General features: G+C 46.3%; 1 protein-coding gene across 1 annotated transcript; it reads right to left on the bottom strand.

Moving 5' to 3' along the window:
- Positions 1 to 14,715: 14,715 nt before the first annotated feature.
- On the bottom strand, positions 14,716 to 101,087 carry HEATR1 (HEAT repeat containing 1). The gene is made up of 45 exons (XM_040429619.1): positions 100,985 to 101,087; positions 98,363 to 98,551; positions 96,158 to 96,374; positions 95,055 to 95,196; positions 92,684 to 92,785; positions 92,434 to 92,574; positions 89,109 to 89,320; positions 87,982 to 88,115; positions 86,055 to 86,157; positions 72,755 to 72,865; positions 70,525 to 70,642; positions 70,297 to 70,404; positions 68,217 to 68,312; positions 64,896 to 64,984; positions 60,168 to 60,379; positions 58,931 to 59,052; positions 57,963 to 58,148; positions 57,622 to 57,805; positions 56,945 to 57,093; positions 53,385 to 53,577; positions 52,399 to 52,571; positions 52,098 to 52,259; positions 50,784 to 51,026; positions 48,490 to 48,618; positions 47,829 to 47,935; positions 46,713 to 46,847; positions 45,830 to 45,948; positions 44,460 to 44,581; positions 43,915 to 44,043; positions 41,168 to 41,398; positions 39,544 to 39,673; positions 39,265 to 39,431; positions 39,124 to 39,170; positions 32,854 to 32,977; positions 32,494 to 32,634; positions 30,907 to 31,199; positions 30,473 to 30,623; positions 28,277 to 28,435; positions 20,213 to 20,350; positions 20,006 to 20,110; positions 19,572 to 19,740; positions 18,035 to 18,186; positions 17,724 to 17,882; positions 16,027 to 16,135; positions 14,716 to 15,298 (listed from the first exon to the last, which is right to left on the bottom strand). Exons 2-45 carry the CDS (start codon positions 98,502 to 98,504, stop codon positions 15,210 to 15,212), a joined length of 6,444 nt encoding a protein of 2,147 aa, XP_040285553.1. The 5' UTR covers positions 98,505 to 98,551; positions 100,985 to 101,087; the 3' UTR covers positions 14,716 to 15,209.
- Positions 101,088 to 102,189: the final 1,102 nt, after the last annotated feature.

Raw genomic sequence — 102,189 nt, 5'->3', positions numbered from 1 at the left:
TTGTGCCTGCGCCGTCCCATTCAGTATTCGGCGCAGGTGCAGTGAGAAAGCCGGCTGCCTCTAGGAGCAACGCCCCCCCCCCCCCCTGCTCCTAGAGGCTAATTTGCATATAATAAAAGTTTAAATTACACGAAAACGGGGGCATACTTAAATAAAAGAAATGCAGAGTTAAATTCAGGTGACATTTTCACATCTATAATGTCAGCCTGTTTAATAGCAAAAATTGGGGTGACAGAAACCCTTTAAGATCTGGGAAGGGAAACTATTGGGGCTGGAAGAATTTCTGCAATATATTAACTTCAATATGTGGAATTAGAGGTTAACTAGTAATCGCAGTCAGGTTACGGTCAATCTCTTAGACTTAGCGGTGTTAGTGGAGAAGGAGGAAATAAAGACTAAAAATTACTTTAAGCCCTCATGCACACGGCCGTTGTTTTGGTCCGCATCCGAGCCGCATTTTTGGCGTCTCAGATGCGAACCCATTGACTTCAATGGGGCCGCAAAAGATGCGGACAGCACTCCATGTGCTCCGTTGCTCCGTTCCGTGGTCCGCAAAAAAAATATAACCTGTCCTATTCTTGTCTGCGCTTTGCAGACAAGAATAGGCAGTTATATTAAAGGCTGTCCGTGACAGACGCCATCCGTGTTTTGCGGATCCGCAATTTGTGGACCGCAAAACACACAACGGTCGTGTGCATGTAGCCTAAACCTACTGATGTAAATGCTTACATAGGAATTACCAGCTGTCACTTTTGCACCATGGATAAAAAACATTCCGAAAGAGCAGTTCAAAAGACTGTATCGTAACTGTACTGATGTAGAAATGTATAGGGGCTATACAAGAACGTTTTTTTGAGAAAGGGTATTTAAAGGAGGATCTGGTGGGTTAAAGGAAAGAAGTAGAAGGAGAGCAGAGCAGCACGACTACTATACAAAATAAAACAAAAAAAGATTTTAAGTTCTCGTTTATTACCCAGTTCAGCACAAATGTAGGACCAATTAAAGATGCCCTAAAGAAAAATTGGGCGGTGTTGAAAAATGATCCCATCTTTGGAGCAGTGCTCCCCGCGAAACCAGATGTTATCTTCAGAAAGGCCTCCAACATAAAAGATCATCTTGTGCAGAGTTTCTTATCTACAAAGAAAGCTAAAGTTAATAAACATCTGTTCACATGGTGCGGTTTTTGTTTACCATGCAAAAACAGCACGTCAAATACAAGGAAGCCTAAAGGTATGGAGGTTCTATCTAAGGCTAAGGCATCATGCACACGACCGTTGTGTGTTTTGCCGTCCGCAAATTGCGGATCCGCAAAATACGGAAGGCGTCCGTGTGCGTTCCGCAATTTGCGGAATGGCACGGACAGCCATTGATATAACTGCCTATTCTTGTCCGCAAAATGGACATGAATAGGACAGGTTATATTTTTTTTGAGGACCACGGAACGAAGCAACGGATGATGTGGGACAGGTATATTGCGGACATGCTAGCGGCGATCTAGCCGTGCATGTCCACATCTCTATAGGGTAAAAAGAGGTGACAGAATCGCTTTAAATTTTATATGTCTATGTTTTATGGAATCTTGTAAGCATAATAAATACTGGTTTGATATCAAGTGCTAGCAGTACTGCACTATTCTTGGCCATTCTGTCCATTCCAATATAGGAGGTGCAGACGAGAGTTACTGTGGAGTCCACGCTTGACATAACAGTGACTGACTATACCGAGACAGTTGTCTATCTACTACAATTTGGTCGGATCTGTATCTATCTGGAGCTGCGCGGTCTTTATGACTGTTATTGAAAGAGGTGTTTATTACCTTCAGTGTCTGTTGGTCAATAGCTAGCCCCCCCCAAACCGTCCCCCCACCCCTTGCATCCCTTAGCGACAAAATTTGCGACTTTTTGACACCACAAAAGTGGTGTATATAGCATAGTGTCCACCAATGTTTATGGTTTGCTATAAAAACAGACACTCAGAGTTTCGAAAGACTAACTTCAAGGAAATGGGGGGGGGGGGGGGGAGTGTTTAAAAAAGGTTGGGACAACACAGCAAGAGCGAGCGCCCAGTGGCCAATATTAAAGGATAACTGTTATATATTTTTTATTTGCTAGTTTATTAGAGCTAGGCATGTATACCTGAGTTAGTCTGTCAATGATTGCCAAAAGATCTGTAATTACCTTATAATAACAGCTTTCATTAATGTCCTCTGTCCCTTTCCACTGCTCCCTTAAAAGACCGTTGCTATGGCTCATCTGTCTCCGGCTAGGAAGACAGAGGGGCGGTCCTTCACACTGCATGCCTGCATTAGGCTTCAGAGTGAGGAGGCGTGTCTCCCAGTAATCCAATCTGATTAGCTGGCAGGAAGCTGCTGGCTACAGCAAGTTTGTATGTGACCGAAGGGAATGCAGTTTTGGCCTCAGAGATCTTGAGAAGATCTTCATAATGTAGGATTCAAAACAGCCGTAACTAAGGGCTCGTTCACACGACCGTTGGTATCCCGTGCCCGTGCTGTGAACCGCAAATTGAAAATAGAAAGAAAAACTGTGGGATTCTAAAAATTAGAAATGAAAATAACTATGTTGATGGGGATAAGGCTGTTGCTGACCATTTGAATAGTTACTTTTGTTCAGTATTTTCAGTAGGCAGCTCTCAGAATCGTGACCTGTATGAGCATGGCAGTCCCAGTAGTTGGACAAAAGTGAATTGGCATGCTTAAAGTCAAACAAGGCCATGGGTCCACATGGTATCCACCCCAGAGTCCTTAAAGAACTCCAGTCTGTGTTTTCTGCTCCTCTAACGGATATGTTTGACCAGTCCCTATTAACAGGTGATGTTCCTAAAGATTGGAGAATGGCCAGTGTTGTACCCATCCACAAGAAGGGTAGGAGAGAGGAAGCTGGAAACTCCAGACCAGTGAGCTTAACATCTGTAGTAGTAAACATAGTTAACATGGTGCTGTGGATATTGCCTACCTGGAGCTGATAAATTAATGAAGATTGGACTTAAAGGTAATGTGTCACCAAAAATCTGCCAGTTAAAACCAGATAGTAACACATCTCCTTTTTTTCTGTTTTTATTTTCTGATTGTAGATTTTTTTAATTTCCTGAACATTATTATGGGGGCTGCCATCTTGCCAAAGCTGTTCGTAACAGCATTTATAAGGCATTAAAAAATAGCTTTATGGCAGCCCAATGGGCCATAGACACAATGGTCAGGAGGGGACCCTATTGATTAAGCAAGCTTTGTGACCTGTGCAGAGGTCATTGTACAAGCAAAGGATAGATAAGATTCGACAATCACCTATTGTGAATGGTGGATCCTGTCTTATCTACACACAGAGATGATATCAAAACAGGCAGGATGAGAATAAGTTAACTACAGTAAAATGATCTGTACAAACCAAGAAGTGGCGCCAATTATTAGAAATAGTGGAAGGGTTAGTGTCACGTACTGGGGACGAGACCAACCCACCGCGTCAAGTGACAACGGTTGCCCAAGCCCTTAAGGCCGATTCACCTCACACACTGTTACGCCCTGCACCAGGCCGTAATTCGAGCATAAATCGCCACCTGAAGCCTGCAAGCACACCCACGCAATAACACAAAACTTTTGCCGCCACCACCTGCCCGTTATAAGGTCGACAGGACACCCCTGAGTGTTCCACTCGCAAGCAGACGCACACACGATAGTAGGCCTCCCGGAAAAACAACATACAGCCTCAGACTGCACACACACTCTTCATGGAGCTAACAGGTTTTACAAGACAAACCATCAAACCTTTAGGTTTAATGTATGAAAAATGGACAGCACTTGGTTACAAAAAAATGATTTACAAGAGACATACATAGATGGCAAACAATTGTAAAATAAAAAGGAGAAAACATAGAAAGTCCTGATACTTAGCACTTGCGTGGTAAAAGTCCTTTCCTCCCAGGAGATTTGGGCAGAGTAATGGTGCACAAACCAATTCGATTGGATCTCCAACTTTGTGAGACACAAATATCCCAGGGATTACATTTTTATGTCTTCCCTCAAGGGGCAGGCCTGAGGGGGATTCTCCCTCACACTTCTGACTCAGCCCCTCTGGGCTGGGCTTCATTACACATGCAGCCTGCCCCCCTGGCCACCTAGGGAACAGGTATGAAAATATCCAAAAGATATTTCCCCAGTTGCCCTGGTGAAGATACAGGCCCTAGCCCTTCTTCATAATTCATATTTCACCATTCTGAGTCCTAGCATATCAAACGCAACACGTCCAGGACGCTCGGAAGGTGAGATCCTTCTTTTAAGACGATAAAGGCGAGTTGATATGCCATGTCTGGTGTCCATGCGATGCCCCCATCATACCAGAGGTGATGAGCTAGATTTTGGGGACATCCGCCCCCTCCTGTACAAGTTATGAAGGATTACAAATTATTGTAGCCCCCTGCTGACAAAAGGTGCCAGAGAGTCTGAGGTCCCCTGTCCTGAGATGTGACCAGCAAATGGGCCCATCCTCGTTAGTAGCTCTGTGCTAACTACATCCAGGGGAGCAGTTTGACTGTTTCCCAGGTACGAGGCAGACAGCTCTACTATCTTAAACCAAATCATAAATGGCTGCTCGCCTTGTAATACAAATACATAAATACACACTGTATATATATGTGAATCACACCGGAATATGTTACACTATGACATATAACCATAAAACATATAATATCACAGCAAACATTACTTATTCCTGACAGTAACATGGAAAGAGATTTAGCTTAAAGGGAGCCTGTCATCAACTTTATGCTGACCGTACCGAGGGCAGTATAAATTAGTGACAGAAATGCAGATTTCAGCAGTGTGTCACTCATGAGCTAAAAGTCAGTGGTTGCTGAGAACCAGCATCATAATCATTGCAGCCCAGGCCTTGAAAAGAGTCAAATCTACCTGAGAAGAGTCCTGGTTATTCATAATCTCCTGCTCTCTCGCCCATCTGCTGATGATTGGCAGTTCTCTCCTAGAGAGAAAGGGAGAAAACTAGGTAGAAGACTCAATCATCAGCAGGTGGGCAGGAGAGCAGGAATCCATGAATAACCAGGACTCTTCTCAAGTAGATTTGACTCTTTTCAAGGCCTGGGCTGCAATGATTAAGATGCTGGTTCTTGGCAACCACTTACTTTTAGCTCATGAGTGACACACCGCTGAAATCAGCATTTCTGTCACTAGATTATACTGCCCTCGGTACGGTCAGCATAAAGTTGATGACAGGCTATCTTTAACTGGATAAATGATCCAAACAATGGAAACTGCATATCGATGTTTCCAAATATAAAATAATGCACTTAGGGAGAAGGAACTCAGTCTGAATATCGTATTGGCAGGTTTGTGTTTGCGAGGACTTCAGAAGAGAAGGATTTAGGTGTCTTGATATCAGACAGCTTCAAAATGAGTGCACAGTGTGGACAGGTAGCAGGGAAAGCAAGTAGAATGCTTGGCTGTATAGCTAGAGATATAACCAGTCGAGAGAGAGATTGTGATCCCGCTGTATAGAGCGCTAGTGAGACCGCATCTGAAATACCATGTCCAGTTCTGGAGACCACACGTACACAAAGACATACGGGTGGAAAGGGTGCAGAGACAGGCTACAAAAATGGTGGAAGGTCTTAAGCATAAAATATACCAGGGTAGCAATCTTTGTAGCCTTGAGGACAAAGGGGAAGGGGGAGACAAGATTGAAACCTTTTAACCCCTTAGTGACCAGTCTGTTTTGGGCCTTACTAACGTCTTACTCATCGTCTCGTTCCAAGAGCTATAATTTTTTTATTTTTCCATTTATATAGCTTTATGAGGGCTTGTTTTTTTGCGAATTGGTAGTTTTTAATGGCGTCATTTTTGGGTACACATAACTCTCTGATTAACTTTTATTAACTTTTTGGGAGGGAGATGGGAAAAACAGCAATACTGCCACTGCGCTTTTACGTTATAAATTTTACGGCTTTTATTTTTCGGTATAAATAACATAATATCCTTATTCTCTGGGTCAGTACAATTCCAGTGATACCAAATACATATAGTTTTTTTTTTACGTTTTACTACTTTTTTACAATAGAACCCCTTTTGTTTAAGAAAAAAATGTTTTTGCATTGCCGCTTCCCAAGACCCATAACTTTTTTATTTTTCTTTCTATGGAGTTGTGTGAATGTTTGATTTTTGCGGGACGACTTGTATTTTTCATTGGCATCATCTTGAAGTAAATGGCGCTTTTTGATCACTTTTGTTTTACGTTTTTTCCGTGGCAACTAAGAATAAATGAGCAATTCTGTCTTTTTTAAATTTTTTTTTTTTACTGCGTTCACTTTAGGGGATAATTTACGAGATATTTATGTAGTCCAGGTCATTACGAACGCGGCAATACCAACCATATAGGGGACATTTTTTATTTTTATTTTTTAAATTGAAAAGCGTATTTTCTATGGAAAAAAAGCAGTTTTTTTTATGGGATTTTTTTAATTAAATAAATGTGTTTTTTTTACTGCTTAATAACTATAAAACAAACAGCTTTTTGATTTATTTTAAAATGCAATGCATTATCCCTATAGTGCATTACATTTTAATGTCAGTGCTATTCTGACATTGACCAGCAGGCTGCACCAGAGAGGCGCAGCCTGCTGGAAATTGCTCAAGGCTGGTCTGGGGCCTACACGGACCCCAAGCCAGCCTTCACACACACACATCGGCAGCCAGCGATCGCATTGTGGGGTGACAGAGGGAGTCCGCTCCCTCTGTCAGCACTTTACATGCGTCGGGCGCCATTGCCTGCGGCATGTAAAGTGGTAAACAGCCCGGATCGGCACTCCTGCCGGTTCGGGCTGTTAGAGCAGGGCCGCAGCTTTCATGTGAGAGCCGAGCCCTCGCTCCCCGCTGCGCGGGTGCCGTAGAAAAGACTGGGCCACCGTAAAAAAAAGGAGTATGGCCTCTTAGTGACCGTTGTAAAAAGGCGTATGGGTGGTCACTAAGGGGTTAAATATGTTAAAGCGTTTTGCCACTTCAGCAAATAACATTAATTACGCAGAGAAAGTTTCCATGGTTACGACCACCCTGCAGTCCAGCAGCATGGCTGTGTTTGTACATTATAGAAAAAAGCACCAGTCTACACGCGCTCCCACAGTCCCGGTCACCAGAGAGGCTGGCATCACAGGGTGGTTGTAACCATGGAAACGATCAGTGTATAATGTGATGGGAAAATGAATGAAACCAGCGAAGGAAGCAATATGGACAATCACAATACATTAGTAAGTGCCTTGTATTAACTTTCTCTACATGATAAATGCTACTTACTGAAGTGAGACAACCCCTTTAAGACCGCCCCGGGTCAACGGTCAGTGACTGAGAGCTATGTACATACAGTGCTGTCCATAATTATTCATACCCCTGGCAAATTTTGACTTAGTTACTTTTATTCAACCAGCAAGTAAATTTTTGACAGGAAATGACATAGGTGTCTCCCAAAAGATAATAAGACGATGTACAAGAGGCATTATTGTGGAAAAAAAACAAATTTCTCAGCTTTTATTTACATTTGAGCACAAAGTGTCCAGTCCAAAATTATTCATACTCTTCTCAATAATCAATAGAAAAGCCTTTATTGGCTATTACAGCAATCAAACGCTTCCTATAATTGCAGACCAGCTTTTTGCATGTCTCCACAGGTATTTTTGCCCATTCATCTTTAGCAATGAGCTCCAAATATTTTAGGTTGGAGGGTCTTCTTTCCCTGATCTTTAGCTCCCTCCACAGATTCTCAATTGGATTCAAGTCTGGACTCTGGCTGGACGACTCCAAAACGTTAATGTTGTCTGCTAACCATTTCTTCACCACTTTTGCTGTGTGTTTTGGGTCATTGTCATGCTGAAATGTCCACTGGTGCCCAAGGCCAAGTTTCTCTGCAGACTGCCTGATGTTGTCGTTGAGAAACTTCATGTATTGCGCCCCCCCAAAAAAAATTATTGAAGCAGGGGTGTTATATACCAATAATATACTTTATATATAGTGCATTTGGGTAGTGCAGAATTTGTGTGCGGTTTTGCTGAGTTACCGCAGCTACACAGAGTGCCAAACGCTATTGGAACAAATAATTTCTACTAGTGGAGATATACCAGTTGCCCCACAAAAAAACTGATTGAAGCAGGGGTGTTATATGCCAATTATATACTTTATATAGAGTGCATTTGGGCAGTAAAATTTATATCCATTGACCGTGTAATATACCTCCGGCCACATAATCACTTGATCTTTTATTTTTAAGTAAAGGACGGCGCTGCTTCACTCTCCGTCAAGGGGTATCCTCTCACAATAGGATTCTTCCGCACTTTCCAAATGCAGTGACATACGAATCTTCACAACCGCTTTTACCTACTGAATTCTGGGCTGTCTAATAAACTACTGAATTCTACTACAAACTACTGAATTCTGGGCTGTCTAATAAATCCAATGAAACTCCGCCCTTTCTCTCAACAGGTTAAAATCATCAGACAATCACTTAAGAAAAAAAAAAATCGCATTCAAAAAAATCCCATCAAAAATCGCATAAAATGATTTTAACCGGTTAAGAGAAAGGGCGTCAAGCGAAACCCGGGTCGGGTATGAACATAAAGCTATTCAGCGATGTTTTAAGGCTTTTTATATTATTTCTCTTGTGAGTATAATAAATTGTTCATCTTTAACCTTTTTGTCGCGGTACTTCACTATTGCACACATCCCTTTAAAGGTTATACCATCTACCAGGAGGGTAAAAGTGGTTGTGAAGATTTGTATGTCACTGCATTTGGAAAGTGCGGAAGAATCCTATTGTGAGAGGATACCCCTTGATGGAGAGTGAAGCAGCGCAGTCCTTTACTTAAAACGCAATACTGTGTGAACTGGCCCATATCACTACAGGACCTGCAGTGCATCTAAGGAAGGCAACGTATTTTGAGACATTTTCTTTTTATTTCTACTTGATCTTTTCTGTCCGGTTAATGCCTAATGTTTGGGGCCTGTAGTCCAGTGGCCTACAGTAAAATTTGTATCCATTAACCGCATAATGTACCTCGAGCCACATAATCAGAATTTCTTTTATGTCAGGTGAATGCCTAATTTTTAAGGCCCGTACTAAAATAAAAAATTTCTAGGCCCAACAGGGCACATTTCAGAAAATTTCCCTTTAAGACGCATAAACATGTCCCCTGATTAAGATACATATTTTTTGTTGGAATTTTTGTCATTGATCCCCCTCTAGTATTTCACTGTCCATGTTGTGGGACTATTTGTGCACTTCTACTAAGTATTTGGTGGCTGCAAATATGAGCTGAAGGTTTTTCAGGTTCGCCTGTCATTAAAGTGAATGGGGCCCACCGCGGACTTGTGGTTCGCGAACATTTGATCGCGATTGCGTTCGCGAACCGTCCCGACCGATGTTCGTTTATCACTAGTGGTCGTGTGTGCACACTAAGAAAAAATTCCAGCCTCTGGGGGCTGGGACCGTGGGAGCTCACGTAAGCTGGTGCTTTTTTTTTTTTTTTTATAGTGTGCAAGCTCAGCCATGCTGCTGGACTGCAGGGTCTTTCTCTGCATAATAAATGAGATTTGCTGAAGAGGCAAAAATAAAAGTTTAGGAGGGAAGTGTTCTCAATAAGAAGCTAAACACAAGAACAAGGGGACACAATCTGACATTAGCTAGAGGCAAAATCATGAGTAAAATATTTTACTGAAAGAGTGGTTTAAAGCATGGAACAAACTTCTAGCAGATATGGTTGGGAAATCTACTGTACAGTAAGTGAATTTAAACATGCCTGGGATAAACACATGACTATCCTAAGATAAAAAAGAAATAATATAAGGGCAGACCAGATGGACCAGGTGGTCTTTGCCATCAATCTTCTATGTTTCTAATGTCCACCCCTTAGCATCTAGAGATAACGCAACTGAAGGGGGAATGAGATAGTTGTTGCACCTCAGAGTTAAGTAGGCTGTCAGTGGAGTCAACAAAGGACAGCGCAACTACTCCACCTGGTGAGGGGGATGTGGTTGACCAGTGCAATCAGAACTGAGTAGGCTTGTCATCACCTTATCCCAATTACTCCACATTCATATGGGGTAATACAGATGCAGCCAAAGGAAAGGGCTGTTGGACATACATTGCACTGGTATTTAAAAGCCTTGGACTCAATTAATTCAAGAGGCTGGGGTAGGGCTTGTCAAGAAAAAGGAAGGCAAGGCGAGAAAACTTTGTGCCAGGAGTAGGTGGTAGAGGGCATTAGTGTATGCTGGGAGGAGTGTGGACGGTATTGGTGAGAAATCTGCCTGACAAAATCGTGCCTAGGCCAGAATAAAGCCGGGGACTCAAGTAGAGGTGGCGCTGAAAGTCTACCGAGCCTTCTGGCGAGGAGCAGAGTTGCGGGGAGATGAGAGGATCAAGGAGAGTGAAGGCCACCCTCCCCATCTGCAGATTAAAAACTGTGCAGCTCAGGGATGGAAACCACGACACCCTACTATACATGGAAGCCGTGGTAAATAGAGGCCAGGAAAGTTTGGCAGGAAAATAAATAGGGGGACCTTGGTTAGAAAAGAACCTAAGTTAACCCCTTCAGCATCTGATTGGGGAACAGGGGAAAGAAAGGGGAGAAAGGGGCAGCACACTTACAGACATAAAGCTAAATTTAAAAGCTCAGTGACTGCTAGAGGAGTATAATGAGAGAAGGAGCTAACGTTCAACTTCTTTTTTCAGCTTAGTGTTGACTCCTAGTGGCAGCAGCTATAACCATGGTCTTCTGTGTCCCCCAATTATACAAGCAAAAAAGGCAGATCGACAGGTAAAAGCCACAAGTTCAGAAACCCTACAAACAGAAGTGATGTCCAAAAAAAGGCCACCTTGTATAAGAGTAACATACCTGTTCCAATGGTTTACCGGGTAAGAACTGAAGTGTCTCAAAACACTAAATTAAGGTCCCAAGGGGACAAAGGATAGCAGTATGGTAAAACAGAATGGGCAAACCCTTTCAGGAAGGTGCAAACTACAGAAATGGACACCAAGTTGTGATGAAAAATAAGGGAAAGGGCAGGAACTTGCCTCTTAAGGGAACCGAGACCAAGGCCCATTTCAAGTCCACATTGAAGTAAAGAAGGAAGGTTTTCCTGGTGTGAATCACTGTCTAAAAATTACATTCTGAAAAACTGCAGGCTCTTAGGACGACGGCTTAATCAGCTATGCCGATAACAGCAGTGAAGGTAAATTCGGGTGACACGGGGACCCTGAGATAGTAGATCCTTCCGAAGTGGCAGATGCCAGGGCTCGTTGGCAAGAAAGGCAACCAGAGTGGCGTGCAATACCCAACATTGCCAATCTGGAGTCATGAGGGTCACTGGCTGAGCCTCGGCCCTGATCTTCTGGAGAAGCCGGGCCGTAGGGGAAGGAGGAAAGGCAGACAAACATGAACTGGTTCCATGGGATGACAAGTGCATTCACTGCCATAGCAATTGGATCCTTGGATTGAGCGACAAAGGGAATGAGTTCCCAAATAAAGCGCAGGCTGTGATGTTCAAATCTGAAAAACTTGAGGATGAAGGCCCCTCCCTCCCCCCGCCGAGATGTATCCATTCTCTGCTAAGGAAATGAGGAATGTGTATACTCGAAGAAGAAAGAAACAAAGATCATGCGTCCCAGCATCTCTACAATGGCTCTGTTGGTTTGAGAAACGTTCTGCACTATCTTGGCTAAGAAACATTCCAACTCTGATTCCACTGTCATCTGGGACTGTTGGCCTGGGGTCAAGGACACTAGGCAGTGGGACTGAACAGGAAGTGCGCAGGGGGACTGACTGACCACACTGAAACTTGGTGTGGCAAGAAGAACAAGCTAAATGCCAAACAAACAGAGGCCACAACCTAGCTGGGAAGTTGATGTCTGGGTTCAGACATGAAACCAGTTAACTGTCCTCCAGAAGAGGAGGAAGGGGGGAGGTAGTGTTCCAAGTTGGGCAGATCTTACTTGATCTGTCACTGAAGAGGTGCCTCAAGGTAAGGTAGTGAGTGCCTGGCAGGAGCTGCTGTGCACCATTAGGATTCTGTGAAGAAGAGGCAGAGGATGTGAAGACTTTGCGCCAAAAGAGGACCTCGCAATCCCATGAAGGACGACGACACTGGATATCAGGAGAGTTCAGACCAAGCATTGAACTCGCTCCGCCCTCTGAAAACCCTGTCTAGGCCTAGAGTGAAGTTAAAAGTCTGCAGGCACCGCTCTCCCTCCGAGAGAGGATGCTGAAGATACACGTACTCTAGTTGGAAGAGAGACGAAAACCAGCAGTGGAAAGCAAAGTTGGACTGCTGAGAGCCCTGATCGGAAAAAAAAATATTTAGGGTGCCCGAGGGAGGAAGGGTGCAAAGGAGGGTACATTGACCCAGGCCTTAGAGGAATATAGGGAACTTGGAAAAGCCCCAGGAACAGTATCTAATAATTCATTACTCCCAGTTCCCTGGGGGTAAAAGCATGCCAGGCAGGCTGTTATCCCTAAAAGTGTGAGTGGAGTAATATACTTACCTTTCCGTCATTTTCTGCCCACCCCACTTCCAGCCGAGCCACCTGCATTGGTGTGCTGCCCCTTGAGGAGGGAGGCTACAGCTTAAAAAGTAGGGGACTTGATGGTGACCGGATTGCTGACAGTTGGATTTGCGACCTACCGTCCCCTCCTTGCCCTCCAGAGGTAGGGAACGAACAGCAGCAGAAAAGAAAACTAAGGAAAATACTTTTATTTAGCAGTCCTTCAAGGCAGGTATGCCTGCCTTCTACAGACATTAAGCTAAAACAGTCCTAGCTAAAGCAGTCTATAGGAAGGGTATAGTTTGTTGCTCACTTTTTACTTAGTGACCACCTACTGGTGGCAACAGCTATAATTGCCTATGTCCCCAATGACACAGAAGAGAAAAAACATTTCCAACCCTTCTTTTCCCTGATACCTGCCATCAAGAGTGTGCTGGGATAATCCTGTACACTTAAGTCGGCTGATCCCCATGAAATCGGTGGGTTTGGTCGATATTCATGCAATCTGTAAGGCTTTTATAGCCCACAAGCTGTCTGTAAAATAAACAATTTACTAACTGCTATAGAGTACCGTATTTTTCGCTTTATAAGACGCACTTTTTCCCCTCCAAAAGTGGGGGGGAAATGGCAGTGCGTCTTATAAAGCGAACACTGCCATGTTTACTTTGGTGATGCTGATACATTGCGGCCTGCGATGTATCAGAGGGGTGGGAGGAGGGGACGGAGGCTGGCAACACTCGCGGCGGGCCCGATACAGTCACTGTACTGTAATACATCGGGCCCCGCTCACAGCAATTTTCATATGTAAAGTCTACAATCTTCAAGCAGTGTCTCTGCTTTAAACTAGGGCAATCCTCTGTAGTAGTACAACTCACTATGAAAGCGGCAGGCAGGGTGGCAGCGTAACCTCGCGATTCTTACTCATTCACGCTCCTCCCACTTCATTCATGAAGCTGGCAGGAGCGTGACATCACGTGCCGGCTGGACTGCTGCTTTCATAGTGAGTACTGTTATAGAAGAAAGCAGAGCCATTAAAAGATTTTACATATAAAGTCTACTGTGTGCCCTGTGGTGTCACTATTCGCACAGGGACAATATACTGTGACACATATGATACTGTGACCAGCATAAGATCATCTTATGCTGGTCACAGTATCATATGTGTCTCAGTATATTGTCCCTGTGTGAATAGTGACCCCCACTACATAAGATGCTATATGTGTGTCATCCACACATCCCCCTCATAAAAGTGCGTCATCCACAGATCCCCCATAAAAGTGCGTCATCCACAGATCCCCCATAACAGTGCGTCATGTACAGGTCCCCCATAACAGTGCGTCATGTACAGGTCCCCCCCATAACAGTGTCATGTACAGGTCCCCCCCCCATAACAGTGTCATGTACAGGTCCCCCCCCCATAACAGTGTCATCCACAGGTCCCCCCCCCATAACAGTGTCATCCACAGGTCCCCCACCCATAACAGTGTCATCCACAGGTCCCCCCCAAAACAGTGCGTCATCCACAGGTCCCCCCCAAAACAGTGCGTCATCCACAGGTCCCCCCCCAAAACAGTGCGTCATCCACAGGTCCCCCCCAAAACAGTGCGTCATCCACAGGTCCCCCCCAAAACAGTGCGTCATCCACAGGTCCCCCCCAAAACAGTGCGTCATCCACAGGTCCCCCCAAAACAGTGCATCATCCACAGGTCCCCCCAAAACAGTGCGTCATCCACAGGTCCCCCCAAAAAAGTGCATCATCCACCATTAGTTCAAAACCCACCAAAAGCACACCTTTTGGTTCAAAATATTTTTTTTCTTATTTTCCTCCTCAAAAATCTAGGTGCGTCTTATCATCAGGTGCGTCTTATAAAGCGAAAAATACGGTATTACTTGGCAGAACACAGGAGAGTCTATTTATTCTGAACAGACCAAGATCCATAAGACATCACATAATCCAGTGAAGAAGACCTACACACATGTATCAGTATGCAAATCCAGCATAGATGGTGTATACATTCCACAAATGTATGCAAGTCTTGTCACAAAATACAGCAGGAACAACAATCTAGGTGTAGTTTCTATCTAACATTTATGCTAGGAATAAATGGGGGAGACTAATGCACTAAAAGCACTGGAGTAGACAAAAACACAATTCAGAGAAGAGTTTAAAATATGTATTTAATCTAAGACATTCAAGCATATACCGTATTTCTTTACAAAATGTCCGTATTCAAAATGTGCAATACAAAATGTGAACAGTGAAGGGCTCCAAGGCTACACTGTAGCATGCTACATACAATGATGTCAGGTACACACAGCCTTACAATCACCCCAATGACCGATAAACCTAAAATGATCAGATCAGTTGATCATTGTGGTAAACACTGCTGGAAGAAAAAGGACTTTTACAATATTAGAAATTTTACTGTATTTCAAATCTTCAGATCTCCTCCAGCTTGTCCATGTGTTTTCCAACTTTGGCGGTGCACTCTCAAAAGTTCAGCTAGTCGTCTTTTGGTTTCTGACTTCAAGGGGTTTTCTGGGATTTCTATGGTTTTCAACAGATATTATGTTGATTGAAACCAGAAAACGCCTTTAAACATAAGCTTTTGATTTTTCCGGAATGGCCGAACTCGGTTAAGGGTGGATTTGAACGAAGACCTCTTAGAAATAGCTCTGCAGCGATTCTCCCAAACTAATTTCCAGCTGCTTGATAGTCTTCTGGCATTGCTGTTCCACCTCTTCACATTCATCTAGACACAATAAGAGGGAAGATCAGATAGGGCACTGTCAGGTTAGGATCAACTACAGCTTTTTATTTTTTTGGCCAGCCGACAACTAACCTATGATGTATGTGAAAGCTATCCAATGAGGAAACAGAAAATAGTATTCATGACTGAACTTCAGCATTGGTGGACAATTCTAAGAAAAGTGTTCACGGATGACCAAAAATAAAGCCTATTTTCTTGGAATGGGGCAGTCTACTATACTATTCCGTACGGTTGTTTATGTATTATACTAACTTATACCAGCCAGACACCTTAACTTTCTTATTTTTCTCTATTGACATACCTTAACAAAGCACCGTGTTATGTGGGAGAAATTGAATTATTTTTTAGTGCCCCTTGGGGGTGCATATAAACTACTATGTAATTTATTTTTGCAATGTGAATATAGAAATCTATAATATGCTATTCAAATTTCTCCATGCTTTTTTTGTTCTCTTTTTATACTGTTCCTGTTTCACACTGAATAAATTCTTCAGATTATTATGGTCATGTGGACACCTTTTTTGCTTTTACATAATGTATGCACAATAAGTATATTCTATAATAAATAAGTGTTTTTCACTGTTATTACATTTTTAATTACATTTTGTTTACTCTCATACATATTTTTTTTAAACCTAAAATGTATTAGCATTTAGCACATAATTATGTGCACACAATTACATTACATATATATGACGAGAACAACATACCTTCCATGAGTTCTGCCAGGAATGGGATAGTCTCTGGCAGCAGGACCATGTAGTTTTCTCTCAGTTTTTCCACCAAATCAACCAGGACAAGCAGTGCAGCAAAGCGAACCTAAGAACAAATGACACACATTACAGTAATGGCCTGAGCAAAAATTAAAGAAAATCTGACTCTGTGCCTCAAAGTAATTTAACCACTAAATCAAAGTGTATTGTAGTTTCTATTTGTGAAGAAAGCACAATGTGATGGGGATGCTCAGGAGACTGTCTACTCCAATTCACTCAGTAGAAGCACTATTAGCCAACTGCAAGGCTCAGTTGTAAAACTTTTATCTTGGTCACGAGAGTCTATAGTGCGGCTCCAACTACTATGGCTGCAAGCATGATTATTATTATATCTCTGCTCAGATTTTATGTTCAGTGCATACACCAGGGAAGGCTCTTTTGGCATCCATCAAGTCTACTGGGCCCTGTGGATACATTCAGAGTATGGGTTGGGAGCTTTCCTGGTATATACTCTGAATGTACACTGAAAAAACTGTGTGATCATAGTCTAATATAGACAATAAAAAGTCAGGTTTTCAGATTTGGAAACGACTATTCTTTGCTTTATAAGACATACTTTTTTTGGCCCCCCAAAAGTGGGGGGAAAATGGCAGTTTGTCTTATAAAACATATACTAGAGTGAACTTCCATTATGGAAGCTCAGGGAGCGATGAGTATAGTGCCGCTTGCACTTGCTGTACTCCTCGCTCCCTGGTCTTCCTCCAGACGCTGTACTGCACTGTCCTGATGCCGTACGCAATCAGGTCATAGTGCAGCGCGGGCCTGGAGAGGACCAGGGTGTGTGACAGAGACCACAGGACCTGCAGAGTAGCGGAGGAGCAGGAGAGGCAAGTTAATTTATTTATTTTACCACTGATGGGGGTAAGATCTGAGGTCTGATATGAGGATCTGACATTGGGATCTTATCTGAGGATCTGATATGGGATCTCATATGGAGGTCAGATCAGAGGTCTGAACAAAAATATACCGGTATATATTTTTTGTCTTATTTCCCTCCTATAAAAACTAGGTGCGTCTTATAAAATGAAAAATATGGTATTTAAAAGAAGTTGTTAATTGATACTATAAATAACCCTTAGTGAACACCAATACCAATAAAAATAGGAGCTATGTAAAAGTTATAGGCAGCTCTTATGATGTGTCCATGAACCTTCAATCCTGTAAGCCAAACATACGCATACTTGTTTTGTTTCTAAAGAGAACCTGTAACCGCTCCTGACATGCCTGTTTTAATAGTGTCATGCATTTTCCATGTAATAACACTTCTAAACCATCTATTCTTATGGCTCTATGTTGTACCATTCCTTTATTATTTCAACTAGAAGTTATGGATGAATTGCTAGCAGTCTGCAGTAAGGGTACAGAGGGGAGGTAACCAGTCAGGGGTGTGTACCTGCACAGACTGAAATTGGCAGCACTGAATGGATAGAGTGAGTCTGTGCAGGTACACACACCCAACTGGTTAACACAATAGACGATGGCATCTGAGAGGTTAAATGCCTGCGATCGGCATTATCGACGATTGCAGACATAAGCCCCAGGTTAGGAATTTTAAAGACCGGATCTCTGCTGTACATGTACAGTTGAGGTCCGGCAAGAGTTAAAAGGATTTGAATCTTAGCTACTGTTCTTACCTTAGGAGAGGAGTCGCGCATCTTTAGAAGTATCTGGTAGTTGAGAGGTTTCCACAGGGAATCATCAGCCATAGCAACAGAGAACTGAGCAATGCAAGGAACCAGGCTGCGGCTCACTCTTATCTGGTACTTTTCATCTCCTCCAAGTAAATTTTCAATCTAATATAAGAGAATAATTTAATTTACCAGACAAATATAAATCTTGTAGATCGGCACTTCAGGTTATTTTCTGCCACTGTAAAGAGCTAAAGTATCTCTTGCAACGGAAGCGTGTGACCTCAGCTTTAGATTATGATCTGTAAGGAACATACCTGATCCACCAAGGGCATCATTAACGCCTCTGCTCTCTCCTTGCTAACAAAATGCTGAGTATCGTACAAGAAGATTTTGTGCAGACAGTTGAGTACAAACTCCAAGAGAAGGCAACTTTTTTCATTGTTGTCAGATTCAAAAAATGCTTCATCTGGGGGAAAATGACAATAGGTTACGTGGGCTACACATTGCTGGCAAATACCCTAACATACATTTACATATTCTGATAAATTAGTAATTGGCTAGCTATTCAACTTCTAAAAGGCCAGGTCCTTAAAGGGTTTATCCAGGTTGTTAAAATTGATAGGCTTCAGGGGACTGCGGTGCGATGCCACCTCTTCACTGTTTTCACCTCTGTGCTTGGCATCGCCAAATCATTCAAAGGGTGCAGAGAGTTAGACCCCCACAATACTGATGGCCTATCCTAAGGTTAGGCTATCAAGTTAAAAAATTCGGATAACCTCTTAAAAACCCAGCGCCAATGTACATATACTGTGCGGGTTTCAGTGCTGGTTTCCAAATATCTGGTGACTATTAGTCAGTGACTAACAGAGACTGTAGAGAAGACAGAGGTGGTTTTCATTGCATCTATCGTTCTCTGCTGCCTCTATTGATCCCAATTAAAATAAATAAGCATTAGTCACTAATTCATACTAAAAATCTGTAAACTATCTGGTTCTAAAGCCCCAAAATACCCTAGACCTGAATCAATTAAAGGGGTTGTTGCAGGCCATATATATTGAGGACCTATCATCATCATTATTGTCTGGAAATGTCCTCAATATCTGATCGGTGGGGGTCCCACAACCGGCACCCCCACCAATCAGCTGTTTGAAGAGGAGGTGGCGTTCCATGCATGCTTCCTGTTCATTACACTGCACGTTGTCTGGAGTGAAGGCGTAGTGTAATGACAAGTACTTGCTTCATTCAAATAAATGGAGCTCGTACTTGTCATTATACTGCATCGCTGTAACTTCTGAGACGACGGACAGTATAATGAACAGGAAGCAGCGCCGAATGGAGCTTCGCCTCTAAACAGCTGATAGGCGGGGATGCTGGGTGTTGTACCCCTGACGATCAGATATTGATGACCTATCCTGACAACATGTCATCAATATATATGACCTGCACAACCCCTTTAAAGGGTGCAGGTCTTTCTTCCAGATTCCCCCATGGTACCAGACTTGAGGAGGGAAGCATTGTTCTGTGCTCCTTGCCACTGGGTTCTGGCTCCTCCAGTCCCCCGTCTGTCAGCATCCGGTTTCATGTGAGTCACTTGGCTACTAAAGCCAATGACTGGCCACAGTGGTGATGTATCCCCCTGTGTGTTAAGTGACGCACGGGAGGACACGTCAACGCTGCAACCAGTCACAGGCTGTAGCAGTCACGTGACCAGAGTCAAACCGAATGTTGACAGGCAGAGACCAGGGCGAGGCACAGCCAGCAGGACACCAAAGGCTACCCCCTTGCTGTAAATGCACAATGACAAGACAAGACAACATGCCGTGACAATGCTGACAGTATGTCATAACATACCGGTTTTCATAGAATTCGTCTCGTTCAATATCTCAGCAAAAGACTTAACAAGGTGACCAGCAAACAAGGTAAAAAGTCCTTTGAGCTTCTCTGCAATACAATCAGCCAAGCGGTAGAAGGTGAGGAGCCGGTCTTTTGAGGATCCCTCTGTTTTGGACCAGTCAAAGAGCTGTGAAAAGTCAAAAGCACTTTACATGAGCAAAGAAAAATAGGTCCTGATCATTTTTTTTTTTAAATAATTCAATTTATGTCCTGTTGCTTTTATAAGGTCAGCATATTCCACAGCTCTGTGACGAGATTGCCCTCACACATCAATCTGCGGTACCAGCAGAATTCACAAACTATGCTCCCACAAGCAAATACACTAAAGTCAATTAACTTAGATGGAAGGCGCAAACTCATGGGAATAAGTCCAATATTTTACTTTATCTTACCTTAAAGAAAAGTGGCCTAAAAGTGGCTTCTGAAAGCTTCATGACCATGATGATGAAACAGTTAATGATATGGCCTTCCGTGGTGCCCACCTCTTCCAGGTCACTCTGTAACCGAAAAGAAAATGGTGAAAAACCCCAGAGCACACTATATATACTGCCATTTACATGAACATATAGATTTATCCACGCTCTCTCTAGATTAGTTACCTCAGTATGTTCTGCTCTGTAATCCATGGCTTTGAGGAAGAATGTGGTCAGTTCAGACTGATGGGATGACAGCTGCTGCTTCTCCATTGTGGCAATATGTTCCCTCAGTATGTCCATTAGGGATCCAATGCACTTTTGCTGAAGATAAAACATATGAATGTGAAGCATACTGCTTTAAAAAGGCCACGTTCAAACCAAACTGGTAAAATGAATGTGATATTGGTGAACTCTGGCCAAAAATTGTCCTAAAACTGTCATAAAGCAGGAGGTCACAGAGATCTGAATATTATATTAAAGGGGTTGTGCCACTTACGTAAATATATGCCACCCAACAGATATCGCTGTTACATCACTTTTCTCCAAATACTACCATTTATCAAAATCGCCATATTGTAATGTTATTAGCCAACCATTACACCCCGTGGCAAATCGGTTTTCATATACAGTTGCTGTTGGTTACGTCCTGCATTGCAGCCTTGAAATGTAGGACGTAGGAAGGGTAACAAGTGGCATGTCACAAATTCAGCTGATGTCAGGACATATCCCACTGCCCTAAGGCCTGATGGGAAAGCAGACACTTGACAAACCAGGAAGTAAGATTCAAGCATGGGGGATAGGAGAAAACTGAGGTAAATTACCAAAAAAATAAAGAAATAATTATACAAGGAGGAATGGGAGCTATGGTAATTGATGAAAATAAGGCCCCTTTCACACGAGTAAGTTTTCAGCGCGGGTGCAATGCGTAACGTGAACGCATTGCACCCACACTGAATCCAGACCCATTCATTTCAATGGTTCTGTGTACATGAGCATTTGTTTTTCACGTATCACTTGTGCATTGCGTGAAAATCGCAGCATGTTCTATATTCTGAATGGGGCTTCAGTGAAAAACGCATTGCATCCGGAAGCAAGTGCGGATGCAATGCGTTTTTCACTGATGGTTGCTAGGAGATATTGTTTGTAACCCTTTGGTTTTTTATCACGCGCGTGAAAAACGCATCAAAACTCATTGCACCTGCGGGGAAAAAAAACTGAACGCAATCGCAGACAAAACTGACTTAACTAGCTTGCAAAATGGTGCGAGCTTCACGGAATGCACCCTGAATGCATCCAGAGCCAATCCGTCACGCTCGTGTGTAAGGGGCCTAATACTTAAGAGCGAAAAATGAGATTTTTGTATAACTTACCAGTAAAATCTCTTTCTCGCTCTTCATTGGGGGACACAGTAACCGTGGGAATAGCTATGTCCTCTAGGAGGCGTTGACACTAGTAAAAGCTGTTAGCTCCTCCCCTGACAGCTATACCCCCTCCAGCCTGGAGAGAGAGCTTCAGTTTGTGAGAAGCAGTAGGAGAAGCAAGTAATTGCAGTAGTATGCTTCAGCAATTGCAGACGTGCAATTGCCACACTGGAGGCCGCCAATGCCTTGCGAGGACCCTCGGGATGACAAAAAAAGAGGAGTCCGTACGCCGGAAGTAAACTGGAGGCTGGCAAATAAATCGCCAGAGCCCTGACAACGTCCAAATGGTGTAACTCCCGTCCCCTAGTGAAGGGGAGGGACACGGTGATTGAAGGACAATTTCTTCATTGAAATGGAAATCAGAGACCACCATCGGGAGAAGGAATGAACGGGCCGGAGGACCGCTGATCCCTGTGAAGAACCAGGAAGGTTCTCTGCAAGAGAGCGCCCCAACCCGGACACCCGTTTGATGGATGTGATAGCCACAAGGAAAAAACTACATTCCAGGACCGGAGTCAGAGAGACATCTCCCGCAAGGGCTCAAGGGGGGAATTCCGGAAACAGTAATTGGTCCACCGAAGTCCCTCGAGCCGAAGAGGCTTGTGGGGAGACTGAGAAGCCGGCTGATAAACTACCAACCGCAAGCCAAGGAATCAATACATTGGATAGGTAGAAGTAGAGACGATATGAGAATCACCGGCGGTGAGGAGTTCAGTCAGCGACCATGTATTGACTGTGTAGCAACACTGCTTGACGGAAATTTCGACCAGACCAAGATGAGAGAAAAAAAAACTCCTGCCTCGAGGAGGAAGAATAGAAGGGGTGTTCTGTTCCAAAAATGAAACTCCAGCAACAGTGGCGAGTCGTGACAGCACCCCCGCTCCGCCTGGCGTGGCGAGTCTCAAAGTCTAGCCACGGAATGTGCAGTGAAAAAGGCATGACTACCATCGGACTGACGTGGCAGTCAGTAGTCAAGTCTTGAGAGGTAGTTGTAGATACGGGTAGTACACCCAGGACCAACGGGTAGGATTCACCTGTAGAAGGAGAATATGGAAAACGTAACAACAGCCCAACAGTCGGATCGGAACAAGACTGGAAGAAAAAAACCACAGAACCAATACCCTGCATCAACGTAGATGAGGGCAAGTAGTAACGTAGGAGCTTCCAAGGTTTGCAGAGTGACCGTGAACCCTGAGCCAGAGAAGGAAAAAAACGGGGCAGGGCGAAGCCCATTCCCCATCTGAGACTGGCACTACACAGAAGTAGCCACCAGATGAGATTGGCCTAAGGAGGAGGCCATGCAGCGAACGCCACCAAATTCGGCGTTAGAAGAATCGGTCACCTGACGAAGGAGCCGTGCAGGAGGAGCCAGAGTATGTAATGGCTACTCCAGGACCCCCGTACAGTAGTAGCCGCAGCGTGCCCCGCCAGCACAAACTGAGGGGCAAACTTAGAGGAATCCGATAGAAGCCATGGTACCATACTGCCTCAGGGAAGGAGAGCTAACCTTAAACACTCCACCTGGGAAGGGCGTCGAACAGGAACAACCGCCAAGCCAGCGTCCGGGTGGAACCCCTACCTGAGGGGATGCCCAACTGCAGCGACTGCAAACGCTAGTACCAGCGTAAAAACCGCACCAGCGGAGAACAGGATGCAACCAGAGTGCCAGCACAACCACTTCCCACATCAGGAATGGTGGATAACATATTGGAACAGTGGAGGACCATGGATACAGGGGACGCTAGGACACATGAGTGATGCTGGGCAACCCCCTGAAGAGAGAGGTTGTCATATTCATACCCCAAACCGGCACCGAAGGAAAAGGACACAACGTGGAAACAGCCACAGTATCCACTGGCGGCACTGAAATACCATTAGAAGAAGAGTACAGGGCACCAGCATGTAACGATACTCGCTACGCCTCACTTGTAGAAGAAGCTAAGGCATCTATAGCCGTGGCGTAGTTGAAGTGCAACATCCAAGAGGTGCACTCATTCCCCACGGTAGTGGATCACTTGTGGAAGGGGCAATGTTGCAATTATCCCACCAAAGAAAGGGGGTAATGCTTGCGGCAAGCACTGCACTCAGTGGTAGTGCAAGTACGCCACCATGAAGGGTGGCAATGCAGTAATGCATCTAGCAGGAACCGAATCCAAGTAGAGAGAGTACACCTGTTTCGGAAAGGGCAAGGCATATGGAGAGTCCCATATGAATACCCCCCACCTAGGTAAGGGGGTAAGACATACAGTAAACACTAAAACCAGGGATAATGCCATAGCGCCACCTATGGAAGAGGCTAATGCATACAGTAAGTACTGACCCCAGTGGGAATGCAGTTCCGCCACCTACCAAAAGGGGGAACGCCTACTGCCGGCACTGAAAGAGTTCTAGTGCGGTTAGACACCAATGGAGGGAGGTAATATCCAAGGGAGTACTGCATCCAGTAGTAGTGCAAATACTCCGCCTAAGGAAGGGGGTAATGCATACGACAAGTACTGCTGTCTACCTCGGACGCCATCTTGGGAGATCGCACCGGAATCATGGCAGAGACCAAACCACTGATCCCTCCCTTTGGACCGAACCTCTCCAGGGAGAGGAGGATGCGACTGAGCATGACCCTAGGGAGGAAGGGTGGGGGTGTGGAGGTGACCGAGGAGGAAAATATCCTGCTCTGGCCCGTTGTGTGCAGTCTTAACTCTCAGAATCTTGTCCATGGCAGTCGCAGGCTCGCCGTTTGGGAGTTGTCAACCAAACTACCCGGGGGTGGAATGGGAACTTCTAGTGGTTCAGTCACCGGATTGCGCAGGCGGTGCTTTACCAACCAGACAACCCCTGAGGGAGATTGGGAAGTCCAGAGATCCACCATTGGAGTGCACAGGCTGTGCTTATCAACCAAAATGACCCGGGAGGGTGATTGGGAAGATCCAGAGGTCCACCATTGGATCTTGCAGGTGGAGGATTATCAACCAGACGACCCCGGAGGATGGAATGGGAACTTCCAGAGGGTCTGCGCTGGATGGCACAGGCGGATTTTATCAACCAGACGACCCCGGAGGGTGGAATGGTAATTTTCAGAGGTTCTGCACCGGATAGCACTAGTGGCGAATTTTATCAACCAAACGGCCCCAGAGGACGGATTGGGAATCCAGAGGTCCTGTACTGGAGTGCGCTGGAGAACAATCAATCGCACGACCCAGAGGGTGGATTGGGAATACTTCAGCTCTCCTCCCTGGATCTGTGCAGGTGGAGGAATATCAACCAACGACCCAGGAGGGGGATTGGTAACTATGAGATGTCCTCCTTTGTCCGCTATATAGGACACGGGCCCAGCCTGGTACCACACAGACAGGGTGGTCTTGCGGTGATGAGGCTGAGGGGGGGCCCGTATGAATGCGCATATTTCTTCTTTTTTTTTTTTTTTTATAAACTTTGATGCCCAACATCAAGTGGGCAGAGAGGCAGGAAGGGGTTAACTATATAACTTGGAGGCACCTGTACTGAGATAGAATCCTCAATAATCTGGTGCTGGCCCTCAGTGGCTGGCCAGAAAGGGTTAAGGAGTCCTAAAAAAGGCGGGGCCCAGCAGCTTCTGGGGGGGGGGGGTGGCGGGAAGGATTCGCGCCAGAGCGCCCCCCCCCCCCCCCCCACTCCTGTCAGGGAAGTAATTAACCCCCTAAGAGCCCTGACAACAGCGGATCACAGATAGGGGAGAGCCTCCTTCACTCCCTTCCCTGTGTGTCCGCCGATGCATGTTCCCGGTCTGCAGCGGGGGAGGTCGGGTCTATGCGTTAGCGCACGGCAGACCGATGCTGTCAGTCGGCCGGGGCGCAGAGGGACCTGAGTGAGAGCGCAAGAGCTCTCCTGCCACTGAAAATATTATCCTTCACCGATTCCTCCTGGTAGCCCTGCATCGGCCAGCCACATGAACAGAGCAGCAGGCGAATGCGCCCGCCCGGTAACGGACGGGTGTTGCACCACGCGGGCCAGGCGGACGCCGGACAAAGAATATCGCGTTAACGTATGCAGTTAACCCCCTCCGGAGCGGCGTGACCGAAGGAGGTGGCAATGAGGTAGGTGCCGCAATAGTGGACGGCGCCAGCCCTTATAAATCCAACGACTCCGGAGGGTGGAGGGGGGCGGGAGCCTCCTGCGCTCCCCTCTCTGCATGTGCGCTCCGGACAGCATATTAACCCCCCATGTGCCGATGTCCCTTCTTGGACAACAAGAGGAGTGAAGGTAATGACAAGAGGGGTGCTGATGGCTTCAGGGGAGCTGGTGATGGCCTCAGGCAGACAGGGTGGTCCTGGAAATAGAGTGAGGGAGGGCCAGGAGGGTTAACATACTCACCTAGTCCCGTGTACTCACCTCTCTTCCCTTTCCTGCCACCATCTTCACCCCTCCTCTGGTCCAGCAGGGTCACCCCTTCAGCTACTGGCACCGTAGTGGCAGGACGCTGGAAAAGGGGGGCTTGGATGGGTGACCCTTTGGCTGGCGGGATGCAGGGGATCGAGGCTGCCCTGGTCCACCTTGTCTTCTGTGGGGGAGGCAGCAGTGCGGGTGACTGGCACTGGCGCAACTCGACCCCGGGAGAACAGGGTAGGTCAATGTCTGTATATAGGAGTCTGCATTCTGGAGAGTATTAGTATTTACACAGAGCACTGTATAGTAAGGCTATGTTCACATCACGCCATGTGCACACTTTTGTCGTATGTGCCAGGAAAGCTCTCAGGGCATACACCAAATGGCGCCAGAAGACCAATTCACCCAACCAAAAAAGCGTTTACCTTTGCTCTCCATCAGAGTGGTATGGATTAGCATACCTTTTTCACTACTACAAAACTACACTTTCCTATAGTGACGGTCACTGCAACAAACTAATACTCTGCAATCTTTTTATTTTGTAACACCGTAGTAGTAGTGGTTAACAGATACATTATGTGAACAGAGCTTTATCCGATTCAGGAAAAACAAACTGCAATCTAATAAACTTAAAGTTGCTTACAGGGGCTGTCCAGCCTAGGAACAGACAACGCAAGTGGCTGAAGGGTGCGCCCCACTAAAGAAGAAAAATAAAAATAAAAACCCACCTCTTTGTAATCACACCATTCCAGTGCCACGACCGGAAGTGGCTTTGTCTCTTGACTGCTGAAGCCAATCAGTGGCCTCAGCAGACACATGTACTTCCATGGAACGGCACTGCCTCATTCAAGCACAGGTGACTGCTGAGGCCAGTGATTGGCCGTAGTGGTCACGGGCCCAAGCCACTTCCCTTTTGGCCGGTACAGGAAAAGTCGAGAAACTGGGCAGTGCCGCTGGAACGGTTGGACTGTGGACACGTATTTTTATATATTTTTTTTAAATGAGGCGCACACTCCGACCACTGGCTTTGTCGGCTTCTAGGCTGCACAACAACTTTAACCAACAAGGTAGGAGTCTACCCGACAACAAGTTTATCAGTGACAGCCAACAGAATTAAGGTGGAGATTTATCAAACCTGGAGCAAAGGAAAACACACTTAGTTGCCCCTAGCAACCAATCAAATTGATCCTTTCATTTTCCAAGGTATTTCCAAAATATAAAATCTGATAGGTTGCTATGGGCAACTAAACCAGCTATCCTTTTCACCAGTTTTGATAAATCTCCCCCTATGAATGCAGCTCGTACTAATTATATACATACACACAGGTATATTATATACACACTTATTATGACAAATCATTTTTTCCACCAAATACTTGGAGATAACTTTTTGACTCTATTCAGTTCGATACATTTCTCAGGGTCTCTCTTCACACTTGTGGCCTTGTTCCTGTCTCACTAATAACACAATTTATACTAAACAACATTAAGAGCATTTTCAGCAATAACACCACCGTAAATCATGCAGTTTTCTGTTAGGATTGATGGGTTCCTACTGAAGCCTGTGGCAGATACACACACAGTTGGCAGGAAAACAGTTTTTTTTTTGTTGTTTTTTTATTGCAAACCACTTTATAGAGCGGACCAAGTCCTTTGATTATATATATTAAAAAAAAAAAAAAAGTTAAAAGTGCTAAACACAGAACAAATAAATTATAATGAATATCAAATGTTCTTAACCTCAGGGCAGCGGGAGCAGGGAATACATTCTAATGATGTCCTTCCTCGTGATCTATTGCCTGCTGCCATTAAAGGATTTCTGTCATGACAAATAACATTATGTAGCTGACTGACATTAGCGATGTGCTTTATAACTCCCTGCCTGCCGCCGTTCTCTTAAAATAAAAACTTTAAAATATGCTAATGAGCCTCTAGGTGCTATGAGGGCGTTGCTTCAGCACCTAGAGGCTCGGTCTACTCACCCTTTGGCACGCCCATGTACACTTGATTGATTTTCGAGTTCTCCTCATTGTCCCGTAAATCCTGCGCCGTCCCTTTTAGTATTTGGCGCAGGCGCAGTGAGTGAAGGACGCGCTCCAGCGGCTAGCTTTCTTCCTTTGGGGCAGGCGCAGTGAGGAAGCCGGCAGCAGGAGCGCGTCCTTCACTCACTGCGCCTGCGCCGAATACTAAAAGGGACGGCGCAGGATTTACGGGACGATGAGGAGAACTCGAAAATCAATCAAGTGTACATGGGCGTGCCAAAGGGTGAGTAGACCGAGCCTCTAGGTGCTGAAGCAACGCCCTAATAGCACCTAGAGGCTCATTAGCATATTTTAAAAGTCTTTTAAAAGGCAGGGAGTTATAAAGCACATCGCTAATGTTAGTCAGCTACATAACGTTATTTATCATGACGGAAACCCTTTAAATATGGATAATACACTGGGCGAAAATAAAAGGTCGCATTCACCTGCTGTGTGTCCAGGAGATGACAGTAGCACTTAGTGATCACTGGGAGAAGAACTCTGGCTTCTAGTTTTGTCGCCAAAGTAGTTTTCAGTGCGGTCACCGTGACTGAAAGCTGAGATGTGGGTCCCACTTTGGCAGCAATCTTATCCAGACGGGTAACCTAGATGATTAAAAAAATAAAATAAAAATTTGCAGAGCAATCCATCAGTCATCTGTAGCATGTAGACTTTGTATGTTTACCTATTATAAAAGCACCCAGCGCTTTACAATCATAGGCGCTTTCATGCAGTTTTGCATTTACATATAAAATTTTGTAGAAAAATACTAATAAAAATGTTTTAAATGCATAAAAAAAATATATATATTAAATCAAGTTTGTGGTTAAATTATGACCTGAGTAGAGCCAAAATGTACACATTCAATACGCGAAGAGCTCATACATACCACTCTATATCTACATGCAAATGTCATCAGAGTCACTGAACTTAAAGACCAAAAAACTCCATGATCCAAATACCAGTATAATGAGTCAGTCGGCAAGTGTCCTGATTAAAGGGGTTGGCCCATCTCATACATTGGTTGCAAACCACTAGGATAGAACACCAATAGGAGGTGGGATCTGCACCTATCTCTAGGATGCGAAGTATAGCACACCGAGCATGCTCTCCATTCACATCTACAGAAATTCTGAAAAGAGCCGAGTGCGCGCTCTCAGCTGTTTCTCACATAGAAATGAATGGAAGGCTCACGGTGCGCTCTCCTACGCTTTGGAGGCTCCGTTCTAGAGATAGGTGCCAGCGCTTTGCTATTTTAAGCACTCCCATAGAAGTGAATGGAGGGTGGCCGCGCTTGCTTGGGGGCGCTGTTCTATAGATCATTCCTTGGGGTATCTGGAAGCTGAAATGGAGGAGTATTGATTGTCACAGGTTCTCCGTTACTTCTCCCACTTCCATCCTTCCCTTACAGACACAAAGCCCCAGGAAGTAAAAGGTTTCCCATCAAACATGTGCTGAATCCCAAGAATTATATGTACAAAAATAAGCCTAGTATAACAAAGCTAAGATTATGTGCTTTAACACGTTAGATCTAAGCTCTAGGTGATTGCAATAATATTCTAGCTGTTGCCACGTCTTTGGCAGGGACAGGGTTAAACGACTATTCTCCTTTTCTATTCATTTGGTCCTCTATGGGCCTACAAAAAAAAAAACAGCAAACTTTTGTGTATAGAGCTGAGGACATGGGCTGCTAGATGGTCGCTAAGCACATCCGCAATACCCAGTCCCCATAGCTCTGTGTGCTTTTATTGTGTAAAAAAAAAAAAAATTGATACATATGCAAATTAACCTGAGATGAGTCCTGTCCCTGACTCATCTCACATACAGGACTCCTCTCAGGTTAATTTGCATATGTATGTGAGATGAGTCAGGGACAGGACTCATCTCAGGTTAATTTGCATATCTATCAAATCGTTTTTTTTTTACACAATAAAAGCACACAGAGCTATGGGGACTGGGTATTGCGGATGTGCTAGCGGCCATCTAGCAACCCATGTTCTCAGCTCTATGCACAAAATCCCGGTGGCAGGTTCCCTTTAACAGACATTATATCAAAGAAAAAAAACGTGGTCTTTATTAGCCGTGTCCATGTGTTCCCCAACCACTACTGCATCTACTTAAAGAAGCAAGGTTCTAGGAAATGTCCCAAGATTTGTTTCTAAGGAAAACCATGTTGTAGCACAGCAATAATGTTTTTTAATGTTTGCTTTTCCGTTTACAGAGGTCCTCCGATCATTTTCTCTAATTAGCCCGTGGTAATAACCTGCAGAGAAAAGGTGTTTGACATACCGTAATACTTACCCTCCCTCGTTCCACCGATGCCGCAGCCTCCCCCCGCATGCGCCAGTGCAGTGGAGAAAGTGGCATGGGGGGAGCTAGGGAGGTTAAGCATTATGCTCGGCAGGTTAGCACAATGAGCTAATTAGAGCAAATGACTGGAGAACCCCTTTAAGTCTATGGGGAAAAATGCCCCAAAAGGGGCAATCGATAAGACATGGTGCAGCTGAAAGATTCTGAATGAAAAGCCTTACCAACAAATCATGTAGCATATACATATGGATCATATAGACTACAAACACCAGATGGGAAAGGCAGAGGTCAGTTTTGCAATGGACTTTTAAATGGAAGACAAACGCACTAACCTGGAGCAACGCCTCTTGTAGGTAGGGACTTAGGAAGTTTGGGAGGGTCTCCATAACTTTCTGCAGAACAGTTACTGTGCTTAGAAGATGAATCTCATTAGTGAGTAACTCCTTCCGATGCTTCAGGGTAGAGAGGAGGGCTGGCATCAGCCTGAAAGTAATGACATCAGTGAACATCACCAAATTGATAGGCTTCAAAGTGAAAATGTATTGAAATGACCCCCTACCCCATCCACTCAGCAAAACTGGACTAAAAGGAGCCAATGAATCAGCTTAACCGACGGTAGGTAAATGGCGGGAAGGTACAGACCGCCTTAACCAGACTCTTGCTTATATAGGTAAGAATGTAAAGACATTCCTCACATTCAGTTAGAGTGGCCCCCAAGGAAAGCTAATGTCCTACAGGCGATGAGACCTTTGCAATAGGTACATACCGAGGCAGCTGGGGAATGGCGAGGGCCTTGATGGTGCCAGTGATTTCAGCAATGCACAGTAAAGCACTGCCTACAACATTCTTCTCCTCCGGCTGCTTCGCAGATACAAGGTCGACTGCTGCCTTAAGAACCGGAACAAATACTTGCAGCCTATGAGAGCCAAAGCATTTGCAGAGTAGTTTTAAGCTGTAGAGAGCAGTCTGCCTGTTAATGGCCTGTTCTTCGCCTTCTCCGCTTCCTTTCCTTTGTGCGACAGAAAGAAGGTCCTTAACGAGTCCCAACATTAACTCAATCTGGAGCAAAACAGAAATAGAAAAATGTTAATTACGCAAATCCAGGCAATGAAAACATTCAGTCAGTGCAGGTACGCAAATGTGACAAAACTCCCTAATCACAAACATGAAATGGCAATTATTAAAGAGTGATCACAATGAATGATAACTTCAACCAGTCAGTGGGTGTGCACAAGCGTTACAAATGGGGACAATTGCAAGATCAAAAGGGGTTTCCATTTTATATTTATTATGGGCCAACTGCAGGTTTAAGGTTAAAATATTAAGAAAAAAATTCTGCCAGTGACGTATTGTTTTGGCTGCAGCCAATGACTGGTCTCAGCGGTCTCGTGCAGTACACTGCTGAGGCCTGTGATTGGCTCCGCTGTAACCAAAACAATACGTCACTGCTGCAGCCCGGTGGAGAAAACCAAGCGGTGGCACTGGATCAGAGGTGGTTGAGAAGGTGAGTTAAAGTTTTTTTTTTAATTTTTTTAAATTATTTTAACCATATCCCAGCAATTGCCACAATATATGGATAGATCATCGGTAACTGATGGGTGGGGGGGTCCGACACCTGGGACCCCCGCAAATCAGCTATTTAAGAAGACAGCAGTGTGCCTGTGATCGACGCAGCCTTCTCACCGCTTTTCCCAAGCTGTCCCGTGGCCTAGGCGCAGCTCAGACCCATAGTGCAATACAATGTACAGAGCTGTTGTCACAGGAGCGGCAGTGCCTTCGGATAGGTCATCAGTATTAAAATCTCGGAAAACCCTTACAAGTTTTCAGAGCTCAGACTGTCCTCTTCCTTATGCATTCCAAGCAGCTGCTGTTGACCTGGGAGCTTATACTGCAGGAATGTACTAGATTTCCGCCTGGTTGCCGATAAAGGGGTCATCGGGGACTTTAAAGCTGATGGCCTATCCTTAGGTTAGGCCTTCACCGCTTACTTTCAGTAGTGGCTGTGCCAAGCTTCATCCCATTCAAGTGCATGAGGCTAAACTATGAGACACTAGGCACAGATGCCATTAAGTACAGAGCTGTGCCTGGTAAACGGTGAAGATTTGGTGCTCCCTGGAGAGCCACAACAGCTGTTCAGTGGGGGTGACGAAAGGAGGACCACCAAAAAGCTAACAACGGTGGCCTACTGGACATCCCAGGTAACACTTAATAGGTCAATTAAACAAAGTTTAGGTCAATTAAACAACAGTTTTCCTGTACCTGAGAAAATGGCAAATGTAGAAGACTGAAGAGCATAAGATGCATTCTAGGAGAAAGAAACTGCTGGATCTTAGTGCACGTATTGTGTTCATACCTGTTTGTCTTTCCACTGTGTTTGATGCTGTAACTTGTTGTTAAGGAGATCCATTGCTTTGCGTCGCACGGACGGCAGATGATTAGACATCAGTCCACGGACCACAAGGATAAAGGTCTCAGTAGGCAAGAGAGCATTGATCTTAAACACAGAAAAGGTAAAGGATATGCTGCGCTGAAGGGGAAGACCCAAAAACCGTCCCGTTATTTCACTGAAATGTATTCAGTTTGCACTTATTTAAAAAAAAAAATAATCCCACCCCTCCTTCCCCATCCGGCCCAATAAGGGTCTCTCGTTTGTCCACTTCCATATGTGTGAGCTGTAGGATTTCCTTCTCGATTACTACCAAGTACAACTCACCTTGTCCAGCAGTTCATAGGACTTGTTGAGAAGAGCTCGCCAGAACTTTGCAGTCGGTTTGTCTGCATTTGCTTCCACAGAGCCAGCGACTAATTTGATATAGCAGAGAATTTCTTCTAATATCCTGGAGGCACATAGATTAAGAATTGTATAAATTATACTATCTGTAGAATAGCATTGGCACACAGAAGGATGAACCATCCTCAACACATTAAAGTTTTTTTTTCGGTAATTAAGAGTTATTAAGCAAGTGCCAGCAGTCTGCCCCATGAAATAATTGGATTTTTTGTACTCACCGTAAAATCCTTTTCTCGTAGTAGGCATTGGGGGACACAGCACCATGGGTATATGTCCAACTACCACTAGGAGGCACTAGACACAAAAAGTGTTGGCTCCTCCCCGTTGGGCTATACCCTCTCCACAGGCACAAGGCTATTCAGTTTGTACAAAAAGCAGTAGGAGAGAGAAAAAAAAGCAAGGAACCAACAACTCCCGTACCGGGAAAGATCAAGAGACCAGCCCGGAAAATCGGAAGTAAAAACATAGGGTGGGATCTGTGTCCCCCAATGCCTACTACGAGAAAAGGATTTTACGGTGAGTACAAAAAATCAAATTTTCTCGTGCATGGCATTGGGGGACACAGCACCATGGGACGTCCCAAAGCAGTCCCCGAGGGTGGGAAAAGAACAGCCATGCCACCGGTTGGGTATACAGGTGCAGGAGAACCATGTGACCCAACAGTAGAAAACACGGAATGGGCAAGAGGTTCCATAACAAGGAAGAAACCTCAAGGAAGAATCAGAGAAGACTGTCAGCACCCCAGGAAAAATGCCTGGAAGAAAATCCCAAATGCAAGAAGGCGGCAAAAGGGAACACCGAGCTCAGCCAAGGGCTGGAGAAAAAATTAGGACAGCACCGCGTGTTGGGACTACCTAACGCTCTAAATTGTCTCAGACCCAAAGAGCGAAAAAACCTGTGGCCAACCCGTGACAGGCCAGGGGAGAAAGGAAACAAGGAAGTACTGGAAGCCAAACGAGTGAGGGAAGCCATAGCAAGGCTCACATGTGAAGGGAGCAGGTCTCCCCTCACCGCAAGGCAGGTGATGAAGTTAAGCGCCCTATTTAAAAGGGCGAAAACCCAAGGCTGCTAGAGGAAACCGCTAACCCTTGGAGAAGGAGGGGGTTGTAGGTAAAAGCCAGGAAAAAAGAGTAAGACCTGCCAAAAACAGGAGATGAGGCTCGAGCCTCGGAAAACAAGATATCACTGTGAAGCGTAAGACCAGAGGAAACTCTGGGCATGTGAAGCATCAGGGAAAAAAGGAACCAAATACAGGCCCAGGAAATCTCAGCAGGACACACTGGACTGAAAGACATGGAAGTAGAAGGAGAGTACTCCAACAGCCTAAGGAGGAAAGGTTCTACAACAGGAGGAGGTCCCTCCCGAAGGAGACCATGCGGCGGAATTGCAAACCGTTGCGCTAAACCACTCAATACCAGGTACTTGACGTGGGAGAATGGGAAAAGAGACACGAATCCCAAGAAGACCACAAGGCTATTGGAACCCATAAAGGGAACAATCAACTCAGGCCCCGATCCCCCCAAAAAAACGATTGCCATGCAGAACCTGAGTGGTCAAATAAACGGGGACAGGGACTCCAGAAGGAGTACCCGGGATGGGCTCACAAGGAACCAGGAGCTGAACCACCAGAAGACAACGCAAGCCAGAATATCCAGGAAAGGAGAAATGAAACTACCATAGGGGAAGGGACATTGGCCATGGACAACTACCCATTCCAAGAACAGTGACTAGCAAACTGTATACATTGTCCCAGAGAGGACAAGTACAGTAGCTCGGGATGTACCACTAAATTGACAGACATCCATATGCATAAGGAATGCAGAAGTCGCCATGAAAAAGCCGGGTGAGACTACACAGAAATGTAGAAACCAGCTGCGACCGGCGTACTGAAAACTCCCAGGGGGGAGAAAGTACCTGACAGGTGCAAACGACGGCAAGGTCCAAGGGGACTGCCCCTCTGACATGTAGTACAACTAAGCAGAGAATATAAGGGAATACCGAGAACACCTGGACCCAGAAGGAACTACGGGACCCTGTCCGATGCCAGAGCAATCAGCTGAAAAATTACCTACCAGGTAGGTGTGTGGCGCTCAGTGGTCCTGTCCCTGACCCGTCAGGGAGGACGTCCAGCGACGAAAAAATGCTGATGACACCAGAAGGATTCCATGTGGCGGAGGACATCCAGCGATGACCGAAAACTGCTGCAGCAGCCGATGCTCACCAGCTACGTGCCCCAACAAGGTAGAAGATCCAGTGGAGATCCCTGTACTCCACCAGGAATGGGCCACTCTAATAGGAAACAACGCAAGTACTCCTCTATAACATGGGGTAACGCGAAGCGCAGCATACCGTAGTACCTTATAGAGATGGCAAGAGCAACCCTAGCACAAAGGCCAACAACCACCTGGCCATGGTGTAGGGAGCGTGGTTGTATGTGGACCACCCGCCAGATCAGAACAGATCAGCCATATACTGGAGCTACAATAAGTAGCACTAGACCGACAAGGTGGGGGTTGGGCTGGCCCACCCATGCCAGATATGGTAACCATGCACATGCAGAACCAGGATGGCCTGTTGTAGACAGTGCCCTGAGAAGTACAAGGAGACCATTGAGCACGACAGTAACGGAGTGGAGATGTATGGAAGAACCAAAAGGGTGAAACCAACATCCGCAGCACAGATTAGAACCTGGGGGCAGAAAGCACCCAGTAATACAGAAACTGTATGGGCCACAGATTGCACCATAGGGCCCAGCACCTTGAGTAATACAACCACACGCCTAAAATATAGGGAAAGTGGCTGCATGTCTAAGGAGAGTGGAAACATAGCCACAGAATCTGGGAATGCTACTGCATTTGGAGGGTACAGGTACTCAACCTGTAAAGTAGAAATATGGCTGCGTAGTGCAGAGATACGACCAGAAAGGTGTAATGGGTACAGCATCTGGAGATGGTAGAGGTACTACCTTTAAGATCGGAGCAATGTGGCCACATGGTGCACCCTAGAACCAGAGAGGTGCAACAGCTACCGCGTTAGCAATGGTACCTATATTCCGCCCGGGAAGGGGAAAATAGGGCCGCACGGTACCACAAAGAACAAGACAGGTGCACACTACAATCAGGTAGGTGAAATGGCAACTGAAGGAGGCCCTCTATTTCGCCTGAAAAAAAGGGAAACAGGGCCGCATAGTACACCATAGAGCCAGACAGGTGTAACGGCTGCAGCATCAGAGACGGTGCAGGAACTCTACCTATGAAGGGAGTAAGATGGCCGTTTAGTGCACACTATGATGAGGTAGGTGCAATGACCACGGCAATTGGAGGAGGCCTCAATATCTCGTCCGGTAAGGGAGAGAAAATGCCACATGGTACACCATAAAGCCAGACAGGAGCAACAGCTACAGCATCTGGAGATGGTGCAGGTACTCTACCTATGAAGGGACCAAGGTGGCAGCTTGGTGCCGACTAGAACCAGACAGAGGCAATTCTACGGCAATTGAAAGTGGCCTCTATATCTCGCCCGTAGGGAGAAATGTTGCCGCATGGAACACAACAGAGCCCGCCAGGGGTATTGGCTACAGCATCGGAGATGGTGTAGGTACTCTACCTATGAAAGGGAGCAAAAAAGTCTGGGAACAGACAGGAGCAATTGCAACGGCAACTGAAGGCGGCCTGTATATCCCGCCCGGAAGGGAGAAATAGTGCCGTATGGAACACCATAGAGCCAGACAGAAGTATCGGCTACAGCATCAGGAGATGGTGTAGGTACTCTACCTATGAAAGGAGCAAAGTGGCTGGGAACAGACAGGTGCAATTGCCACGGCAATTGAAGGCGGCCTGTGTATCTCGCCCGGAAGGGAGAAATAGTGCCGCATGGAACACCATAGAGCCAGCCAGGAGTAATGGCTTCAGCATCTGGAGTAGGTGTAGGTACTCTACCTATGAAAAGGAGCAAGGCGGATGGAAACAGCCATATATAATTGCTTTTCCTTACCAACCAACAGGAGGCGCTTGCCAAGAACAGGGACCCCATGTTATGAGGTAGAGTGGCGAACACCAGCACCAGGATGGGGACCCGGTGGAAACACTCTCAAATGTGTAGAGCATAGCCCCTGGTATAGGGGAACCAGGAAGGCTTGTCAGGTACAGCCTATGGCAGTGGTGCAGGTACCCCCCTGTTAAGGAGAAGGCGTACGTACCAGAGACACCAAGTAGGTGACTCATTAAGCTAAACACGGGGACGGCTGCTTTACCTGTGCGGTTGAATACCTGTGCAGTCAGGGGAGCGCCATCCGAAAATCCACTAGAGGGGATACCAACCCTGGGTAGGAGAGGTTCCTCCGTGCACGTTAGTCTTGACCTCCCAGAGGGCTTCTGTATGAAGGAAAACCGCCTGATGCTCTGTTCCGAGGGAATCGGTGCAGAGGTGTCCCCAGAGGCAACGGATGGGGTGACGGGAAAGGATCCGTCACCAGCCTCAGGCCTGTCCTGGGGAGGACCCGAGGATGCCGAGGAGGGGTGGAATCCTGTTGAGACCACCCGAGGTTGTACTGTGAGCTACCCCTTGCCGGACCCGGTATCTGAGCATGCCTCATCTGCAGGGAGGACCCTGGGAGGGCATAGGTGGCCGCAATTGGATAGATAGCGGTCCAGCGACTCCGCCAGAGATTGGCAGAGTCGGACAAGGTTCCCATGGCTTTGACAAAGAGGGAGACCATTCAGAAGGGACCTACACAAAAGGATTTGGTCAGGGGACACAATGGGGTCTGGGAAGAGGTACTGCACACAAGCAGGGACAGGCCGACCGCATGGCAGCCTTCGTAGACAGCGGACGCACGTGAAAACACGTGGCGATGCGAGGAAAGGCTGGGAGAGGAGACCCTCATAGAGCAGCCAGAAGAGGTGCTGCAGCAGCTATAGAGGCTGCAGGAGAAATGAAGCAATTGAGGAGGGGTGGGGGGGGGGGGGAACGACTTGAGTGATCCCTATGTACAGCTTTAGCTGCCTTCACACAGTACATAGGACAATGACCTAAAGGGGGTCTGCAGTTCTTTTAAACTGAGGATCTATCCACTGGATAGATAACCCACGTTAGACCAGTAAAGGGTGGAGGAGATAGCCCCTCCCGAGGGCCGGGCGGGGTCAGAAAAGCCCGGGAAGCAAGGAGGAGGGGCCGGGAAGATCGCGGCCTAGCAGGCCCAAAAGCCGGGGCCTCGATTTATGAGGCGGCCGGGAATGGAGCGAGGGGGGCGGGACGAATCGCGGCCGACCGAGGGGCCTCCGGACCCACAAAACTAGGTGAGGAGGGTGGGGGGGGGGGGGGGGGGGGGGGGGAGCGACGCCTGGGGGTGGGCGGAACAGGGCAAACAGAGCACTACGGACACTAGACAAAAAACTGAATAGCCTTGTGCCTGTGGAGAGGGTATAGCCCAAAGGGGAGGAGCCAACACTTTTTGTGTCTAGTGCCTCCTAGTGGTAGTTGGACATATACCCATGGTGCTGTGTCCCCCAATGCCATGCACGAGAAAGAAAATTCATACTTACCTGTTCCCACCACCTCTGGTACTCAACGCAGCCGCCATCTTCCAGGCCCGGCAAGGTTTTCTCCCGGTAGTGTATGGGCATGGTCACATGCCCATCTCCAGCCAATGGCAAGCGAACCACTGGACTGGAAGACGGAGACAGCTGCGGCAGCGCGGGGGAATGGAGTGGCGGGGAGCAGATAGGTATGAGTCTTGGGGGGTCATTTATCAAACTGGTGTAAAGTAGAACTGGCCTAGTTGCCCATAGCAACCAATCAGGTTCCACCTTTCATTTTGACAGCTCTTTTGGAAAATGAAACGTGGAATCTGATTGGTTGCTATGGGCAACTAAGCCAGGTCTACTTTACACCAGGTTGATAAGTCTCCCCCCTTCTGTCCCGATGCGCTCATCATTTCTTGATTGGTAGTTATAAGTTTAAATGGCCTGCTGCGGGGGAAATGTATGGACAGGCGCAACTTACCTAACAATTACAGCTAATCACACTGAAACAATTCCGATTGGCTGATCGCCTGACTAGCGTCTAATTATAAAGTCTTTAGAAACCCTTTATAGCCGCCACTTAGCATATGGTGTAACTGACAGATTATTCGATAGGAAAAGGCTGCCTCATAAATCATCACATTGGGAAATGTCCCATCACATAACGAACCTTTGCTCCAGTTTTTGCAATTCCTCCGCGGCTTCACACTCAACCACCTGAGAGACATAAGACAATGCTGTTCTGTAATGCTTACAACACATGAAGACATCCTTATGTGAAAGAAACCAAGAGATCAACACTATAGAATACCTTGCCGACAAAACTGCGAGAAGCCAAGAGGTTTGCCATGAAAGACACCGTTAAAAACTTAAAGTGACGCAGCTGCTTAGCAGAATGGGTTGTGACATTGAAGAGTTCTGTGTCCTCTTTCCGAGCCTTCTGCTTCCGCAATTTGTTTTTCTTCTGTTGCGGTTCATCTAGAAAGAGAGTAAACCGGAATACATTAGGATCTACATCGGAGATCCTAATAGAGAAGAAACGGAAAGACCCTGCAGGTATCACTCATGGGAGATCAAGTCTTGTCATCACCTTCTTCTTTATTTTCTGGAAGTTTGCTGAGGAAGTTTAGAAGACTGATCAAACTCTCCAGCTGATTCTGGACACTGAATTCACAGCAGACAGATACCCAAAATTCGGTGTCGCGCTCCAACACTGCATCCTGCACCCAAAAAAAGGAGTCAGAAAAAAAATGATATATTCATTGCAATTAAACAGGCGTACATGATACTTGATGCTACAATGACCAAATGTCTGTACACAGGATTTCAGTATATGTAGTTTATGTTGGAGGTTATTTTAACCACTTCCCTACCATCATAAGACTATATACGTCAGCGGTAGGGTCTATAAAAATGGCTCAACAGTGGAGCAGGCACTATAGTCGCCAGGTGACTGCTGTTTCACAAAGCAGACACCCGGGGCTAATGTCTGTGATCGGTGAGAATGCCGATCGCAGACATTTAACACGTCAAATTTAACCACAGCACGCGCTTCCGGGCAAGAAGGCCTTCCCCTTCTCATGGAAGGCATTCCTTAGCAGTAATAGGACAGAGCCTGTACTAGACTACTGGTATTTTCCAATGTAGGCCTGCAGGTGGCAGCACTGCTTTGGAATATACGGAAATTTGTATTCACTAATGGATAAAAAAAAAAAACATTTTTAAAATCACCCCCTTTCCTAAAAATTAAAATAAACAATCCCAAAGATAAACATCATAGGAATCATCGCATCGGAAAATGGCCGCACTATTATTGTATTATATTTATCCCATACATCGAATGGTGTAAAGGTGAAAAAATTGTAGATTTGACTTTTTTTGTTGCTTCACGCACCCCAAAAAATTTAACAAAAAGTGATCAAAAAGTCAAACACACTCCAAAATGGTATGAATAAAAACTGATAATCCTGCAAAAAAAAACAAAAAAAAAAAAACACACAGCTCCATAGACATAACTATAAAAAGGTTATGGGGGGTCAGAATACTGCAATGCAAAAAATATATAAAAAAATCTGGTATCATTGTAATCGCACTGACCCAGAGAAGGAAGGACATGGGTCGGTTTTACCACATAGTGAGCGCTGCAAAAACAAAACCCATAATACTATGGCAGAAATGCATTTTTTATTCAATTTCACCACATTTGGGAATTTTTTCAGCTTCCCACTACATCATAAGAAATATTAAATGGTGCCAATATAAAGTATAACCGGTCCCGCAAACAAACAAGCCTTCATACCGCTATGTAAAGTGAAAAAATAAATAAAGTTATGGCTCAGGAAAGGCAGGGAGTGAAAAACAAAAAACACATGGAATGTAATGGAAACGCAAAAACAGACACCGCCCTGGTTATGAAGCAGTTTAAATAGCCAAACAAAATGGTGCAGCACGCTGTGCTATTTTGTCTGGTTAAATGCCAGGTTTCCTCATGGAAACCTAACCCCATTAAATATAATGGTGTCCATCATAAAACATACCTAGCGCTTCCATTATTTTACCTAGCACAGATGTGAACAGAGCCCAACTTGGGTCTTCTCAGCCATTACATGACAACTACCATTTCTTGCTACAGTAACAATGGCGAAAATTAAGCTTCATACATCAAGGAGGCCGTTCTAACTCCTGTAAATTCCCAGAAGAGCTCCTGGTCTCACCTTCTCTCCATTGGTGGCCACAGTCACAGTTTTGGTCACATGTTGTTGGAAAAGAAGAACGAGGAGCACCCAGAGGAATCGTTCTGCTCCCACAGTGTCCAGAAGCTGGGACAGGATGGACAGTCGCCTGTGTTCTGGGATATGAGGGAGAGCATCCACAAACACATGAATAATCTTCTCAACCACCTTCTCCACATCTTCGTTGGTCTCCTTGGAGGTTTGCTCCCCTGCCTATATCAGAGATAAAACACAATAAGAGGATTTAAGGTAAGGAAAACATACAAAAAGACTTCAAATCCACGTTATCAGAACATAACTTACAAGAAACTTCTATCCTAGCAATGGGTTTATACACCTCCATATTCATATATCCCCCTAGAGTGGATATCTACGGTCACTGTCCCACTGACTGGCTGCAGCGGTCACATGTGAGAGCTCTCATCGTCAATCACTTCAGGAAAGAGACATAGACTGGCAGTAGCACCAGAGCGGTAGCGGACTTTCCAGGTGACACCTCTTTTGGTTTCCATCACATTCCATGTTACTTGCTTCATTTTTAAATGCCCCAGATAACCTCGGACAGTCACATTAAACTGGAAAAAACCCTCCGGCAAATGCCCCATTTTATTGTAGATTTTAAAATTTATGCCTGAGGTAAATCTATTTGGCGCAAAACTCAGGTGACTGAAGCTAATTTTAAACTCTTAGTGACAACACTAAATTTTAGCCTTAAAGGGGTTGTCTCATCATGGACAATGGGGGCATATCCAGTGGCGTATCTATCACGAGGCAAACAAGGCATTTGCCTAGGGCGGCACTTGCCAATGGGGCGGCAAAGTGCCTTGTTTGCCCCCTGTCCCATCCGTCTTATATGTTGCCGCCGGTATACTCAGAAGATCCGATGGTATATTCTAACCCCCAGGCGTTCCCATGGTGACAGGGACGCTTGCCTGGGGGTTAGAATATACAGGGCCACGCCGCTCACAGGAGAACATTTATAAACGAATCATTAACTTTAATCATTGTTAATCTCTTTACTGGATATCTTACTCTGTCTTGACTCTTAGCTCTGGTAACAGCAGGCAGTGCGGGCGGCGCTCACTCACTGACGTCACGCGCCTGCTCCTCCCACTAGGCGACGCAGGCGCGTGACGTCAGTGAGTGAGCGCCGCCCGCACTGCCTGCTGTTACCAGAGCTAAGAGTCAAGACAGAGTAAGATATCCAGTAAAGAGATTAGCAATGATTAAAGTTAAAGTTAATGATTCGTTTATAAATGTTCTCCTGTGAGCGTCGGGGAGGGGGATCCGTGGATGGCACTGTTTAGGGGAGGGGGATCCGTGGATGGCACTGTTTAGGGGAGGGGGATCCGTGGATGGCACTGTTTAGGGGAGGGGGATCCGTGGATGGCACTGTTTAGGGGAGGGGGATCCGTGGATGGCACTGTTTAGGGGAGGGGGATCCGTGGATGGCACTGTTTAGGGGAGGGGGATCCGTGGATGGCACTGTTTAGGGGAGGGGGATCCGTGGATGGCACTGTTTAGGGGAGGGGGATCTGTGGATGGCACATAGGAAGGGGTGAGGTTTAGAGAGAAAGGGGTTTGGCCTTGACAGGAAGGGGTGGGGTTCAGAGAGAAAGGGGTTTGGCCTTGACAGGAAGGGGTGGGGTTTAGAGAGAAAGGGGTTTGGCCTTGACAGGAAGGGGTGGGTCAAATTTATATTAGGGGGGTGCCCGAGTTTAGTGTCGCCTAGGGCAGCACAAAACCAAGATACACCACTGGGCATATCGCTAGGATATGCCCCCCATTGTTTTATAGGTGCGGGTCCCACCGCTGGGACCCGCACCTATATCGAGAACGGAGCCCCGCAAGGTGGTGGCTGGAGGACTCCGGTCCGGCCACCACCAAGCCGGCTCCCCATAGAAGTGAATGGGAGCATACCGCACATGCGCGGCCCCCACTCCCATTCATTTCTATGGGGCCGACGGAAATAGCCGAGCCAGCACTCGGCTATTTTCGCCAGCCCCATAGAAAATAAATTGGAAAGCGGCTGCGCACGCGCAGTGCTCCCTCCTTCTCTTGCGGGGCTCCATTCTCGATATAGGTGCAGATCCCAGCGGTGGGACCCGCACCTATAAGACAATGGGGGCATATCCTACCAATATGTCCCCATTGTCCATGATGAGACAACCCCTTTAAGGACAAGTAACATTTTTTTTCCCTCTGTGCTTCAGCGGTCATTACTTTTATACTTTTCCTTCACTTTAGCTAAAGGAGACCTTGAATTTATGCAGGACAAGTGATCGATTTTTTTAAACCATTTTGGTTACATGTGATATGAAGGCTGAATGCAGAGATCCCCCCCTTACCCCACTGTCCCAGTTCTACTCTGGATGAACTGTTACGTCCTTTTTCCAAAGACCGAGCAGAACTTAGGCCACATCCAGATGAACTAAACCATTTAATGCTGACCTCAGCTGCTTTAGGTTTTGTAAGGATAAAATAAAACAGGCCAACAACATCTCCGCCCTAAAGCTTGGCTAGGTTTTGGACGAGTGAACATATGGTGCCTTGTGACCACACCTGTGAAAGTATATTCAAATTATATATACAGCAAATTCCAGCAACCGAAAATCAGTTCGGTTCATCTGAGTAGAGTTGTTTTAGCTGTAAAGAACAAGGATGTCTACAAGCCTCCCTCAGATGAGTGAGACAACCATGGCATTGCAGAAAGATATTTTATACCCTACCTGTATCAGTGCAGGTATCACAGCCTGCACGGTCTTACTGATGACCTGGAAACTGTAGCTGTCATCCAGACGCATAACATTGGCCCCCATGAAAGTGAAGATGGGCATGATGTTGTGCAGTACTTTATCCTTCAAACAAGAGGGAAAATTTTAGTTTGACAAGGCAAGGTTTAAAGACAGGAAGCCACGCAGACCATCATTGCCTGGTCCCCAAAGTGAAAAATCGGACACTTGCCTTACAGGCCAGTAACAATGCAAAGACTACGAGGGTAATTTATTAAGACCGGCGTTTTAGACGCCAGTCTTAACCCCTATATCTGGCAGTGGATCTGCCGAAGCTATGAAGAGGCGCAGGCCTCTACATAACTGGCGCATCCAGCGCCAGTCTAAATGTAAGCCAGCTTCCTTGCCGTCTTACATTTAGACCATTTTCTTAGCCTAAAAGAGGCGTAGAAAATGATGAATGAGGTGCGCCGCAATCTGCGCCAGAAATACGACTAACATGGGCGTATTTCTGGATCATAAATGACCCCCTTTGTCCTTACAGGGAAAATTCCAGCAGCGGTTCCCAGGAGAAGAAGAGCATGATGATGAGTCTGTGGCATCTCAGAGGTCCTCACACACTGAACAATAAGCTCCACATTGAACTTTTCCTCATCCAGTATTTCTAGAAGATAAAGAGTGGACATTTTACATTTAGATTTTTTTTTTTGTTTCAAAAGGTATTTATTTGGTTTTAAAGCAAGGAGTGATGGCAACATACTGCCAGTGTACCCCACAGAGGGGGGAGGGATGTATATACAAGATGGGAACGGGAAATAAACAACAAGATCAAATATACAGACCGCAATATAGTCAAAGCAGGTACGGTATATTCCAAAGACTGTGTATGATTTCAACACTTATCACAACCGAACATAATAATGTAAATCTGGGACGGCATAATCCGATATCCAGGGAGACCATATTTTTTCAAAGTGTATTACTCTATCCATACGAATGGCTTTAAGTCTCTCATAATAGAGCATTACTTTATTGAACGGCTGAATGACTGCTTCGAAACGGAGGGTCGATTGTCTCCACTGTTGTGCTATATGGATACTGGCTGCCATAAGGATGGGTTGTAGAAGTTTAAAAAAGGCATTATTGAGCTCTGGGGGGTTTGTCCCCTAATAACAATACAGATAAGGTTAAGTTAGTTGTGGCAACTATAACTGAATGTAAAAGATGGCGGATCTTGTTCCAGAATCTATTTACTATCGGACATGACCGCCAAATATGCAGATGCGAGCCTCTTTCCAAACAGCCCTTAAAACACTGATCCAGAACATCTGGATAGACTGAGTGTGGTCTGGCAGGGACCATGCATGCTCTATGTAAAACTTGAAGTGATGAAACTTGCCAGCTGTTTTTGCTTAGAAGAGTACAGCAGTGATGCCAACGTTCTATAGGCATGGTGGTATTCACATCAGCCTCCCACTGTAGCATAAACGGCAATTTATCTGATATTGGGGCTCATTAATCTCCCCATATAGGCGAGAGAGGATTACCGGGGAAGTGGAGTGCAACTTGCATATGGACTCCATAATACTAATTCTAATTTAGGGGAAGTGCTCGTTAAGGACGATAATTTAGATCGGTCTAAAGAATGGTACATACAAAATAAAATAGTTAACAGCTTAGCACTGACGCAAAAAACAAGAACGAGACCCTGAAACTGGCTATAAACATGTAATAACGTCAGCAGTGAGTGACCCAACTGCCTCCAGAGGTGTCTGGCAGTAGCTTATGACCCCTACACACATGTTTCATCCATGTTAATGGCGACGGGGTATAGGTCAACTCAACAAGCAGTCTGTCATATCTATACCTCAGACAAAACCTGGGTTTTGTGGAAAACTATTTCCTCTCTTACCTTTTGCATCATTTTCATTATCAAGTGAAACCTTCTGACAGATGTTGAGAAGACAACTAAGGATTAGCTGTTTGGTGTACTCCATGTTGTCCTGCTCTGGATTTGAAGGCTCAAGACACCTAGAAGTGAAATACAAACTTCAGAAAAGGAGTGCGCATGTGTGTCAGTTAAAAATTCTGCTACGTAAGGGTGGAATTGGTGCAGAAATTTCCAGCTTTAAAAAGGGACGTGAATCACCTGACTGCATATACATCGACTGATTGTAGCTTTCACCACCGAAAATCATTTCTGGGCAGCAGATCATCCTGTTTGAACAGGGATCTGCTGCCTAGAAATAATGATTCTCTACAGAAACAAGCAACTGCAGTAGCCATTTCTTGTCCCCATACAATAGAGATGATTGCTGCATGTGAATGCAGAGTCATCTCCATTGACAAGCAATTATATGGAACGTTTGGTTCGTTCCCAATAATTGCTTGCAACATTGATCATGTAAAATGACCATTAACCATAGTAAAACGCAGTCTACTGCTCTTCTGAAAAATAAGTTCTGCTAAGAGTCACAGACAATGGCAAAGAATTAGATTTTATATCAGATTGCGCCTGCTTCAGGTTTTTTTCGCAAAGTTATAAAAAATAAAAATTATATAGTCTTCTCTCAGTTTTACCACTTTTTGAGAAAGCAAGGCGACAACTTTTATATTTGCCATGAAAGATACCAAAGGTGTTGTCACCACCTATGACATGCTATAAAGTAGTGGAACTGTCTGGTCAGGCAAAATCATACTCCACCCCAAAAATGTGTCACAACCGTACTAGTAGTTACCCAGAACATGTGGCTATCCATCTAGATCACTAGTCTTCCTCAATAGCATGTCCATACCTTGACAATAGGTAGAAGAGAGTAGGCACTAAGTGTTGAGGTTCCTTCAGCTTCTTCTTGTGTTGTAGCAGCTCCAAGATAAGCGTAGTCCTAGGCCAGTTCACACTCCCTTCTACCTCATCTGCCTGCTGCTTCCTGAACCAGCATGTGAAACAGACAAATGGTTAGAAGACACATTGACGGACCTCACGCCACTAAATAGGACAAATGGATATAGAACATAAAACAAATATTTAGAGCCTTAGGCTGGATCCGGCAAGGTAACTGATAATACAACCGGATCCGTTCATAACGGATGCAGACGGTTCTGTTATCTTTAACATACCCAAGACGGATCCGCCATTAACTCCATTGAAAGTCAATGGGGGGACGGATCCGTTTTCTATTGTGTCAGAGAAAACGGATCCGTCCCCATTGACTTGCATTGTGGGTCATGACGAATCGGTCTTGCTCTGCAGCCCATAACAGAAAGAAAACCGCATCTTTGCTGCGGTTTGCTCTCTGGTATGAGAACGCAACCAAACAGAATGAAACGCATTTTGAAGCTTTCCGTTCTGCTCAGTTACGTTTGGTCCCCATTGACAATGAATGGGGACAAACGGAAGTGTTTTTTTCCAGTATTGAAACCCAATGACGGATCTCAATACCAGAAAATATTAACGCTAGTGTGAAAGTAGCCTTACACAAGCATTGATTGAGTTATTTTATCATCACCAGCCAAAGAGTCAGAAACTCCATTTAATAATTCTCCACAAGCAGAGTAGTGTTAGACCTCAACAAGGAAGTGCATTAAACTAAGCAAAGTAATATCTCTAATACAAAGTAATACAAACATCTCTAATAAAGTGAGAATTTAAATAATATAAATCACTAATAGAAAAGTCAAAAAGCCTCGTTAAGGGAGATTGTAGAGTGAGGTCTCTATCTAAAGCTAGAAAAAGCAGCTCCTGCTGTGACAGACTTGGCACCACCATGTATTACATGTCTTCCCATTCACCTCAATGAGGTGATGGACGATGGTATAAGAGTCAGACCCAATGCAATCACGAGTCGGCACGCCGATATCTCGCAAAAAGAAGTTTTCGTGGATTCTTCCAGTGAGAGGTTTAAAGGTACCTTTGGGTCTGCATTTTACTCCTTCTGGTTTCTCGCACAGAGGAAACCGTCTTGTCTCTTCCAGGAGGTTCAAGCTCCGCACCGACATGCACGGCATTTACAGAAATCTGTAAGAAAGATGGATGGCCACTTTACATAACATTACTGAACTGCATCAACAGCAAGTTAAATGGGACTGATGCGATTCATACAGACACACAGCCCAAAGCCGTAACGCAGGTTAGCCAGCGAGAAGCATTTATCCCCAAGATTGGTGGTAAATGTACGATCACTGGAACCATTTATCACTATAACAGGATTCCTGTGCCCCCTGTTCCTCCTCACTGCGGAGTGGTCAGGCCCAATATCTGGGGGTCATACAGATACAGTTGAGTGCTGTGCTCTCCTGTCTCCATTAGCCCAACAGACACAGAATTTGGTGGCTTCATGACCATTGCTCCATTCAAACTCATCTTCCCTGTGGTTGTGCATTGAGAAGGAGCGAGGAGATCTGAACCCTTGTTCTAGTGGGCTCCTGCCAGTGGGTGTCCCAAGCAATAATACAATTATTACCTTACCTGTGTAGGATAACCCTTCAATAAAATGTGGATAAATAGCTATTAACCAAACGGGAACGTTGATGTATACGGCATAATATCTCTCGGTACGCCTGCCAACTTACCGACTTAAAAGCGCTGCTGACCGCCTGAACACATGCAGGGTTCTTGCTCTCCACAAGCAAATCAAAAAGAACACCCAGAAGCTTCTGCTGGACAGCCCCATCAAGAGCGGAAAAGAAAGCCTTAGTAATCTAATATAAAAAAAAGGAGAAAATAAGGGGATAAATGTCATAAGTAACAAAAAAAGAGACAAACAATGGCAATATCTTGACTAGTCTTCACACATTGCTCCCAATGTTCTACCATGATTATAGGAGAAGGATTCTTGATATACAGCACCCATTTACAGACATATTATTTATCATTTTCAGCAATTAGTCACAACATTTGGATGCATTTTCAGATGTTATATTACAGGGGTTAGCCCTCTTTTTTTTTGGGGGGGGGGGGGGGGGGGGGGGGTGTGGGAGGGTTAGCAAATCATTTCTCCTGGGCAGGCCTGCAAAGGGAAGCATATTTTCCTGCTCCTTGCTGCTGGGTCCCAGCCCCTTCACTCCCCGGCCTGCTTCCCTTGCGTTATGTCAAGTGGCCACACAAGGCAAGGGCAGTAGGTCCCTGCTGCAGCCGGATGTCGACAGTGGGAGACCCAAGCAAAGACCAGGACCCAGGTGCAGGGAGCAGGTAAGAATGGTTCTCTTTGCAGGTCTGCCCAGGAGGGTTAGGGTTTGCCAAAATTCTCCCAAAAAGTGGCTAACGCCTGTAAAGTCCATAACATTAGGTCTACAAACACAGCCTTCGGTTTTTTGGAATTTTGGGGGTCAATAGGGTTTTTTTTGTTTTAATTTAAACCACAGTTTGCTCCAGGTATATTTTTTCACATGCAAAGGTCTGAATAAACCTATGCACAAAAAGTCCAAAAAATAAAAGCCACCAAAAACTTGAAATAAAACATGTTAAACACAAGGGAAAAAAGTGCCAGTGTGAAGAAGCCCTAAGAGGACTAAGGCTATTTTCACACTAGCTGCAGGACGGATCCGACAGGCTGTTCACCCTGTCGGATCCGTCCTGCCGCCATTTCGCCGTGCCACCGCTCCATCCCCATTGACTATAATGGGGGCGGAGCTCCGGCGCAGCACGGCAGTGCACAGCAAGAGGCCGCTGGACTAAAAATTCGGACATGCAGAACTTTTAGCCCGGCAGCCTTTCGCCGTGCACTGCCGTGCTGCGGCGGAGCTCCGCCCCGTCCCCATTATAGTCAATGGGAACGGAGCGGCGGCATGGCGAAATAGCGGCAGGACGGATCCGACAGGGTTAACAGCCTGTCGGATCCATCCTGCCGCTAGTGTGAAAATAGCCTAAGTCCAAGGCCAGACTGCTGTTGATTTTGCTGTTGAAGGGTTAGGGTACTTTCACACTAGCGTTTTTCTTTTTCAGCATAGAGTTCCGTCAAAAGGGCTCAATGCCGGAAAATAACTGATCAGTTTTATATCCCTATGCATTCTGAATGGAGAGCAATCCGTTCAGGATGCATCAGGATGTCTTCAGTTCAGTCTTTTTGACTGATCAGGCAAAAGAGAAAACCGTAGCATGCTACGGTTTTAGCCCTGGCAAAAAAAACTGAAGACTTGCGCAGACCGAAAAAAAGGTGAAAAAACGAGATTTTTGTATAACTTACCAGTAAAATCTCTTTCTCGCTCTTTCCTTGGGGGACACAGAAGACCTTGGGTATAGCTCATCTCCATAGGAGGCGTGACACTAAGTGAAAGCTGTTAAGCCCCTCCTCCACAGCTATACCCTCAGCCTGGAGAGAGAGACTGCCAAGTTTTTAATCCGTTTTGCCAGATGACACCAGAAAGACGGCTCCGGTATTTCAATGCATTTTTCTGACTGATCAGGCATTTTTCAGACTGATCATGATCCTGATCAGTCTTACTAATGCCAACAGTTGGCATACGTTTTGCCGGATCACTCTGCCGCAAGTGTGAAAGTAGCCTTACACTGAGATGTCATCCACTGCAAAAATTGGTGACATATCCACAGTATAACGGGCATCCTATGGACTAGAAAATTCATAGCATGTCCTAAATTCTGGCCAGGTTTTTTTCCTGCTACATGTTGCTTGTGTTTTCACCACATTCGGACTTGACGAAAAAAAGTTGAATATTTCAGGATCCGCTTCCTCTTTTTAAATGACTAATCATACACAACTTCCACTATAGTTTGATGGAACTTAAAAAAAAAAAAAGGCAGGAGATGACATGTGACCTAAATCTGGGATCTCAGATGAGAGGCTATAGGATTATATGATCTATCACTCATTTCATTCATTCACAAAAGCACAAAAATAAAAACATACTTGTCCAAGAGCAGTAATCTGGAAGGAGGGCACCCCATCCGAGAAGATCTGAGGGGTCTTAAGAGCTTGTACAAAGACATCTAGGCACTGAGGGTTAGTGGATAAGAGGCCAGCAGAATACTCATTAAACTTGCCCAGGAGGAGGTGAAGCAGCAAGGCCTCATCTGGTAGAACGTCACTTGGAGATTGCGTTACTTTATCCAGTAGTCTTTTCAAAACTGACAATAACTGAACCAGAAGATCCTGCAAGATAGAAAGAAAAACAGTGGATCATTCTCCAAAATGCTATTGTGCCACTGATTATTTTGGAAATTGAGCGATATAAACGGAAACCTTCTCTAATCTGCTTTTAGGCTTTCATTTCACTTCTTTTGCATCAATATGGGGCAGCCATAAAAATAAGAGGACTGCTGACCCTGCCAATGGCTGTAGAAGGCACAAGCACTTGTTTAACCATGACAAACTAGATTTACACAAAAGGTTATTTTCTGACAGTAGGTTCCCTTTAACCCATTCATGCCACCAATACGTTTATTAACCTTCTTCCAGAAAGTTACAGGGGGGGAAAAAAAAAAAATCTGTCGCCCACTCGACAAAGAAACTGGAGCAAAATCTCCATGTTTCACGTGTAGATTCTGCTGCAGATTTCACACTATGCATGGCAAAGGGTAATCTGTGATGAAGACCCACAACATAAACTGAGATGCTGCAGATATACAGGGAACCTGTCATCATGAAAAGTCATTGTACTCTGCAGGCAGCAGGTTATAGAGCAGGAGGAGCTGAGCAGATTGATATAGTTTTGTGTGAAACGATTCTGTAAAACGTGAATTTCGTTCATTTAAAAACTCCTGCTCCTTCTGGGCTTTGAAGTCAGGAGGCGGTCCTATCAGTGATTGACAGCCTTCCTTCTATGACTGTGTATACAGATAAAGCTGTCACTGATAGGACCGCCTCCTGGACTTCAAAACCCTGAATGAGCAGGAATATAAATGAATGAAATACAAATTATACTGAATCTCTTCCAATAAAACTATATAGCAATCTGCTCAGCTCCTCCTGCTCTATAATATGCTGCCTGGAGCTTACACTGCATTTTCATAGTGACAGGTTGCCTTTAAAACTCATAAGGGATGTCAACTTTCATGCAGAATCTTTCCTCCAGTGTGTGTGTGAGATTTATTAAAATCGCACCCACTTTGAGGCTACTGCAGATTTTCCCCCTCCAAATCCAGACAGAAAACCGGCAGGTTACCCGACTCTTGTGAAGATACCCTTAATGTGTAAAGAATCACTGATATCAAGCATACATACCTCACCATTTACGCTTTGAAGCACCTTCATTAAAACTGTACCAACATACGAGGGGCAGCTTGGGTTCTGTAGAAGGCTCAAAAGTTCCTTCAATGCGTTGAGCTTTGGAGAAGCCTTGGAAGAGGCGGATGCTTGCATCTGTTCAAACGCACTGTTTAAAGCCTGCACAGTCAGAAGAACACCGTCATCGCAATGGTTATATAGGCACACCTTGAACATTAGACTTGCATAGAAAGAAGAGTCAGATAAACTGAAGTACATACAACATTCCCAAATCACAGTCAATAATATAATGACATACCTGGGCCACGTAGTTAGGATCGGCAACTATCTCCTCGGTTCTTTCCATCACTCCCTGCATGACTGGGTGAAGCGGTGATTCCTTTGCCATATTAAGGGCACTTAAGCAAGCCATGGCGCCTCTACGCACCTCTCTTATAGGATTAGCCAGGTTAAGCAGCAAAGACACGGCCACTGAGGAACAGAACCGTGAAAGCCAATGAAGGTCAAAAGTCAAACAGGATATCCATTTCTATAATTGATAAACCAATAGGGTTGTCCGATTAGGAAACATGTTTAAACGTGCTATTAGTGACCATTCCTTTAATGGCCACCATGGAATGAATCATTTCCGCTATGGTGTTTCTGCTGGAGAAATGGGCACTTTCAGCCATGTTGCCAGTGCCACAGAATACACCTGATCACTGGTGACCAGTGGGACAACCTGTGGCCATCTTCGGGTACTTTCACACTAGCGTTAGAGGAATCCGGCAGGCAGTTCCGTTGCCGGAACTGCCTGCTGCACCTGGAAATCCGTGTGCAAACGGATACCATTTGTTTCCGGATCTGGATGCGGATCCATTTGACAAATGCATTGAAATACCGGATCTGTCTCTCCAGTGTCATCCGGAAAAACGTATCCGGTATTAAATTTTTTTTCACATTTTTAAAGGTCTGCGCATGAGCAGACCGGAAAACCGGATCTGTTTTTCCGGAACACTTAGTAACGGATCCGGCATTAATACATGTCAATGGAAAATCCGGCATTCTGGCAAGTGTTCCGGAATTTTGGCCGGAGAAAATACCATAAGAGGGACAGAACTGAAGACATCCTGATGCATACTAAACGGAATGCTTTCGATTCAGAATGCATTAGGACAAAACTGAAGTGTTTTTTTTCCGGTACTGAGCCCCTAGGACGGAACGCAATACCGGAAAACTTTAACACTAGTGTGAGGTACCTTTATTAAGATTCTAAGAGACGATGAATATTAAAACGCACGGTACCTGGGGATGAAATTGATTTAAAGTCTCTTTTTGTAGGACCAGACTGTGATGTTAGTAAGGCTTGGCCGATGTAGAAGGCTCGGGTTTGTAACACCGCATTCACTGTGCAGCCCACAGGACCTGAGTGGTTGTAGCTATAGGTCCAAAGAAGACAGAGGAAACTGAACAGTTTCAGCGGCCCTTTTAAACAACCCTAGGGGAAGAAAGAAAAAAATAAGTTGTACGATTAAACAGACTGCGACTGGCTGAGTAGGCCTTTCCTGACATTTCTAGTGTCGTGCCAGGACCAAGCCGTAAAGAGCAGCAGGGACCAAAGTAGCATTGTAGCCAATGCATCAAGGGAACAGAGAAGGAAAGGAATGATTTTTTTAAATTTTTCAACCCCTAGTGACCTATATTGTTTAAAAAATTTTTTAAAAATATCCCCACAAAATGCAGTGCAATCTGCAGGCAGTGTGTTATAGAGCAGGAGCAGCTGAACAGATTGATATATACCGTAGTTTTGTGGGAAAAGACTCAGTAAAACTTGTAATTTATACATTTATATCTATATTTTTCTATTCTTAAGACCGCCCTGTCAGTGACTGTATACACACTTACACAGAGAATGCCATCAATCACTGATAACACCTCCCCGTGTACAACTGGGATCAGAAAACGCAGAGATTTAAATGCATAAAATACAAGTTAGGGCTCGTTCACACAAATGTATTTTGCGTTCCTCATACGGGCCGTTTTCTGCGTTCTGTATACGGAACCATTCATTTCAATTGGTCCGCAAAAGATGCGGACAGCACTCTGTGTGCTGTCCGCATCCATTGCTCTGTTCCGTGGCCCCGCAAAAATTATCCTGTCCTATTCTTGCCTGTTTTGCGGCATTTCTATAATAGGCCTCCTGTTCCGTTCCGCAAATTGCGGAAGGCACACAGGCGCTGTGTTTTGCGGATCCGCAATTCGCGGACCGCAAAAAACGGCACGGTCGTGTGAACGAGCCCTTATACTGAATCTTTTCCCACAAAACCATATATTAATCTGCTCAGCTCCTCCTGCCCTATAACGTGCTGCCTGCAGATCCCACTGCATTTTGGGGCGAGAAGTTCTCTTTAAGGTCTATATGGACAAATGGGCACCAACAAAAATACACAGATGCCCATCAACAATTCACTACTCGGAGTGAAACTGGAATTGTGATCTGCAGAAGGGGACAAACTTAATTGGAATTTCAATATGTTTAAGAAAGTTAGGAACACAATAAAACCCATTGTAAAGCATTTACTGCTATGGTCAGGAAGATGTGTATGGCAGACAACTTAAAGAGGAGCGGTCACCTCTCCTGATATATCTTTTACTAACCGCTTGCTTTCCCCATGTAATAATAATTCAGAAGCATTTATTCTTATTAGGGTTGTCATGTTACCAAAAAAAAAAAGTATTGCGATACCACGCAAAAAATAAATAAAGAATACCCACATATTAACCTCATGTTGCCGGTTCAATACGATTACGGATATACCAAACTTGTATAGTTTTTATTACTTGTAAACCTTTTATTTTTTGGTCTACAAAGCTGTATGAGGGCTTGTTTTTTGAAGAACAAACTGTAGCTTTTATTGGTACCATTTTTGGGGTACATACAACTTTTTGATCACTTTTTTTGGGGGGGGGGGACAAGGTGAACTGCGTTTTTATATTTTTTTTTCCATTACGGCTTCAACTGTGCAGGAACATTTTTTTAAATATTTTAAAAGTTCAGACATTTACGGACGAGGCGATACCTAATAGGTTTATTTTTTGTGTAAAATTGGGAAAGGACGGTGATTTAAACTTTTAATATTTCTGTTTTTATGATCTTTTGAATCCTTGTCCCATTCACCCTAATAGAGATCTATTGCACAGTTTAGGCAGGCCTGGGAACCTTCAGCAGCGCCCCCACACTGTCATGGTAACAGAACGGAGGCCCACAATTTCACTGCAGGGGCTCTAACCTCATAGTTGCCGCACGAGGCATCTGAGGGGCTAATTGGCCAGTTTCAGCATGATCGCCGACCCCCATCATTGCGACCAGGTGCCTGCTGTATTATACAGCCAGCACACGCCGCTTATGGAGCAGCCCGCTTCATACAATTCTCTGCGCATAATGCTGTACATGTAGGGCACATAAGGGTTAATGGGAGAGGCACATGGAGTTATTAAATTTAAATCTCCATGTGCCACATATTGATTAGTGACACCATCCTTTAACTTTTCAGCTTCCCTCCCCAACACCCCCCTAATCGGACCCTTGGGCTTTTTCATTAGTGGCAGTGGCCGGCTACAACGTAGTGAGGAGGAAGGGGCGCTCTCACTCCTTCTCCGCTTGAGAACACAGCACGTGCCATGTTCTCTGATAATGATTGAGTATTTAAAAAAAAAATAATAAATGCCAATCCCGGTATCGTATCAAACCGGGTATCAAAGTATTGAGACTTCAATACCCGGTGCATCCCTAATTCTTATGTTGTACGGCTTCTTATTGTTCCTTCTAGAAGTTAGGAATGAATTGCTAGCAGTTTGCAATGAAGGTCCAGCTGGGTGTTACCAGTTTGGGGTGTGTCCCTGCACAGTCTGATACTATACAATTAGTGTTGCCAGTGGCAGACTGTGCAGGACACACCTTTAACTGATAACACCCAGCTAGACCTTCATTGCAAACCACTAGTAATTCATTCATAACTTCTAGCAGGAATAATAACTGAATGGCACATCACAGAGTCATAAGAATAGAGGCGCCAGAATTGGTATTACATGGGAACTGCAAGAAATGACTGAAACAGCCATGTCAGGAGAGGGTATAGATCCTCTCTAAGAATGATCAGATTAAGGGTGCGGGAAAAGAATAAAACCAGCTTATAAATGTGGTATTATGAGGCAAGTAATGATAGTACCAAAGGTTCCTGGGAAGAACACCAAAAAGGGCAGGCCCAAAAAAAATCAGTCCCATTAAATACACAAATATCAGCAGCTCAACAACTAATATTCCATTCTAAACAATTATATTGTGTTATCACATTGTTGCCCCTCCGTACAGCAAGAGTGGGCTTGTCTCCAGGAGCGGCCCATGTGGGTAGCAGACTACCGTTCCCAACATGCACTCCAGACCGTTCTCCTTCCGCTCTATTCCCAAGGCTGATGAAGTTCCCCACCCTTGTGCGCCTCATATTGTGCTCCCTCCCTGCGGATCTCACACATTACTTCCCAGTTACAGCCTCCTATATCTCCCAGTGCTGGAAATGAGCTGAACTACAGCAAGTAAGCCTAGTCAGCAAGCTAGAAACATCACATTTGTGGCCAGATTAGGTTGGAAACTTCTAAAAAGATCTAATTAGTATATATTGAGGATTTTACTTTGGAGTCAAGTTTGGTATTCAGGAATATTTGTTATTTTTCCCGTTACTGAAGTGGAGAACGGATTCAACGGGTGCCATCAAATTACAGCTATGTCAAAAAGAAAACGTAGTGGAGCCGATAATGGGAATGAAAGTCCGGCATGCAGAAGAGGGGTACAGTAACATTCAACATACGGAGAATAAAATGCCCAAGAGAGCTCGGAAGTTCTCAGTATGGTTTCCTTCACTGGCACCAATGACGATCACATCAAACAGGCCAATAAGAAGCTGCAGGTAGTTCTTGCTCAGGTTATCCATGGTTTCAGGATTCCACCAAGTTTCACCTAGAAAAAAGGAAAATCACAAAGATCCAGATTTGACTTCATGAGGGCACAATGAATGCTAAATGATCTTATATTTACCCTCAGAGGGGACAAACTACCTAAAGAACCCTTCAACAGTCAGACCAGCCTAGTTTTTATTCACTGTGCTTGGGGCCTTCTCATGCTATAGACTTAAAGGGGTTGTCTGTGGGTAAAGATTCCTTTGAAACAACTCAGACTGGTATATAAAATAAGAAAAGAGAATCATCCTCACTGATCCCTTACTGTTCCTGGACCCAGGTCCATGCTTGTCTTAACTTCCTAGTCTCCTCTCAACACACGGAGATATCTACACTGGCGGAGGTGGGTAACCACTCTGGCCAAGCAATTCCTACATGTAAAGAGTGGGCCAGATACTGGGTGCCCACTGGACTGCACTAAGAGTCGGAACGGGAGCCCCAGGGTATTGATGAACCACTCTGAGCCATTTCTAAAGAATGCCCACTAGGAGCATATCAAATGCCAAGAAATAAGGCAGGTCTTTCTCACCTTTAGGGAAAGATTCTGGACATTTTAGGTTTTTCAGGAAGTTCTGCAATCTCAGCATGAGCAATACAGCCTCCTCCAAGTCCACGCTCTCTCCAGCATTCAACTTCTTAATGTACTCAGTCAAGACAGTCCTCTGAAGCTGCTCCCCGCTTGATTTAGTCAGCAGCCACTTATCTGAGGTATCCTGTATCAACATATTGATGCCACCAGTAAAGATCAGATCACAATTCAGTCATGCCATAACATGGCACCATTCCCATGAATTGAATTCCCCAATTTCAGTTGGTGACATGGTTTAACATGCCCATCAGACACTGGCACGGAGAGAACAGAAGACTTGCCTGTTCCACAGCCAGCACATTCCTCAGTTTCTTGTCAAGCAGCTGGAAGATTCGGATTGAGACCTGCAGCTCAGGGTCCTGGCATGTAGAACATCCGGTCACCAGGGCATGACTGAGAACAAGAAAAGTCACCTTCTCTCTCACCAAGATCGTGTCCTTGTCAGCTACGTGCAGCAAATCTTCAACCTAAAAAAGCAGAATAGGAAACAATCCAACAACGGACACTTGAACACAGTATAGAAATTGCTGCACTGAAAAAATAAATAAAAATAAAACACAAAACTTGTATTCTCCATAATATAACAATGTTGGTGCATTTTTATTTTTTTTATTTGTACCATTCCTCTGTTATTCCTATATGAATACATTTCAAAACTGGATGTTACCATTCTTTGTCAAGGGTTTGTGTCCCTATATAGGCTGGTACAGGCAGCACTGGTTGGACAGCGTCGGCAAGTCTGACACAAGCCCAAAAGGTTAACACTAACTTGTCTATTTTAAATATGTAGGAGAAAAAGAGGAACAGCATAATGTTCAAATTCTAGGAAAACATGCTCCAGATGTTATTTAAGGGCTCATTCAGACGGCCATGTTTTTTTCCGCACCCGTGACCCATTTATTTCAATGGGGCCGCAAAAGAGGTGGACAGCACACTGTGTGCTGTCCACATGCGTTGTTCTGTTCCGCTCCCCTGCAAAAAATATAGAGCATGTCCTATTTTTGTCCACAGTTGCGGACAACAATAGGCATTTTCTATGAGGGTGACGGCTGTGTGCGGTCCGCAAATTGCAGAACGCACATGGGCCGGAATCCGTGTTTTGTGGAACCGCAATCGGCCGTCTGAATGAGCCCTAACTGGGAATGCAAGTACTTACTAGAAGAAACATGTCAGGAGAAGCGACGGGTCCTCTTTAATCTACAATATGAATCCCCAACATTGCAACAGCAAATAAAAACTTGTTACGCACCGTCTTTAAAACCATCGATGAGTCCATGGCAGCCATGTTGGCAGACAACAGCTGAGAAAAGCTGGCGTTTACAGCCACAGCACAATTTCCAGACTGAGCATTTTCTAAGCCATCACCAAGTGCTGTTGGTATAAGACGAAAGAAGTGTTATTTCAAGGTTAGCGCGCCCCCCCCCCGCCAACCCCGTACACATTTGGTTGTCACAGGGCGAACCCTGCTGTTTTTGGTGGGACAGATCAAAATTCTAATGTGTTTCGGGAGCTCCCGTCTCTTTCTTGACAAAAGATGTCGAAGGAGAGGATAGGGTACGCTGAGTTTTAAAGGCTAAGGAAACATTTTTTTTTTTTTAGGATTGCATTTTACTCATTTTGGGCTAAACATATATTTTTTTTCAATTTGTCTGTATTTAAAAAAAACTTAAGCAGTTTTTGAGATACAGGGGTTAAAAATCTGTCTGTTTGCAGAGTACCAGTTCAGTCGCGTCAGCTGACGGCTCATGTAAAGCCTAATCTCTGATCTCCTGACCTCATAAACACTCATTTAAGCCATATTGTTATCAGTTTGATAAGCGTTTAGTTTTAATCAGTGCCCAAAAGGAGTCCGTAACATCAGATCTGTTAGTTCTCCAGGGAGACAAGCCGCAGCGAGAGGAGTCTGGCAGAAGCTTTCTCCATTCTCTCTGCTGAAAGCACATACACGGCTGGCTGAACTGAGCATGTATGTGTACAGGGAATTTGGGAGAGACAGCTGTTGGCTAAAGGATCATTTGTCAGGCAGCTACTGAACGTGTGTGGTATGGGCAACCTTAAAGGGGTTATCCAAGACTATAAAATGCAGTGCCCCTCACAATGAATATACTTACCTGGCTCCCCGCACCGCCACGGCAACATCCAGTGTCGGGGGGGAAGCAGCCAATGGCAGGTGGGCACAGGGACGAGCCTTCCTAGCGTCACCCGTGATGCTAGGGAGGCTCGTTCCAGCCACCGACTGCCATTGGCTGCAAGTCCCCCCCCCCCCCCCCACCACCACCACGGGATGTTTTCATTTGCGCACTGGGAGAAGCCTCAGCGGTGGTGTGGGGACCAGGAGTGACACAGGGAGCCTGGTAAGTAGATTCAGTGTGAGGGGCTCGGGCATATGGGGGGCATTTTATAGTTTTGAATAACCCCTTTAATATACAGGATGAAAACAGCCTTTTGATGTAGTATCCTTCCTTCCAATATACAATGCAGAATACCTTCTGGCCAGCCTTTTAATAATGGGTGCAGGAGACAAAGACCACTTCTTCCCAGGTACACAGCCATGGTGCTCTCCGCAGAGTTGACCTGGTTGCTTGTGAAAACCATGTGCGGTATCACGGCCATTATCACTTTATTACAAAGCTCAGGGTGATCTTTGATGGCATTTTCTTGAATAATAAGTTCTGTAGCTTCTTCAATAGCTTTCGACCTGTAAGAGAAAAAAGTTAATAGGGGTCAGTCAGCTTGTATTTGTATATTAAACTAAGGCTGCAATCACTCAAGACGGCCATTGAGAACGGACACACTGTCAGTTTTTCATGGCCATTTTGCATCCATTTTCTGGCCATTTGTCTGTTTTTAAAGTCTGTTTTGCATCCATTTTGCCATTAAAAATAGATGAATTTCACTGGCTTTTTTTTTTTGTTAAACATCCCAACCCTCACAGTATACATAATGCCCGCCAATAGTGCCCACCCGGTATGAATGATGGCCCCCCACAGTGTGAACAATAGTCCCATAGTGCCCACTCAGTACAAAGAATGCCCCCCCCAAGGATTACTTAAGCCCCCATTGGTGGCTCCCAGTACTTATAATGCCCCATTAGTTCCCCCAAGTTCTGCTTGTGTTGACAAAAATGGCTGGGGATTATTTTTATTTTATCCCCTAAAAGTAAATTTTTCACTAGTGTACCGTTTTTAAAGGGCTTCTGTCAGCCCACTAAACCGTTTTTTGTTTTTTTTTGCTTAATAATAACCCCTACACTGAGATTTATCCATACATAAGTAAAATAAGAATTTTGGTTCAGTAGAATTTGCTAAAACCCTATTTTTCTAATATGTAAATTACCTTGCTACCAGCAAGTAGGGCGGCTACTTGCTGGTAGCAGCCGCATCCTCCGATGGTAATGACGCCCCCTCTGCTTGTTGATTGACAGGGCCAGCGGACGGGATCTTTCTCCGCTGGCCCTGCCTGTTTTCATTCAATATCTGGCGCCTGCGCCGCGGCCGTACCTATCTTCAATCGGCGCAGGCGCACTGAGAGGCGGCCACTCACTCGGCCGCTTCATCCTCAATGCGCCTGCGCCGGGTGTAGATGTGACGTCATCGGCGCAGGCGCATTGAGGATGAAGCGGCCGAGTGAGTGGCCGCCTCTCAGTGCGCCTGCGCCGATTGAAGATAGGTACGGCCGCGGCGCAGGCGCCAGATATTGAATGAAAACAGGCAGGGCCAGCGGAGAAAGATCCCGTCCGCTGGCCCTGTCAATCAACAAGCAGAGGGGGCGTCATTACCATCGGAGGATGCGGCTGCTACCAGCAAGTAGCCGCCCTACTTGCTGGTAGCAAGGTAATTTACATATTAGAAAAATAGGGGAGCACCGAAATTCCGGCAGCCGAAAATATCGGCCGAAAATGCACCTAATCCACTTCGGCCGATATTGTTACATATCGGACGAAAATATGGGGTGTGGGATTTGTCACCCACCATCTGCGGGCGGGCGGTTTACTTTGTCACTGCATCTTTATTTTACCTTACAATCGTGAGGCTCCAGTAACTAACAACTCTGCAGGCAGAGCGGAGGCCGGCGTAACGTCACTTACTCACGTGACGCGCCTGCTCCGCCCACTTTATGAATGAAGGAGGCGGAGCAGGTGCGTCACGTGAGTAAGTGACGTTACGCCGCCCTCCGCTCTGCCTGCAGAGTTGTTACTGGAGCGTCACGATTGTAAGGTAAAATAAAGATGCAGTAAGTGATGCTGTGAGCAGCAGGGCCGGGGCTGTTATGGGTAGGGGGATCGGTCTATGGCACTGTTATGGGGAAAGGGATCTGTGCACTGTTATGCCCATAACAGTGCACAAATCCCCCTCTCCATAACAGCGCCACCCACAGATCCCCCTCTCCATAACAGCGCCACCCACAGATCCCCCTCTCCGTAACAGCGCCACCCACAGATCCCCCTCTCCGTAACAGCGCCACCCACAGATCCCCCTCTCCGTAACAGCGCCACCCACAGATCCCCCTCTCCGTAACAGCGCCACCCACAGATCCCCCTCTCCATAACAGCGCCACCCACAGATCCCCCTCTCCATAACAGCGCCACCCACAGATCCCCCTCTCCATAACAGCGCCACCCACAGATCCCCCTCTCCATAACAGCGCCACCCACAGATCCCCCTCTGCATAACAGCGCCACCCACAGATCCCCCTCTCCATAACAGCGCCACCCACAGATCCCCCTCTCCATAACAGCACCACCCACAGATGAATTTCATTCATGAAAAAGAATTATTAATAAAATCATTAAAAAAAAAGTATTTTAAAAGTATTTGGGCAAAAAGGCAGTTTCGGTTTCGGTTTTCGGTCAAGGGCATCCTGAATTTTCGGTTTCGGTTTCGGACCAGAATTTTCATTTTGGTGCACCCCTAGTTTTAGCAAATTCTACTGAACCAAAATTATTATTTTACTTATGTATGGATAAATCGCAGTGTAGGGGTTATTAAGCAAAAAAAAAATAAACGGTTTAGTGGGCTGACAGAAGCCATTTAACTACGGGTGCACACTCCTGTCTAAACAGCAGATAAAAACGTCCCCATTGATTTCAATGGGATCCGTCTGGGCGTGAAAACTGTGAAAAATATAAAATTTCCTAATTTGCGTTGGCCGCAAAAAAAATACAAAAAAACAGCCATGTGAATAGCGCTAAAGACTTCATTTGGTTCTGAAAACGGTCGTGTGACAGCAGTTAAAAAAAATAAAAAATAATAATAATAAAAACAATACAGGTGTCACCTGACCGTTTTTCACTGTGGCAGAATGGCATTTACGGTTTGAATACACAAATAAACCATTAACATTGCCTCTGAAATCCAATATGTATATGAGAGGTTCGAAGCACCAAGGACAAATGTCTCGGTGCACCGAGGTTGTGGGCCTCTTCTCAGTAAGCCCCTCCTTGCTGACTGACAGACACCAGGGTCTGTATCCTGCTCTCGCCTGGCCCTGTAGTCTCACGTCTGCGCAGTGCACCAGAAGATCGGCGCATGCTAAATAAAGCAAGATCTGCTAAATGCTCTATTCAAGCCCTACATACAATTCTGCTTAGTTTCATTTGCAAATACAAACAGAGGGACTACCTCTAAAGCCATAGGTTCTAACTTCCAACTAATACCCTTCAAATTCCATCAAGTTAAGGGCAGCTACATGGCTAAGCTGCATCCAATCCAAAATAATGTCAATTTTATTGTATATTAAAATATGTAGAAAAAAAGGCAAGATGGAAAAAAGTATACAGAGAAGCGAAGAGCAAGATATACAGCTGGACTATCATGTATCCCCACAAGGCTAATAGGGATTTACAAATTGCAAAGATGGCGTAAGCTTAGGCAGGCTGTCTATCCCTGCACCAGACTTCTCAGAGGGGCTCGGGCTGGATGATAAATCAGGTGCAGGGTTAGACTCTATACCAGCTACTGTGCATATTAGATACTGCCCACTCTCACCCCCTGGTCAAGCATGTCAGAATAAAAAGGGTGCGAACCCTAGATGTGCCAAACCGCACCAATTTTGCGGCACTTTTTAAGACAGATTTTTGGTGCAGATACATTAGTTTATAGTTATAGTTTATAAGGCTGAAAAAAAGACATCTGTCCGTCCAGTTCTGTTCCCATTATCCTGCAAGTTGATCCAGAGGAAGGCAAAAAAAAAAAAAAAAACTGTGAGGTAGAAGCCAATTTTCCTCACTTTAGGGGAAAAAAATTCCTTCCCAACTCCAATCAGGCAATCAGAATAACTCCCTGGATGAAAAATCAGTAAACCGGATCAATTGAAGATTATGCCCCCTCGCTGGATAATTTATTTTAATTTCACTAAATTTCTTAATTAATAATAAAAAAAAATAAAAATAAAAAAAAACAAGCAGTAAACATCAATCCTTAATTAAAGAGGTTATCGAACCCCTAAAATGCCTCCCCATACGCCCAGGCCTCTCACAGAGATTGTACTTACCTGGTCCCCGGCACCCGCTTCACTTCTAAAAAAGTGAAAACATCTGGAGTCGGGAAAGAGGGGGGGGGGGGGGGGGGGGCGATGCTAGGGAGGCTCGTTCCTGTTGCGTCCAGTTATTGACTATTCTTCCCCCCCGACGCCAGATGTTTTCATCCGCGCGATGGGGAGACGCAGCAGCAACTGTGCGGGCATCAGAAGTGACGCACGTACCAGCAACTGGGTAGGTATAACCTCTGTGAGGGGCCCGGGCGTATGGGAAGGCATTTTAGGGGTTGTAAAAACCCTTTAACTCTCATCACTGAAAACACTGGCAGGTGTAATCTGGGATATTGTTTCTGGCCAGCAGACCGCCGTTTACACAGAATCTGCTGTCCAGAAAACGAGATTTCAATGTTCACATTAACTATACCTTCACCCGACAAATGAGCATTTTCTCATTCGTTGGACGATGGGTGGCACCTTTACAAAGGGCAATTACTGGGAACTGCGTCTCTAGGAAGACTGTTCCTGATACTTGCCCCGATCATCTGCCTATGTAAAGAGGCCTTTAGGCTTTAAGACTCTTGGTGCGAAGTGATGATGTTGTTACAATTCATTGCCCATTTGCATTACTCCACATGCTACAAGCAATAGACAGATTTATATCTAACAAAACATTGTAAATTATACATGGAGACGACATGAGCAGCCAGTAGAGGAGCACCAAGAATAAAACTACTCACCAGCCATCAGTCTGAGAAAGTTCTGCACGATCAAACAAGTCGAGAAGAACTGAAACCATTTCTTCTGCATCAAAGTGGCTGAGGTAAAGCTGAAAAGAACAGGATTGTCAGAAGGGCCATGGTGTACTGGTCAATGAGGAAATAAGAACCAAACCGAATACAGCAAAACCGCTTTGTGAAGACCACCCAAAACTGCATTGAAAAAGTAGTCTTCTAAGTGGATGCTCTTCTTAAAGAAGATGACCAGTATGCACAATATATAGTGAAAGTGAAAGTCTGTCACTGGAAATCCAGTCTGTATAAGGTGTCCTTGCGGAGAGCTTTCACAGAAAATTACTGCAATTGTACCAATTTCACCATTTCATTTAGGGGTGCACCGAAATGAAAATTCTGGTCCGAAACCGAAACCGAAAATTCAGGATGCCCTTGACCGAAAACCGAAACTGAAACTGCCTTTTTGCCCAAATACTTTAAAATAACTTTTTTTTTAATGATTTTATTAATAATTCTTTTTCATGAATGAAATTCATCTGTGGGTGGTGCTGTTATGGAGAGGGGGATCTGTGGGTGGTGCTGTTATGGAGAGGGGGATCTGTGGGTGGCGCTGTTATGGAGAGGGGGATCTGTGGGTGGCGCTGTTATGGAGAGGGGGATCTGTGGGTGGCGCTGTTATGGAGAGGGGGATCTGTGGGTGGCGCTGTTATGGAGAGGGGGATCTGTGGGTGGCGCTGTTATGGAGAGGGGGATCTGTGGGTGGCGCTGTTATGGAGAGGGGGATCTGTGGGTGGTGCTGTTATGGGGAGGGGGATCTGTGGGTGGCGCTGTTATGGAGAGGGGGATCTGTGGGTGGCGCTGTTATGGAGAGGGGGATCTGTGGGTGGCGCTGTTATGGAGAGGGGGATCTGTGGGTGGCGCTGTTATGGAGAGGGGGATCTGTGGGTGGCGCTGTTATGGAGAGGGGGATCTGTGGGTGGCGCTGTTATGGAGAGGGGGATCTGTGGGTGGCGCTGTTATGGAGAGGGGGATCTGTGGGTGGCGCTGTTATGGAGAGGGGGATCTGTGGGTGGCGCTGTTATGGAGAGGGGGATCTGTGGGTGGCGCTGTTATGGAGAGGGGGATCTGTGCACTGTTATGGAAAGGGGATATGTGCACTGTTATGGGCATAACAGTGCACAGATCCCTTTCCCCATAACAGTGCACAGATCCCTTTCCCCATAACAGTGCACAGATCCCTTTCCCCATAACAGTGCACAGATCCCTTTCCCCATAACAGTGCACAGATCCCCCCTCCCCATAGCAGTGCCATAGACCGATCCCCCTACCCATAACAGCCCCGGCCCTGCTGCTCACAGCATCACTCACTGCATTTTTACCTTACAATCGTGACGCTCCAGTAACAACTCTGCAGGCAGAGCGGAGGGCGGCGTAACGTCACTTACTCACGTGACGCACCTGCTCCGCCTCCTTCATTCATAAACTGGGCGGAGCAGGCGCGTCACGTGAGTAAGTGACGTTACGCCGGCCTCCGCTCTGCCTGCAGAGTTGTTAGTTACTGGAGCCTCACGATTGTAAGGTAAAATAAAGATGCAGTGACAAAGTAAACCGCCCGCCCGGCGCCCGCCCGCAGATGGTGGGTGACAAATCCCACACCCCATATTTTCGGCCGATATGTAACAATATATGCCAAGGTGGATTAGGTGCATTTTCGGCCGATATTTTCGGCTGCCGGAATTTCGGTGCACCCCTAATTTCATTGAATAAGTTGGTTCAAGGGATTCGCTACTTCCTCAATTTGACCAGACACATATCTGAAATCCAGACAAGTGGACACCTATAGTGAACTGGTATCTGTTCACACCTATATGCGACTGCTGCATCAGTACATATTAATACTGAAAGAAACGGCAATTATGTCAAAAAAGAAAGGATTTATTTTCAAATTAAGATTTGCAGCACATATGTTGTAACTAAGAGCAGGCACAGGCTAAGGCTCTATTCACACAGTCGACGTGGCAGCTCGGTCACTTCTGACAGCAGGCACGTGCTGCCCCGCTAATCGGCAAGTGCTATCAAAATGATGGACATAATGACAAAACCAAAATGGACCCCATTATAAGCCATTGGGATCTGTAAAAATCAGTCCAGCACAGCGTTGTGGCTTACCTCAAACAAAAGTCATGATGTCGATGTGAACAGGGCCTAAACTCTACAAATAGGTTGTAATGAAAAACTGTATTCCTCTTACCGGTAATTTCCTTTTCTTGAGTCCTCCACGGCGGCAGTAATCAGAATACTGCCATCGTGGAGGACAAAAAGGGAGGAAGAAAAAAAATAAAAAAAATAAATAAAAAGCAACTACAAATCACAAAAACAGAGCAATGGTCGTCAGCTGGAATGAACGATCCTACGAGCGCTTGTTCCCCATAACTGGCCAGTGTAAAGGTGACGCCAATCATCGAGTGAAAGTGTCATTGATGTGGACACCAAAATCATTGTTTCCGGGGAGCAGTTCGTCCTGTGTAGACAGCGACCTGCTGGCCAGACACCGTCAATCTGTATGAGAAAGGGCGATCGCAAAAGCAATCTCTCGTCGCCATACAGCGGAGTTGAATGCTGCAAGTAAAGGCAGCTTTCACCTCCTCCGACGAGACAAACAGTTCATTCTCGATAATTGCCTGCTCAGTCATCTCATGTGAACGGATCCATAAGGAAGTTACATGATATTCCAATAGACGCATACACCGCATCAGACAACTGCATACATATACACTGAAGAAGAAAGCAGTCAATAGCTGTTGGATGAATGATCATTCGGCCGACAGCGCTCTTTCTCCCGTCCCCTCTATACATATATACGTTCGGCTCGTCAGAATGCGTGTGTACGCTATGGGGAGAGCGGAGAAAGCTGCTGCCAAACAGTTCTGGAGGTGCCGCATCTCCCTGGAGAACAAAAGTATCCGCAAAAATATTCATTTCGCCCCCTCTCCTAGTCTCCCCCAACATCATCTGTCGGGGGAGAGTTGGAAAGCTTCCCACACTCAGCGGATAAGCCAAAACTATGTGTGTATGGCCAGCTTAAGGGTAGGTTCACACTTCCATTAGGTCATGGCATAGCCGGAGAGCAGCAGGAACCACTGGTTCTTCATTCACTATAACAGGATCCGAAAATTTGTAGGATCCCAATATAGTGAATGGGGATCAAGCGGTGTGCAGCGGCATCCAGATATAACTCCGGTAGTACGCTCCTCTGCCGGAGATGTGGCGACATATTAGTAACTGCTATGAGAATATGGAAGTCAATAAATATTATAAATGACTGACCTTAAATGACTGCAAGGCAGACAAAAGCACCTCAATGTCATCATCCTTGAGACGAGCTAGAATCGCTTCTTTAATAAAGGACTCCTCAAAACCAGCCTGAGGGTGAAAGGTAAGAAAAAAATGCTTAGATTATTTACAGTAAAAAGAAAGAAAGGGCTGCAAGTAGTTAAAAGGGTAATCCGACTGTTTATAACTGATGACTTATCCTCTGGATAGGTGATTAGCATCTAATCTGTGGGGGTCCTACACCTGGGACCCCAGCAATCAGCCGCTCCTGTCATCAGTTACTAAGGCTTCGTTCACATCACCGCTAGGCTTTCCGTTATATTTGTAATCCGTTCAAAATAATGGAAAGTAAATAAATAATGAATAGCCAACAGACACTAACGGAAAGCATATTTTCTGTCTTTTTAACAGACTGACGAAACTAATCCGTTTAAAAAACGGACACAATGCATCCGTCCGCTTTCCGTTATTCATTGTTTTTAAACACTCAGAAAAAAAACGGAACAGAATAACGGATCACATACAAAGCAATCCGTTACAATCCGTCACTCATTGACTTTAATGCAAAACAAAACGGATCCGTCACAAATCCGTTATTTTAGACGGGAGCAAAAGTCCTGCATGTAGGACTCCCCCCCCCCCGTTTAAAATAATGTGAAGCTGACGGAAAGGAGCCAAACGGAGTGTAACTGACACTTTATCACCTCCATACAAGTGAATGGGATTTACAACGGATCCGTTTATTTGCGTTTTATTCATCCTCTGAACGGATGAATAGAACGGAAATCCAGACGGTGATGTGAACGAGACCTAACAGTCAGAAAACCCCTTTAAGATACCTTTAAAGGGGTTGTTGGAGATTAGCAAAATGCTCTGATTGTTTCCCAAGAACACTAGCACTGCCCACAGGCTGCATCTGGGTATTGCAACTCCGATCCGTCTATATAAACTCAGTTTCTGGTACCCTAGAGCATTGCATACATTTTCACTATACAATGAATAGACTATACTTACCGAAACTGGAAAGGTCCTTTAAAATAAAAAAGGAACCCATGCAAAACGGTACACTGCCCCCTGGACTTAAAGGGGTATTCCGGTTGTGACTAATTATCCCCTGTTCCACCCTCCTATCGCTGCCCTGCACAGACCTCCTGCCCCTACTTATTGTAAGAATCCCCCTCAGAGCCCCTTCCACCTACTTGCTGTGTCCACTCCTCCTGTTTATCCAGGGTCCGGGCCCCTGTCTCACTCCTCTGCCTCTCATTATGGTGGTGTGTAAACCGCATGTACCATAAGGACCCTAACGTCACGTGACTGTGCCCCCAACCCCGTACTGTGCCCCCTTTTACCCTGCATTGTGCCCTCTTGCCGCACCCTGTACAGTGCCCCTAGTCATTCCCTGTACTGTGCCCTCTTATACGGTCACTGTATGGTGGTGCTATCCAGTCACTGTATGGCGGTTTTATCTGGTCACTGTATGGAAGTATCCAGTCACTGTATGGAGGTGTTAACCAATAACTGTATGGCCATAACTGGATCCCCTTCCCTGCCCACGCCACTGTGGGGCCCAGTCAGTTCTAGCTAGTTAGGGCCCCTTACAAAGTATAATGACCCCCATACAGTATAATTACCAGTGGGGACCACTGGGGGTCATTATTCTGAATGGGAAGCGACTAGGGTTCATTATTCTGACTGGAGAGCCACTGTGGGGTCATTATACTGTCTGCCCAAGGGCCCACATGAACCTAGAGGCGGCCCTGGCGTACACTCGACCTGCCGCTACATTCATTTTAGCAACCCCACCCCCGAGAGGTACGGGGTACTTGTTTTCGTGATCACCAATAGTTATTCCCTATTCTATGGAGACGAGATAACTTGCCAGAGCGGAATACCCCTTTAATCCACACCAGTCATTACTGTACATTGAACTATCACGTAACAGTCTGCTCTACAAAAGACTCGGTTCAGTCTGAGTAAGTTGAGCCCCTCAAGATGACAAAGGTCACAAAATATTACATTTTGCACGTGACTGGCCGCTGACCCCAAACCACCGTCACAAAGAGCAGCGACTCACCTTGGACTTCTGAATGACGTCCTTAAGATGCAGTAAAGCGAGGTGTCTTACGGCGGCCTGGGGGTGGTTCAAGCTAAGCAGGAGCGAGGTGTCACAGTCCGCCAGTAACTGAAATAAATAGTTTGGGAATTATTAGGAGCTCTCAAAACAGACGTCACAGGAAAACTTTCTAAAAATCATCTGAAATATGAACAGAGGGAATGACCAGGACATGATGGAGGCTCGTACCTCATGTTTTCCTCCACTGGTAGAGAGCGCAATGAACTGGTGAAACAAGTCTTGTTTCTCTTGGTCTTTTGCATCCTTCAGCTGTCTTTCCAAGACAAAATCCAGAGCTTCAGGATATCTAAAGACACAGAAAAGTGGTAATGACATCATCCAAATGTTCTAAAGGGGTAGTCGGGAGTAACTTCAAAAGGGAGCAGCGCTGCAGTCGCCGCTCCATCCACTACACAACGGACAGAGCTGTGGGTTTCCAGCATCAACGCTACACTGAAGGAGCTGATTGGTGGAAGTGCAGATCAGACATGAATGGCCTATCCTATCAAAATCCAGGACAAAGCCTTTAATAACCATTTAACGGCTATGCGATGAAGCAACACTTTCATAAAAAGGCATGGTTCTGCTCTTTTTTCATTAGTTGGTAGGGTCACACAGACAATTGCCTTTGCATTTAATTTGCTGTGCGCCAATAAAGGGGTATTCCGGTTATAACTATCAGATCGGTACAGCTGGGACACCCACCGATCAGGAGAACGGGGGCCCCGTACCCTGTGGAGCCCCCTAAAACAGAGAGAGTGGCTGGTCGGAAAGGCGCACTGCCGCTTCATTCATTTCTATATAGGAGATAGCCAAGTACAGTGCTCGGTCATCTCCGGCGCTCCCACAGAAGTGCATTTCTGACCAACCACGCCATCCATTTCAGAGAGGCTCCACAGGGTACGGGGCCCTCAGTCTCATGATCGTGGGAGTCCGGTAGGTAGGACCCCCACCGTTCTGATAGTTATCGCCTATCCTGTGGATCGAGGATAACTTGTTATACCCGGAAAACCCCTTTAATTATATTTCAGCGCGCTGTACAGGGCCACAGAGTATGATAGAGCCATATAAGTCCTAACGTTACAGGGGTACATATTCGGTAACTAAAGGTTACTCTTTGTATAATGAAAAGTTGTACGTTGCTACAAATTACTTTCTGTATAAATTCCTTGCAGTTTTCAAGATCTGTGCTTACAGTCATTTAATATAAACTACACCTGTTTATGTCCAGGGTATACAAACCAGATACCAGACTTATTACAGTAACAGTATGGGCATCAGGAAGATGTCCTTTAACGAGCCGTTCCCCTATGCATCCATCACATGACCACACATTGCTTTTGATTCCCTGGAAGTAAACAATGAATGTTCCAAATGGATGACAGCAAGCAGAGATCTTGAGAACCAAGAAAAACCACACAGAAAAAAATAAAAAATAAAATAAAAATCTAATGCTGCAGACTACCGTATTTTTCGCCCCATAAGACGCACTTTTCCCCCCCCAAACTAATGGGGCAAATACTAATGAGAGTTTCCATTATGGATGCGCTCATTAGTACCAGAGGACGCAGTGAATACAGCGCTCCCCGGGCTCGGTACTCACCACTTCCTGGTCCTCTGGCTGCGCACAGCGCAAGGATGCACTGTCACCTCACGCTGTGTGTGTCGGGTCATAGCACAGCCGGTAGTAGGAAGAAGAAGTGAGCGCGCCGGAGGTGAGGAGTGACGGCGTACGGAGCAGGAAAGGTGTGATCAGAGGCTGGGGGCTGTTATGAGGTCTGAATGGGGGGGAGGGGTCTTATTTATATTAGGGCTCTTATTTGAGGTCTGATTGGGGGTCATTCACATCAGGGTCTGAGCTGAGGTCTCATTAATATTGGGGGTCTGACCTGAGGTCTCATGAAAAAAATAAAAAATTCTTATTGTCCTCCTCTAAACCTAGGGGCGTCTTATAGGGTAGAAAAATACGGTATATGCAACGACAGAAGGACTGAAAAGGGTCAGCGCTGAAGTGCACAATAGTCCAGGGGCCCCATGCTGTCCCCAGAAACCCGGACACAGATAATGATTGCTTGCACATGGCTGATCCTAAGTACTTTCCACGAGGAGAGGCATGGTGCACCCCTTAGGAGCAGGGACCATATATCAGGGCTTGCCCCTTTAGCACTCCACACCGGTCTATATGTGAGCGGTGGCCCTCCAAGCATGCAGCTCTTTCCATTGCAGTTTAAACGGTTACTACAACAGCCATGGTCTTTCTGGAGTGTGCCGACTGGAGGAGAAGGGGGCCCTCGTTCACCCAGTAGGTGAGAGACCTGTACTTATCAGACAGTTATGCCATAAGTGTCTCGAGTGAATAGCCTTTTACTGCGACTATTGGGCACGGTACAACGTGACAATACTGACTTGGCCTACATACTTGTTTTCAAACAGCCTGATGAGCGGGAGAAAACATTGGCTCAGTTCAGCCATCTTGTCATCGTCTGCTTGATGTTCTTCTCCATATAAAAGGAATTCCTCCAGGAACGTGCTGCAGACAAATCAGAATGACAAGAGTTACAATTTCCGTTAGATCACTCACTATCCGCCTAGAAAACTAATGAAGCATGGATGATGGGGGTGCGCACAGATTACAATAACAGGGGTTTGTTGGATACATGTCCTGGGGGATGGGGAACAAACGGAAGAATATGACAGACATGAAATGGAGGACCTACCAACAGTCCTTCTGTGAGGGTAGCCTGCCTATAAGGGACAACCCCTTTAATACTTTCCCTGACAGACGTACGGAATTGCTGTGGCTAGAGTATAAGGGCTTGGGGGTTGTGTCACTTCAGTAAATGGTATTTATAATGTAGAGGAAGTTAATACAAGGCACTTACTAATGTATTGTGATTGTCCATATTGTCTCCTTTGCTGGCGGGATTCATTTTTCCATCACATTATACACTGTTCGTTTCCATGGTTACGACCACCCTGCAATCCAGCAGAGGTGGTCATGCTTGCACACGATAGGAAAAAGTGGCGGCACCATGGGAGCGCACATAGGCACACGTGCACAGCAGCAGCTCCCCTCCCAGACAGCTTGTACCTGTTCTGCAGTGGTGGTCGTAACCATGGAAACGAGCCGTGTATAATGTGATGGAAGAATTAATCCAGCCAGCAAAGGAGACAATATGGACAATCACAATACATTAGTAAGTGCCTTGTATTAACTTCCTCTACATGATAAATGCCATTTCTCGCCCAGTTTCCTTGGGGGACACAGAAGACCTTGGGTATAGCTCATCTCCATAGGAGGCGTGACACTAAGTGAAAGCTGTTAAGCCCCTCCTCCACAGCTATACGCTCAGCCTGGAGAGAGAGACTGCCAGTTTTTGCTTAGTGTCCAAGGAGGCAAGACACTCCCTGCTCTGCAGGGCTGGTTTCTCCTTGTTTCAATTTTAGATTTTTACTTTTCTTTTTGTTCCAGATCATCAGGGATAACAGAGTCGCACTAGACCTCTCTGTTCTCCCGGGGTTGAGCTGCGCCAGTGCCGGTCACCCGCACTGCTGCCTCCCCCACAGAAGGCAAGGTGGATCAGGGCAGCCCAGCTCCCCTACATCCCGCCAGCGCAAGGGTCGCCCGCACGCCAAGTCCCTCTTCCAGCGTCCTGCCACTACGGTGCCAGTAGCTGAAGGGGCGACCCTGCTGGAACGGACCGAGGGTGAAGACGGCTGTGGTAAGAAAGAGCTTCTCCAGCCCTACGTCCCCCACCCTGGTCTCCTGCGTGCCTGACCCCCATACTGGGCCTCTAGTCCCCTGCTGGATTTATGCTGGCCCCTGGGGTGCCGCAGAGCGGCAATTTCCTTCTGCCTCCCCCTGCCTGGCTCCCATAGACATGCAGCCAGTGGCTGTCTCCACAGCCAGCTACAGAAGCGGCAACTAACATGGGTGGAAATCAGCACAGGCATCTCCTACCGGAGTGTTGCTCAAGGCCTGAGGCTCCTGACGGCTGTGGAGTAAGGCCTCGCCTCCGGCCGACATTGGTAGTCCGGTGCGGCCGGGCGCCGCAAAATCTTAGCCCAGGCTCCGCGGCCTGCTAGGCCGCCATTCCGGGTCCCTGACTCTTCCGACCGGCGGGGTGGGCTCCCGCGGCCGGCAAGCCGCCATTCCGAGCCCCTGACTCTTCCGGCCGGCGGGGTGGGCTCCCGCGGCCGGCAAGCCGCCATTCCGAGCCCCTGACACTCCGGCCGGCGGGGTGGGCTCCCGCGGCCGGCTTTGGGCTTGACGTCTATGCCCAGCAGGCCCCGGCTGACCGTTGGTGCCGGTCGGTGGGGCTCCGCTAATTTTAGCCCAGGTTTCGCGGCCTGCTGGGCCGCAATTCCGACCGGCCCGCGGGGTGGGCACCCGCGGCCGGTTTTGATGCGCCACTCCGCCTCAGGTCCCGGCGGTACATACCGGGCGCCGCAAATTTAGACCCCGGCTTCACGGCCTACTAGGCCGCAAAATTCCGGCCTCTGGTGGAGGGGGCGGGAACTTCTCCAGGCGCGAATTCTTCCCGCCGGGAGGTTCCTCCGCCCCCAGGGGATCGCAGCGCCGCCCTCCAGGCCGGATCCATGTTAACCCTTTGGGTACAGGCCGGCTCCCAATGGGCCTGTATGGCTGGCCCCCCTTTTCCTGACTATCTGTGCCCCTATAGGTGGCCCCCCTTTAGCCTCAGAGAAGCTGTGTTTTTAACCACCTCAGCCCCCAGTGCTTAAACACCCTGAAAGACCAGGCCACTTTTTACACTTCTGACCTACACTACTTTCACCATTTATTGCTCGGTCATGCAACTTACCACCCAAATGAATTTTACCTCCTTTTCTTCTCACTGATAGAGCTTTCATTTGGTGGTATTTCATTGCTGCTGACATTTTTACTTTTTTTGTTATTAATCGAAATTTAACGATTTTTTTGCAAAAAAATGACATTTTTCAATTTCAGTTGTAAAATTTTGCAAAAAAAAACGACATCCATATAGAAATTTTGCTCTAAATTTATAGTTCTACATGTCTTTGATAAAAAAAAAATGTTTGGGTAAAAAAAAAATGGTTTGGGTAAAAGTTATAGCGTTTACAAACTATGGTACAAAAATGTGAATTTCCGCTTTTTGAAGCAGCTCTGACTTTCTGAGCACCTGTCATGTTTCCTGAGGTTCTACAATGCCCAGACAGTACAAACACCCCACAAATGACCCCATTTCTGAAAGTACACACCCTAAGGTATTCGCTGATGGGCATAGTGAGTTCATAGAACTTTTTATTTTTTGTCACAAGTTAGCGGAAAATGATGATTTATTTATTTTTTTTTTTTTTTCTTACAAAGTCTCATATTCCACTAACTTGTGACAAAAAATAAAAAGTTCTATGAACTCACTATGCCCATCAGCGAATACCTTGGGGTCTCTTCTTTCCAAAATGGGGTCACTTGTGGGGTAGTTATACTGCCCTGGCATTCTAGGGGCCCAAATGTGTGGTAAGGAGTTTGAAATCAAATTCTGTAAAAAATGACGAGTGAAATCCGAAAGGTGCTCTTTGGAATATGGGCCCCTTTGCCCACCTAGGCTGCAAAAAAGTGTCACACATCTGGTATCCCCGTACTCAGGAGAAGTTGAGGAATGTGTTTTGGGGTGTCTTTTTACATATACCCATGCTGGGTGAGATAAATATCTTGGTCAAATGACAACTTTGTATAAAAAAAATGGGAAAAGTTGTCTTTTGCCAAGATATTTCTCTCACCCAGCATGGGTATATGTAAAATGACACCCCAAAACACATTCCCCACCTTCTCCTGAGTACGGAGATACCAGATGTGTGACACTTTTTTGCAGCCTAGGTGGGCAAAGGGGCCCATATTCCAAAGAGCACCTTTTGGATTTCACAGGTCATTTTTTACTGAATTTGATTTCAAACTCCTTACCACACATTTGGGCCCCTAGAATGCCAGGGCAGTATAACTACCCCACAAGTGACCCCATTTTGGAAAGAAGAGACCCCAAGGTATTCGCTGATGGGCATAGTGAGTTCATGGAAATTTTTTTTTTTTGTCACAAGTTAGTGGAATAGGAGACTTTGTATGAAAAAAAAAAAAAAAAAATCATCATTTTCCACTAACTTGTGACAAAAAATAAAAAATTCTAGGAACTTGCCATGCCCCTCACGGAATACCTTGGGGTGTCTTCTTTCCAAAATGGGGTCACTTGTGGGGCAGTTATACTGCCCTGGCATTTTCCAGGGGCCCTAATGTCTGGTAAGTAGGTAAATGACCTGTGAAATCTGAAAGGTGCTCTTTGGAATGTGGGCCCCTTTGCCCAGCTAGGCTGCAAAAAAGTGTCACACATCTGGTATCTCCGTACTCAGGAGAAGGTAAGGAATGTGTTTTGGGGTGTCATTTTACATATACCCATGCTGGGTGAGAGAAATATCTTGGCAAAAGACAACTTTTCCCATTTTTTTTATACAAAGTTGGCATTTGACCAAGATATTTATCTCACCCAGCATGGGTATATGTAAAATGACACCCCAAAACATATTCCCCAACTTCTGCTGAATACGGAGATACCACATGTGTGACACTTTTTTGCAGCCTAGGTGGGCAAAGGGGCCCAAATTCCTTTTAGGAGGGCATTTTTAGACATTTGGATACCAGACTTCTTCTCACGCTTTGGGGCCCCTAAAATGCCAGGGCAGTATAAATACCCCACATGTGACCCCATTTTGGGAAGAAGACACCCCAAGGTATTCAATGAGGGGCATGGCGAGTTCATTGAAAAAAAAAAATTTTGGCACAAGTTAGCGGAAATTGATTTTTTGGATTTTGTTCTCACAAAGTCTCCCTTTCCGCTAACTTGGGACAAAAATTTCAATCTTTCATGGACTCAATATGCCCCTCAGCAAATACCTTGGGGTGTCTTCTTTCCAAAATGGTGTTATTTGTGGGGTGTTTGTACTGCCCTGGCATTTGAGGGTCTCCGCAATCATTACATGTATGCCCAGCATTAGGAGTTTCTGCTATTCTCCTTATATTGAGCATACGGGTAATGAGATTTTTTTTTTCCGTTCAGCCTCTGGGCTGAAAGAAAAAAATGAACGGCACAGATTTCTTCATTCGCATCGATCAATGTGGATGAAAAAATCTCTGCCAAAAAAAGAAAAAGGAGGGGAAAGGCGTCTGCCAGGACATAGGAGCTCCGCCCAACATCCATACCCACTTCAGCTCGTATGCCCTGGCAAACCAGATTTCTCCATTCACATCAATCGATGTGGATGAATAAATCATTGCCGGGATTTTTTTTTTTATATATACAAAGTGTTTGCCAAAGTATATGAACACCGCCACCTCCTCAGCTCATATGCCTCGGCAAACATATCTTTTACTGCAGAGGAGAAATCTCGTCTTGCAGCGCCGCATACACCGACTTGCGTGTAATCTGACAGCAGCACAATGCTTCTGTCCGAATGCACATCAGTGCTGCAGCTGGTCGATCGGTTGGTCCACCTGGAAGGTAAAAAAAACAAAACAAAAAAGAAAAAACCAGGCCGCAAAGCAATAACTTTATTAACTTTAGAACAGAACATATTAACTTTTTTAAACTTTTTTACTTACCGGTAATTTTTTTTTTGTTTAGTTTTTTTTACCTTTATAGAACAAACCTCTCCTTCCCCATGGGACAATGTGCAAAGCGCAAATCGCCCAAAGATGTGGCGAAGTACGTTATGCACTTTATCCCAGGTGAAAGGAGAGGTTTGCAGCAGCTGAGAGTAAAAGGGCCCTAATAGCCCTGTGTGCCTGTCCTGTGAGATGCAATCCCTATGCTAGGTGTACCTGTGTGTGGTACTTCCGGAAACACTCTCCATAGCATAGGGCAGGGTGGTCAGCACAGTCAGGACAGAAATAGCGGGTGTCACGCCTTATTCCACTCCTGCTACAGACACGACATCTTTTTCGGGGTGCCGGTTGGGTTGAGGTACCAGGAACGACACTGGGGAAATGTCGCTCGTGTAGACGGCTAACTACACTGGGGGATGGGGCCACGGAACCTCCTGGGTAAAGGAGGTTCTCGATGATCTCTTCCTGGAATTTGAGGAAAGATCGTGTTCTCCCAGCCTTACTGTAGAGAACAAAACTATTGTACAGCGCCAATTGAATTAAATATACAGACACCTTCTTATACCAGCGTCTGGTTCTGCGGGAAACTAAATACGGAGACAACATCTGGTCATTGAAGTCCACCCCTCCCATGAGCGCATTATAGTCGTGGACACAGAGGGGCTTTTCAATGACACGGGTTGCTCGCTCAATTTGGATTGTCGTGTCTGCGTGAATGGAGGAGAGCATGTAAACGTCACGCTTGTCTCTCCATTTCACCGCGAGCAGTTCTTCGTTACACAAGGCAGCCCTCTGCCCCCTTGCAAGACGGGTGGTTACAAGCCGTTGGGGGAAGCCCACGCGACTAGTTCGCGCGGTGCCACAGGCGCAAATCCGTTCTAGAAACAAATGCCTAAAGAGGGCCACACTTGTGTAAAAATTGTCCACATAAAGATGGTACCCCTTGCCGAATAAGGGTGACACCAAGTCCCAGACTGTCTTCCCACTGCTCCCCAGGTAGTCAGGGCAACCGACCGGCTCCAGGGTCTGATCTTTTCCCTCATAGACACGAAATTTGTGGGTATAGCCTGTGGCCCTTTCACAGAGCTTATACAATTTGACCCCATACCGGGCACGCTTGCTTGGGATGTACTGTTTGAAGCCAAGGCGCCCGGTAAAATGTATTAGGGACTCGTCTACGCAGATGTTTTGCTCGGGGGTATACAAATCTGCAAATTTCTGGTTGAAATGGTCTATGAGGGGCCGAATTTTGTGGAGCCGGTCAAAAGCTGGGTGGCCTCTGGGACGGGAGGTGGTGTTGTCGCTAAAATGCAGGAAACGGAGGATGGCCTCAAATCGTGCCCTGGACATAGCAGCAGAGAACATGGGCATGTGATGAATCGGGTGCGTTGACCAATATGACCGCAATTCATGCTTTTTTGTCAGGCCCATGTTGAGGAGAAGGCCCAAAAAAAATTTAATTTCGGAAACTTGGACTGGTTTCCACCGGAAAGGCTGGGCATAAAAGCTTCCCGGGTTGGCGGATATAAATTGTGTGGCATACTGGTTGGTCTCTGCCACGACTAAGTCCAAGAGCTCCGCAGTCAAGAACAGCTCAAAAAATCCCAGGGCCGAACCGATTTGAGCCGTCTCAACCCGAACTCCAGACTGGGCGGTGAAAGGGGGAACTACAGGTGCGGCTGAAGTTGGTGACTGCCAATCAGGGTTTGCCAGCACCTCAGGGATTCTAGGGGCTCTACGGGCCTGTCTTTGCGGTGGCTGCGACGGGGTAACTAGTGCACGTGCCACCGTACCAGCTTCAACTGCCCTTCTGGTGCTCGCCACGTCACCATGTTGTACGGCAGTGCTGGTACTAGGTCCAGGGAGGGCTGCGCTGCTGGTGTATGCCTCACCACGTGATCCGGCAGCGACAGCCCCACTCTGCTGCTCTTGAAGCGGATCCTGCATAACCTGTGGTCTAGCGACATGGGGCCGGGTACGCCTGGTGCTGCCAGGGACCTCCACCTCCTCGTCCGAACTTTGGGTCAGAGAGCCACTGCTTTCCACAGGTTCATATTCTGACCCGCTAGATTCATCAGATGAGGGTTCCCACTCCTCATCCGACTGGGTCAGAATCCTGTAGGCCTCTTCAGAAGAATACCCCCTGTTTGACATTTTGGACTACTAAATTTAGGGGTATTCCCTGAGACTACCCAAGAAAAAAAGCAAACCTGTCTTACAAAGGGGAGGCTAGCGAAGTACCGGAGGCCGCTGCGGTTGATAAAAAATATCAAAACTGATTTTTTTATCGCCGCAGTGCGTGTAAAATGAATGTGCAGTGATCAAAAAATATATATTTTTTGTCACTGCGGTGGGGCGGGCGTGGGTGAACGCACGTGTGGGCGACCGATCAGGCCTGATCGGGCAAACACTGCGTTTTGGGTGGAGGGCGAACTAAAGTGACACTAATACTATTATAGATCTGACCGTGATCAGTTTTGATCACTTACAGATACTATAAAAGTACAAATGCTGATTAGCGATACGCTATTCAGCGAATAAAAGTGACTGCGGTGCGGTGGGGTGGGCGCTAACTGACGCTAACTACCTAACCAAGGGGCCTAAACTATCCCTAAAACCTAACAGCCAATACTAGTGAAAAAAAAAAAGTGACAGTTTACACTGATCACTTTTTTTCCTTTCACTGGTGATTGACAGGGGCGATCAAAGGGGTGATCAAAGGGTTAATTGGGGTGCAGGGGGGTGATCAGGGGCTACAGTGAAGTGTTGGTGCTACTCACAGTTCAGTCTGCTCCTGTGCTGGATCCAACCGACGAAAAGGACCAGCACAGGAGCAGAGAAGCCATATAACAGATCATATTTACTAATATGATCTGTTATATGGCTTGTGATTGGATTTTTTAAAAATCGCCAGCCTGCCAGCCAATGATCGTTGCTGGCAGGCTGGTGACTAACTTGTTCTTTAACTTTTGCCGGCCCGCGATGCGCATGCGCGGGCCGGCTTGGAGCGAAATCTCGCGTCTCGCGAGATGACGCGTATATGCGTGACTGTGCGCAGCGCTGCCACCTCCGGAACGCGAATCTGCGTTAGGCGGTCCGGAGGTGGTTAATTTAAAAAAAAAAAAAAAAAAAATGAAAATAAAAAATAATAATAATAATAATAATAATAATAATAATAATAATAACAGATTTCTATTGGACTGCGCAGGACGCTGCAGCCTCATCAGTAGTGCTGCATGTCTGCATGCCCTCTTTCCACAGGTGGCATAGTGTTGCGCTCCCAACCTGCGTAGGTGCTAGGGCATTTCCCTTTTTAGGTGGTTTTCCTGCCCTCTTCCAGGATACGGCGCTGGCCAAGTGCATGCGGCCCTTCCGTAGGCAGCATTCATCATCTCTCCAGTTATGGTGCCTGCCATGTGCATCCCCCCCCTCCTAGGCGGGATACTGCACTCTCCCTGGCTGCCGGCTGGCCAGGTGCATGACCCCCCTTTTAGGCGGAATACTGCACCTTCACCGGATACGGTGCTGGCAATGTGCATGACCCCCTTCCATAGGCGGAATGCTGCACTCTCTATGGATTTGCTGCCGGCCATGTGCGTGACCCCCTTCCATGGGCGGAACGCAGCGTTCTCACTGGATTCGCTGTCGGCCATGTGCGTGACCCCCTTCTTAGGCGGAACGCTACACTCTCACTGGATCTGTTGCCGATCATGTGCATGACCCCCCTTTTTAGGCGGAATACTGCACTCTCACCGGATACGGTACTGGCTATGTGCACGACCCCCTTCCATAGGCGGAACGCTGCACTCTCTCTCATGTGCTATGATGTACTTATGTACTATGTTGCTATGCTGCACTCTCACTGGTTTCGCTGCCGGCCATAGGCATGACTCAGGCAGCATACATACATCCCTCCGTCTGTGGTTGTTTTCTCGCAGGTACGTTGCTGGCCATGTGCATGTACCCCATACATGGCGGGGTGCTTGCACTCTCGCTGGATCCGCTGTCGGCCATATGCATGACCCCTCTTCCGTGGGCGGTGTACGCACTCTCGCTGGATTCGCTGCCTGCCATGGGCATGCCTTCCTTCCTCAGGTGACATACACACATTCTCACTGACTGTGTTTGTCTCTCACCAGTACGTTGCTGGCCATGTGTATGACTCCCATACATGGCGGGTGCACGCACTCTCCCTGGATGAGATGCTGGCCATGTGCATTACCCCCCCTTTTTTTTTTCTGGGCGGCATGCTACACTCTCACCGGATACCTTGCTGGCCATGAGCATTGCCCTCTAACATGGGTGGAACGCTTGCACTCCCATTGGATACGGTGCTGGCCTTGTGCGTGGCCACCCCTCATTCCATGGGCAGAATTTGGCACGCTCATGAGATTCACGGCTGTCCTTGTATGACTGTGCTGGACTTGTACATGTCCCCCTTCATTGGCAGAGTAGTTGCACTCTCGCTAAATCAGTGTTGGGTGTATTATTGCACACTCACTTAATGCTAGGATAACCCTGTGCATGTTCCCCTTTCACTAGGTGGACCTCCTGCGTTCCTGCTGGATTATATGGTATGTCCTGCTTCTCTGAAGTAGGTACGGCCTTAGGCATCACTCCCTTTTGGGACCGGCCTTTGCACTCTTGCCGACTGCAGTTTGCCAGATACAATTTCCCCCCTTTCGGGGCGGACTGCTTGCGTTCCATCGCATGCTATACTAGGCTTGTGCATAACTCCCTTTCAGGTTGCACTTTGCAATTCCGTACATGCTGTGGCACTCTGTGGCGAGCCCCCCTTTCTCGCTAAATTAACCTTTTGCAGTGAGCGGACGTTCTTGTGCGTTGTTTGGGCCGTGTATGCCTTCTCCTCCTGTAGGTGGGTTGGCCTTCTCACTGCTTACGGGCTGCTCGTACGTATGCCTCATCTACTTCCTGCGGCATACTTTTGTTTTCTTGGGATACGATGCCTGCCACAAACCTTGCACTCGTCTCTAAGGAGTTCATTCTGTCCACCTGACCCGGACGGGCTCTACTTGCTCTCTGCTGCACGGAGCTGGGTGGTACTCATTCATTTAGTTGGCCCTTCATCCCAGGGAATGTTCGTGGTTCCTAGATGCGTGCCCATTCGTCCTTCCGCGGTATTGCTTCCCTGCGCTAGTGGTCACATGGTCGAGAGTGCGGTTGTCTGGAGCGCCCCTCGAATTCTTCGTTGGCTCTGGCAGGACTGCGGTTCCCTTGCCTGCTGCAATTTCCTCCTCTTCGGATGTAGTGTGGTATGAGTCCTTCCTCTTGGCGCCTCTACGCTACAGTCTGATCTGCTACCAGGTGAGGGCCGCTTTTCTCGGGAAGGTCACCCAAATTCTCTTGGGTGCTCGATTACCCAGGTCCGGAGGACCTCCGCCTTGGTTCTTCAGGGTATTCTCCTTCTGCGAGGCAGTGAACCGGGCATCTCACAGTGTAGCAGGGTTCTGCTTTTGAGCTGTCCTATGGCTTCCCTGTTGCCCACTCCTCCGTTCGGTTGGAGGGTGTTATGCCGGCCTCTGTCTCGACTACCTTATCTCGCCGGCTCTGTTTGGCCCCCGCTCGGTACAGATCACTCTGATGTGGCTTCTGTCCCGCCAGACTTCAGAGGTTGTTCCTTCACTGTCCTCCCCTCTGGGGAGAGCATGGTTGTCATGTGGATGGTTCCGGTGTTCCTTTTGGCCTCGTACTGTCTCCCTTGTTCACACTGGCTGTATTAGCTGTGCCGATTTATCGAGTCTACCGCGTTCTGTCCTCCCGCTGAGTGCAGATTGTGTGGTCCATTCTAAGACAATGGTCCTGCTGTAGACTTACCTTCTCGGTAACTTGGGGGGACTACCTTTCGGTCCAGATTGTCCTTTGATCTCCTACACCGGGACTGTAGAACATGGCTACATCAGCATGGACTATAGCCTGTCTTGTCCTGGCATCTGGCGGATGCTGGGCGGACCCTTTTGGTTCCTTTCCGTCTGTCCTTCTGCTCCCCCACTCGGGTGGATACGGGACAACGTTGCTCGGGGGCCGACTGGACCAGTTTGTCAACTTCTGCCCGTGTTACTGGTCTGCGCCTGATCACATTTGGTTTTTCGCCCGCTTGCCAGGCGACTCCAGCGGGTTCGCTACTGCCCGCTCCTGGCTGTATTTCGTCCAGGATCTGTCGTAAGACTTATGTTTTTTTTTTTTATCTGGGGTTCTGTGGGAAGCTGTGCATTTCCCCACTCTGACTTTTCTCTCCCCATGGTTCTGTCTTTTTTCCAGTCCGGCCTGGACCTGGGACTGGGATTCCTTTACTTGAGGTATCAGTGTCAGCGCTGTTCTTCCTCTTCCAGCGTTCCCCAGCCCTCTGGGCCTGTCAAGACCTTCTTACTCGAAATGGCTCTTTGGTTCCTCTGTACTGTCCTTCGGTACCGCCCTGGGAACTACATACTGAGTTCTCGGCGCTCCAATCTTGTCCTTGGAGCCGTTACAGAAGTTCTCTCTACCCCTCCTGTCCTGTACGGTTGTGTTTCCGTATCAGTCGTGTCTCTGACGGGTGCCTGAATGGCCCCCTTTTTGTTCTGAGCCTTCTGTCTTTTCCCAGGACAGGGCTGTTCTACATCCCGTTCCTTCCTTCTGAAGGTGGTGTTTGCCTTTCGCTTCAACACTTCACCAATTTGGACGTTGTTTGGGCCTTGCAGTTTTTACTTGGAGATCTCCGACTCTTCTCGACGTTCGGTCTCTTGGGTTTCCTGGAGGTCCGCGCTTAGAGTTGACGGACTCCAGGGTGGTTTTTCCTCCGCTTTATCAGATTGGCTATTGCTGAGGTTACCGCACCGAGGGCAGGATTCTGCCTTTACTGTCACCGTTCATTTCACCAGAGCGGTCGGTGCCTCCTGGGCCGGAGGCTTTGGGCTTCGGCCATGCATTTGAGCAAGGCGGCCACAGGTCTTCCTTGCACGCTTTACAGAGTTCTACAGGGTGCATACTCTGGCTTCGGCGTATGCTGCCTTGGTCCGCCTGGGTCTGCAGGCGGCGGTTCCTTGATGCCTTCGGGTGCTTCGCCTTGGAGCTGTGGTCCCTCCCCTTTTGGACTGCTTTTGAACGTCCCAAGGTCTTCTGTGTCCCCCAAGGAAACTGGGCGAGAAAACGAGATTTTTGTATAACTTACCAGTAAAATCTCTTTCTCGCCCTTTCCTTGGGGGACACAGCACCCACCCATTCGTTGTTTTTCTCTACACGGTTTCCGAGTTTGTGTTACCCGTTGGGTAGTTGGCTTGTTGGTTCCTTGTTGGACTTTGCCTTTTCTCACTGCTTGGACACGCAACTGGCTGCCTTTCTCTCCAGGCTGAGGGTATAGCTGTGGAGGAGGGGCTTAACAGCTTTCACTTAGTGTCACGCCTCCTATGGAGATGAGCTATACCCAAGGTCTTCTGTGTCCCCCAAGGAAAGAGCGAGAAAGAGATTTTACTGGTAAGTTATACAAAAATCTCGTTTTTCTGGAGTGACAACCCCTTTAATATAATATTAGCTTTCATATCCCAAGCTCCATATTCTAGGTGCAATATTGAGGATGCAGTACTTGGGGTGCGGCATAAAAAGTTCTACTACCTGTGTGTAATGGGGAGCTGCAAGTGACATCAGGAACAAAGGTCACATCGGGGTCCTGTCATCGCTCACCCTATACAGCCTCCCAGAGGATATGTGCCTTCTGACTATTACATATGGGGGAGGGGCTCCGTTTTTCTACTAAAGGCATGAGAAGATGATGAGTTCCAGATCTGATCATCTCCTGCACGTAATGCCACAGGTATGAACTCTTTTATAGCAGGCGTTTAATAAGTGTCAGACACTGCGAGCCACAGACATGACGTTTCCTGCATTTCTTATAACACATTTTGATGCAAAGTTGCCTGAGGGTGCACACTGTGAGGTGCGGGTGGCATTATCAGGTCGTGGCATTTCCTTACAGAACAAATACATCGGAATACCAGTATATTAATTGCAGTGAAAGGGTTAAAACAAGTTTGCTCCTAAAAAAAAAAAAAAAACGAACACTGCTTTATATAAAAAATGTAATCCTTCTTACCGAGCTACTAGCTTATCCAAGTCTTTCTGCAGCGGGATGTTCTGAAGGATTGCTTCTAGATTACTTCTACACAACTCAGGGCTGAGGACATCTTCATGTTGTTCTGAAGAAAAAGAAACAGGGGGTGGGGGGGAATTTATCAAAACTGGTGTAAAGAGAAAATGACTTAGCTGCCCACAGCAACCAATCAGATTCCACCTTTTTTATTTTTCACAACTCCTTTGGAAAATGAAAGCCAGTTCTACTTTCCCCCGAAAGGCTTTTCAAAAAAGGAATGATAGAAGGGTATAAAATGATGAAAAACACAAGTTACCTAAATGTAAAAAAAAAATAACAGCACAAAAAATGTATTTTTTTCTTTATTAAAAATGTTCAACATTTATATTCTATAGGGTTAAGTTTCGTCCCATCTGCAGAGTATATTGCTTCCAGTTTCACACTGAACCTGTCAGGTTGCTGCTCTGATGCTCAATGTATAGCTTATATCTCTGAAGTCCTGACAGCTCATAAACACTCATCAGGCCGTACTCTTATCAGTTTGATAATAATTGAGCTATAATTAGTGTTTATGAGCTGTCAGGAATTCAGAGATGAGGGCTGTGCATCCAGCATCAGAGCAGCAAACCTGACAGGTTCAGTGTGAAACTGAAAGTACCATACTCTACAGATAGGCTGAAACTTAAAAATGTCCCCAAAGGTGTACATAGCCTTTATTTAAAAAAAATAAATATTATCGCATTGTACTCATTTTGAGCTAAAAATCATTTTTTCAATTGGTCTTTATTAAAAAAAAAAATCTTTAGCCCTTTCCTCTGTACAGCCTTGAGATTCTCTAGTAGCATGCTGTCCGTTTTCACTGTGTTCCATCAGCCAGCTCAGCTGACGGCTCCTTATCTCTGCTCTCTGACCATATAAACACTCATTATAGCTCATTTCTTATCTTACTGATAAGAATGTGGCCTAAATACCGTATTTTTCGCTTTATAAGATGCACTTTTCCCCCCTCAAAAGTGGGTGGAAAATGACAGTGTCTCTTATAAAGCAAATGCTGCCAACTCTGATACATCGCTGCCGTACTGTGATGTATCAGCGGGATGTGAGGAGGGGATGGAGGCTGGCAACACTCGCGGCGGTGCCCGATGCAGTCATGTACACTGTCATTTTCCACCCACATATGATACTGTGACCAGTAGAAGATGATCTTATGCTGGTCACAGTATCATATGTGTCACAGTATATTGTCCTATGTGAATAGTGACCCCCATTACATAAGATGCTATGCGTGTCATTCACACATCCCCCACACTAGTGTATGATCCACAGACCACCCCCATAAGAGTGTCATCCACAGATTCCCCCCATAACAGTGTCCACCACAGATCTCCCCCTATAACAGTGCCATCCACAAATCCCCCTTAAAACTGCCATCCACAGACTCCTCATAACAGTGCCATCCACAGTTCCCCCATAACAGGGCATCATCCACAAATCCTCCATAACAGTGTCCTCCACAGACAACCATTAGTTCAAAACTCACCAAAAGCACACCTTTTAGTTCAAAATATTGTTTTCTTATTTTCCTCCTCAAATATCTAGGTGCGTCTTATCAGGTGAGTCTTATAAAGCGAAAAATACGGTAAGTGTTTATGACCTCTTAGTAATTAAGAGATAAAGAATATTAGATGAACTGCACAAAGTAAAGGTAAAAAGTACCATTCACAGTGTTAGAAAAAGTTAACCCTTTGTGACAATGGTTCAATATTTTCAATAAAGAACTAAAATAAAATGATTTTTAGCCTCAAATAAATAAAATGCTACAAAAAAAAAAAAAAAACTGCCCCCCGAAGGTGTTCCTAGCCTTTTAAAAGATAGGAACTGTCAATGCAATTCCGCTGGGCTGCCATCAATACACGGAATACATTCATACCTGCGGGGGAGGGAACGATGGCATGGACTAGATTCGGGAGGAGGTATTCCAATAAGGAGCTTGTGTCGTGGGAGGAAGAGATTTTCTGAAGCACACTGACCAATTCTGGGACCTTACAGAGATGTAAAAATGGTCTGAAGAAAGAGAGTAAACAAAATGGAGTAAGTCAATGTCACGACAACAGAGAAAACTTCCTCTACTTCCCGTTTTAGTATATACTTGTATTCCCTGAGCATCTTTTCTCCTCTATTATTCCTCCTGAAAACGTACAAATAAATGAACAACTGTGACCTACCAGTTTGGGGGGGGGGGGGTGTCAATGCACAGTCGACTACTTTCCAATCAGTGCCGCCAGTATCAGGCTGTATAAGGACACACCCCTTTGACAAGGATGATCCTAAAACGCAGTTTTCAAATGTATTCATGCATTTCTAGGAGGGATAACAGAGGAACTGGACAAAGCAGAACTGCTCCAGAATTCTTATCTAATGCATTTAGTATAACATACAATTCAGGGCAGCTGACAGATCCTCTTTAAAGAGGACCTTTCACCGATTCTTACCCTATGAACTAAGTATACATACATGTGGAGCGGCGCCCGGGGATCTCTCTGCACTTACTATTATCCCCGGGCGCCGCTCCGTTCTCCTGCTATGTCCTCCGGTATCTCCGTTCCCTAAGTTATGGTAGGCGGAGTCTGCCCTAGCGCTGGCCAATCGCATTGCAGAGCTCACAGCCTGGGAGAAAATAACCTCCCAGGCTGTGAGCTCTGCGCTGCGATTGGCCAGCGCTAGGGCAGACTCCGCCGACCATAACTTAGGGACTGGTATCTCCGCCTACTATAACTTAGTGAGCGGAGATACCGGAGGGCATAGCAGGAGAACGGAGCGGCGCCCGGAGATAATAGTAAGTGCAGTGAGATCCCCGGGAGCTGCTCTACATATCTGTATAGTTAGTTCATAGGGTAAGAATCGGTGAAAGGTCCTCTTTAAAGACAGAGACACAACGCCTTTCCGTATACTCTACTAACGGAATATGGATTTGAGCCGCTCCGAGTATTTCATGTGGCCTACGGGCTCGGACTCATCAGAATAAGAAACACATCCTCTATACTCGGAGATACTCACTTCTTCCCCACGTTTTTGGACTGCTGACTCTGTAAAAGAATGATTATGGACCCCACGCCTTCCCGGACCAGAGATGGTGTCTTCAGCAGGTTGCGGCTGAGCTGTGATGCTAGGGCTTTCACCAACGTTGGCTCCATGACCGTTTTCACAGATAACTGGCAGACTATCATGTAGGTGGCAGCTTTGTAATCTACCAGAGAAGACTTCAACCCCTTCAGAAGAAAGTGATGCATCAATTAAAAAGGGACTGTACTAACTTTCTGATGCCGAGAATGTACGAGGATTACACGGCACAGTGTTGCGGCCATAACATGGACTCTTATAGATGCAGTGATTGGGTGAGAAGTCATTTCCAGCATGTCAAGAGAGGGACCCGAAAGTGGAGACTGGTAGGGGGAGCAGGAAGCTTCACAACAGGAGATAAGGGGAGCATGAAATATTTCGTGTTACACCGTCTTGAGCCCATTAAAAAGAATATAGAATACAGCCAACCCCTTTACGTGGCCAACATGCTCATAGTAATAGACATCATGCTCATTTTTGCCCAATAGTGTTAATTTGCTCACTTTCTTGACCACTGCCAACCAGAAATAAAATCAATACTGTGGATGAGAAAACATATTCTTAAAGGGGTTGTACAAGTTATATTTATTGATGACCTATCCTCAGAATAGGTCATCAATATCGGATCGGCTGGGGTCCGACACCTGCCGATCAGCCGTTCGAAGAGAAGGCGCACGCCGTGCCAGTGCCGCCTCCTCTTCACCGTTTACCTTCTCGTCGTTGCATCTGCAGCGGTGAGCAGGTGTAATTTCACCCAAGCCGTCCCATTTATTTCAATGGTACGGAGCGCTCCTATACAAGTGTATGGGAACGATCCGTCCCATTGAAAGGAATGGGACGGTTAGGTGTAATTACACCTGCTCACCGCTGCAGATGCAACGACGAGAAGGTAAACCGTGAAGAGGAGGCGGCGCTGGCACGGCGCGCGCCTTCTCTTCGAACAGCTCATCGGCGGGGGTGCCGGGTGTCAGACCCCCGCCGATCTGATATTGATGACCTGAGGATAGGTCATCAATAAATATAACTTGGACAACCCCTTTAACTGCTCCATTAAAAACTGATGGAAGCCTACTAAATGAATAAACAGAATAGAACATGGACCCATCAAGGCCAACTACTAATAGTTCTACCATGAGATAACGATCTCGTCTCATGGGGAAACATTCCTTCTCTCTAAAAATAAAAAATAAATCCCTGGATCAATGCCTCACCTCCAGAAATCTAGTATCTTCCTATAATGCGACACTAGCAGTTCATAGGATAAAACCGAATTACAGAATATCACATGTAGTGACAAAGTATCGCAAAAAGGCAAAAAAAAAAAAGTTGGAGGTAAGTCCGGCACCTATAGGGGTTGGCCCAGCAGGACAAACCCTGTCCATATGCAGTATGAGGGCATGTAAGAGCAGCTCATCTATGTATCACACGGCCGCCTGCTCATTTCAATGATTCCGCTCTGTAAATTAGCTGGGATAGACCGCTTCTAGTTAAGAAAAATTGTCTGTGAGACACCAAAGGAATCTGTCCCTCAAAAAAGATAGAACATGTCCTATTCTTGTTCATTTGCGGACAAGAATAGTCTTTGTTACAATGTGTCTGCACAAAAAATAAAAATTCAAAATCATTCATATGTTTTGCGGACCACAAAACACATACGGTCGTGTGAATGCACCCTTGTGCTGCTAGGCTGTAATAGATCCTGCGCACGCCGATGAGTCCTGACATTCATGAGCTCCCGCTCTCCCCGCCTCCTCCTGCTGCCAATTGGCAGTTTTTTTCCAACTGAAATCAGCCGCAGGGGGCGGGGAGAGCGGGAGCTCATGAATATTCAGGAATCATCGGCGTGCGCAGGATTTTAGTAGAACCGCTAGGGCTATTAAATAAAAGGGATCCAGTGTTTTCCTAAGGGGAGGTTATGTCACTAGGTTATGCTGCCCTTTGTGAGGACACCATCAAACTGGTGACAGATTCCCTTTAAAGGGGTTCTCATCACATCTTTGCCCTACCTTTATTGTATACCTTGGGGAAAATAAGGGTGCAAAACCAAAAGACACTATGCTTTTCCATCCTGCAGAGTCCAGCAGGAAAGCGTTTAAGTTAATGGTTACGCTTTTTTACGATGGAACTCTAGGATGACGAATGTCCCTGTATGGCATCATTTCCTGTGCACATTAGATGTGGGACAAAAATGTGATGTGAACTCGGCCTAAGGCTACTTTCACACTCGCGTTTTGGGCGGATCCGTCATGGATCTCCAAAAACGGATCCGTTACAATAATACAACCGCATGCATCCATCATGAACTGATCCGTTACATTGTGTGCCAGGGCGTTTGGCTCAGTTTCGTCAAGCGGACAGCAAAACGCTGCAGGCAGCGTTTTGGCGTCTGCCTCTAGAGCGGAATGGCGACTGATCGGAGGCAAACTGATGCATTCTGAGCGGATACTTTTCCATTCAGAATGCATTAGGGCAAAACTGATCCATTTTGGACCGCTTGTGAGAACCCATGACGGATCTAACAAACGGAAAGCCAAAACGCCAGTGTGAAAGTAGCCTAAGCTGCTGTGTGACAAAAGCCCCATCCTAAATATCCAAGTGGAGGAGGAAGATGCCCAGTGACCATCACTTTCCCTCCTGACTGTGGGCCCCTCAGCCGAGTTCCCCAGCAAACAGTTGCTGACAGCACACACAGACGCCTAGGCCTGAATACTCGCCAGCAGAGGTGCAGAAGGGAAAAATTACATAGCGGTATTACATAGAAACAATTCAGCTAAATGGTAACCATTTATAGGGGCTTTCCAAGATATTGGTACCTAATGAAAGAATCATAATCCCCTGTTCTCCATCGCTCTGTTGCGGCTCCCAGGTTCTGTTCCGCGAGCTTCCTGTCTCTGGCCTGTTTACTTTCGGTTAGGCTGAGGTGCGCCACTGCAGCCAATGACTGCCCTCAGCGGCGACGTGTCCCAAAGCAGCAGATAACCCAGTGACTTGCTGCTTTTGGACATGTCACCACTGCAGACAGCCAATGGCTGCACCGGAACATCTGTCCCCATCCAAAAGTAAACAAGCCTTGAAAAAAGGAAGAACGCAGAAAGGAGCCAGGGTGGCAGAACGGAGCTGCTGGGGGGGCAGGTCAGTATCATTTTTTTTCATTACGCTAATCAAAAAGGGTCAAAATGCTAGAAATCCCTGTTAATGTACAGCCGCTCAGAGAGCCGAGGGCCTACAGCTAGAGCCATGGAGCAAATAATCATAATCATACCTTCTGCACATAAGGAAGGAGTTTGGCGACAAATGTGTCAGAGATCTTATCCGCAGCATCCAAAGCGGCCACTATGGCGGAGACATAAAACGATATCAGGACCCTCAGCTTGGCCTTGCCTTCCGAGTCTTCTGAAAACTCCTAATGAAAGAAATCCAAAGCATCAAGCGGAAAATTCTATTCCAACCACATATTGTATAAAATCTACATATATTCTAAGAGCTGGATAGGAAGGTGAACAACTACAAACCTTCACAGATTTCGTGACCAAACTGCAAATAAACTCCATAAACCCCATGTCCTTGTAGCAATGTGTGATTAGGGTGCTTCTGGCAAGAGGGACCCCCGGTTTCTGGATAAAATAAGGAAAAAAGACAACAGAATATAACACAGTCATATAAATATAGTGATGTACAATATTTTAAGTAAATCTAAGTTCCAGGTGCAAATCAGCCTGTGGGATGAGCGCTGGTTTGGGAAAGTACTTACTAAGGCCCCCTATATACATATTCCGATATAAAGGAGAGCACCCACCAACTTGTGATACAGATTAAGATTTATTCACATCTCATTTTTCCCCACACACTGGAGGATGTTGGGAGTATTCCCTGACATATACCTCTGACAGGTCCGTAGGCTTTCATGCACCCAAAGAAGGGGAAACAAAAGGGTGTCCTTATGACATAAGCTAGGTCTGCATGCATCGGCATACCTTTCTGCTCAGTATATAGGAAAGAACAGTCTATAACTTCCTATGCAAAATTTGAAAAAAAATGTAATGGGAGCCTATAGGCGACATCTCATTCTATGCCCATACACCAGGAATGTCACAGCTTTCCGCTGAAGATACACCAATGGGGTAACACCCTACGTATATAAGCAGCGTTATCTAAAAACAGGATGTGAACAGAAGCCAACTTGTTCGCGCAACCAATACATGGTAATGATATTAAAGGGGTATTCCCATCTGAGACACTAGGATATGCCATCAACATCAGATAGGAGTGGGTCCAAGAGGTGGAACCCGGACCTATTTCCTAAAGAGGGAGAGCAACCACATATGCACAACCCTCCACTGTTCAGTACTATGGGAGTTCTGAATTTAGCAAAGCGTTGGCTTATCTATGACTGGCAGTACCATGGCGGTGAGTGGAGAGGTGGCTGCATTCGCTCGGCTATTTTCGGAAGCCCCCATAGCAGTGAATGGAGAGCAAGCTGCACGGTGTGGTCCCCTTCATTTCGGGGGCATTGTTCTGGACATAGAAGTGGATCCTGAGGTTGGACCCACATCTATCTGACACTGATGACATATGTAAGCGAGCGGCCCATCAGAAGCCTCCACCTAGAAGTATCCAAAAGTAAACAATCCGCCCTTGCTCTGCGCAATGCCGCACAGTGCGGGGTAAGGGGAAGCCTTGGAGCGTGAAAAGCTCAGATGCTCCACTCATCCATGGTGAACGAGTGCCGATCAGGTTGTGTCCGAGTTCAGGTCTGAACCTATACAACCCCTTTAAATGTAGAGTCCTAAACAGTATCTGGATTGACCTCAATGAATAAAGCGGTCATTATTTCTTCATCAGTCACCACCCACTGCTGACAATTTTTCATATTCTTAGCATGGAATATTATTTTTACAGCTGATCTTACGGCTATAGAGTCATGATTCAGAACAAGACTCTGTATTCACACACAGGGCACTGTCAATCCCAAATAATCCAGATGGGAACATCCCCTTCCTGTTGTTGAAAATATAACCTAACTCAAATGACCGTATGCCATGCCAGCTAGGACAAGCAACTTGTTAGCTTAGAAAAATTAGAATATAAAATAATGCTCTTAAAGGGGTATTCTGGGAGAGACCATCAATATTTGATTGGCGGGGGTCTGACACCCCACACTTTCATGGATCAGCCGTTTCAGAATAGCTTCAGCATTGGAAGTACACAGCTCCAGCCACTGTGTGGCGGGACGGGGGCCGGCAGTGGCGGGACGGGGGCCGGCAGTGGCGGGACGGGGGCCGGCAGTGGCGGGACGGGGGCCGGCAGTGGCATTATGTACAGCAGGAAAGAAAACGGTCACTTATCCTCTGGAGGTGGGTGACTGCAGGGTCAGCGTGTGGTATCAGACTGCTTTCTCCAGTAGCGCTAGCTATGGGCTTTGGCAGATCAGAACAGGAGTGACAAGCCGCTGAAACCAGAGGTCTGTCTGCCACTCAGGGAGGGTAGCATACGTAACAAACAGGTTCCCTTGAAGTATTTGAAGATGACGCTGATCCAAAATGGAAAAACTTGGAGTGGGCAAACCAGTGGGTATACAGACGCTCTGTCCACAGGCAAGTCTTTTTAGGGTGTAGATCAGGGATCAGCAACCTTTGGCACTGCAGCTGCTGTGAAACTACAACTCTCAGCATGCAAACATGCTCAGCTGCTCTTCTAACTCCCATTGAAGTGAAAGAAGCATTCTGGGAGTTGTAGTTTCTGAACAACTGGAGTGCCGGAGGTTGGTGATCTCTGGTGTAGACTATGAATAGGAACATTCACCAGCACCTGTAAGTTTCATTCATGTGGCTAGAGGTCCTTCAGTGATCTACTCGAATGGGATGTGACCAATTTAATAGCTACCTGAATTGGATGCAGCCAGTTCCACTTGTGCGTGGGGTCTTCAATCTTCAAGAGCTGAATGACTCGGACAAATAATTTTGTTTCATGATATGGCAGAACACAGCCTATCAGACTGTCTTGATTGTAGAGATGGATATGAAACCTGCATAACACAGACAATATAATTACTAGATATCAGCCATAAAGGCACCAAATATAAAGCAGGATCTCTCGTGGCCAGCTTAAAGTGGCACTGCCCTTTCATTAAACTTCTGATACGTTACAGGGACCTACAGACCTCCACCGATCTCTTAGCACGCTCTCGAGTGCAAAAAAGTCTTGTTTCCTGTCCTGCAGTGATGAGTGAGATCGGTGAGGGACAACTTTTGATATGTCCCTAGAACATGACAAAAGTTTAATAAAAGTACAGTTTATTAAACACTTTAAGAATTTTTCACCCCACACAAGTATCTTTAAAGGGATATTCCCATCTAGGATTTACCATCAATGTCAGATAGGTAGAACCTGCACCTATTTCCAAAACGGGGCCCTCGATTCACTGCTATGGGAGTTACGAAAAGCACACTCCGCTATTTTTGGAAGTCCCATAGCAATGAATGGAGAGAACCATGCAATCATGGGCACCTTTCCATTCACCGCTATAGGACTGCTGGAAATAATTGAGGAAGCACTCTGCTATTTTCTGAACTCCTATAGCAGTGAACAGAGGGTGGCTGTGCATGCGCGGCTGCTCTCCCTTCACTTCCAGGGGCCCGTTAAAGGGGGATGGAAGGATTTATGTATTTATGGCATATCCTGGGGATGTTTAAAAGGGTTTTCCAGAATTTGAATATCAATTTCCTATCAGGAAAGGCCATCAATATCAGATTGGCGAGGCTATGACAGCCCACACCCCGCACTGAAGTGAATGGGAGCAGAGCTGCAGTCCAGGAGCCACCCTGAAACAGCTGATCGGCGGGGATGCGGGGATGCGGGGTGTCAGGCCCCCTGCCAAATCAGATATTGATGGCCTATCCTGAGGATAGGTAACAGTATTAAAATCCCTTTACAGGTGGGAACATTTCCTTTAATCCCATCATCTATAGTGACACCGAGTACTGCACCTGTGAATAAGCCATTCCATGCACTTCTGGGCTGGCTTCAGCATGAAGTACGGGGAAAGGTGGGTAAGAAACAAGGCTATGCTCTCGTCCAGCTGTTGGTTCACGGCTTTGGTTTGCACACTGCGCTCCAAGCTTTGAGAAGTGTTACTGAACAGAGTTTCCTCGAAGACGGCAAAGGAGGCGTCAATCCCCATGAGCTCTTCAAGCCCAGTGCATCCTGCAAAGTGATGGAGTACACAGTATATAAAGGTCCTCTAATACGTCTCGGTACGAATACCAAATGGGTTCAAATAGTTCTTTACGACACTCTACTGGGAAGGTTTAAGAGCACCAACAAAGGGGCAACCGAGTGCAGTTCTGTTTTTTGCCCTTTCTGCAGGCAAAATATGGTTTTGGAACCCATATCTGCAACCTCAACTACTTTATAATGTACAGACGCCGAGACCCTCCAAAATAAAGGAGATACAGCATTTTGTAGAGTACTGCACCCCTTCTGTCGGATGAGATGAAGATATGCTATAGACTGGATGTCGATACCGGACCTTCACCACTCCCAAACTGGGTGCAGCCCCTTCCTTTAAACTTTAGCTGGGGGTTGTAGAGCCTGTCTCATACCAGATGAGTATTTCTGACATGTAAAAAGTGTTCAATAATGGAGGGCTCACTTTAATTAAAGGGTAGCTAGCATTTAGACATATGTCAGAGTGACCAGTGGTGGACTGAGTGCTGAGACCAAAGAGGCAGAAGAACGTACGATAGCCGAGTGCGGGGACAGCCATGCTCAGCTCTCCTCGGAGGGCCAAGCAAGCGGTGTAGGGTCTCACAGACTTTCTTTGAACCTGTACACCGCTTGCTTTTCTCTCTCCATGGAAAGTCGACTAGAAGCAGAGGGTCACCGTTCTCAGATGATCCACTACAGCATGTCAAACGTTTGATAAAATGACAGGTACCCTTTAAAGGTGGCATTGTGTGTAACTGCAGCATGACCCTAATGACTTAGAATGAATTATAAAAGGAAAGCCGGTGCTTATTATATTCTATACCAGGGGTCAGCAACCTCCGGCACTCCAGCTTTTGTGAAACTGCAACTCCCAATATGCTCCATTCACTTCTATGGGAGTTTTGAGAACAGCCAAGCAAGTGTGAATGCTGGGAGTCGTAGTTTCACCACATCTGGAGTGCCGAAGGTTGCTGACCCCTGTTCTATACACTTACTATTAAAAGATAGTGGTCTACAGACAGAGGCGGACACAAAAGCCTATATTGTTGGCTTTCACTGCAATAGGTTGGCCCCATCTTGACATTCACAGCATATCGATGGTATATGCGTTAAGTGTCTGCTAGCTCCGCTATTTTCAGAAGTCTCATAGCAGTGAATGGAGAAAGCTGTGAGCAGTGCCCGCTCCATTCATGGCAGGGTCCGTACTAGAGGTGGGACCTACAACTATCCGACATTTATGGCACAGCCTATCAATATGCCATAAATGTCCAGGTGGCATAACCCCTTTATAAAGGGGTTGGCCCATCTCAAATATTGGTGGTATATCGCTAGGATATGCCACCAATGTCACATAGGTGCGGGTCCCACCGCTGAACTTTTTGGTGATGTATTTTCTTTAATAGTTTTGCAACTTCCAATACGGATGTCACATCCTTAGGATATGAGGTTAATGGGGTTTTCCAGTAAAAAAATGTATTAACAGGTTCCCGCAGCATGGACCCCTGAAACAGGAGATTCATACTTACACTGCACGGTTTACATCCAGCTGGTTATAGACTTTGTCACATGCACGGATTCAGCAGTGACGTGCTGCTTGTGACCACACGCGCTGCACATGACCATGCCCATAACCAGATGGATGTAAATATTGCTGGGAGTGGAAGATGGAGATAGCAGAGGCAGCGTGGACCACCGGAGCAGCGTGGAGCAGGTACGTGAGAATCTTCTGTTTCAGGAGACATGCTGTGGGAACTTGAAAAAAAAAAAGAACTTTTTTTTTTACCGGAAAACCACTTTAATGTGTGATTGGACCAAAGAGTGGTCCATCAGTATCCGCAGATGTCATGTGACCCATCCGGTACTGTGTGATTTTTGTTGCTCTGCTTCTACGACAGAGCTGAGCGTTGGAAATGAATAACAGATGTGGACAGACCCGAACCCAGAGCTTCACCCTGTCACATCTGTTACTCTAAATCGTAACTTACCGAGAGCAAAAAAGGTTTCTCTGTCGATAGTTGCGGCTTCCTTAGGGTCAAACAGAAGTGATGCGGCCTGGTGCCGACTGAGCAGGCTGGGGTCATTCTGTGGTAGTGCCAGGCGCTTCAGCTGATGGGCTAAAGAAGTCATCTCGGCGGCTCGCTGTGAGGTCCGCGTTCAGAAGTGAAAAGAAAAAACTGAAAGAGCAAAAAGATAGAGAATGAAGACAACGACGACTACAGCATCCGAAAAAACACCTAACGTTTAGGCACCAGCGCCAAATCTCAACACTGGCGAGTCCGAAGAAAACAGCAGCCAGGTCTCATTTCTCTGGAGGTGAAAGAAGTGATCTGACTGGATGCTGTGGGCACCATGTTTCTGGAACTTTTTGGCATTTCATTCCTATTAAGTGTGTGCCCACCACAGAGTCCCCCCAATAACACTGTGTGCCCACCACAGAGTCCCCCCAATAACACTGTGTGCCCACCACAGACTCCCCCCAATAACACTGTGTGCCCACCACAGACTCCCCCCAATAACACTGTGTGCCAACCACAGACTCCCCCCAATAACACTGTGTGCCAACCACAGACTCCCCCCAATAACACTGTGTGCCAACCACAGACTCCCCCCAATAACACTGTGTGCCAACCACAGACTCCCCCCAATAACACTGTGTGCCAACCACAGACTCCCCCCAATAACACTGTGTGCCAACCACAGACTCCCCCCAATAACACTGTGTGCCAACCACAGACTCCCCCCAATAACACTGTGTGCCAACCACAGACTCCCCCCAATAACACTGTGTGCCAACCACAGACTCCCCCCAATAACACTGTGTGCCAACCACAGACTCCCCCCAATAACACTATGTGCCAACCACAGACTCCCCCCAATAACACTGTGTGCCAACCACAGACTCCCCCCAATAACACTGTGTGCCAACCACAGACTCCCCCCAATAACACTGTGTGCCAACCACAGACTCCCCCCAATAACACTGTGTGCCAACCACAGACTCCCCCCAATAACACTGTGTGCCAACCACAGACTCCCCCCAATAACACTGTGTGCCAACCACAGACTCCCCCCAATAACACTGTGTGCCAACCACAGACTCCCCCCAATAACACTGTGTGCCAACCACAGACTCCCCCCAATAACACTGTGTGCCAACCACAGCCTCCCCCCAATAACACTGTGTGCCAACCACAGACTCCCCCCAATAACACTGTGTGCCAACCACAGACTCCCCCCAATAACACTGTGTGCCAACCACAGACTCCCCCCAATAACACTGTGTGCCAACCAGACTCCCCCCAATAACACAACAGTGTGTGCCAACCAGACTCCCCCCAATAACACAACAGTGTGTGCCAACCAGACTCCCCCCAATAACACAACAGTGTGTGCCAACCAGACTCCCCCCAATAACACAACAGTGTGTGCCAACCAGACTCCCCCCAATAACACAACAGTGTGTGCCAACCAGACTCCCCCCAATAACACAACAGTGTGTGCCAACCAGACTCCCCCCAATAACACAACAGTGTGTGCCAACCAGACTCCCCCCAATAACACAACAGTGTGTGCCAACCAGACTCCCCCCAATAACACAACAGTGTGTGCCAACCAGACTCCCCCCAATAACACAACAGTGTGTGCCAACCAGACTCCCCCCAATAACACAACAGTGTGTGCCAACCAGACTCCCCCCCCAACACTGTGTGCCAACCACAGACTCCCCCCAATAACACTGTGTGCCAACCACAGACTCCCCCCAATAACACTGTGTGCCAACCACAGACTCCCCCCAATAACACTGTGTGCCAACCACAGACTCCCCCCAATAACACTGTGTGCCAACCACAGACTCCCCCCAATAACACTGTGTGCCAACCACAGACTCCCCCCAATAACACTGTGTGCCAACCACAGTCTCCCCCCAATAACACTGTGTGCCAACCACAGACTCCCCCCAATAACACTGTGTGCCAACCACAGACTCCCCCCAATAACACTGTGTGCCAACCACAGACTCCCCCCAATAACACTGTGTGCCAACCACAGACTCCCCCCAACAACAGTGTGTGCCAACCAGCCTCCCCCCAATAACACTGTGTGCCAACCACAGACTCCCCCCAATAACACTGTGTGCCAACCACAGACTCCCCCCAATAACACTGTGTGCCAACCACAGACTCCCCCCAATAACACAACAGTGTGTTCCAACCAGACTCCCGCCCAATAACAGTGTGTGCCAACCAGACTCCACCCCCCCCCCAACAACAGTGTGTGCCAACCAGACTCCCCCCCCCCCCCCCCCCAATAACAGTGTGTGCCAACCAGACTCCCCCCAATAACACTGTGTGCCAACCACAGACGCTGCCAAAAAAAAAGTTAATTATAATGTGCTTGATGTGATCTCATTGGATCCTTATCTGAAAAAACCTGTAGAATCTCAATAAATGTAAAATCTTTCCAGTTTCTCCACCAGTGTTTCATCCTGATGTTCATGTACAGCAGACTATACAGGCATCAGCACAGAAAGAGTTAACTCCTCGTCCTCCCTGCCCCGTACCCGTATACACTATGAGGGGGGCCCGATCGTGTACACAGCGCTGTACCTCTATGCGGATGTGCGATCAGCTTCTGCTCCAGGTCCACCGCTCCACATGGAACTAGCATGGGCGACCCCTGACCCGGAAGTACTCCGCAAGCCGTCCCGCCCTTTCCGCTCTGTGGCAGTACTGGCGGAAACGGGGACTGCTCAGTAGACCTGAGGGAGCGGGTGTGGGCACACGGGTGACGGGCGGCCATTGTAGGACTCACTGAGGGCTCGGTCTGACTGAAATACTCAGTTCTTGGTGCTAATAGCGTACCCACGTATCTGCAACAGGAGAGCCGTATGACCGCCAGAGGGCGCTGTTATATGGGAGATATGGAGGAGCTGAATCGGTCTTCACCGCCAGTTTTGGCACAGTTTTTCAGGCAACAAAAACGCCCCTAAAAAGCCTCCCATACATTTCAATTGGAGGCAGATAGGGATGAGCGAATCGCATTCGGATGAAACCCCCATATTCAATTCGTATAAAACTTCGTTCTAATACTGTATGGAGCAGGAGCCCGTATTAGAGTGTATTGCGGTGTGAAGTAATTTGTACTTTAAAAAAACATTTCCCGAACTCGGGTTCAGTTCCAAGTGGACCGTACCTTGGAACCAAAACGGAGTTTGGGAAATGTTTTTTTACAGTACAAATAAATTTATGAAGTTATTATGCAAAGTCTCGCGAGACTACATGAAGCAATACCTTCGTCTCATCGGAGCCAATACATTCTAATACTGTACAGAGCTCCTTCTCCGTACAGTAGTAGAACAAAGTTTTATGCGAATCAACTAAGGATTAGTGTTGAGCGAACTTGTGTTTTAACTTCGGCGTCTAAAGTTCAGGTTATTGAAGAATCACGTTATGGATTGTAAATTCCGTTATGGTCCGTGGTAGCGGAATCCATGACGCGATTTTTCAATAACCCGAACTTTAGACGCCGAACTTAAAACACAAGTTCGCTCAACGCTACTTAAGGATGTTTCATTCGAAGTCGATTCGCTCGTCCCTGTTTAGAATGTATTGGCTCCGATGAGCCGAAGTTATCGCTTCACGAAGTAATAACTTCGGCTCATCGGAGCCAATACATTCTAATACTGTACGGAGCGCTCGCTCCGTACAGTATTCTAACAAAGTTTTATGCGAATCGATTTCAGATGTTTCATCCGAAGTCGATTCGCTCATCCCTAGAGGCAGGGCTTATTTTTTTCTACGCTGAGGAAAAA

This window comes from Bufo bufo, chromosome 4 (genome assembly GCF_905171765.1).
Source record: "Bufo bufo chromosome 4, aBufBuf1.1, whole genome shotgun sequence".
In the NCBI taxonomy this organism is placed as follows: Eukaryota; Metazoa; Chordata; class Amphibia; order Anura; family Bufonidae; genus Bufo; species Bufo bufo.
Note: the sequence above shows the minus strand (reverse complement) of the source record. Positions and strands in the feature narration are given on the sequence as shown.

Bases quoted from the DNA above. Each gene is read 5' to 3' on its own strand.
- HEATR1 (XM_040429619.1), bottom strand. From the start codon at position 98,504: ATGACTTCTTTAGCCCATCAGCTGAAGCGCCTGGCACTACCACAGAAT. The intron at 88,116-89,108 runs GTGAGTATCTCC...CTCTTTCTTCAG, and splicing joins TCCAAAAACGTGGGGAAGAA to ACCATTTTTACATCTCTGTA. The intron at 64,985-68,216 runs GTCAGTCATTTA...TGTTCTTTTCAG, and splicing joins CTGCCTTGCAGTCATTTAAG to CTTTACCTCAGCCACTTTGA.